The sequence below is a fragment of the Hemibagrus wyckioides genome, linkage group LG01 (genome assembly GCF_019097595.1).
Source record: "Hemibagrus wyckioides isolate EC202008001 linkage group LG01, SWU_Hwy_1.0, whole genome shotgun sequence".
In the NCBI taxonomy this organism is placed as follows: domain Eukaryota; kingdom Metazoa; phylum Chordata; class Actinopteri; order Siluriformes; family Bagridae; genus Hemibagrus; species Hemibagrus wyckioides.
The window spans coordinates 18,546,508-18,690,686 of NC_080710.1; the positions used below are offsets into that span (position 1 = coordinate 18,546,508).

The 144,179-nt window shown below is 36.5% G+C and overlaps 1 protein-coding gene across 1 annotated transcript; it reads left to right on the plus strand.

Annotated features, from left to right (window-relative positions):
• The first annotated feature begins 31,871 nt into the window (after positions 1–31,871).
• grik3 (glutamate ionotropic receptor kainate type subunit 3) lies at positions 31,872–115,563 on the plus strand. The gene is made up of 16 exons (XM_058400134.1): positions 31,872–32,673; positions 70,884–71,057; positions 71,392–71,649; positions 71,834–72,015; positions 73,577–73,630; positions 77,345–77,515; positions 78,559–78,702; positions 79,670–79,777; positions 87,941–88,054; positions 91,976–92,179; positions 97,628–97,851; positions 102,360–102,478; positions 106,412–106,629; positions 109,882–110,107; positions 110,327–110,577; positions 111,420–115,563. Exons 1-16 carry the CDS (start codon positions 32,475–32,477, stop codon positions 111,846–111,848), a joined length of 3,075 nt encoding a protein of 1,024 aa, XP_058256117.1. The 5' UTR covers positions 31,872–32,474; the 3' UTR covers positions 111,849–115,563.
• The last annotated feature ends 28,616 nt before the right edge of the window (positions 115,564–144,179 follow it).

Below are 144,179 nucleotides of genomic sequence, written 5' to 3' on the forward strand. Positions count from 1 at the left end.
AAGAGAGACAAAGAATAGAGGTTCAGCAAGAAGAACCATTAAGTTAAATAAACTAAGAAAGAAGCCTGATTTGGACAACTACAATGCTCCCCTGATGAAGAGACCTAAAATGTAGCATGATTGCAGAGAACTAGCATGAGGCAAAGTGTGATGCCTGCAAGTATGAAAGTCCCTGCACTGGATTAATACATTTATATCACAACTGTCAAACTCCAGAATCTAATGGGTCAGAAGGTATTGATTAATTGTTTAATTTCTATAACAGCATGGCTATGAGAGATGTGTCAGCTGTAAGGCGACTCATAGTTTATCCTCTTCTAACGCACTAATTTTAATAATTTATTGTAATAAATTGTAATAAAAATGAATAAAAATGCATTGTTATTTAACAAAGAAAAAGGTATCATTTTTGATATGGTGAAGACTATGGTAAGGAGCCTCCAGTGTCACTTCAATAACAGCCAGAGATAAAGCTGTTCCTTTAAGTTTTCCACCATAGGAAAATGTTACTTTGAAATACCTCAATGAGAAAGCAACCTACATCATCATGGGTCAACATTCTGTATCTTATGTTATTCTTAATTATTCAATTGACAATTAATAAATGAAGCAATTTTTCATTAGTTGGTGTTTGTAATAATATGGACATTCAATTCTGAAGCAGCAAGTGTAGAGGGTGGAAGTTTCCATACATCATGCTTAAACTTCATTACATTTGAGTAAAATCCCACTGCATAGAGTTCAGTCTAATGTCAGCTCAATCTAAAGAGGTTACAGCGCTACAGTCCACTCATGCTTAATTTACTAAAGCAGTGAAGCAGAACTGAAATAGGTCCCCCTCTTTTCTTTCTCACTGAGTGTGATATACAAAGACTAATGTCCTCAGAAGCAAAAGAAATTATGTTAAATCCCCATTCTTTTGTCAGATTAGAAATTACAAGTGAGAACCATAAAAACAGTTTCAAGAGAAAACTCTTTACAAAAACTGGCATACGCTCTTCGAGTCTAAAAATAACTGTTGTCTTATTTGTGGTTTATAACACATAGTTGTGAATCTTTTTGTAGACAAAAACATTCACAGCTGCACATTCAAAGTGGTTGCTGTCTTTAAAAACCTGGAAGAATCAGTCTTTGCTGCTTGTGAGTGGTGTTTAGCACTTGTAACAGGGTAAAGCTTTGGGAATGGAAATTACCTACCTAACCACCTGTGCCATGATAGCTCAATGAATGTAGTGAATAATGTTGTAGCAAGTGCCACAAGCAGCCTCTGTGTTCAATGGTGTGCAGAGTTCTCTGCCTGATTTCTTGTGATGCAGTTTGAGGATTTAAAGGATAAAGAGGGAGAGGGAGGAAAATCATATCTCTGTCATGTCTTTCAATTAACTGAGGAGAACCAAGCACATTCAACAGAATATGAAATACATTTTTATTTGAAACAATAGCAAACTTTTGAATGTTAATCTGCCATATAGTAATGGCTCAATAGTTTAGGTGCCGGGTTGCTGACATAAAGGTCAGGGGTTCAAGCCTTAGCACCAGTAAGCTGCTACTGATTGGCCCTTGAGCAAGGTCCTTAACCCTCTCTGTGCAAGGTGGCATATCATGGCTGACCCTGTGCTCTGACCTCAACTTCCTAAGAAGCTGGTATATGCAAAGAAATGAATTTCACTTTGCTATAATGTACATGTGACAAATAAAGTCTTCTTTTTCACTTTCTATCATTTGAGGACGCAGTAAAAACATTTAAATGCTATAGCTCTGTGTGATTTTTTCATATTACATAATTCTATCTATCTATCTATCTATCTATCTATCTATCTATCTATCTATCTATCTATCTATCTATCTATCTATCTATCTATCTATCTATCTATCTATCTACCTACCTACCTACCTACCTACCTACCTACCTACCTACCTACCTATCATTGATATTTGTGCTTGTTGTGGCCAATATGGATTATATAAAAATTTATGTTGCAACTTACAGAGTATTTTGTGCTTTTTGTTTATGGTAAACTACTTGAAGTAGTAAAATTGCAAGCACAGTATTCTTTCTTAAATCATAAAATTGCAAAATCCTGGAGTGTCTGCCTCCATCCATCCATATAGACATCCACTTGAATAGAAGCATTATCAAGATCTCTTGTTAGAAATTATCTTGAGTAAAAATTTGAGAAAATTATACCCTGATCATTTCACAACATTTGACAGTGTAAAATAATATTTTGGAAAGGAGTCCAAAGAAATGCCAGTAGCTGTTTACCTCTGAGCAAAACCTCAGGGCAACAAAGGCAGCTTTGGTCTGATTCAACCACAATGCGTTTTAAATACCCGCCAAAGGTCAATATGCTTAGAAGTGAAGAAAAATTCGAACAGCATTTTTTTTCTTATTATTAGGATCCTATTATGCAGCTGAAGAAACCCATTCATAGCTTATAAAATACACAGTTCAACATAAACCAATATATGAAACACATAAAAATGAGAGTAATGAAGAAAAAGTGGGAATTTATGCCCCATTAATGCTTGCTTCACTTTCAACTATTTTACCCATTTATTAAGCTGTCAATAAGACTAACAATTACTCCCACACACAATGGTTACATTTGAAGTGACTGTTTTAATTCTTTTTTACATTCAGATGAACTGGCCTTTAGTTGCTATTATTAATTAAGGCATGAGGAACACTTTCAGACCAGTGACATCTTGATGGAAGAAAAGGAATCATTAGAGATCCTTCGAGCCTTTTTAATGTACTTGAGCACCAGTTGGCTTTTCAGCATCAGCTGGGGGAGGAGGGCTCAACCAGCATATCAACCTGCTGACCTGCAATTTGCACTGGAGGGGTTCAGCTACAATAAAAGCAAGTGATGTCTCCTCCTGTGCTATTCCCTACCACTGTCTTTTTATTAGCCAGCCTTTATTTTCACAGAGACTAGTATTTTTAATGTAGTAATTCACTTTCTTATTGCAAATCATCCTCTTTACCCTCCTGTGGGGATCCATAAAAGAGCAGCTTGTTCTTACTAGAAAGAAAGAAAATAAAAAAGAAAGAAAGAAAGAAAGAAAGAAAGGTTTAAGGATTCTTATATGCTCAGCAAAGTACAGCTGATACTGTAGGTAATGTGACTTACTTAACAAAATCCAGTTACAAACAGGTGAAATGTGTCTTTCAGAACTAGAGTTAGCAGAAAAAGAGATTTTGTGACCTTTTAAAAATGCACTGCCTAGTTCATTTTGTATTTCTATTTGCATTTAAATAATTTGAATTTACATCAAGTCACACAAGTAAACAAAATCACAACATAGTAACTTTTAAATATATGACATGGAATGCAAATAACATTGTCCCAGAATTTGTTGAGCTGAAAATGTGTTAAGTAAAATTCCAGTTACATGCCGAACATGGTTCAATTGTTCATGTTCTAACCATAAGAAGAATATACAAAATATCATTGTGGGGTCTCATGATTCTGCTATGCACCCTTCACAGTGTCAGGAAGTCACATTCCAAATACACAACCACCTCAAAATCAGATATCTTCATAGATGAAAACATGTAAGTGCTATAACAATCCTGAATACAATAAACTCTAAAATATGCCCTGGGGTGGAGGAACATAACACATGCGCTATATCACATCACAAGACTATTATTACAGGAGTATTATGGATTTTATTTTTTGAATGTGTTGTCACTGTGGCCAAAAAGTCATCACTGCCATTGTCTATACTCCATTTACATTTAATTCTGAAAAGTAATTATTTTAGAATCAGTTTTACATAGCATGTGAATTTGATCATGAGTTCATTGGTTGCTCTAACTCTTTCAGCAGTGCTGGACAAATCGTTTTGTTAGTCCATTACTGATTTGTTTCCATTTCTCAGAAGGCATGCCATATGATCAATAGGTCTCATTTGCTAAAAGGATTTGGTTTATTGTACAAATGTGCTGGTGGTCTTTTTCTTTTCTTTAGGATGTACCTGCTTTGACCTGCAACCCTGGGTCACAAATCAAATGACCTGCTTGATTGCATCCTCTAAGAAAATTGATTCCAAAACCACAAGTCATGAGCTTTCCCTGATTAAATCTAAACTTCTTCGCTGTCAAAGGACACAAGGTAGCACAGCGATAAACTACAGGAAACTGAACAGACATTAAGTGCTCGACACTTGATATAGTTCATTTTGATTATTTTGTCAGATAAACTCTCTCTCTCTCTCTCTCTTTCTCCCTCCACGACAGTCAAGTGCATTACATTAAGAACAACAACAACAACTATCATCATCATCATTGTTATAGCCACCAGTAATTATTTTGATGATATACAGCTATATTTCTCTGCTCGGATCATATATGTGAGTACACTCCAGATTTTCAGCTCAAAAAGCTGCTTTACATTTGGTCCACATGGCCCACAAACAATGTGGACTGCTGTGTAACATTTTAATACTATTATCTTTTATAATTCCCTAATATGTTATAAATCTGTGTGAAATTTCAGCTAATTTACATATTACATGTTGCTAATTCAGCTACTGCTAGCTTATTAGACACTACACACATTCAGTTTCAAAACTGACTCTATTTTCTTTCATAAAGAGTTTTAACAATGTCACATAACATTTTTACAGAAGTGCTACATAAAACAACATAACAACATATAGCTACAAAATAAAATAACAACACAGAGCTAAGGACAGAAAGCAGTTTTCCTAGCTACCTAATGTGCAACATGTGCAACCTGGCGCAAACAGTGCAAGACAACATTGACAGGAACCACACTTGAAGAACTTATTCTCTTCTGGGTTATCCTAACAGGGGAAAAACTTTACTTTATATAACTGCAGAAAAATTAAGTTTAAAGATTATAGCAGCAAGTCCAAATGTCTCAAAATAACCATATGAAGGATTTATACCCACACAATTTGGTTATATTAGCCTAAAGAAATGTGGAAAGATTTTAATCAGTCTAAATTAATTCTTTCCTTTTGCAGAATCCCAATAAACTGTTGACATGCACCCCTAAACTTGGCACTAATTAGAAATATCAGTTCACTTGAATGTTATTTGTAATTCCATCCAAATTCATGCCCATGTAAGGAACAGCGCTTAGTATCCATGTTTCCATAACAACGTTCCAATGGTGTGAATTCTGTCAGGGTGTTAAGCATACTAGCAGTGTTTAATTCATTGTGCATTAATTACATTAATTGTATTTTAAACATGTCTTAAATTATTCCTATCACTGTAAAAGTATCTTTAATGAACAGAGAGGGAAGAGAATGCTTGACCTCAGTGCATTTGGCTTGGATTCTTATATACATATTTAGTATACTTTGCTGAATCACAAATATTACACATACAGACTTTTGCATTCAAAACTATATGTTTAAAGCCTAATCCACTGCATATTTTCCCTCAGAATTATTTCTAATTTTTTAAAAATGTGACATGAACTTTATTTATTGGACCATTTACATACGTCAGCAAGCCCCGTGACCCAGACCCACATGCATGTTAACCTGACAGTATAGTGGAAATAATTGTATATACAGGTTTGAACAGTGATGTGTTTTTTTTTTAATATAACAAATTTAGAAATGGAATGGGGAGTGTAACATTTAATTGGATATGATTTAAATTCATATTTACTTCAGTTTACTTGATTTAGCTATCACTCAGACTAGCTATGCTTTTTTCTTGATGGTAGGAGAAAGAGAAGATAACACAAGAAATATTACAATTGGTTCATTGGTTTTCCAGCTCTATATGCATTTTGAACTTTTAACAAGCAACAAAAGTCATCAGAACTTGTTGAAGGACCAAACATGAAAAAACAGAACCTTTTTTAGTGCCTGATACTGATAAATGATGCACAATATGACCAGGGATATAAATTAACAAGATAAAAAGATCCAATCTGATTGTCTCAAATGTAAAAAGATGAGTATCATATATTTAATCCAGTGGAAGAAAAGACTGTTTTTCTCCTGTACTGATCGAGCGGGTTGTGTGCTATCCCCATCATGGAGCAAGTGAATTTTGGGAGCCAGTAGAGTCTGACTAATCAGAGACTGCTTGGGGGAGCATTAAGACAGACATGTGGAGGGGAAATGTGACACCTGGAAATTACACAATGTAATGGAATCAGCCAAGTGGTAAATGTAGCTTTTAAATAGGTTTTGTGTTCTCCATTAACTTCAAAGACACTGATTGTTTCTGACAGTAGGGAAAGTGCCGGTCAGCATGTTCACACCAAACCCCACCTCCTCCACCACCTTACCACAAAGTTCTCAATAGTTAGCAGGATGCTGGTGCCAAATGACACAGCATTGCGTGTAAAGTGAACGTGAGTGATTGGGTAGGGCAGTGAGGGCACAGCAATTGCTGTTTGGGTCTATTCAGGAACTCCACAACATATCCTGCTGGAGCCACTTAGTGCCTGTTTGCAGCACCACAACCAGGTGTAGCAATGTAGCCTGCCACCTCCATTTTACAGAAACCAAACATTTACTATTTTCAGGCAGATCTGTACACATAAAATTGTGATGTAGCCTAAACACTTAGGGACCGGTGACAATGGATACTGAAAGATTTTTTTAGTCATCTCTAAATTGTTTTGTCTAAAATAAGTTTCCAGGAGCAGTCAGTGGTTTAATTTAGTAATGTAACTTCACCTATTATAATATTTTCAATTACAGTATAAATGCCACTATTTGCAGTTTCTGCTTACATCATTTCAATAATTTGCCTTCTCTCAGACAAGAAATGCACAAAAAAGCATCACATTATGGACTGGATGGGTATTGTGCATTGCTTTGGCATATCTGTTATGCAATTACAGAAATGTATTAGGACTCTAGAGCATATTTAAATGCTGTATCTAAATAGCAAATCCTGTTTTTCCTAGATTTTTCTACATTTTAGGTAGAAAAAAAAACAGTTAATACTAGTTGGGATTCTTTTACATTCCTCCCCTCCAGTTCTGCCTGCGAGTTTTCTATTGATTTGAACACATTGCTTGCAAACCTGAATCACATTAACCCAACAATCCAGTGCAGTAAAATAAGCTGATTTAGCCTGAGGGGCCTTAAAATTAAAAATGTTATGAGGGCAATTAATTGCCTTGCCTGATGTATTGCGTGGTTCACGATTAACATAATGAATAGTAAGTTCTATGGTGCTATGAAGCCACACAAATCAACAAACCTCAGAGATCGCTCTGGCCAAGCATTAAATTCAGTATGACAGCCAAGGACCACCTTAGCTGGTTTTAGCATCTGGGTCATCACTTTGGCATTGGCTATCCAGGATGCACACAGTATGTGGTAAGTCATCTGAAGGGCAGAATCAGGTCTGTTCTTGAAATGATTTTTTTTTAAAATTTATTTATTTCTTTAATATTTCAAAATCAAGCAGTGAGAAAGACATGATTTGCATTTACATTTAGGTCAAGTCCCAAATGTCCACTAGATTATAAGAATCAAATAGAAAGTCTTTTCACAATAACCCTGCATTCCTGATTTTTTTATTTTTTTTTTATATTTGATTGATTATAAAATGCGATTATACAGACAGATATAAAGATGTATTTACTGTATATGAGTGTTGTCTGCAGGATTTTAATCAGGTAACAGTAAAGTGTGTAAAATGAGAAAGTGAAATCTGTATGGGTCTGCCAAATTTTATAGGAAACAGACAGCTGGGCTTGCCAGTAATTTGTATCTGGAGGCCACTTACGGAGCAGTACAGGCAGACTCTATCCTAAAAGACTGATTCTGGCCTGCAGCTCCAATGATTTACTAGAAATTGTATTTGAAAAGGAGTTAATGCTTCTCTAAATAATTGCATTTCAATGGGATTAAACATGAAATTATTCTTAAATTATATACACAAAAAAATATTTGGGTTTAATGAGAGCAGCTTAAGGGGGCACAGTGGTTTAGTGGTTAGCACATTTGCTAGCACCTCCAGGGTTGGGGCTTCAAATCCGACCTCTGACTTGTGTGTGCCCTGTTTGTGCATCCTCTCTGTGCTTCAGGGGTTTCCTCTAGGTACTCTGGTTTCATCCCCCAGTCCAAAGACATGCGTTGTAGGCTGATCGACATCTCTAAATTGTCTGTATTGCGTGCGAGATTGTGCCCTGTGATAGATTGGCACCCTGTCCATGGTATTCCCTGCCTTGTGCTCCAAAGCCCCTGGATTAGGCTCCTGGATCCCAACAACCCTGCATAGGATAAGCAATACAAAAATGGATAGAGATTAGATTAGTTAAAACCCTAAAATTGGTTCCTATCTGCAAAGCTAAGTGCTTAACACTCAGGCTTGTGTTTTGTCCAGTATTTTTAACATAAACAATTAGAAATAGTAATGATTGTGTAGATATGTGATTTAAAGCTTGCATTATGCTCTTTCTGTATTATGTATTATGCTATAATTCTGTGTCGTTTATTTACTGGGTAGCAAAGAAAAAATTATTAATCCTTGTGTTTCTTCTGATTTTGAATATATTCCTGTTACAAAATCTGTTTTCAGTGCAGCTAAATTATTCATATTTGAGAAAGAACTATGCTTATAGATACACATATGTATGTCGTAATTCTATATGTTGTGATGGAATACAAATTGGAATGAAAATTATCCAGCTAACAAGGTTTCTTTAATATCATGAGGCCCTGGGGATCACTGTTCTTGGAAAAGAGACACTGGTAAATTAAGACTCTAGACAAACTGCATGAACCACACACAAACACAATTTTCTGTTTAATCTTAAAAATTTTCAAGAACATAGACTTACAAGCATGCATAAGCAATAAAACACAGTGGAATGTTCTGTTACTGGAAAATAATCTAGGGATAGTGTGATACAAAGTTAATTATTTTCCTAGATGAAATGTATTAAAATACAGCTTTTACAGATATTTACATATTAAAGAATGACACATCTTCATTTTTTCCAGTAATAGTTATAATTAACTATAGATAACATAGATTGAGATAATGTATTACAAATGAATATATCTGTAACTTGCCTTACATCCAACAGGATGTTCAGAGACATGCTGCTATATATTTCCATTCAAATTTGTGGCATTTGGTGGATGGTGTTATCCAGAGTGAGTTACGGAAGTGCTTTGAAGTCTTTTTCAATAAATAGATCCTGAGACTGGTTCAGTAGGTCACAGACTAAGAGTAATATCAGTCTGAAAAACCCTATTGGGGAGGTCACATAGAAAAGAAAAACACAGACATCACAAGATTTTCTTTTTTAATACAGGATCCTGGTATAAACACTTGATGAACATTTTCTTGTCTATTCAACAGCACCATAGCATTATTATATACCCTTGTTTATGAAAATAGTGCTGTAGAATTAAATGTGTGATGTACAAATGAGCTTACATTATGATCCACTTTAAAATTGGCCTTTAAACTGCAGTGATAGTCCTTCCTCAGATCCAGTGTTATGCTACATTCACACTTACAGTGACAAAGTGACCGGAGATAATTCATTTTCATTGAGAGCTGGCAACTTGAGTGACAGCAACTGCTGGAAGACAGTGACTAGATGTGGATGTGTCCAGTGATATGACAAAGTTGAGAAATGTTTATGCAAATATTGAGTGACTACCAATGAGAGTGAAGACTGTAGTTTGCACATGATCCGTGGCAAAGAGCACACAGTGATTCTCCTTTATCCTGTATGATTTGATGCATATATACTTTGGTGAATTTTATATGCAAATGCTCTCAACCGATTTGTTGTGAAGTGAAATGCTAGTTATATATATATATATATATATATATATATATATATATAATGTTTTGTTTTTTTCCAAAGCATTCCAAGCATTGTCCTGACTGGCACATGCATGCTGAAAATTGTGAGCGCACAGCAGTACTCTGACCATATCAGTGAAGGCAGATGGGATTGTCGATAGTTGACAGACATGCTGATAGTCGATTTCATTTTTATCTCAAATCGCTTTTTTGCTCTGGGAATCTAGACAGGCTGCATCTTGAAAGGACAAAAAGGGCAATCTCTCATGCAGGCCTCACAGAAGGCCAGCCAGTGCCTCTTAATAACCTTGGTGCTGCTGTGGATTTGGGGATAAGATGCAGGGAAAAAAAAACACACACAAAAAACCTGTCTCAAATGCTGAGAGGTAGATGCTTCTCAGACATGGATTGGTATTGTGTTGTCAGAAGTAAATGTAAAATTATACTATTTAACCTTCATCTATATTATACAGAATTTTGGCAAACTGGGATTTTTTTTATTAAAAAAAGCTCAGGTTAACCTGTAGTAAGAAACTACTTCACTCAAAATGCTATTCCAACATCAAATAAAACATGGGATATTTTAGTCAGGGTAAAAAAAAAATGCCTGGGATTCCTTTCAACTTCAGCTTCAATTATTTGATTTTACTTTGTATACATATTGAAAAACATCAGATCATGGTCTTGTGAATAACATGTGATCTAATGCTTTACTTTCTTCTCTACTCTAGTCTACTAAAAATAACTACAGGCAGCGAAGAAGAGGCACCTAGAGCCTAATCTGTGCACCCCTGACTGCCAGGTTTCACTAAAGCATGATAAAGTATTAATGATATTTTCCTCACAGGCTGCTGCTGGCATGGCCTGCAGTTGACATCTGTCATATAAAACTTCATCTACCATCCTCAAGCACAAGCTGGCCGTTGTCTCAGTAGCCTGGGAATGTCGCTCCCGGGGAGACCTGCTTGGAAGAATGTCTAACGGGTGCATCCGGAAGAGAACAATGAGCCCAGCAGCCCTCCATCCTATCTGTTACCTCACATCTCTTATTTTGTAAAGCCAGGCACAGTCCTTGGGGGTATCCAGTACTCATTAGATTAATTGGCAATAAACGACAATTATTTTCAGCAGCTGTAAATTGCATTGCATAGCTTCAGCAGAAGCAGTTATGGAGCAAGAAATGTAACAAAATGAAGTTCAACCTTTGCTGAGTCTTTTATCCACACTGACTAGAGACATTCTGTAGAGATGCAATCACTCAGGGAGACAGTAGAATTCATCCTTCGAAAGGTCACCAGATCCCTGCAGAGTGTCTGTCTCTCCAGTGGCTTCATTCATCCCTGACCTGCCTTATAACACTGTCCAGAGCAGCTGCAAAACACACCATTTTATGAATTATATTGATGAATAGTGAATCAATCTGCTTTCAGTTATCTCGGGGTATTGGTTACAAAATGTTGTACTTTATGTACTAAAAAAAACAAAACACACTGTTTAATTACAAGGTACATCGGGGAAATTAACACTTTTTAGCAAAATATTTTTTTTATTTACAAAATATCCTCAAAATATCAACTTGTTTATAAACACACAGTCATCTCTCCCAACTTTGTCTCCCAGTTTAGCAACAGTGTCATGTGTGTGATGCGCTTGCCATGCTTCCTGTTAAAGTCCATTGCAAGCTTGTGACAGCTTTGTGAGAATGATTTTAATATGTTCTTGCATATGTGTAATTGTTGTTATTGTGAAGTTTTCCCTGAGGAGACTTTCTTTAAGAGAGAGAGAGAGAAAAAAGAAGAGATTGGCGAGGGAAAAAATATTTATACTGATCACAGGAAGTAATTTATTTTGAAGATGTTTTTGGACAACATGAAACATATCTATAAATGGATAAATACTGACAGTAAATTGTAAAAAAAAAAATTAAAAAAATCATGTTTGTGAATTGCTGTGATTTAAGAGGAATAAAACACTTTGAAGTGGTTACTGCCTACCACTTCACATCAAACTACAACACACTACCCCCATGCTGCTTATTTTCATCTAATTCCTAATAATACATCTTGTGTTTTATTCCTTATTTAATGTAAAAGCAGAAACATAACAACAACAACAACAACAACAACAATAATAATAATAATAATAATAACAAGGTACAATCATTGTAAAATATTGCATTATTTACTTACACTTATATACCCTTATTTTGGTCTGCTTTGTTACAGTAAATAATGAGAACAGACACTAACACACAAGACAAGACTGTTAAAACAGGCTCATCCAGGATAATGATAATGACCTGACATGTCTACAGTGGACAAGGTGAGCTGTGTAAGGGCAGAGAAGAGGGCACTAGAGCACAGGGCAAGTTAAAGAAGACTGATGAAACTCAGAGTCCATCATCTTGAGTTGATAGAAGCCTATAGAGACTGCAGAATGCTGAACTCTCTCACCTCATGTTACACTCTAACACTGCCTCATTTACTTTCCCTTTTACCGTTTGTATGTGTGTGTGTGTGTGTGTGTGTGAGAGAGAGATAGAAAGAGAGAGAGAGAGAGAGAGAGAGAGAGAGAGAGAGAGAGAGAGCACAAGTGCATACATACCACTGCAGATCTGCTGGCAGTGAGACCTTGGACAGACGAGTAATTGATTTAGAGAATCTTAAAATCAATTGACAGGCAGCTGGGGCCAGGGAGATTAGAAGTGAAGCACAGGTGGACTGGAGTGGAGTGAGAAAGGCCCACAGCAAACAGAAATCTCTGAATTATAGAGCTCTGGGAGATGTACCTGTTTTCTATTATTTCTCACATACACTCTCTCACCTGTCATTGGCAGTCTATAGTCAGTCACTCTAACTTTGCTCAGTCTTCTCAACATTGCGCCAATGCCTAGATGGAAGATAAAAAAACAAGCATGGTTTGCATGTGTTCACATTTCTGTAATACAAAACGTAAAGTGTCTTTTTTACATAAAGTATCTTGCCTATTATTATACCACTCTTTATATACAGTATAATGAGTCTGGAGGGTCAACAATAATAACAACATAATTTCTTACTTAATTTTGTCTGAGGCCATCACACGTGATTTATGCTATAAATCACTGTTTAGTGAACTTAATACAGTCATCCAGCATATAGTCATCAGCTTGTTGTGAGTGTTTTTCCATCCCAAATACATCTCATAATGCCCCCCCCCCAAATTTGACCATTCCTAATGTACATACATGCTTTATACAATCCATATTCATGCTTTCCCTTATAACGCAATATTTGTATGACAATCTTAAAATACGAAAAGCTTCTGCACATGGTATAAAACAAGCTCGTGGCATCTATAGAGCATTTTTAAACAAGTCCAATCTGGCCATCCCATTAAAGGCTTTGCCTGCTGCTCCTTCCCTGAGCATGAGCAGCATGATTCCTGCCCCAATGGGGATCATTTAGCATTTGTTGCAGTTCCCATTTTGACCACTAGCTTCAATAATATTGACGATTGTGCAACATCAACATTTCTCTTTTATTAATTGCTGTCCACCAAAAAGAAGTAATTATTTCAGATGAATTTTTAAAATATATGTAGTTGAATGAGGATTTTATGAAGATTAACAATTCATGAGAGGCAGATATAAATACTTTCCTCCACCTGCTCCTATGGATGAGTTGCTATTGATTTGACATGTACTACATTATTATAGGGAGGCCCCATTAAGATAATTTGTGCTTTGTTGTTCAGAGCTCTGCAGCTATGCAAGTTGAAACCATTTGCTACTCTCTAAGTGTACAACAGCTATCCTTTGGCAGATTAATTTAAATGAGTGTTGCACATCTGTCTCTTTACTGGTTGACATAAGTGTAATAGTGAAAAGACTTGCTAGGTAGGAAGACCCTGGAAAAAGTGAAAAATCAACAGAATTCAGAAACAGTGGAAGGTAAAAATACACCATAATCCACCAAATCCATCACAGAGTAATTAGAAATCTAACCTTCAGATCACCTTAACTGCTTTCCATACTGCTTTCCAGAAAGAAAGAAAGAAAGAAAGAAAGAAAGAAAGAAAGAAAGAAAGAAAGAAAGAAAGAAAGAAAGAAAGAAAGAAAGAAAGAAAGAATAAAAGACGTGTATGTTACATAGATTTCTATTTTAGACGTTGCAAATAAAGGGTAATATGGGCTAATATGAAACATTGGTGCATTATGTTGTGGTACTGCTGGAATTCATTACCACCTCAGTGTCACTGCATGGTTGAAAACACTCAAACAACAGCCAACCAAAAATATACAGCGAACAGCATCCCTGTGGTCACAGCCTGGGAGTGATGAGGAGCTAGAGGATGATTAAGATACACAGTGTATGGAAAATCAGCTATAATATTAAACTGCTCACCTATAATGTGGACTAGTAAAGTATGTGTATCTAATAAATAGGTCAATAACAATTGCCAAGATTATGCAATCCTATAAGTACTACAGAACTCTGAGATGTCACTACCAAGTCAGTGTGAATGCTTACCACACAAATAATAGCTGGTCAGTGGGTTTTAGTCCAGGTGCAAATTGTGGCCCTTTTCCACTAATAGATGTGTAACGTGTATACAGCATATATACTATAAATTATTGTAATCCAAATAACAAGCAGTGACTTTAAGGAGGAATATTAAATGATGAAATGCAGACACTGCCCCTTCATCTTGTGTGTACAAATGTGGAAAAAACCATCAGCAATCTGTTGCAACCGGAGGGATAGCTTTTTACTTTGACAACCTACGCGTGCACTAGCAGACAAATAGCCTGGGCCACATAAGCACCCATTATGTCATTATTCAATTATAAAATAGATGATAAACATATTTTGGCTCAAGGCATTCAGTTGAGTTGCCCAGTGCTGTAACAGATTGGAAACCTGTTACTGCCATTGCAATGATTCGCCATGAAAGATGGCACATTACTCACTCAGGCACAAAATGCTGTGTGCTTCAGGTTTTGTTCTTCTGCTTATGTTCACACTTATCTTAGTGTGAAGGTAATTTAGCTAAAAATGTACTAACAGTGCAATTTATTTGTGTCAGGGTTGCAATTTACCTGATTTGCAATCAAGAATAATATGTAGTACATGACAACATAATGACATATTATACAGTCCCCTCTGAAAGTATTGGAACGGCAAGGCCAGTTCTTTTGTTTTTGCTATGAATGATCAAATTGCCAGATTCTTCATTTGTGATGTTTTTTTTTTCTTTTCAGGCTTGTACTGCAGCTTCTTTCAGTTGTTGTATATTTTGGGGGGATTTTCTTGTGTGTCTACTCTTCAGGAAGTGAAATGCATGCTCAATTGGCTTAAGGTTTGGTAATTGTTTTGTCCAGTCTAAAACCTTCCACTTTTCCCCTGAAGTGCTTTGTTGTGTTGACAGTCTGTTTTGGGTCATTATCTTGCTGCATGATGAAGTTGCTCCCAATCAGACTGGATGCATTTTTTTTTGTAAATCTTGACTGACCTGTCCGATGTCTGGTTGTTAGTACACCAGGCTAAGCTCTATGTTTGTACATGGTTCTGAGTTTTCCTTTTTTTTCCTAACCTCAACATGGCTCAGTTTAACCCCCACAGACAGGTCTCTGGTCTTCATTTTGACTTGTATATCAGCCATAACATTATGACTACCTGCCTAATATTGTGTCGGTCCCCATTTTGCTGCCAAAACAGCCCTGACCTGTCAAGGTATGGACTCCACTAGATCCCTAAAGGTTGCTGTGGTATCTGGCAGCAGATCCTTTAACTCCTCGAAGTTGTGCCGTGGGGCATCCATGGATCAGACTTGTTTGTTCAGCACATCCCACAGATGCTCAATTTGATTGAGAAACTTGTCAAACTCACTCAAATCCTTACGCTTGCCAATTTTTTCAGCTTCTAACACATCAACTTTGAGGACAAAATGTTCACTTGCTGCATAAGATTTCCCAACACTAACATGATGAGGAGATAATCAGTGTTATTCACTTCACCTGTCACTGTTACTGTTGTTCAAATTGCTGAAGAAGTTAATGCTGGTTCTGATAGAAAGGTGTCAGTATACACAGTGCATGATGGGTCAGGGCTGTTTTGGCGGCAAATTAATTGTTCAGTAACCAGCTAAGCTCGTTATGAAGAACAACAGGAAACATTAATCAATAACTCTGACTTTTTTAAAATTATACTGTTTCTAATGAAGGAAGTATTTGAATACAGTAGATACAAGTAGACAACTCGATACAAGGTCAATAATATGCTCAGAAAGGAAAGTTGCTAAGAAAGTTAAATAAAGATTGAGAGAAGTTACCAAAGAAAAAGCCTAGTCTGAAGTAAGAAGTAAAGAGAAACAGAATATAATTGATGAACTGCAGATGCAAGGGGGCACAATGGAAAGGAGGTGGTCTGCAAAAGAATAGAGAGGAAAATGACAAGAAAATGATACACCATGAGGGACAAACAGGAGTAATAAGGGTTGGAAGGAATATACAGGGAAGAAAGATGTAAATATAGATGATTGTGAAAAGGTGAAGAAAAAGATGAAAGAAACTATAGTGGATGATTGAAAAGGAAGAAATGAACACTTTGAAGACAGAAAGAGAATAGCAGCAAGACATGCAAATTTGTGAATAAAGCTATCTGAACCTGAACAATAGACACAATATTAACAGTAACTTTTAAAATAAGATAACAAAAACTATTGATTGGGAAAGGTAAAATTCCAAACTGAATTTAGAATTGAATCAAATTTGGCAATTTTTTAAAGTTATCTGTGGCTGGCCAATGGAAAACAGCAAGAGGATGACTGTGAATTTGGAAAAGGTGGCAATATCATGGGCAGGAGACTGATTAAAATAGAAGAACAAGAGATTTAAAATAGTGAAGCTAAACAGGAGAAGCTAAGCAAAATGAATAAATGAAATGGAAGCCAGGTTATAAGACATGATCATGATGAAAAGACAGACATAGATAGTTCAAGAGAGGAAAAATATATTTACAAAAAGTGATGGATAAACTTGGCAAAAGCACATATACAGTTAAAGCATGGAGATGCTGAGGATTGTCCAGTTCTGACAGATTTATCTGTGGAAAATCAAGGTGCAGAGAGGAAAAGGAGAACAGCAAAAGGAGTGTGAGAAAAGCAGACAGTGAAAATAAGCCAAAAGTCTGCAGGCTTACAGTTTGAATGAAGAATAAGCTTGACTTCTAAATCAATAGAAAATAAAGTAAGGTTTGTTAAAGGGAGCAGTGGTAGCTCTGAGCTTGTGACTGGAAAATGACCGGTTTAAATCCCAGGACTGCTAGAGAGCATTTGCTGGACCCTTGACCCTTATCTCTTACAGCTGTATACTCTAGATTCTAATCTCACAAGACATTTAGATTAATTTGAACAAATAAGAATAATATGGTTGAAAGTAGTGAATTAATTCACATGACATTTTCACTTGTAATTCACTTTGGTTAAAAGCATCTGACTATAAATATATACATGTGATTCGGAATGTACATGGAGTTTTCATGGAAAATCTGATGTCTTTATTGTGACACAAGCATCAAAGATGCCAGGAGCAAAGAGAATTGTGTAATAGACACTATGGCACTCTGTTATGCAATCCTTCAGAATGCAAATTTATTCAAACAACCACTAAAATCACAAGCTCTAAATGATCGTGCAGGAGTTCTTCATTGTCTCTTTTGCAAGTGATGCAGCTATACACAGCTATACATAAGAAAACCAAGAGGATCATTTGGTTGAACCTCTTCATACTACTCCAGTGGTGAGACATGTCAACAGCAATGGATATGAGTAATGAAGTGAGGAAGGAAAAAGAGCTCTTCTACACACTTGGAACTATGGGACACAGTGTAATGCATATTATGATTTGCCAACCAGTTGAAGCACTTGCCTGAAACATCCAGTATCTCTAGAAAATTTTTTCCTATATTTACTACTTTTTTTTCTTTTTTTTTACTAATTTTACTGTTTTATATTTTATGTTTTATATTCTCTCTCTCTCTCTCTCTCTCTCTCTCTGAAACACTTGAAATAGTCATGTGTATCATTTAATTTTGAACCCATCTACAGTTTTTCCTGATGTATTTTCAATTAAATTTTAAATTCAACTTATTTGTATAGTGCTGTTAACAATGGGCATTGTCTCAAAGCAGCTTTACAGAAATACAATATAAAAATATTATACAATTTATACACTTTTACAATTAAACATTTATTACTAACATTTATGCCTAATGAGCAAGCCTGAGGCAACAGTGGCAAGGAAAAACTCCCTGAGATGATAAGAGGAAAAATCGAATCCAATTCAATTCGACTTCATTTGTACAGCATGTTTAACAATGGACATTGAATAAATATTACAATCTTTAAAATTTTTATGTATATTTATACCAGCTTCTTCCTGGATTCTTCTGCAGATGATTCTAAAACTGTATTGGTGATATACAGGTATTCAATTAGTTTAAGAACTAGGAGGCAGTTCGACCCAAAGCACACCTGCAAAAAGTTCCTGCAGGCGGAAATGGGTGCAATAGCAGAGATAGATTATTTTGCAGAGACAGACAGACAAATCCAAATCAATAGGCAAAAAACAAGAACAAAACTGGCAAGGTCAAGTAATGTATGAACCACAGAGAGAGGGAGCCTACATGGAGGGGAATTAAACAGAGTAACTATAAACAAGAAAACAGCTTGGTAAGATCAGGTAGAGAAACACTAAGCATTACTTCTCAGCTGACTAAATGTCCATGGTTTGTTTAGTTACGTGGAGTTGTGATTGTGAACAGGTCTGCAAGGTCAATTGTATTTAAATGTGATTGTGAATATGACAGAATCTGTGTGTTTTGGAAAACTGTAGTCCAGTGTGGCCATGTTTGTAGGATGTGGTGTGTTTCTGGGAAACATTTATCTTTGTGGATTCAGGAGTTGACCTGACATTCCCTCCTAGCATAGCAGAATATACTACATATTAAAGTAAATAAGTGAGTTACTAATGGGAACAAACTACATAGTAAGACTTAAATAATTTTTAAGAAATGTCTTAGACTGCCGTTATACACATAGCATAGACACCATTCATACAAAACAGTTGTAAATAAAAAATTGCATAATAAAGCAAAGGTTATTAGCATACATTAGCATACAGTTAAAAAAAAGTAAAGTAAGTAAAAATTGTTGATAATGTAAGAAAGTAGTTTAACTGAGATGCCTAATTATCCATATTATTTACTTATTTACCCATAATTATTTGCCCTGGGAGGACATATTCACTACCGATCTCAGTGAGAGACTCATTGCACACATGACAATGTTATCAGAACTGTTTTTTTTCTTTTACAAAATCACATTCAGCTTTCTTTCTCTGTAATACTGGTCATATCAGTAAAAGACAGACGAGAGCCAACACACCCAATAGTGTGGAGAAAGCAAAGCCTGTGTGTGGTGCTGGAATCAAACTCAGTAAGCTGATTGGACATGACTCTTCTCCGCTTTATCATTACGTCTATGGTGGCAGTTACTTATGAAACGCTCAAGCAAGCTTCACAGTGTTCTGACAGCAAACAGCTTCTAAATTAGTCTTGGTGCAGTTGGCAGATGCCTCACGATTCGGAAGTAATGAGAGCACTACAGTTCATAACCTCTACATAACCCTCCTTATTGGCTAATGTTTGAGATGTGCCTGAAAACTGAACACGTGAAAACAGAAATTGGGGTCAGGTGCAAGAATGCTGTTTGTTCTATCAGAGTAATAATGAATTAAATTTTTGTGACATGAATTCACACAGACAAAGACAATACAGAAGCCATATATTACTGGACAACTATTTAAACTCAATCTCAGACTTGATATTCATTGATAACAAGATTAATAGGAACAGCTGTCATTGGATATTTTTCTAACAATAATAAGCAAAGAGTTTGTCACACCTATCTGTATTGTTTACTCTGAATTATGGAACATAATGCAAAATTTAATATGAGTCTATTGTTTTTAACATTTGTGCTTGGTGATTGTCAGCTACAATGTTATAGTAACATTGTCATGCAAACCTGTTGTTTGAGATACTAAGGATTTATAACTGTCTATTATGTAACAAATGGATTATATTATGTAATTTAGGAATGTTAGTCTCTGAGGTGTGCAAACTTAAGGTGAACAACAATCACACAAACAGACTAAGTGGCAGAAAGTTCAATTTAATGTTACAAACCACTTGTAAAAAAAAAAAAACGGAAAATAAATCTCAGTGATAATCGATTTTACAAAAAACAAATTCCAGATGAAAACCACATAGCAATGAATAGCTTTGGACAGAACACATCTGATGCTTGGCTTTTGCCTCATAGCCAGTTTGCCCATTTTGTTGGTTTATATACTTCAGGCACACACGCATGGTTTTCTCCAGCAGTGAGGGATGAGACTGAGGAGATGTGCTGAAGCTGGGTCTGGATGTGGGCTTTGTGTGTGTGCACTGATCTGGAAGATGTTGGGATCACATCACACAGGGTTGCTTCTCAGCGCTGCTGCTAGCTCCCAACTGCAAGCTAAAGGTCTAGCAGATATGTGTAATTTATTCTTGTCAAAGTGTGTCCCATGCGCATATAAATGTAAAATGGCCCGACATTGAAGCACAATCCTGGTTGCAGGGAAGTAGGAACTTTTGGAGAGAGAATAATATTATAACCTAAGCTTTAGTTTAATAACTCACTCATAAATGAATGGTGAGTGCTATGTTGTCAATGCCAGTTTAATTTTTTCTCTATAAAAGTTTAGGTTTTGAATATTATCAGCATACAATGTTTAAATGTATTTTTCTGCACGAATGAACATGAGCAGCTCTTGTTTGCCATGGCGCTGAATCTTCTCATATTGCTTGCAAAATGCCAGTTAATATTAATGTTTCCTCCTGGCACTTGCCAGCTCATGCATCACAGCCTGCTCTCGATTTGCTTTCGAATCCAAACTCTTTATGATGAAATCATAATGCCACAACAAGATGGCAGCACTTGTGCAATCCGTTATCTCCAGTGTACCATACACAAGTGTTTTTTTCCACCTCAGTGATAAGTCAAATACAGTGTAAATCTGTGAAGCCATTTTCATTGGCTGAAATCTTGCCTTCTTTATCTGGGGTCTACTGTGGAAGGATTGCCTGGGCTCCCCCTAATCCACCGCAGGAGCGTGGGCTGCCGCATTGGGCAGCCATATGAGCAAGGTGGAGGGATGCTCGATCCAGAAGAGAGGCAGATGCTGGCTGCCAGCATAGCTGCTCAAAAGGGAGTCTAGGAGGATTGGCATGGTGCAGAGAGGTGGCAAAGGTTCAGATGCAGAAAGCAAAAACCCATCTTGGGCATAAAGGTGCCTAGCAAGCATCTTATCGTAATCCACAGTTCCGTTCCTTTATAGTATGCAAAGCCAATTTTACCCAACCCTAACTTTGTTTTGTCCTTTTCCAGTGCAGGCATATGTTTACTTAACTTTCTAGGCATGAACTGAATTCTCGGCACTCAGACATTTTCGTTAATGTTTAATGAGACAGGAAACACAGGCAGAACCATACACATTTCCTCAAGTTTCACTGTACAAGCAGCCCAATCAATAATTAATGGGAGTTTCATGACATGAGGGAGGATTGGCAGAGGTGCTAGATTAAAGTGTAAATCTGTTGTGGCTTCATTTTTTTTTACACATTGTATATCTGGCAAGCGTTCACTCTGCTTTTTAAATGAGTATAAGGTAAGTTGGTCAGCTACAGAGCTACCTGATAAGTAAAAGGAAATGTGACCATACTCTATATTGATTTTGACAAACAAGTTTCTCTGGATTATTGAATTGCACTAGATTACTTGAAGATCACTTTCAGTAGTTATTCATCCAATTACCGAGAAACATTTTAGAAACCTACAAACCTAATTACAAGGTTGTTTGCTATTTTACTTATAACTTATGACTTTCACTTATGAATGTTTTCTAACTTTCACTTATGAATGTTTTCTAGAATATTCTGTTATTGCTAGAGGACTTGGCAAGATTTGGATTACAATGTTCCAGGGCAGAGAAATGCAAGCATTGTTTGACATTTATGATGCTTTTCTCTTCACAACCCTGAAAATGTTCTCACTCCCTGGTCATTCATTTATCTTTTTATTGGCAGCTGTGTCTTTTTTATTTACTAATTATCTTACAGTAATTATCTTGGTGATAAATTTTTAAGATAGCTCTCTTCCTCACATTGCAACTATAACTCCAGAAGAATGAGAGCCTTGGAGAGATTAATGCCTGTGAAAACTGGTATAAAAATTTTCACCACTAAACAAAAATCTAACCAGACTACTTAGGAGCAAGTTGTTCTGTCGACAAAAACCCAGAAGGCAGCAGTGCAATAAATATCTGAAAAAGTGCCGAACCTCACATGGCTCATGAATTTATCTTAGCTATCTGCCAAACTCGTAAATAACTGCCTGCACCGTAGTCATGGCAACCCACCATAACTCTGATTATGAAACATGCAACAGAAAAAGCTATCCTATTTGTAAGATAATCTCATCTCGACAGAATGGTATAGAGAAAGTATGCACAGTATTCCTACTTTTCTCCAAATATAGTGATAATAGATACAAAGTGAATCATTCTGATTATCTGTTTCCCATTAAAAAAGTAATAAATATGTTTCACAAAGATGAATGTATGAAGTATATCAGCTCTAATTTTATACACCTGTAAACCCCAATACAGTATATGCAAATGTTTCATGACACAATCACTTGTTTTCAGTCCAGAAATAAACCAAATGTTTTGTTAAAATGGAGCCAGCATAACCCAAGGAGATGAATTTGCTTTTTTGTTTTGTCTATAGAATTGATATCCAATGCTCCTATAATGCCAATGATTTTTTCCAAAATCAATTTTTTTTAGGAAGTGAAGAAACATTTCTAACCATCTGCATAAACATATAATGATGACCCCAGGAATCCAGGTTGAACTATAGTGCTCTGAATGGCACCCTGAGCCACATGTTAATTAGTGCTACAGAGAGTTATGCAGATTTCATGAAGACACTCCTCAGGGGATTTCAACTAACGCTAAACTCCCAAAACTTCAGAGTGAACTTCTGTCTTCTCTGACAGGAAGAGCAATGGCAGCCGTCTTTAGTGGGGGAAACAAAGGCTTAGACTGAGCTCCTGTGGGAAGACTCCAGCTTGATTTGATTCCTCTTTTTCTGAGGGTAGCTGTAGATTCTGTGCCTCCTAAGGAGTTGCAAGAGACAGCTGAATAATTTTGCCCAGAGCTTCAACATCCAGATACAGAGACAGGGAAAACAGAAGAAATGTTGGTATGTTCACTTTTGTTTGGTATGAGCTTAAAATTCTTCAAGGATTCCAGAAAAGCTGTGAAGTTTTAATTTAGAAGATGTGTTGGAGGCAAATGAGTAAACAGGCCCAAGCAACAAGCAGTACAATGCCCTTTTAATCTTGCTATATGATTTCTAAGCTTGAGGGCAATAATTATCTCCATTGGATATGACAGGTATCATTTCTCCTGTGCTTCAGAAAGTCAGATAGAACAGCTTTTTGTTTCAGAGTGTTGCACTGTAGAACCTCTTGTTATTGATTAACAACACATCAATGAGTACATTTATAATGGTTTTATAAATGTATTATGAGTAATTTGTCATTTAGCCACTGAGAGATTAACTCTTTATACAGATCCGTATAAAATGGGAGGGGTGCATCAGGAAGGGCGTCTGGCATAAAACCTATGCCAAATCAAATATATGGACCATATGATCTGCTGTCAAAAAAAACAACAACATTTGGAATAAGTTGTCATTTCATACACATATATTTAATAATATATTCTTAGGGTACTGGTGGCTCAGTGGTAGGTTTCTTGCCTATCATGCGGAAGGCCCGGGTTCGTACCCCAGCCACTAGATGTAGTGCCGGTCCCAAGCCCGGATAAAATGGGAGGGTTGTTTCAGGAAGGGCATCCGGCGTAAAACCTGTGCCAAGTTGATGTGTGGACCAGTTGGTCTGCTGTGGCGACCCCTCACACATGTAGGGAGCAGCCGAAAGAAGGTTTATATTTAATAATATATTCTTAATGTCTAAGACTGATTTTTAGACTGATATTTTAAAAAATATATTTTTCACGCCCTCTAAATGAAAGTTTAAAAAGCCATGTATTAAACAAGATTTTGTTGATATGCAGATTTATTAATCTACACAAACAGCCCAGTACTTAAATGCTAATTTTGTAATGACATTGCATTAACCTGCTCATATACCTGACTAAAATCAACAATTACCAGCAGCTCTTCATGACTAAAACCAGTTGATGTTGATCTTGACTGATGTTGACTGTTATGTTTATTTGATTTGCTTCAACCAATATTCATTTAGTTATTAAAGTTTGAATTATTGCTGTTGGAATAGAAAAAAAAAACAGTACCCATATCATTTTTTTTTACTTTAACCACAGACTTAACTAATTAATTATACATTATAATAATTATTTAACATTTAGGTAGTTAGATAGGTATTTAGACAAACACATTGCTAAGAACTCATAAACTCTTCACAATACTAAACTTTACGTTTATGGGGTTTGTTTTAATGTCTATGGTTCTTGTCCCTGTGCTTTTAAATTCCCTTCACATGTACAACATGTTTTAACATTTGTTGTTGTCGTGTGTGTCTGTTCTGTGTGTTAATTTTTTTAAACCTATTTTTCACAGATCTCTTTCATTTGGGTATTCTGTAGCTAGTATCTGGGGAAAAAAACAGTTCTTAACGTAAGATAAATATGGAAATATATGACATTGAAATAATCACATTGTGGCCTGCCTGCTGTCATTCCCAAATGTCCACTCATTGACTGAGGGTTTCACAGCTGTGGGTGACATAAGTTTTAGTTTCCTATAGCTAAGAATTCTTCACTCTGGCCACCTGTCCCTGACACGAACTCATGCCTGTGGCTGGAATCTGAATAGTCATATATTTGAATATTTTATGAGGTAGTATATTCTTTTGTTTTTCAAAACTGAAAGGTTTTCAAATACACATTTGCTTAAGATCCATTTTCACTGCAAAATTCCCACTGCCATTGTAATTTAGTGCTAGACACGCTTTAACTTTTTGTCTGGGACATGAACTCTCAGTGCTCTAAAGCATTTAAATGCTTTTTTTCTCCCCACCACAAACCTTCCATGGCTTAACAAATCTTAGTTAATCAATAGATTAATTGACCTAGCATAAATCTATTTTCATTGATTGCCATGGTATGTTAAAGTAAAGAAAAATGTGTTCTAAACAAGTTACAAGAAATTGTGATGCACTAAATGTCTTGGGAGTAGATATAACACATTATTAATTTCTGTTGTTTGTACTGGGCAGGGTCGTTCAGGTTAATTGAGTCTTACTTCAGAATGCTGGCAGAGGACCAGACATGCTCCCTTTACAGTATATCCATTTAATTAATAAGGAATGAGCCTGTGCTAAGTTGAGACAGCCTAATGATGGACAAAAACAAAGGTTTGTTCTTTTTTTACTTGAGAAATAGTGCTAACTAAAACAATGAATCAGATTGCCTCCATTATTTTTTATCTATTAGTGCAGCTGTGAAATCCACCTAAATAACAAAATTTCACTGTATTGGACCAGCAGAAAAGTTAGTGTTTTATATATAGTATAGAACTTAAACTTGTCCAACTGATAAAAATATTACTGTCGACAGCATATTCAAAATATATTTTCAAAATATGCATTCAGTATGATTTGCTTGCTAACAGTTTTCTGTGCCATGCGATTGTAAGGTGAAAATGCTGAACAATACACTGTAGGCTACCAATGGCCCTGATATCTTCTATACTGTCACTAAAAATAAGATTTCGGTATGTCAAAACATTTCTGATCTTTGTACAGTCACATGAAGGCACATAGCAACAACTGTAATATTTCATTTCATATTTGATCAAATACATAACTCACTGAATAACTAATAAGTAAGCATGGGCGGCACAGCGACCACCTCACAGCTCCAGATTCACTAGTTTCTCCCTGAGTTCAGGTTACTATTTGTGTGATGTTCTTCTTATGTTTCCATGGGTTTTCATCAGTTTCTTTAGATTTCTCATACCCCTCTTCTCATCCATTGTGATCCCTGACCAGGATAATGCGTTTACTGAAGGTGAATGAATGAATTAATTACTAGACTTTTAGGGCATTTAGGGCAACCAATACAATTACAATTACAATCACAATAATTTGTGATGCATTAGCATTGTGTATTACTCTCTCCAGGATATTATTTATTTATTTATTTGCCAAAAATCCTAGATTTCACATCACAAAAAGGCTTTTGTTTTATTTGTGACAACTATTTTATGGAGTATTTTTTCTTCAAAAAACTACTTGAATTGGTGAAATTGCAAGAACATGATTACATATTACAGTGTTACATATTACATATTACAGTATTGTGTATACACATATTCTGGAAATCACGTTAGACTGCATGGAACTGATATGTTATTTTTTACGGCAACAAAAATGGACAGACATATAGATTTACTTTTACCAGGTTGGAAAGCAAAATCCTTAGAGTATCCCAATAATCTGATTGTGAGGATGTTGAGCTATCTGGAATCTCGCCCATTCTGTCCCATTTTTCGAGCCATCCCATCAAATATCTGAACCTGGTCATATAACTGAACACACTCAATTGGCTGGAAATGGTCAGTGCTAAGGTTAACACTGTGATCAACGCTAAAATTGGGACAATCCCTCATATGCTAGCCTGTAGACAGCCAGTTGCCTTGAGTCCTCAGCCACGAGGCCACAGCCGGCATCTAATCTGTCAGCACTGAGCAAAGTGGCAATATTGCTCTAGTAAAGCAGAGGTGAGTAAATAGACACTTAATCATCTGTCTGTCTGCTAACGCTGCAAGGACATTAGGACAGCATGAGAGAGCTGCCAGAAAACCACAGCAGTGCTCTGTATAGTGCACAGACACACATTTAGTTATAGGTAGAGGATGCCAGAAGAGGTTTTTTTTCTGTAGTAGGGCACATCAATGTGCATATTTAAATCTCTGAGGCTGGGCTGGATTCAGATGATCGACCTCTTGGACAGTCCTGCCAGAAACTCTGTAATGAGTTTTAGACTCATTCGGTCAAATCTTAAAGCTACAGTGCATGGGATTTTTTTGTTAAAATGAAAAAAAAAAAAAATAATAATTGAGCCAGAGGAGAAAAAATATTTTATAATATGAGGTTCCTAAGCTGCTGTGCGACTCTGACAAGCCTGTAATACAGTGCGTCTCAAAAGCCTCTATACACATGGGAAATGAATACTTTTTTAGGAAAATGTCTTCCAAATTTTTTTATACTTAGTTCATATTATATATCTTTTTAGGTAGCCTTTATAAATTTAAGACAAAACAAGGCTGTGGTGTACCAGAAAGATACACCACAAAGGTCACTTAATGGAACATATTTTGAAGCGCAATTACATATATACCACTAGATAAGTAAACACGAGTTCATCATGACTGGAACATACAGAAATTGGCAATCATGTATAGGATGCTTTGTTAAAAGTTACATTTTGCTAAAAACCATTAATTTCCCCTATGTATGGAGACTTTTTTGGACACACTACATTACTTCACAGTCTGCTCGCTGTCAAGGGTTTCAGCTCAGAAACAGTAGGAAATTTGTACATGTGCATCATATGCCATGTAGGATATTTCAAACATCATCAGGCTACATTTACAGCTTTAGGAATGAATGATGATGACTGGAAAAAAAGGAGAGACAGATTGTAAACAAATGGGATTGACAAAGTGAAAGAGTCATTTTATATTACGTTGCAAAAGTAAAAGGTTGCAGGTCTAATGGAGTATTCACTTTTTCTTGCTGAACAGGTAAGGAGTATTTGTTCTAATTTGGCAGGAAGCTACTGAATGATATATCATCATTAGACAATTTGTCCTTGTTGTGTAATTTGTATTTTGGTTAACTGATTTAACTATAGCACGCTTGAAAAACAGGGAGTATTTGGTGAGTTTTTCATATTTTGGCATATCCTGTTTGGTGATGATGAGCAACAGTGAGTGATCTGAGCACTTTGCTTACAAATGGTTCTCAATAGTGGCCAACTTTCTGACAGACTAGAGAACAAAATATGCCTAAGCAGGAACATACATGCAGAACAGAACATAGTAAAAACCCAGGTGTTATAGTTTTGCTCTCTGTGCTATATTTTATCAAGATAGTTACAGTTGATGTATCTGTGTCTACTGGCTCCAGAGATTTGCAAAGCCTTGGCTAACTCATATTATGTGACTAATTTGTTCTGGATATGTATTGTTTATGATTCTGCAGAGTGAGCCCAATTACACCTCAGCATTGGACTTGCATGGACACTGCTGCTTGATCAGGCAGTCAGTAGCTAAATCTCTAGACAAGTTGTGCTTTTTTTTTCTGGTACTCAGTAACTGTGACTGTCACAATGATGTGCACTATAAAATTTATTCTCAGAACACTTTTGTAATAACGGTTCCGTATAAACTTTAGAAACAATAGAAATATTGCTTATAATACACCCAAATGAGCAGAAGGAAGAATGATGACACTTTTCTGGCATTTAGCAGACACCCTTCTCCAGAGCAACTTACACCTATCTCATTTTACACAGCTGAGCAGTTGAGGGTTAAAGGTATTCCTTAGGGTTCCAGCAGTGGCAGCTTAGTGATCTTGGGGTTTGAACTCACAACCATTCAGTCCAACAACCTAGCTCCCAGAGCCTAATGCAGATTTTTATGCCTGATGTCACCAATTCAGTGCAGAGAGCGTCACAGATCTAATTTCTAGCATTTCTGCCACATTTCTAACTAGAAACAAGCATGTCTCTTTGCTGAGTGTCACAATCTTCCAGCAGTATGACTTGAATGCCATTGGAAAGGCTTTTACTAGCTGTGCCACTTGGGAATTTATAATATAAACACATAAAATTTTATAGCATGAGTATGGATTTATGATCTAATAAAATCCTGGGTCTAAATAAAATGTTACCACGACCATAGACTTTTCATTGAACTCCCTATACATTTTAGGCCAGTTTAATTTGCAGGTTAAGTTTTAGCCTAGACTCGAGTTAAATTATCAGTAGGGTTCTTCCTTTTCAGCCCAGGATTAATGCAGAACATTGAACGCAAGACTTTGTTAGTGTGTCTGAGTTTAAATTACTTTTCTCTGCAGTGGACAGAAGTTTTAAGAAAATGGATAAATCACAAATCCCTTTGTACGACGTAATGTAAAAGCCATTATCTCTTTCAAAAGGGAGGCTGAAAATGACACTCTATTCATGTGCACATTAAAATAAAAGGCTGGTTCCTTTTGGCCCGTTACTTGCGCTGAGATGTTCAATCCTGACATTATCTTCAGTTGGCTACATAAGCCTTTTTTATTCTTCTAAAAGAACAAATGAAAATCAATGGGGAAAAATGTTTCACATGATTAATTTTTTTTCCCAGCTCAATACAGACCGCAATTTCTCCAAACAATTATGAACAATCTAACAACTTTAACACTGTAGCTCCTCTTGGCCAATAACTGTGCAGGATTTCATGTGGAAACTTAAAGATACCTAGCAAGCATTGATTGCCTCTTTCTGTTCAGCTTGAGAAAGGAAAATAAATAAATAAAGTGAACTAAGAGTAACACTCATCTGTGTTTCAGGGTTTACAATGGAGGCTTTGTGTGCTTAGAACCATTAGCTTTGACGGACGTGCCAGACAAGACATTGATCGGCAAGCTTGTAAATGCGCCGGTAATCATCGCAAAAGGCAACAAGTAGAGACACATGCAGTAACTCTTGACTTCACAATCTTGCAGCTCAAATCATATGCTGAGCAACAATGGCAAGTTTGAAACTACATCTTTCTTTTGTATCCCCAAAACTCCTCTACACTTCTCTCCACAACAATGTTATAACAAGACAAAGGTTTTATTTCACACAAGAATAATATGGTTTTTAACAACTGGGGGGTTCATGGGGTTTTAACAAAGAGTTTTACCTTTGCTCTCCATCAATAATCCTTCAGGGAACAAGCAAGGGTATTAGAGTGGGCTGACAAAGGAGTGTTTATTAAAATCAACTCCTGATAACATTCTCCACCGTTTTGTCACAACACTAAAGGTGTTATAAATGTCCCTCCTCCCATTACTCATGCTGAAATCACAAAGCAAAGTGACAATGCATATGTTTAGCATTATCTGCTCTGGTAGAGTAACAAAGAAAAGTGTTGTTGCTGGAGGCAAGCTGAGTGATGATCATGGCATGTCTCTCGCACCATCCTTCCCATCTTGTGTCGGCACACACACCTGTCATGGTTGCTGATCAGAGTCATTGATCAGTTCCACTCAGTGCTCCGGCTAATGGAGAGCGCGGCTGAAGGCCTGTCCTCAGAGGACCGTGTGCTGTGCCACGATGTCTTGTTTGCCAAAGCAGTGTACGTTTTGTATTTCTGAAAGCGGCAATCAATGAATCTTGATAATGCGTGAGCTCAGGGCACATAACTCACATTGATAGCACTTATATTGTGCCAAAGGGCTGTAAATCCAGACCTGCAGACATGAATATGCGGTGCTAGTCAACTCCTGGGCTCTGACCACATAGGTCCAATAACACAAAATATTTTGTTAGTCACCAGGTTGAAAAATTCTGTTAAAATGTACAGATTAAATTGTGGCTATTTTCTGTGATGGTGGCACAAATCTATAATCCTTACATAGCAACATAGCATGGACCACACTGTACCCAGTGAATAGCTGAATCTGCAGTGCTAATTCAGCATCAAAGCATGTCTGTACGATTGCTGATTATTGTGTTACAGGAATCTCACTGTTGTTATGATCATCAATCTTGTCTCTCACAAGCAGATGGCCACATGGAGGCTGAGAACTACAAATGGTGGTACGAATACTATTCCAAATGCTTCACGACAGTAATAAAGTGCATGTGTCATGGATAAAAATAAATACACTTATCATTCTGTTTCATTGTATGGATGGCTCTGCTCGCTACACACCACAGAGGCAATGGGAAGCTGAAGAGAGGAGTGCTGGTATCCCCTCTCTCTAGGTGATCATGCTCATATGTCACTCACTGTGGGTTTTTGATGGCTTCACATAAAGGGTGAGGAATGGGTAGATAAACAGGCACTAAGCAGTTCTATGGACCTAATCTAGTCGTTGTGACACAGACTGATTATCTCAGCTAAAGACCGGGAGCTTTATTTGTGTACAGCTCTGTCCTGCACAACAGGGTATGCTCTTTCATGATAATAGCTTGACCTGTTTCTTCATTTCAAACTGTAGTAATCTTCTGTCAAATATGTAATAACAATAATAATAATAATAATAATAATACATGTATTTTCACTAACTGCCTTATCTTGATCAGGGAAGCAGTGAGCCCATCCTGGGAACACTAAGCATGAGACAGCAATACACCATGAATGGGTTGGCATTCCTACTATTACTACTGCTAATAATAATAATAATAATAATAATAATAATAATACCTGTTTCTATCTTTACGTTTATCCAGCTTATTGTCTTATTAAAGATTTTTAGTCTGTTTTAAGTCTCATACTTCAGAACCATTCTAATAAAAATACACTGAAGCACTCTTTTGCTAGATCAGGAACGATATGGTGTTATATAAAGTTTTTCGTGGAAAAATAAAAGATCTTTAAAAGCTAGTGTGTGCATCACAGCCTGCTGCAGTGAGCACAAAAACGAAATCTCTCAGGGCTTGTCTTTCTAAATAGCTGTAAACGGTGCAAGACGTGAGACGAGGATATTGTAATTTTTTGCTTAATTATATCTCTTAGAAATTTCACCAAATGAAGTACTTGTCCATTGAAATACTAAAATAAAGCGTTTTTATCCGACCACTGTGGTACGATGTGGCACTTACTCTCTGTGCGTAATGACGCAGCTACCGGAGCTGGTGCGCGCGTGAGTGAACGAGCGAGCGAGCGAGAGAGAGGGGGAGAGAGAGAGAGAAGGAGAGAGATATGTGCATCTGTCTCTCTAAAAAGTTGTGTTTCATCGTAAGGAACAATAAAATACTTTAGGAATTTACAAATCCAAAATGTAACAGCGTGCAAATAGGATTTTGTTTGTCTTTTAAATTGAAATTTGCTTCTTACACCCCAGAACCTCCGAGTTACTTGAGCGACTCTCAAGTCGTTCCAGTGTAAAGAGCGCTCACCAGATTTCAGCTGTGCACGGAAACGGATCTGATGCGTACACGAGGAGAAAAGGGTTCTGTCAATTTGCTGACACCACCGAGCGAATTTTGCGTGGTGTAGGCGCAGTCCCCTTCCACGTTGGCGCGCTACTCCAGACCAGTTGTTGCGCCGCGGTCGGAGGCGCTCAGCGGGAGGAGGAGGAGGAGGAGGAGGAGGTCCGGAGAGTCGCGCGCTCAGCCTAACTAACTAACGGCTAACGGGCGCTTGGAGAGCGTTGATCTGATCTGATCTGAGTTAATCCGAAACGAGTTGTGTCGGGACTTGCGCGTCAAAGCCGAAGGTGGAAGAAATGTCCCGTCCAGTACAATGAGAGCCAGTTGGTCGCGAGCAAGAGAAGTCCTCTCATGACACCCACCAGTGCAATTTTGATGAGCGATTCCGAGACGTCTGTGGATTCCCTAAAGAGTGGATCGCACGCGCTGAGAAGCATGAGAAACCCGTTGCGGTGGCCCCGGAGCGCCGTGTTGGAATACTGGACAGCGGTCATGGTGTGCCTTGTTTGGATTCAGTGTTCTTGCGGGATGCCGCATGTCATACGGATAGGTAAGATTATAGCAAAACATTACTATGCGGAATGGACACTGACTCGTGCGTACAGTTTATGATCTTTCCGTGGTGAAAAGACACGCATTGTATAAACCCACTGTTTGAATGCTTATTTATTTAATTTTGGCAATTCTTAACACTTAACTACCTCCGCTGGTAAGATGAAGAGAATGTTAAACGTGGTACGTCGATTGACCTGTTAAACAACTGTGGATAAGAATGTACACTGTGGAGATTATATTGCTTGAAATATTATTCTGAAATAATCTAGAGCTTCATAAAGCCATAGATTAGCACTTTGTTAGTGGCTTTAGATAAGGGCTCCGGCATATGCTACAAATATAAATGTAAATAAATGTGAATGCGTGGTCAAATGAAGTCCACGCTTAAATCAGAATATAGCTTAGGTCCGAGAAAAAAATGTAAACAGTGCAATGTTTCCTTATTAACAAGTTCAATTCAACAAAGTTTGGAGCGTCTCATATTTGCTTTACACGCACATCTGAACATACTTATGGGTTTGCTTCAGTTGTTGGGAGAAAAAGTAGCCATGCGTTTCAAAAAAGATGAAACTTGCCGACTCGGAGCTGGACACTCAGGAACGGTGTGTGTGCAGGTTTTGGCTCAGGACAACTCAACAAACACAGGAAGTTAACCTTCAGATACACTTAACACATGAAAACCGCGCGCGCGCGCGCACACACACACACACACACTATCTACTTAATATCTGGAAACTACACTCTCAAGATAGAACTATTAACATCCTCTCTACCAGGTACACTTTTTATTCTTATAACACACACACACACACACACACACTATTTAGGTTATATTTATTGTCTCCCTGCTAAACCCTCACTTGCGATTTAGATTTGTGCCCCAAAATAATAATCAAATCAGCTATTTTACAATATATTTCAGATTTCTTAAATATTATATATGTAGGTTGATCTCACTAAAATCTTGTTAAAGCTTTAATGTGTATCTTCTTTATTTGTAATTTTGGAACAAACAGTAAATTTCCATTTGTACTTAAAACACTTTTGTTACTAACCCGTTACCCATATATTTTTAGCATTTCAGGTTCTCTGATTCATGAGAGGTTTGTGTGGTTGTTTTTTTTTTTGTGGGAAACGCATGATATTAAGATGAAGATTTGGGATTTCTGTCTCAGCTCACATCTGTAGTCTTTTTTGCTTGCAAATGTGAAAACAGAACCAATTCATCAGCAGCTGCTACAGCAGCAGAGTCTGAAGGAGCCTAAAATAGAATCTGACAGCTTTTGTGTTTCAAATGACATCAAGTTGAAGCAAATCTAGCTTGAAATGAAATTTTACTGCTCTAGTCTTTCTCCTGCTCAGTTTTGCAATGCACACAAATATCAACACACACTGCACATATGTCCATACACATACACACAATTGTGATGATGCAGCTGTCAAGCCTTTATGTGTATTCTTTGTATTTGTGTTCATCAGTAATTTTACCATCTGGGCGTGTTTTATATCTGAGGACTGTGCACATCTTTAATTGTGTTAGCACATGTGTATGTGTTTTTCAGGCTACGTGAAATATTTTAGACTATATGTTTATATATCTTAAACATAATCCACAAGAAATGGTTAGAATTTATATATGTATTTTGTAAACAAAAAGTCAAAGCTATTGCTATGCTTTACACTGAGCTTTAAAGCCTTTATGCTCAGGCCACTAGATGGCTCTCTTTGAATTATTGCATAGACGAAATGTTTCTCCTTAGATTTGCTTACAGCATTATAAAAACGCAAGTGAAATTCATTAACGGGGGTGCCATCCAGAGAGGGAGGAGGGATGGGTCTGTGTCTCCCCATGAGGTAGCCTAAGCACATCTTCACCATCTGTGTAATGGTGGGCATCCAAGGTGGAGTCGCTTCCACTGATTTCACTGTTCTTACAACGTACCTCTTGGAGGCCAGATGGCCAGTCAGTCTCACTCTGCGAGACTGTAAATGTCTGGAGAAGGACCGATTCCCCTGCATTTCTCTGGAATCTTTGCGCCATTGCCCTCTTGCTATTTAAGCAGAGCGGACTATGTTTTTTAAAAAGACATTTCAGCCGATGCTGCTGTGCTGATTATAATGAATGCACTAGGGAGAAATTGGCAGAACAGTTGTTCTTTGGTCTGATTTTTCTGACCACTGTAGTGCAGTACTGAATTTTATTGTCACCTCATGTCACACATTGAAAAAAAAAACAAAACAAAAAAACAACAAAAAAAACACAAACCAAATCAAAACACATAACAACTCCCTTACATAAAATTGTAAATAATAAAAAAAGGTTTTTCTTAAATTATATCCAAAATACTTAAAATATATTTAAAAATGTTCTTAATACATTTTAACTTGTCTGAAATTGTAGATTAATTTATTAGGTTTTATTAACATCTCAATATCTCAATAAATCCTGTCGTTTAATTTTATCTCCATGATAGACATAATTTAAAATAATAAAAGCAGATGTCTCCATAATGCATAACTGTTGTTTTTAAGCACTGTAAATCACACATTTGCCATTGTCTCATCTTCGGTATATTCAGACGATGGATGAAACTAATTTATGGCCTCTGGCTCTCATTCTATTTCTGAACAAGGGAATTCAGTGCCAGACAAGGATTTATTGGATAATCAATTGCTTTATCTACCTAATACTTCAAGTGCTTCATCATTGCCAGTTAATCAATCCAGCTCATGATATTATGTCACTTTTGTTTCACTTGCTCCATTGTTCAGAGCAACAGTTAGGTTTCTTATATTAATTTTGCCCTCATTTTACTTTCATTTTCTTTCTTTTTCTCTTGGATTTTTTCGGATTGTACGGTGATTTTTAGAATGATGTCAGTACCCTAAATACATAATTGTTATTGCAGAACAGGCACAACATGAATTAAAATCAGTAATATATGTACAGAACTGTTTAGGGATGTATACAGTTGCATTTATGCAAACACTGGATTTGTTTTAGGCTTTTCTGAAATATTCAGAGCAGTGTTTGATTCTAAACCATCATCAGAATCACTTTAACACTGTGCAAATTGTATTTGGAGATGAACCAGTGTTATCTGTAATACCTGTGAAAACTGACTAGATGAATAAAAAAGTGTATTCAGCAGTTGTAGTTTCTAAGGAGCATTTTTTGATGAATATGCATTGAAAATGCAGTAGAAAAGAGGTGCTGAAAACATGCTTTATTATAAATAAATATCTAAATAAATAATAAAAATTGTCTCTACGATATATTTGGTGTACAAAAAAGGGCCCTTAACATGGTGAAATTGTGACATTTTTACATAAAATGCAAAAGATTAAAGCCTCTTTAATTAGATTAATTGCCTCTTTAATTGCTTATTATATATTTATTAATTTATTTGCTTGTGTATTTGTTTATTTTAAATATCAACCCTATTGATGTTTCCGGCATTTTGAAGTATTACCTTTAGAGATCATTTCCACTAAAAATCCTCAGTTCTCAATAAACAAATGTAGGCCTATATGGGCAAATACATATGAATTAGTAGTTTAAAATCACTTGGCAGAAAAGTGTTTCCTTCTATTTTGATGAGTGGCATGACGGCGCATATGCTTCGCTGACAAGTTGACAGCTGTCAGTGTTAGGTGACTGTTATTCAGACTGAGATTACCAGGAACTGCTGTATTCAACATGAGGTCTTTTCTCCTCAGTGGATGATGTGCCAATATTCTAGCTTGTTGAGCTAACACTGAGTGCAGGAAAAATGTGTTTTAATATTTTTAGTCCTAGCTAAAAATGAGCAATAGCAGTTACTGATTATATTCAAACCTCCCACATCCCTGAGAAACATGTGTCTCAGTAGTAACATAATAAATAGTAGGTTAGACCGCAAGATATAGTGTCTATTTCTCAGTTGTGTAACTACTATTTTTACATTGAACATGTTTATATTCATTCTTACATTCATATTCACATCTATTGCTGCATGACATTGTGACGCTAGAATATTTACATTTCTGTTGAATGTGTGATAATATTTTCTTATTTTCTTAATTTTTCTTTTAAGCACTTTGTTAAATAAATAGGTCAGATGTATCATTTCTGAATCATTGAGTCTTACTTTTAGCCCAGGATTATAAACTGACATCCTGCAGTAAGAAAAAAAAAAAAAAAGCCCAGAAGGAGAAAGACGTTCATTCATAAAGAGGCTGACAACAAGAAGTGCGACATCATAAGTCATATCAAATTAAGAAGGCCATCAATTGTTGAGTGGACAATGAATATTTTATTTTCATCTAAATTTAATTTGTGAGCTGACAGAAGCAGGAGTATGATGAGTCCTCAAGGCAGATGCAGGGTCTGGGTACAGATCGCTGCTGAATGCTGGCCAGCACTCAGGCACTTTGATGCATGCTATTCAGGTTTCCGTTATCTCTATTTGGCGAGGCACCTTACATACAGCTGAGATGGAGAGTAGTGCTCAGACCAGACACACACACACACACACACACACAAACAGAGAGACTCCCTCTCTCTCTCTCTCTCTCTCTCTCTCTCTCTCTCCACAAACTATTGCTATTAATTCAATAGATACATGTTTTAATTGTTCTTTTGAAATTCAAACACACACACACACAAACACAGACACACAGAGTTGATTGTAATACATGTAATAATAATAGTATATACAAAACAGCGCAGTGCTTTCCACTTATACATATGGACAATACAGAAGCTGATTATTTGCTACTACTCCACAAAATGTCTTGTAATTTTCCAAAGTTTATGTCTTAAGAGTAATTAAATACCTATTACACCAAGGAGGAATTTTCCTGTTAACTGATTACAATTTAAGGTTAATAGTGTGGGGAAACAGACATTAGGTAAAAATGATCTATGTACCACATTTGACAGTTAACATTACTGTTGACCACAGCAGTTGTCTCTAAGCTGAATTAACACAGCTAAACTTAAATCACGGCATATCTTGTGAGAATAGGTTTACCTGGAACATAAGGATAATTAAATTTTATAAAGATCAGTGCATGGCCAACAGGGAGAGGCGTTAAAGTTAAAGGCAACTCAAAAACACTGAGATAATCCACTGACACAGTGGGCCTTTCCCCGCACTGCAAGCCGTGAACTGTTCTCAGAGCAGATGGTGTTTTCATATCACGCTACAAAGTGTGTGCTCCGCAGAACAAGGTCGGTGGGGAACATATGCTCTTAGTAATTAAATAAATAATGTGCAAGTGAACCTTGTAGTGACTTAACCATGGATAGCGTCAGAGCGCCGAAGATGAAAACCGAGCATTTGGAGGTATGTGAACCTGTGGAGCTCGATTTGTCTCATGCTGGGAAGTTGGGGTTGTGTGGGGGAATCCAACAAAGTGCCTGTGTGATGGAGTCAGATAATATTGTGCTGTTCCTATTTTACTCTACCTGCTTGTCTCTGGAGATGGCATGCCATTACAGCTCGATGTGTGCCCTTCTAGATTTGACAGCTCAGGGAAAATTCCTGGGTTGTCAATGTACTCTCTCTCTCTCTCTCTCTCTCTCTCTGTCTCTCTCTCTCTCTCTCTCGCGTGTACTCTCCCTGTCTCTTACACACATGCTGTCTTCTTTTGTGGCAGGTGCTGCAATAGCAGACAGAATCAAATTTCATGTTCTTTCCATTTGTCTTTATTACGAGCCCCTGTCTCACCCATCTGACTCTAGAGTGGCCTGGCGACTGCTTGGAAAGTCAAATACAATTAACATGCGCAACAAGCAGCGACATGTGCAAATATTGTTGTCCTGTTTTCTGTAATATACTGAGTAAAACACCATTGGTTTAGCACTAAATAAACACAAGCACTCTTACACCCACACATACAAACATGGAGTAAATATCCACCATGGCTTGGCCTGTGAAAAGTCATGAAAAGGAGAAGACTCCAGCCAGATGAAGCCGCTGAGCCTCTTATTTAGTTTGTTAATTAGCTCAAACCTTTTGATCCCAATTTTGAAAACCTGCCACGTTGCTGTGCTTGCCTCTTTTGTGTGTTGTGCCTAGCAAGATAAAGTGGAACCTTTTTTCCCCCCTTGCCTTTCAAATAGTGGCATTCAAGGCCTCCCCTGTTCATCCTCCCCTCCCCATGCACACACACATGCACTCACATCCACAATGAGAAGTGCCTTATCCATCTCCAGACATGGCCAACATCTGCAGAAACCAGTGTTACAATGCAGCTCGGTTGTTGCTGTGGTAATACAATAGCAGACCTTTTCCTCCTGCTTAATCAGGCTTTGACATAAAGGATTCATTGGTCATGGTTAAGTCCATATTTAACAGAGTGTGTTAAATAGAGTGTGGTTGAGGATGTCGATTGGCTTGCACTGACCTTTTTAGTATCAGACTAGAACTGACAGGTATTGTGTTGAATTATGGACCATGCCGTCTTCAGGTAAAACAAAACCTCATAGTATTATTCATAATTCCATTCCTTTTTTCCCAAAATATATGGAAGTAGACTGATGTATTTGGATTAGTCTCTGGCTAAAACCGAGCCATCTTACTAAGAATGAAATGTACATGGAACATTATATGTAAGGTCTTCTCCTAATTGTTTTCAAAATGATCTTGTGAGTTGTAAGCAGCTATTACGCTCACCAGTTCAATTGCTCTTGACGAGGGCTTTGGAGGTCAGCAACCACATTTGGAATAGCCTTCAGATTCTCTGGAACAGCACTTTTTCTCCACTCTTTATGTCGTTGTCCTTTTTGAGAGCCTGTAAGTGATGTGGAAACTTGCCAGTCTGTGACTCATCGACTCTGTGCAATATAACCTCTGAGCTTATCAGGATACAACACATGAATCCCCTGTTTGAAAAGCTTGGCATCAGCTGTCAAATTTGATCAAATGTGAGTATATATTTTAAGGCAAGAAAACATCAGGGCAGAATCCCATGTGAAATGATCAAGCATCTTTAATAACAATCTGTTGCGTTAATTGTTGACGTCTGGGCATTTGTTTGTTAGGGGAAATCTGTTTTCAGATGTGAAGGCTCAAATTTACAGTGATGAAGCCAGAATGTTATGTCATTAATAAAAAGCTACTGAAGCATTATGAATCTCATAACCAGTATCATGTATTTTGATCACTAGATTGTCCTGATTAAATAGATCTAGATTTCATTGCTGGATCAACATTTTCCCATTGATGTGATGGATACAGGGATGTAGACAAGTGCTTGTTAGTAAGCAGTGGCAAGTCATAGAGGAGGAGCAGGGCCAGTTGTCTGGATACTCTGAGGCACAGTCTGACTGGATACAAAATATTTTGACACAATAGAGTGTTTGGAGGAGTGCCTATAAAATAAACCAAATCTACACAATATACTCATATTCTGCTATAAGGAAGTATATAGATTATAAGAAACAGTAAAATAAACCTTTTTGAATGACACTTTTTGGGCATGTGTTCTGACCTGTCCTCCATCTAAGCTTTTAGTGAGTTTATTTGCATATTGCTCTCTCTTACCAAGAACATAAATAATAAATTGTTGGTTGAAGGTTCACCAATACAGAAATCAGTCAAGTGTGGATATTCATCCATGTGAATAAAAGCTTCAATTCCAAACCTTTTAGTAAATAGTTATACTTTATTCTACCAATGGATAGCTGAAAATAAATCTGTGCACACCAACTAGGGGTGATAGTGAGAAACATTAATTAGCTGAATTAATTACTTTGCTACTAATTGCTTGACATTGAACACATATGTGATATGAAAGTTGCATGAATAATCTGTTGCTAAGCAGTGTGTATTTTGCAGTTAAATATATGTATATACAGTTTTTAGAGAAAAACAAAACACCCTAAAGGGTTGTTGGATGAAACTTTATACCTCTAAACAAAAAGGAAGCAGCTGCCTCTGTGCCTTGCTGCCTATTCTCTCTCATAAGGTAGTGTCCCAGAAAGCAGTGCTGTGGTAGCTATGACGGTACCTGCAAGAAAACGTTTTGGGACACCCCTTGGAGGCAGCATATGTCAGGATGTTGCCAAGACACCAACATATGCTATCGCTCTCTAACCCCAAATGTTGTGGAAAATCATGCATGAAAAATGTATGACTACACCAGCTAGTTTGCATCAAAAATAAAATCTTAAGTCAAAACAATTATAGCTAACTTATTTATACACATATGGGCCACTTGTGCCTAGTAATTACCATGCAATATTTTTTTTACAGGCTGACTAATGCAGTAGGTTTTTTGATATGTAGGACAGCAGAGCATACCTTTGTTTGCTCCCTTTTGAATTAGACAGATGAACATCCTTCAGAAGGCAGGATATAAACATTAAATTTGGACATGAATCAATACCTGTATTCTGTTATACTTCTGCCACACTAAAAGGTGCTTCTTAAATAAATGGGTCAAAGCAGAAACCTTTAATAAAGCTAAACTGATTATCATAGAAACTCTGAGAAACACTATTTTTTTGGATGTGAATTTGCTTGAGTGCTCAAAGCAGCTCTGGGGAAGAATATTTTGTACTGCCAGTTATGGCTAGCTATGCTACCTTCCATCTCATAGATTAATCAGATGGAGGTGAGGGGCACCTGATTCAGGACACATTCAAGGAGTATACAAGCATTTACTAATTGGTGAATGGAATGTCATCTTAGGAAATAATTAGGTGGAAGTATTGTTGGAGCCAATAGAGGATGGGGCTGTTATTTATGTGGCATCATCTAACGTACCAGTAATGAGAAGCTCAAAAAATGGAAGCTTGGAGATATATGGTAATGATGTGGCAGTTGTAGCTTGAAGGTTAGTTCGCTGATTCAGTGGATTACACTGATGGGCACACGTAATGGAGCATGAGCTTTTTCCACTTCTCAGAATGGTGTCTGTCACTAAATTCCTTTTGTCATTGAACTGCTTGACTTAACTTTCAAAGTCAGATCTGTGATAAGGTCTTCCAAGATATACCTGTGGTGTTGTGGGACCGTGAGATCACCAGCTGGGAGAGTGTGTTAAACCCTAGCCACCAATTTTTTGTGACAGGTTATCAGGACATCATGACAATTGAAAGGGACATAGCTTGCGTTTGAATGGCATTTGACAGAAGCAGGGCAATGTTGACGGTCCCAGATGATTTGGCAGGGATTATACTCTCTTATGGCAATGATAAAGCAGCATTCTGGCATTTGTGGTTTTGGTTTTGTTGGGAAACATGCATGAGAGGACATTTGCTTTACAATTTTGGAACCTGGACAAGTTGTCAAATTGAATGTTGTGAACAATGGAGCCAATTGGATTTGTCATGTGCTGAGTTGTTTGCTTGTTTAAAAGTAAATCAAGGTTCCTGTAGTCTGTGTAAACTAAAAAAAGGTGATGTCCAACACCCTCCAGCTAATGCCACTACTCCTCCAGCGCTAGTCTGCCTGCCACTAAAATTGGTTAAAAAATCTCTTAATTGTTTTAATATTGTGGTATTTTCTTTAAAACAACTTCTCTGTTATGTTGTATTAGTAATTGAAATTCATAAATTCTTTGCATGTACTCCATACACTTACCAAGATGACTTGTCTTTTCAACAGGAAAATTATTCAAATCAACTCATAATTCTATTAATGTATTTGTTACTAAACCAAAATACTGGCATTTCCAGTCTTGTTCTACATTTTCTGTTTAAAGCAGTGTATTTATTATAAAGCTGAAACTGTAACAGCATATGGTACTATGTTAAGACTTGCTTGTTGGTGGAGAATTCATTTTCATTTATGGGCTGTGGGCAGTGGCAAGTGGCTTTAACCTCAAACACCAAAAGTAAAAAATAAAAACCCTTTGAGCATTGGCTATGGCAAACAATAGTTCTCACATTCGACTTCATTGGTGCAGAAGCAAAAATGTGTCAGGGATATAAAACAAAGGTTATTTTTTCCCTACTTTGTAAAAAGTACTTTGCTTTTTCTTTTTAATGAAATCCTAATTTTTAACAATACCCATGCACTCCTAGCTCTCACAGCTACCAGCTAGAGAGCAGACAGTTCCTCCAAAACAAGTGAACCCAACCGGCAATTTTTTTGAGCTTCTGCTCATGCTCATGCTGTGTCAAAGGGCAGCTGAACAGAATCAGAGAAAAATGCTATTGCCTTCTTTCGCATACACCAGCTCCCTGATGCCCGCTATTGGCTAATGGTGCTCTGATTGACAGAGGTGAGAGAGTATGCCATTCCTTCCACTCAGAGAGCACAGTCGATTTTGCTCTTTTGCTCTCAGTAGCTCTCTGTAGCACAGATAGGTTGCTACCTCACTCCAAAAACCAAATACTACCATTCCAAATACTAGTCCTCAAACTGAAGTTTTACCTGCTTTATATATAACATTAGCTGTCCATTCATATATCAAGTAAGCAATATTTTATCAATTTCTTTTGAAAAACATTTTGTTGTCATTTCAAACTGGATTTTATAAACAATGAACATGATGCACAGCGTATTTATTCAATGGAGCAAGCAAGTAAAATGTCAGAGGTAGTGCTGTTCGGTGGTGAGTCATTTATGTTAGAGGCAAGTCTTTCTAACTGAAGCCTCTGGTGAATTGATTTCCTTAATATAGTTCTCACTAAAAAACAAAAGATGCTTCATTCAGACTACAAAGTGTTTCAATAACAGCAAACCACACTGCTAGAAAATTATCATCCACAAACAACAGTAAACAGATCTCAAATCATGCAGAATCATGTGGGATGTTGGATATTATTACACTACAGGTACTTGATCTGGAAAAAAATGAATGAAGTCAACTGATTGAACAACTAGAAATGGAGCTGTGATTAAAAAGCATGACACACGTCAAGGCCAGAGGACAATCAGTGGGTCTTTGTGCCGTTTTGCCTGCCGGTAATGACATTTAGGATGCTCTGCGCATAAGAATAAGTGAAAGGGCTGGTGGCTGCTGTTCCATAGAGATAACTGGAGCCATGCAATGAGCGTGTGCTGGATGGTGCCTATTAAAGGCCAAGAGCCAAGAACTCTAGTCACTGTCAGGATTTAAAAAGAACAACTCGTGAAGATATTACCTCCTTATTATGGCCCGTCCTGACCAGGGTGATTGAATGAAACAGGGGCAGCCAGTCTGTTTCCTAAAGTCAGCAAGTCTGACTCTTTCTAATGCCCAGAGATGCTATATACAGCCTTTCTTTTTCTGTCACTTCAACTGCTCTTCTCTTCTTTCTGCTCCAAAACCCCTACTCTCATCATTTTTGTAATGTGCCCCTCCGCACTTTTGTTAAAGAACTTGTCTTTGTAGAGACTTCTTCCAAGAAGCAGACCTCATCCTGTCAGATTGCAAATTTAATCCCATTCAGCCTGTGCACATTATAGTAATCCCCATTGGCACACAATGGCCCATTCCCTACCAATCTAACCCCAACCCATGTCTCATCTCTCAGGATTATACTATTTGTATTTCAATAATAACAAGCAATTTATGTTCCATTTGTTTCCTTTCTGTTTCTTATTCTTATTTTGTGAATACTGTCTATAGAATGTGCAATTTGACAAGAAGCTAAAAATCCAAATAAATGTGAATTAGAAGTTCATTTTCTGAAAATAAACAGTTGCCTCTTCAAAAACAATGACACTGATCATTACAATACCCTGTAATTTTGGAACATAGCATTCTTCTTCCCTTAGACCTTTTGAATGGTTCTATAATTATCTTGCAGGCTTGATTAGTTGGCTGGGAAAATGGCTGGTGATTGCCTTTCGCAAGTCTGGATAAAGCTGAGTATTTTCCTCTCATATGCAGCCTGCTTCTCACAGTTGATTAGCTGTGAGGCTCTGCCAGTACAGACTGACATCTTATCTGAGGAACTAAACTACACCTGACAAAAGGCTCCATGATTAGAAAGCTTGTTCTCCTCAGACAGTCAGATGAGACGTATAGTATATCATTTTGTGGATCCACCTTGTGCCGCTGTACAGCACTCATGCTGCACCTCACAGATTTCTGTCCTTTACAAGATCCTTTAACGTCAAGCTGAAAGTTGATTGTTTCACAATTATCTAGTAATCTTTGTATTTTTCAGTCTGTATTTTTTTTTAATTTCTGAAAATTTCGAAATTGAAACATTTTGTTTTAATAAATGGAACATATCTATTAACCAAATATAGATATTGCTTACCTAAACACCATGGAAATGTGTCAGTAACCGTAGCATTTGCTTGCAGATTAAAACTGTAGCTTAGTTATCTCCATTCAATAGACGGTATTTCAGGTTCAGTGTGAAGGTGCAAACTCACAGCTCCTGGGTCCCAGATTTGTTTCAGAGCTCGCCTTAATGTCTGTCTGGAGTTTTGCATGTTTCCACCATGGCCATGTGCATTTCCTCTGGATCCTCAGACGAATTTCACCTAGGTAAGAATGAGTGTGCAAATTGTGAATTGGTGTCTGTGCATGGTCCCTTGCGTTGGACTGGACTCCTGGAATTCAGGGTTTATTCTTGTCTTATATCCAGTATTCCAGGAACAGGCTGTGGATCCACCATGACCTTGACCAGGATAACCAGGACCTGGTTACTGAAGCTGAACTAATAAATAGTTAGCTAAATAACTCTCTTCCTATCATTCACGTCATGATTTGATTTTTAAATTTATTAGAGTACCATTCTGGTGAATAGCATTAACAATAAATCACAAACTATATGCATACTTTAACCAATTGTGGCTTTAAGAAAAGAAAAGTGTGTGTGTTTATTTGTGTCTGTGTGTTGTGTGTGAGTGTGTGTGTGTGTAGTTTAGTTCAGAGCATGTGAGTAATGTGTTTTTTTCCTTATGTGACAAGAATTTCATCATTCACCTAGAGTCGTGCTATGAAATCTGAGCGACAACAATGTCAGGTTATAATTTTTCTAATGCAAGAATAGATAAATGCTAGATCTCTACCTGGATGTCACACATTTCATGTTGCCAGAGATGTCTGTAGAAAGTGAAGCCACTGTAATGACTTTTTTTTTTAACAAGTCAGTTTGAATAGAACATCTGTTATAGCATTCATAATCATTTTGCCAAAAGCCTTGATTGAAAGTAAGAGAGTGCTGAAATTCAAAGAAAGTCACAGAATTCAGTTTGGTGTTTAGGTGCCTTTATTATTTAGGACATTATCCCTTTTGAGAACCTAGTAAGTGAAGTTTTATTTCATTCATTTCAAGTGGGATATATATTAAAGCTTTAACCTTACTGACACTTGGCCAGATTAGTCACAAGGTCTTCCCTTTCGTGAAAGCTTTTTTTTTCTTTTCAGTTAAACCTGCATTTGTGATCTGCCTTGCAGTATATGTAAACAAATTGGACATTTGACATTTTTTCTACTGCATGTCAGTAAAAAAAAAAAATATGTAGGTCTATATGTAATAGACTGTTTTTCAGGCAAAAAACATAACACTGTCAGAGATTACCTGCTGAAACAGAAACAAATTTCCAGAAGAACTGTGGCAGATTCTCCAAGGTGCTTAAACCTTTTTTTGGTCAATTTAACCTTCATATTTTTAAGAAATTATTTAAGAATTTTATTATATTTAGCAAGAAATAAACAGGAGAAAATGTGTCTTTCCATCAAGATCTCATGTGGTGCATTCCGAAAGGCATTTCTCTATGCCATTTCTAAGACGACCCTTTCGTCCTCTCTTTTCTAAATAATTCTAGGGGAAAAAAAGATTCTGTTTAGCATGCTCCATCACGGTTAAGTCTGAGCAGGGACCGGGATGCAAACATAAGCTACTCCTTTGTTTTTGCGGTATCTCCACTGCAAAAGTGTCCTTGATTTTCTCAAAATGACTCTGTCCCTGGATGTGGGCAATTGCTTTAACCAGCTGCCAGCTTTTATATATTTCTCTCGCCTAAATGAAGTGCTGACTATAGCCACAGGCACAATCCTATTCAGTGGAAAAAGTAGTCGCTACATTTTTATCCAAAAAATGTCATCAGAGCTGCCCTTTGGATAAACACTAACAGAGTGTCTCTGTGGATTCATCCTCTAATGTTTTTTTTTCCAGCTCCATACTCTCACACATTCCCTTTTGAAAATTCTCTCATTTCAGAGGATGAGCTTTCTTTATTCATTTCAATGTTCATTCTTCTCCAACAATCTTCTTGTTCTCTATCTGTAGCACATTTGTATGAGACTCTTTTGTTGCAGATTTTTCTATACAGGCCCAGAGAAAATTTCCACCCTTTTGTAACTTCTGCCTCTGCAGCATTTCTTCAGAGAGAAGGCTACAAAGTGACAATGCTGAATTTGTATAATCAAACTGGCTAGTGGAGTCGGCGCTGTGTCTGGTGATAGACCCATGCAACTGGAAGAGTGGACAGGCAGAGGGAAAATAAATCCCTGATCGCAATCTGCACTGCATTTACATAAGAAGTGGAAGTCTGTTGCAGAAGAGTGACTTGCAGTAACATTACACGTTTGTTCAGTCGAAAGCGGCTGAGGGTTTTTGCTTTGTGGGAGATAGGGGGCCGGTAAGAAAATATTGTCAAAGCCTCATGAAAAGTGTTGTAAACAGAGAAAAGCCAATGGGTAACATTAGTGCTCAGGTGTGTGTGTATGGGGGGAGATTAGAATGCAAGACACTTTGAATTATCTGTGCAGATTGCACATTCTTGTTGTAGAGAACTGGAGAAAGTGAAGAAGTAAGCATTATATGTCCGTATTTGTACGAGTGTGTATGTGGACATTTGCGTGGCATGTTTTTTATACCTTGATGGGGACCAGATGTTTCACAAGGATATGGATGTTTGACAGTTTTGACGTTGTGGACACACACACAAAATAAATGAGCCAAAAGGGTTAATTTTGATTACTGAGGTTAAGGGTTAGATTGACGTAATAGTGTTAATTATCTACATTAATAATTACATTGTCCTCACAAAGCTAGTAAAAATGTGTGTGTGTGTCACACATAAGAAAATATTAAATTATATAAAAGGAACTCTATTTATAAAACTATATATCTGTGAGAAACATGATTTATATGATTTACATGATTTATATATGGTCTGTAAGCCCTCTAACTATATACACAAGGAATGCTTCATGGTTTTGTTGCTCTCTTACAGTTTTTCATCAAGATGCATGCCATCATTCATTTGTTCTGAACGTAATGTTACTCACAGCTAACCAGAACACAAAAGGTAAGATGCTGGTGCTGAAACTATTTACTGGTGGTTCGTAAGGTTTCACACAGGCTTTCTTTATTCATTTCAACATTCATTCTTCTCCAGAAATCTTCTTGTTCTCTGACTGTAGCACATTTATATGAGACTCTTTTACTGCAGATTTTTTTCAATTCAAACTCAGAGAAAGTTTTCACGCTATTGTAACTTCTGCCTCTACAGCATTTCTTTAGAGAGAAGCTTACAAAGTAACAATGCTGAATTTTTTTATTTTTTTTACAATCAAACTAGTGGAGTCGGCGCTGTGTCTGGTGATAGACCCATACAACTGGAAGAGCGGACAATCAAAATAAAATTTCTTTGTTACACATTGCAACTGTGAGCTGCCTTGCAGTATATGTAAACAAATTGGTCATTCCATGATATGTTACAGATAAGGATTGGCCACCATTATTTTTTAATAGAACTAGTTTTACTGGTCAACTGGTTTTTTGTAGCTATTTGTAGCTATATATATATATATATATATATATATATATATATATATATATATATATATATATATATATATATATATATATATATATATTGATATTATATATCTTATTATATTAATTATTATATATATTGATAAATATTGATTTTAGGTGCATTAACATTTTATCTTTATTCATTACTGGGTCAGAAAAAAAAATAGATTTCCAAACATTACTTTTCTAACAAAACAATAAAATAAAACTGTCACTTTTTGCATGTCAGTATAATGTATATGTAATAGACCACTTTTTAAACAAAATACATAACAGTGTTTGTTAGAAATTGCCTGCTAAATCAAATGAAATCTCCAGAAAAACTGTGGAAGACTCTCCAAGATACATAGAAAACCTTAGCAGACAATTTCCTTGTAAGACTGCACAAAGTGCACTTAAGACTGCTTTGCTTTACAGCGTTTCTTTACATGCACCTAACATTTTGCACAGTACTGTACATACAGGGTTAAAAATAGATGTTGCAACCTAGTTGGAACTTGGAATGTCAAGCTCAGCTAAACAGTTTGAGGAAGAATTTGCAACAAAACTGAGACTAGACAGGATACGATATAGAGAGTAATCACAGGATAAGGGGAAGCAGGTGATTAATAGTCTGTAGACAATGAGTGTGGCTGTGCATGATACTGAGACTTAATTTTAGGTTCATTTATCATTTCTGAATGTTATTACAAGTGTTTTAAATTAGTCTGAAATATTAAAGTAGTAGGCAAGTCTTCTTACCTTTTAGCAAAACAAGTTAATCTACTGTCCATTTTTAGTGTATTATAGCACAAAAGATTTCAAAGTAAACACACAAACACATGTACACACACAAAACTACAATCACACACAGCAAAAATATGCAGAATGAGCTAAAATGCTGTATGAAACCTTGTGGAAAGCAGGTGCGTGTGCTTTTGAGCATGGTGGTGGGCAAATTGGAGACAGATAAGGACACAGCCTGAATGTGATCACTCAGCTGGTGGTGGCTGATCCACTCTGTGACTCACTCCATGCTGACGACTAATGAAGGAAAACAAAATAGGAAATGTAATTTGTAGGACACACATTAGCACAGAAGGACAACAGACTAGACATAATATCTTTACACTTTTGGCAAGGTCATGCCATCTTTAGGTTTTTCAATTCATTGTTTCATTTTTGTGTTTTGCCTGGCCACCCTCACAGGAGGACAATGGCTTACATTATCTCAATGTCATCCACTTGTGTAGCTGAACACAGCCTAAAGTGTGTGCTGATTCAGGTTAATGACTGTACTATAGGTCTGCAGTCTAGTTAGTTAGAACATTCGTTAAAATGTCCACCTTGAATTGGTGGCCTAATCAGTTAAAGATATTAGCAGTGAGAATAGGACATTACCCACTTGTGTCCTCTCAGCTTGGCTGCATGTGCACTGTGGCAATGCATCATACCCTATGTCTATTCCGAGTGTCCTTCCCTGTAGGGGACTTACACAGCGAAACCAGTCAAAGTGTGGCATCAAATTGAGATGACACCACATTATAGAATGCATGTGCATGCAGGCCATTTTCCTTATAATTTATCAGCCTGAAACTATGTGCCTTTGAAAACAGTGTAGGGTTCATCAGGGCACAGTGCTCACACATGCATACTGTGATGAACATGCCTACTGGCTACAGCAGTAGTAATTAAGTTTGTGGTCAAGGTCAAGGGGAAATTTGGTCGCTATTTTTATCAGGGCTGCATTGAAAGCCGGGCTTTTGTGCCACACCATGGCATATGACTGCTAATGTGGACCTCATTCATTACATACGTCAGGGTTCTAAATTAGCCTCTTTATCTGCTCGCACCAGTGGTCCTGACTGCTAGGGTTTAGACACACAAGCAAGTTTTAGAGAATTAGAAATAAAGGGTGGGCTGCGAACAATTATAAATATTTTACATCATTTGGTAATGAAAGATTTTCTATCAAATGTCCAGTTCTTTTTTTCAAACACACACAGTGCCTTTTATGGCTACTTTACCAGATAGAGGTACAGCATGCTTTTTATGTAAAAGATTTACTGTGTATTTAGCTTCATTTGAAGAGTTTACTCTGTGGTTTCACAAACTGTTTTATAAGCATGTCTTCAGTGTTGACACACAGAAATCAATTTACAAAGTTACTCAAACAGAGCTGCTCTCCTGCTTCTTTCCTGACAGTGTGATTCTTCAGCCCTTAATTTATAGTTATTACTCTTCTTCTTCTTATTATTATTATTATTTATATTATTATTTCAAAGAAAATAAATCTGTTTTATGAAGATGTAATTTAATCTGTTTAAGACCATCTCAATAAAAATACATTTAATTGTGTTATTACACAGACTTCCCCTCAGACAACCATGTCATCTAGGTGTTATTTTCTGTTATTTTATTATTTCAATTTATTTAATTTCTTTTATCTAGATAAATGCTAGATAAATTATGTACAATTTCCACAAGCAGCAAAAGAATATGAGTGGCTAAATCAGATAACTTGTAGTTGTTGACACCACTTAATTTAGGCAAAGCAATAAGCGGCTTTCTGAGTACTGCTTAATGTCTGCTAAAAGGTTTTGCCAAGGTAAGCATCAAAGATTTGACCAAATGTACTGTTTAAATTTTAATCGCCCTCTCATCTTTTGATAAACATCTCACAGCCACAGGGCAGCTTTAATTTCTGTTTGTTGTCAGCTGGAACCTGAGCTGTGGAAATGTGAGCTTGGGGGAATGTGTACAGTTGTGGCACTAGCTAGCCATACCAAAAAAATACAAATTATTGGATTTAATGGCTTGTAGGGAGAGAAAAGCAATGAATAAATAACGGGTTATACAGTGGCGAAATTCAAATCAGTGGCAGATTGAATTTGAAGACAGAATGGCAATGTCAGAATGGAAAGGCTGAGAGAAGGCTGCAATTTTCTCCACCCTGCTACAGTCTGCAGCGTGCTAATTCATGTTTCATGCTCTGCAAATGCAGGCCAAACGGCCATTTTTATTCCCCAACCCTGGGCTGTCAGGGATTTCTTTTCATTTTTTTCAACATCTCCCCCAAAAGGGATATTTCAAAGCCTGTATCCTCTTTAAAAACATTATCTGCAATTTTGTCAGGGCTTCCAGACTATACACACGAGGCTTGATGGCCCTTTGGTGTGCCATTTCTGAGACCCGTTGTCCTAAGTGGCTGGAAGCCTCTTTTTACAACCAGCACGTCTCGATGGTGTCTTCAAAGCGCTACGGCCACGGTTCACTGTGTGTGTGTGGGTAAAAAAAAATCCCACTGTAAATGCTGTCCTAATGACTCTCAGCAGGGTTACCCTTCATTCTTTCATAAAGGGATGGGGAATAAAATGTCTCTGGCATTATGTGGAGCTCATGTGAACACTGTTGGGATTCAACAAAGAAAACCCTCCTCCTGACAAATGGTGCCTAATGGGATACATTAGTGTATGATGTATCTGCTGGAGATTCTTATATTTCTGAGTACACAGACTCATACATAATAGTCTACACATGTTTGCACACAGAAACTTTATAGTGAAAAGTGTGTTGAATAGTGTAGCTACATTTAGACCCAGTATCATAACAGTGTCCGATATGGGGTGCTGGTGGCTCAGTGGTAGGTTTCTCACCTACCATGTGGAACGCCTGGGTTCGATTCCCAGCCACTGGATGCAGTGGTGGTCCCAAGCCTGGATAAAATGGGAGGGTTGCGTCCGGAAGGGCATCCGGCGTAAAACCTATGCCAAGTTGTTGTGCAGACCAGTTAGTCTGCTGTGGTGACCCCTGACACATGTAGGGAGTGGCTGAAAGAACAACAACAATCATAACAGTGTCCAGTGGTGATAAACCCTGTGGCTGTAGGGAATCAACAATTAAGTAAGGTGCATAAATTAAACAGCACTCAAAACAGAAATGCATGTTGAAGGTCATGTGAAAAATCACATAGAAAATAAGAAACATGGAATTATTATTGATCATGTGTAAAATAAAATTTTATATTATGGATAGAATGTAACTGTATTTGTGAAGTGGGCTCTATAAGTAAAATCTCTGTAACGCCATATGCACACATACAACGATTTTATCTCTGCAAGTCTCCAGTTGCTGTACTATGAAGCTGCGTTTCTCGTAGGCATTCCTACTACTGGTTGCTATAGAGATAATGTGTTTCAGTGGGAGGCACATCTAACATTTCAATCATTTTTCTTGCCTCTGAAATGAAACGTTTAGGAGAGTGTTTATATATAAAATTTACCAGTGTATATATGCATTATATCATTTGATATAAAGGGGAAATTTGTGTTCTCTTTGCCATGGATCACATGTGCTCTATTGTCTTCACTCCCATTGGTAGTCGCTGTACCAAGTCACTCTATATTTGCATAAATTTCAACTTTTCTCATTTTTGTTGCATCGCTGGACACTCCCACATCTAGTCACCAATGGTCAATCTTGCTCATGTCAGTGGAAGTCGCCAGCTCTCATTCAAAATGAATGGTCTCTGGTCACTGTAAGTCGTAGTACATGAGAACGTTGCGTAAAGTGATGTTTGCATCAGGCTACTGAGCAAACCACAGATAAATTAAAGATCTCTTATTTGTATCTGTGTTACTACTATCTGTACTGTATCTGTTTAGAACAAATTATCATTTTTTTCTGAATAATGTATTTGTGTTCAGTTACATCTCTAACATCTATAGACAAAAGTGAATATTTAAGACATGATTATCGTCCATGTATTCTATTTTTCTACGAAGAATAATCTTGTGGATCACCCATGAAAGGAGGTATTTAAAAGGACATTCTTCTTTTGTTTGTCCTTCGTTGGATCATTCCAACAGAGTTAACATCTGTGCTATAAAATGAACTATAAAGTCTCCTCATATTATAAACCAGTGCTATTAAATTGGATGGTCTTTCAAATTCTACAAACAGCATATACTATATGAAATAGGAGGATGTATTGAGACAGGCCTTTATTGAGCTGTTTTCCTTGCCTGTGTGTAGCTCCCAGAGTAGCTCCTAGGCCCACCTGCAGATCGTAAGTTACTGAGGTTTAGAGGTTATTCTTCTGTAGAGTAATAGATGGTTTGTTAGGGCCATTAAGCACCAGTGCTGTCTATGGATTGAGAGAGTAGAGAGAAATTGTTAAAGGGAGGGTCAGTGCTGGTGGGACAGGTAGACAGATGAATAGGCAATGGAATGCAGGGCAAGAGACATAGACAGAGAGTGATGGTGAACCATGAGTAACAGCACACAATGTATGGACCCATAACCATGTAAAGTGCATTTACTGAACTCGAGGATGAATCGTCCGTGAAGATTGAGTAAGAACTGAGTAAGAAAATACTTCCTCTATACAGTGTTTTCAGGTCGAGTTAATGAAAAAATAAACTGATATAGTCAAAGTGTAATTGATGTATGTAGCAAAGGTGAGATATGAACCTGATTTGACCTTTCCACTGTAAGACAATGACACTTCAGTAGCTCTTTTGTGAAAAGGAATTGCTCAATTTACCGCTAGCAAACATGGAATAGTGGCATGCTAATCTGAAAGTCATCTGTCTGTGATAGACGTCAATTAAGGCACTTATGTGCCTAATGATCAGGAATAAAAAACTAATTGGTCTATCTGGAGGTAGGATCTCATCTCTACCAGTCTGTTGTGGCAGAGATGCACTTAGCGGAGATGGTTCAGGCTTAGATACCAAGGTCATGGACACATTCTCCATTGATCCATTGACCTGAACATCTTCTGTCCTATGATTTTCTTCTTTGAACACACAGTGGAAGGCACAACCAATCCTTTACCTAGCACAGACTATTGTATTTTTATTCTCAAGACCGTATTCATTTTTGATGGAGTAAAGTGGCCATATAAGTATGTTTGAGTGACATAATGTTGGCTTTTGAATTGTTTCTGAAACAAAATATTAATTAACATTAATAAATAAAATAAAATGATTTTATATTATATATGTATATATAAAATGAATAAATACAATTTAATACATAAGAATGTGTTCTGACTGATCACCAAATTATGATGAAAAATATCTGAAGCGATGGGAATAATCTCTTCTAGTATGTCAATGCTCCTACCCAAAGGGCTTAAGACATCACCAAACGGTTTAATTATATGATGAAAATCATGTAAATCATATGCCATAGCCTTCACAGTGACTTGATCTTACCCCAGCTGAACACTTATGGGAGACTTTGGATCGACATGTTAGACAGTATTCTCCACCACCAGCATTAAAATACAACACTGAGGGAATATCTTTTAAAAGAATGGTTGCCATCCCTGCAGTACTGTTAGAGAGAAATGTAGAATCTATGCCAAGGAGCAGTAAAGCTGTCTGGCATCTCATGGCTTGGCTGAGTAACTCCATACCAAGACATTTCATATTTCGTTGTTGTTGTTTTCCTTTAATTTGTCACACTTCCGTATCTGCACAAACCACAGCAGATTACTAGGCATTAATTTTCAACATGATCTAGATAAGTGATAATATATAAGTAGCCTTTCATATTGTTCCTAAATAGCTTTTAATAAAATATTTATAATAAATCTATCCAAGGATTCTTTCAAGCTGTTGGATCTCATACACAGCATAGCTATCATTATGTCTATAGAAGAAAAAAAGTGTTTATTACATTTCTAAAGGTAATTCACAGATCAGGTAGCTAAATTGAATTAAATTAATTAAAAGATTAAAACATTTTGTCTGCAAATTAGCTCTAGTTAATAATGTCTTCAATGTCTCTTAATCCCAGATATTTGAAATGCCTACATTACACAAATGACAGTTATTAGAAACATATTCAGTCTGCAAAACTGAGCCATTTTCTCCCTTCAAGGGAGTATAATAAGAAAGTAACTACAAAAAAAAAAAAAAAGATTTATTTGTTTGACAGTCTGCATTTGTGCATGGCCTGTTTGACAGTCATGAGTGTTGCTGTCTCTTTATAAGCTGCCATATAGAGGTAAAATGGAGGGCAGATTGTGGTATAAGGGGCTTCCTCTTTAGCAACCCACTACCGTGTTTCTGGACATGGATCCCAAGGGGGGCGACTTACCCACAGCTTGGGGTTAATTGCACCACTGGAGGGAAATGCCGTCTCTGATTTGGTGAATGGTTGAGAAGGCGGTTTGTGACATACCACGTTGTGCGCTGCAGAGAAAGAAGCGGAGACAGGAGGAGAAGCAGCCTGCTGAGAGCATCGGGCTGCTGTATAAGGAAAGCAGACAGACAATAAAAGATTTGCCTTTTGGGGGATTTTCATAAATATCCACTTTGATTTACAGAGCGGTTGTGAAATGTTAGAAAATAAGGAGAACGGAAGTGGCAATTATTACACAGGGTGTTACAAAACATTTTTCAAAACGTTTTCCTTTCATTTTGCAATGTAGTGATCTCAAGCTGAATAACTAAACCTGCTATTAGTACCAAGTAATAATGCTATGATAAAGTGATGATATCAAGCAAGTGTCTAAAATTCCTGTTGCATATTTAGCTTGTTTAATTAAAGGAGTATAGGCTGCCTTGGGCAAAGGGAGAAACTGAGAGACATAATAACTTGGAATGACAAAGACGTGCTTGGTGGGGCAGCGGCTAGCGTTGCAGCTTCACAGCTCCAGGGATCTGAGTTGATAATGAGCTCAGGTTACTGTCTGTGTGGAGAATCTCTGCATGTTTATGCATTCATGTGGGTTTCATCTGGGTTCTCTGGTGTCCTCCCAGCTTTCAGAAAGTGCTGGTGGATTGTCTGCTATAATTTTGTATACAGGTATGTTTTGCCTTGCATGCAGTATTTGCAAAAGTTCTAAAGTTTCATTAAGCAAAACTACCCTGAACGCTGATGTTTGTAGGTAGTAGTTGCATAGAACATAAACATTTTAGACTGTCACAGTTCAGCTTTTCAGAAATGCCTTTTACTTTTTTTTTAGTTGGTGGTCTTTTTTAAGGACAACTGAGTTTCATCCTTCATGATCTAACTCAGTGACCCCATGAACCTGTACAGGGTGGCTTCACTTACCTCGGCATGCCCACCAGGGTGACAACAGTGCATCTGTCATGGTTAAATTTCCCCCTCAGCAGTCCGGGCAGTAATTAATTTCCATGTTTAACCGGGAGGCAAAATGGTGGTGTCCTGGGACGTGGTGCATGACACCAACCTGCATCCTGGATTCTGCGGATTAGGATAATTAGCCCCCGGAAGAGTGTGTAGACAGATGGAGAGAGGAGATGATCATGTCCATACCCATCTCTCTGTGCTCTCTCTCTCTTAGCAGATTTCTAAATACAAGCTGTTTCCACAGTAACTAGAAGACTCATCATGGTGTTTCAGTAGTCATGTATGTTGGGCTTTGCATGGGGTCTTCAGTTCATGGATGGATTGTTTCTGGCTCAGAACACTGTAAAGGTATCAGAAGAGTATATTTCTATATGATGTACCAAGCCCTTTTGTTTGCAAGTCTCTTCATTTGTGTGTGTATTTTGTCTCTAGCATGATTGTGAGTGTGAATTTTTTGAGATGGTCGGTCAGAGCGAGCTCTGTGACAGCCGCACTGCTCAGACTCCAGACTCTCTCAGGCTCTTAATGAAAAAGAGAGTGGACTTGTTGCGAACCGCTGATGCAGAAAACATTAACTCAGCTCAGGCACAGAGGCACAAGCGAGTGCCTTAAACTGAACTTGGGCCACGGTGCAGACAGCTCGGCTCAGTAACTCTGGCTTTTCTGGTTTTGTCGAACGTGATATTGGTTGTATCAGACAGCACAGACAAGTCATATGCTGAAATTAAATGTGGGCATTTTGCATCACTGGTTTGATTCATTTAGTACCTTTTGTTTGTGTGAGAAATGAGAAGTGAATATTGGTAGTGTATTTTTAAGGAAGCCTACAGACCTGATATAATATTAGGTACAATACAATGTTAGGTTTTTTTTTTTTTTTTTTTCATTTACAGCTTTAACCTGGTTTTCTGGTTGTTGCCTCACACTAGAATACTACTGCTGTTAAAGAATATCAGCTTTAATTTGATGGTATATACATATATATTATTTCAACTACATATTAATGACAACATTTTATATAGTTTTGGGCACTTGTACACTTGGCTGCTCAGTGGTTTCTTGGCCAGGAAAATATTGCTATCACTATTGAAAATCATTATTGAATTAATTATAGAGTACACTGCTTGCATTATGCCACTGTAATTGATATGTTGGTCATTTATTAGTGTTGACATTTGCTAGAAAAGACTCACATTTATGGAAGAATTCTTAAGGCACATAGGTCAAATTATACAATGAGGCATTTTTTATTCTCCTGATACCATGTATATATATATATATATATCAGCTGCTATCTGTCATCCATTCCCATCTCCTGTTTCTTGACATCTGCTTCAAAACCCCCAAGCTACTTTGATGTACTGGTGTGGTGGGGATTAAAACATGACAGACAAACAATAACACCAAGCATGGATATGTATTATCAGTTGTTTTCTGTGTTGAATGATTTCTCTCAAAAGGGCAAATATGGATCTAAAGGTGTCTGTCTTTACATTACAAACCTGAAACTTTTCACCTGCTTCACAAGAGTGCCCATTGTCTCATAAGCCCTTAAAGTCTGTTGCTTAGACAGATGGTGAGTTTCCATTCGTTTAGTTTCTCCCTATCCTCAGCAGAAAAGCCAGGAGAACAGATTGACTGGTGAATGCAGTCCTGAGTGCACATGCTTACCATGCTGTCCACCATAAGATTCCAGCAACGGGGGATGCTTTTTTGTTTATTGAATTTCTTATTATTTTACTTTTCTACTAATCTTGTTTTTCATTAGAGTCTGAGATAATAGGTTCCTTATTCTGGACATATGTGAGCTCTGATGAAGCTGTACCTAAACAATACACATCCACTGAGCTGAATTAGTCAAACTGAAACTTAATTATTTGAAAAGGGTTAGAGACTATTCCCTATTAATGAAACACCTTTCAAACCCAGTCATATTCCAGTATAATTACGACTACATTTATTAAAAGGTGACATGTTGCTGATGCAAACCTTTGCTTGTTTTTCATCTGAAAATGAATCTTGCATAAAAATATTCATGCATAAGGGTAAAATATGTGTTTGATTATTTATGTCAAGTATTTACTATAATTAGGTGTAGGTAAAGGGAAAAGCTGATTTAGCTGAAATTCTATCTGTCTGAAATTCTAAAAATGAGTATACATACAATTATCATCTCAGTGATTTTAGGTGATTATATATATATTTATATATATATATATATATATATATATATATATATATATATATATATATATATATATATATATATATATATATATATATATATACATATATATATATCTATGTGCTAAAAATCACTAAAATGCTTTGAAGGCATTACTGTATATATGAATTCCATCTACTGTAAAATGTTTCATAGATGTGAGAGGTTCTGTATTGCATAGAGACATACTCTAAAAGCTTTTTTCACAGGATCAAAGCAATTTGAGTGTTACGATCAGCAGGAAAATGCTATCATAACAACTTCTCCGGAAAGCAAATAATTACATGTCAAATTGCCTGGTAAGCTATCACCTAATTCTCCTTGTCAAAAAGAATGAGGATTAATTTGTAGGGAAATATTAAGAGATGAATTATTGAACAGCTTGGTGCTCATGCCAAATGGGCTTCAGGATTGATGGAGTGGACTTAAAGTGCACTCTTACTACACAAAGTGATTTTTTTTTAACAGTTGAACATGACACTTATCTGGATCATGTCTCATGTCACCTGCGCGTTGGACCCAGTTATGACTGGATCATCTTTCTGCCTGTTAATTAAAGTAGCTGACACTCAAAGGAACAGTGTAAAGGGGTGCATGTCACAAGTGAATACGATTAATCGTTGTGACTCATTCAGACACACTAGATCAGACTACACACTGTTTCTCAAGTCTTTGGCACATTTAATGGCACCTATTTTGACAACAGAGAGTGAGTTAAAGAGAGGGGTGGTACAGAAGTGGGATGTGAGGTGTTGGTTTATGATGAGGCAGAGGAGGAGAGCAGAAAAAGCGGCTGCTTGGTGCCGGCAGCAGAGAGGAACAAAGAGTGCATAGAAAAGTGTTCTGCATGCTGCTTACAATCCCATTCACCTGGAAAATTGTAAGCGTCTAAATAGCACATAATTTCAATTGTGTGCTTCTCCCTAATCTTCAGTGATTCACACATAGATTTTTCCATGCTTTTGTGTAGTTTATCCCATTTTCCCTGTATATTTCAACTTGCGCAGGCGTGAGCTACATAAAGCTATTAAAGAGCTTTGGTTGCTATAACCCAAAGACAGAGTTTCTACTAGTGAATAATGAACTTTGTTCTACTTCAAAATGTTGCCTCCTTTGCAATGAGTGAAATATCAAAGCTGCCTTACAGACAGGCATTTTCATCTCCCATTTCTCTCATCTTTTGGCCAGCATCTTCACACGTTAGTATAATCCATGGAGCACCCTTGAGTTTGGCCATGTGGATACAGATTGATATACAGGCCTGCCAAACACTATTCATTTAACTGTATCAGAATGGCAGGGAGAACTGTTAGGGTTTCGAGCCCTGCTGATGGAGGCCAGGTCATGCCTGCTTCAAGCACAACAAACTCCTCTACTGAGTGTCTAGAGGAAGTAAAGAAACATGAGTAAATCACTCATGCAGTGAGCAAGAAGAGGATATTTTAAACTATTTGGTGTTAGACCCATTTAATTTGGCATATTACCATCATTTATTCGAGGGAGGAAGTAAAAGAAAAGCTGTTCTTTGTGCACAGTGATTATTTAAAAATGATACCATGATATCAAAATAATCAAATTTGTCAAACCTATTTTTTTTGCTGTTCCTATGTATTGCCATTCAATTAAACAACTCCTAAGAGGCCATGCAGTGATTAAAGTTTAGGCAAGTGTTTTTTACTACCTAGAAAGAAAGAATTTGGCTAAGAAAAGTATTGTAACCAAATGTTAGCACACACTGATATTTGTCAGCCATGCATGGCTGCCAGCAGTGTAATTTCACTGGGGGGGTTTAATAGTATGCCATCAGAAATCCTGCAGCAGGGTAGCTTCCAGTGGTAATGAACTTGTCAGCTCTGTAGCATTCTGGGTCTCATGTTGCTGTTATTATTCAATTCAGGATTGTGCTCACTTTCTATTCCCCACACTGATTCCTCAAATGCCACTAGGCCTCTTGTTTCACACAATGCATATTTTCTGCTTAGTCCCACTAGACCTGAGCTACTGTATTGCCCCTTGTTTTAAACAAATTTTGCTCAGTGTTAGTAGGTCCATTGTGGATTTCTTCAAATGTTAAACTGCTAGATAAATGTGTATGGAATTCAGTATTGCTTAGAAAAAAAGATTTTTCATTTTTCAGTTCAGCAAGCCTCTTGCTGTTTAGCATTTTTGCACAAAACATCTAGAAAAAGCACCTGCATGTAAATAGTGATTAGAATAGATTGAAAAGACTGATTGACAGGCACAGACATGTCGCTCGTAGTGTGTGTCTGTACATATACACCATTCAGCCATAACATTAAAACCACTGCATGTTCACATGAATAACACTGACATCATGAATAACATGAATGATTATAAGATAGCACCTATCAAAATAAGACAGCAAGTAAACAGTCAGACCTTGAAGTTGATGTGTTGGAAGCAGTAAAAAATGGACAACGGTTAGGATCTGAGTGACTTTGACAAGGGCTTAATTGTGATGGCTAGATGACAGGGTCAGAACATTTCCAAAACAGCAGTTCTTATGGGGTGTTACCAGTAAGCAGTGGTTAGTACTGACCAAAAGTTGTCCAAGGAAGGACAACCAGTGAACTGGCGACAGGGTCATGGGAGCCCAAACCTCAGTGATTTGCATTGGGAGTGAGGGTTCGTCGGCTCTCTGGTCCAATCCCACAGAAGGGCTACTGTAGCACAAATTGCTAAAAAAAAAATGCTAGCTATAATAGAAAGATGTCAGAACACACAGTACATCACAGCTTGCTGTGTATGGGGTATATAGATACAGACTGGTCAGAGTGACTGTGCTCACCTGGTCCACTGAGAAAAAGTTCTTACAATAGGCACATGAGCATTGGAACTGGACTATTAAGGTCTAATGAATCACATTCACGTAGACAGTCAGGTGTGTGTGTGTGTCATTTACCTGGAGCCAAGAGATTGGGAAGAAGAAACATGCTTGAAGGTAATATAATGATATAGTCAACAGATTTAAATAAAAGCACATTCAAGCTTACAGATTACAATAAAAATACTGATCCTAATTTGATTTTTTTCTGTTGTAGTTTTAATAAGAGTGGTTAATGCTTCTATTGTCACTAGTCTCACTTGGCTCATTGATGCTGGCAGACATGACAGTCTGACTTGCTATAAATCTTTTAAGTTACTAAGGAGAATGCATTTGAAATCAATATGTTAGTAAAAAATAATGCCTTTATACGTTCTGAGATATACACATGCAAAGCCATAGTTTCCAGCTATATTATGTTAGTGACATTGTATATGATAAAAGTAAAGTGTGTAAAGATGTGTTCTTTAATGGGTAGCTAAATAATAGGCTTGTGTAGGCCCAGTGTTACACTACTAACAAAGCGTTACTGCTTGTTAGGTGTCAGGCAGCACAGCTGTCAGTGAGGAAGCCCACTGCATGTTGGAGATTAGGCAGAACAGAGCGAACATTCTGTACTGTGCATCTAGCGTGACTTCTACTTGGAAAATTGCAGCAGAAATTGATGTGGAGAATGTAGGCTGCTCACATGCCAGACAGCCATCTAACAGGGAAGAAGATAAAGGCTATTAATATGTTAACAAATAATTATAAAAAAGGATTTTATTATCCATCACTCTATTGTTTAACTGATTATTGATATGTTAAGAATAACCTTTATTTAAACCTTTATGTATAAGTAGTATTATAGAGGAGAGATTTAATATCCATTCAAAAGAATCATTATAAATCTGATATTCTTAACTTCATTTTATATTATTTCACTTTATAGTTTTTTTAAAAAAATCCCGTAAAGTTTTTAAAAGAGCCTATTTTCCCAAAGATGTAATGGATACTAAGGCAGTCACAGACTGATAAGAATGATAAATACACATCACTCATGACATTTTACACAAAATACACACTTTCCAGGGATCACTTTCCAAAGGTTATCTGGATTGCATTAGAACCTTAAAATAGCCAAAGGAATTGACAGACCTCAAGATTTTAATGAAACCCTGAAGCAAAATCCAATTTGATAAATTTGGTTTGATAAACCGTCATCATAGCTGATGATCCACGATAATTAACAGTACATGCACTAGCCCTAAATTAGTTTCACCTTTTATAATTTTCAGCGGGAGATTTACTACCTAAATGTTTTGATGTAATGCAGTCAAATAGGACTAGATCTGTAGAAATGCATGTGCTTACATATACTTTATTTGATCAAACAAAAAAGGGTTGAAAAAGGGTGAGAAAAAAACTCTCACTAAAAACTCCCTAAAGGGGATTAGCACTGTTCTTAGCTTTCACTCAAAGCAGTGAATACATCAATGAAAACAGTGAATAATGTATTCAGTACAGTAAATAAGTCAATGATTTAAACATGGAAATGTGGGATGCTTTTTGACCCAGGATATTGATGTCATTAGCAATACTGTGCTAGCACCATAAAATTCTGAGTTGGTCTTTCTCATATCAAAGATTTTTGTCTTATCTCTTGTGCATTGTTTTTATTATGTGAGGAACTATACCTCCTGAAGTCATAATGCAGAAAGTGTATTGTGTGTATTGTGCAGTTGTTTGACTTGAACTGAGCAAGTAATAAAATGTGTCCTTGAACAATTGTCAGTTCTTCCTGCCTGAATTCCTGTGTAGACACTTAAGGCACATTAACTCACGTCATGTCAGTGACAGAATTCCTCTTGTGTTCATTTAAATTTGTAACAACTCGTGCAATCAATGTAGCGCAGCCACTTCTATGGGCCTTAATTGGCTTTGAAAAGATGCATTCAACATTCTCAGGGACAATGGATGAGCCATGATAAAACAAAGACATTTTATTATAAACCCACACCTGTAAAGACGGTGTTTGAAATGGGACTACAATGTTAAGGAAGCTCTCATGGCACTCAACAAATGACTAGCCTGCTGAATGAGATCTTCTGACATAAATATTTAAAGCAGAGGTTTAATTCTTCCTCATTTATAAGCATATGTTCTATCTGTCTTCCTTGTAGTTATTTTTGCTATAAAGCTGCAAAATGCATTTGCATGATATTCACAAGAATGATGTCCAACACACTGCTTTGCATGATTGAAGACTACAACATGTCAGATTATTTTTAACGGCTTGTGATTCAACCATGCTTCTATATAAGGCAGAAATAAGTAGAGAATGATACACAAATGAATTCGACATAGTTCAGATTATGGCATATCCTTTATTTTGAATGGTTCATGCTGATTATTTTGGTTATATTAGTTCCCTTAAAATGTTGGGTTATCCATATATTCCTAAAGAGCAAAATGAACCAGAAATCAGGTATCAGTTCATTTAAAGTTGAGACCTGAATATTATATGACCACCAAAATTCAAGTTATTCAGAGGTGGACCCAATGTCACACACTCATTTATTGGGTTTGTTCCAGGGGATGTTAAAACGACCGGAGAAAAGTCCACTCAATTTCCATTTTAGTCGCTCCTGTCCTAGAAATTAGCCAGGGGTGTCCCAAAAGATATGCCCTGACCCTCCCCCATCATTAGGTTTGCATGGGAACAGCCTCTTTAGTCAAAAGTGGGGCGATTTTATATTTAGTCTTGTCCGCTTGCACCTTGAAAATGGGGTAATCTAATCTCTAGTCGGGTGGACAGAAGTTCAGCACTTCAATATGGGCTTCTGAACTCCTGTCCTGGGCACTCAGTGCTCACTGATCAACGCATGGTAGGGTATGACCGCTAGATGATGAGCTTAATAAGGTGAGTTGAGAGTAGGGATTCCTTGACTTGTATAAGCCAGCTCTCCTCTGTCTATTCTAGAATATCTTTTCTAATATATTTTGAAAAAGGAAGAAAGCAGTTTATAGTTTTTCAAACCTAAATGTTCTAGCAAATGACAGCAATAAAATTCTAAATTCTTACTCAGTAAAAACAGGTCTCAAGGAACCAACTGAGTAAAATGTTCTCTTTGGTTGTAGAATGAAGACATCTTTAAAGAGCCAGCTAATCATGTGTAGTCCATAAACAATGTCAACACTTTCTCTAACAAAATTGGATATACTATTCACTTGCTAAACTCAGTTTAGAAATTAATTGCTTCCTAAAGTGTAAAATCAATGTCAATTACACCACCCTTAGTACTGCCAGTGTGTAGTGGTTATCTTACGCTGTGATCTGGGTTTTGGAGATCCATTTTCTTCATGGGAGTATTTGACCCTCAGGATACATCCGGTCTGCTGTTTTTGGCTCAAGAATTAAAAGGTCTGTTAGTGTCGCCTTAATGAAAATGATGCCCCCAAGCCGTAGATAGAGGCGCACACGCACACACACACACACACACACACACACACAGACACACACACACACACACAGATGTCTGTTGTTAGAACTCCCTACTGTTTCACTCTTACAGACTAAAATAGGATTGTGTGTCTCAGATGCTTTTGTCGATACCCAGATGGATCAGATGATGAATTGTTTGAATAGAGGAAAGGCTGAGGCGACAAATTCCTAAAATTAACAGCACACACTGAGTGCATTTTCCCTGTCACATTTAGCCACTTTATTCCTTGTTCATTCATAGCCCTAATTTTGTGAACAGTTTGTGTGTTTTTGCGTTTTTAGAGAGAAATGTCATGGTGCGTGTGTGCGCGTGTGCATGTGTATGTGTGCAAGTGTGTTTGCGGAGAGAAAGAATAATGGGGTAAAGTGTGCCAGCTGGGCTGTTAATGGAGCTCAGTCTTCATACTGGAGCAAACTGGTGAGTCTTGAAATTCAGAGTGTGTGTGGGGCAAAACATGGTGCCCGAGGGAATGCAGCTTTCACTGAGCATAACATGGAAAATAACCTTTACATCATCAGTGAAGCTCTGTTCAAATGAACCTAATTTCAAGTTACTGTTTATTGTTTGTCAGTGATTTCAAGAGCTGTTGGGGTGCAGTTTAGAGTTTAGCATTTTCATTATAGGCATAGACACCATGCTGAGGTTTTGTGGTAAGTCTAGTTTAATGAAATGCAGCCCCAAAATTAAAGCAATGAGAATACATATATGGTTATGGATATATGCTAGTAGGTTTTTCTTTATTTACATGGTTCTAAAGTATTGCTGCTGCCATTACAGATGAAAAGCAAAATCATTGTATTATAACTAAATCCAGCTTTAGGTTAATTTAATAAAAAAATAAAAAATAAAAACTTTGCACACATATCACCTGAAATTTGCTGTTAGTGGTACTGGAGATAACAGAATCATGTCTATGAAATGCCATGCAGTGGGTGACATTAGGTCCATGGCCACCAGCGACAGCACTCACAGCTGCTGCTAATGAAAAAGCCTGGCTCCTCTCCTGCTGAGCTCTTGCTTCTTTGTCTCATCCATGTATGATGATGCCAAGCATTTGATTCTGTTCCCATGTGCTGTGTCTGTGTGTCTGTCTGTGTGTCTATCTATGTACATGTGTGTGCATCCTTGGCAAAATTCATCACACAGCAGTATTCACCAGAGATTCTGGCACTAAAGCTCTTCACCTTCATGATAACAGTTAATACACTAGCCAGTGTTGAATAGATTGTTTATTGTGTTCTCTGAAAGACATAAACCTCACATATTTCAGTGTGTGATAGACATGTTTTGAGTCCACCCCGCTGGTTCTCTGCCAGTGTTTTACTCAGCTCTCGCATGGATGTGGTTCTGAATGTCACTCATATTGATGACTTTGTGTTTTTGTCTCTAGTGTGAATCTTTTAGTGAACTGTGTTTCTGTGCTTGTGTTAACAAATGCATGTAAATGAGCTACACATGTCCAGGTCTGGTGTGGGAGAGAGAATTAGGACTGGGCTAGAACAGCAAAAGAACTCAGTGTGATACAGGGCTCAAATAGCAGCTCTGCTCTGTCACATTATCCACTGTGAATGTTTCTGAATAATAATGTGATCATAAACCTTGCTAAGCTGGAGAGAGGGAAAGAGTGAGTGAACGAGGAAGGGAGAGTGAAAGCTGCGATAAATTGCGTGAGTAGAGTCATTTGAGCATAAAATTAGATTTTACAAATATGTTGTTACCTGGCAGTTATTTGACAGCAGGGATATTAGTGCATTCTGGCCTCTATGAGTATTACTAATCATATCAAATAAAAAGGAATGTGAGCATATTGCAGGTTTGATATTGTCAGATGTACATCTGATATAGGAAATGGGAACATGGGGCATAATTTAATTATAGTGTGTTTTCTCATTACACATTCCCAACATATTGACTGATGACATATACTGTATATGGTAATATGTAATGCTGTTTAACATGAAATTAGTTACCTGTACAGAGTATCAAAACTGACTAAGCAAAGGATTAAAATTAAAATGTGATTTAAAAAAATCCACAAAGGGTTCATAGGAGAAAAGATAAAGCACTCTGCAAATTTGACTCAAATCTTACCTTAAAAGTGAGGATGTCAGTCTCTGTGTTTGTATTTAATGTGCATTTAAAAATATGAACAAATCCTGACATTCATTAAATCACACCTTTTATGTGTCACATCACCAATGTCTCACTTGTACTCAGTTATTACTCTCTGCACAAATCTTCTTCAGTGATTTGATATACATGCTAAATGTAAATAACAACATTACATGGTGACAGGCTTTAAATAAATGTGCTTATTAATGTGTGTATAAAAGGAACGACAAAAGTGATTGAATTGCATTCTTTGGCAGTTAAGTACAGAGGAATACTACACTGCATCTTCAAGTTTTCCATCGAGGATATGTAAATGGAATAAATCCTGTGTTCAGTGTGATTGGTCAGTGTTGTGCACAATGCTGGTAGTTTGCTGTAATTGTTTAGTACTAGCCATTGTTGGCTCAATTCTCCTTAGCTATTGTGCAGCAAAGTTCCATTGTGCTTCCGGGGAGCAGTGGAGCTATTCACAGGCAGCCTGGGAACCCTACCAGAGAAGGACATGAATACAAAAGAACTCGATGAAATTGCTCAGTTTGCTAGCATACATTCATCCAGAAACATAATGATATTGTCTTGTTGTGCAGACCCCGGCACAGCTCATAACCGCCTGGATGGGGGGAATGAACAAGCTTGAACGAGGAACATATGGAGACAAAATTGAGTGGGCTAGAGAAAACAAAAGCGCAGAAAACTGTATGGCCATTTGAGTACTTTAGCAAGTCTAAATGTAGTTTGTGTGTTTAAATTGAATGATCTTTATGATAAGTTACAAATAAAACATGAACCATTTTGATGTTGGTAGTGATTGAAATCTGACAGTAGTCTATTTATATTTCATGATAGTTGAAGTGCGTTACATTTCTCTAGACCTATGCAGCCTGTACAACCTATAGAGATGTATAGATCACTAGATCTATACATTTTCACGCATTATGGTTGAGGACACTGATATCTTCAGTTGCACAGTTGATGAAGCTTATATTGTTATATTGTTTACTATGTTTGCTTTGTTTGATAGTAGAACATGAGCTCTATATTTTTCTTTTATAAAATATATACTGGTCAAACAATATCCAACTGATTCAAGACAAGTTGAAATAAGGACAGAAGCTGTAAACATCAGTCTAGACTCTCAGGCCTTTTACTACAAAACGTAATATTGTAAAAGCTTGCTTTTTGGACCAGCACACATGCCCATTACCCCTGGTTCATCCCATAACAAACAAATTGTCCTTGCATAAATCCAATTTATGTTATTACAACTGCAGCCTTGTCAGTTTTAGGATGAGATACAAAACCAGCCTGAAAATATATTTTTATATAATAGAAATAGAAATAAATAGAAATAAATAAATCTTTACTTTAACCATTGACTACATGTCCTCAAGAACATTCTGTCACTATGTAAAAATATTGGTTCACAAAGGAAACCACTGTTTACTTTGATTATCTGTAATGTATTATTTAGCTCAACCTTGCAGAATGGCATCTTGTGACTACCATTTTGGATTTGTTTAATTTCAGTGGAATATTTGAAACTCCTTCATTCACATTCTAAATAAGCTCACTAAGGGCCATATTATGAAAAGCAGCAGCTGTAATGAGCGCATGTTTTCTGCTCAGGCTATGGCCCAAGAGATTAATTAAGCCCTTTTGTAGTTCTGCCTAGGAATAGGAAACAAGTTAATCACAAACAAAATTGACTAATGTTAAGGAGGAGAGAAATCTCACATCAAACATTTACAGCTCAATTTACTTTTGGCCTTTTAGAGTTACCATTAAGTAACTGAAGCAGTGACACTAAAATTTCTACTAACATTAGCCTATTCAGCCTTGTTATATTTTTCTTCATTTTTCTTTCTGTTTTTCAGTCCAGTTTACCTACTCCATATTTGACCGAAAAATCCTTGCACATTAAGCTTTTGCATTATGCTTATGACAAGGTTTTCTGAAAATGGCAATGCAAATTATTCCATGATTTCTTTTTCCTCCCAAGGAGCTGGTACCCCACATGTTTATTAAATTTGTTAAAGTGCTTCCGAGCAATGCACATTTTATCCTCTTAACAGTCAAATTAGTATATACTCCAGCAATTACTTAATGTACTCTAATGAGATTTCCCTGCAAAACGGCTGGATTCATTTATTTTAATGCGCCAAGCTCCTACCACAGAGTTTATGCATCGCCTCCCTCCAGAGCGCAAGTGGGGCTGGAGTCATAAATAGTGGAGAGTGCATTGCTCTGTAGCTGCTGCTCTGAGCTCTGAAGTGGAGGACTGGGATCCTGTAGCAACTGATGCTCAGGGAAGATCACAGCACTTCAGGGAGCTGATGACCCCTGCTGTGGTACAAGAAGCTGCAACTCAAATTAAATGTTTTTGGGGTGATGGCTTTGCTTGTGTGTGCAGTTTAACATGGTTTATGTCATTGCTGATCTGTGTGCTTTCTAAAGCATATAGATTAAAATATTTGTAGTAAGAATGAAAAAAAAACATTCGGTTATCAAATACCAAACAGTGGAGAGTTTTCTATAATCTTTACCTATCAGAGAGGCCCATGGATATCAGAATTGATGGTTATTATGAATTTACTTGGAGATGCTAAAGTTTATCTAACAGTATTAAACCTGAAGGACCTGAAGGATAATGACATGGCTCAGTGTAAAGCTAAAACATTATTACATGTGTAATATTTTTGTACAAAAGAATGGGGTGCTATTCTGCTTAGACAACACTGATTTGACAACAATCACAAATTTTATTTATATTTTATAAAAAAAATTTTTAAAAAAAATTAAGTATAGAACACAATGCACTCTTTAATAGTCTTTCATTTATTTTAGTTGTGGATTGTCTCTGAGACTAATTAGTTTCTGTTGTTACTCATGCTAGAGTAGCTATAATCGTCATTTGCTCACCAACCATCTTTTCTTTCTCTCTTGAAGTTAATAAGACCAAAAGAAATAGATAGTCCTCCCTCGTGAAGATTCTCCTGTGTCTGGAAACTTATAGACCATTACAAAGCACTGATAGCTGAACTTCCTTGTAAAAAATGACACATATAACAGAAAACTCCTAATAGAAAACCTCTTCAGATCAAGGATTTTACAGTTTTCTTTATTAAACAACATCTAATTTAATCCTTTTATTATAAGGCTTATTTTAGGTTATGTTAGGTTTGGTGTCCACCATACAAGTGAATAAGTGGTCACTATAGTGATGATAATGCATTAATTTAAACATATATGTGATGCTGCAATATGAATGGATACCTTCTGATTTGAGAATTCAACCCTGTTGTGCAATAATTACTTACAACATGTAATAAATTTCTAGTATCCCAGTAGATTGTGAAGTAAAGTGGCTGAAAAAATGTTTGCACAGGTCCCTAAAGATCTAACATTCCACATAATAGTCCATTTTATTATAGACCTACTGGCCTGAAAATGGCTTGGAACCTTTGATGGGCCTATTTGCTTTTTTTCTTCTGTCTTGTCTGCCCTCATCTCCATTATGGCCCTGAACTTTAAAAGCCTGAGCTGAAACTCACAACCAGGACTCTGAATGCATTCAGACTCCATCTATTTGCTGAGTAAATCTAATGTGGTGCCTTATGGCACACAAAACAGTTTACTCGCTACATTACAGCCAGGTTCGAATCCAGAAGTTTTGATGTAGAACTGAAACACAATTTCGACTGGTTTGCTCTGTGTTAACATAGTCTTGTCTTTTGGTTTACAGGAGGGATTTTTGAACAAACAGATGGACCAGTCTCACTTGTTAGTGCAGAGGAACTGGCCTTTAAATTCGCCGTCAATAACATCAACAGAAACAGGACATTATTGCCAAACACAACATTAACATATGACATCCAGCGGATTAATATCTATGATAGCTTTGAGGCGTCAAGGAAAGGTGAGTCAACTCAATCAAATGAAGGTAATAAGACCATACCATTGAAATAATTGCAAAAGTAGATAATGATAATTGGTGATCATTAATTTGTGTGTAGATGTCCAGGAGCTAATTCCTTTTCAGTGATTCTTAATATTTTCTTTCCAAACCTGTCTTCACTGATTAAAGTATGTCTACTTTTGTATAGTCAAACCATGTCTTTTCAGGAACTGAAAAATCTGACATTTTGAGTTTTAAAAAGTAGCTTTAAAAAGCATTACAGTAGAAATGCTATTGATACACTTAGCTATTTTATTCTGTCTAGAAGTGTTAACATGAGCTCTACTCTTGTCAGCTTGTGACCAGCTGTCTTTAGGTGTTGTGGCCATATTTGGGCCATCTCATAGCTCCTCGTCAAATGCAGTACAATCCATCTGCAATGCACTGGAGGTTCCGCACATCCAAGTGAGGTGGAAACATCACCCTATGGACAACAGAGACACATTTTATGCCAACTTGTACCCAGACTACTCCTCCCTCAGCTACGCCATCTTGGATCTGGTACAATTCCTCAAGTGGAAAACAGCAACTGTGGTGTATGATGACAGCACTGGTGAGATATAATATCTCCTTGGTTGCACACACACACACACACACACACACACACTACATTTGAGGTTTATTGTGTAAAATGTATTATACATTATAAAAAACACAATTCTCTTCTGCTTCTGATAGACCTAGGATCAGTGGGTTGTTAATTAATAAAAAAGTTTGGTTTTGTATATTTTGTACAGGTTTGATTCGGCTACAGGAGCTAATCATGGCCCCATCCAGGTACAATATAAGGCTGAAGATCCGACAACTCCCTCTGGACACGACTGACACCCGTCCCCTGCTGAAGGAGATGAAGAGGAGTCGAGAGTTCCGCATCATCTTTGACTGCAGCCATATCATGGCTGCACAGATTCTTAAACAAGTCAGTTTGCATGCTTGTTTTTGAGTATGGAAAATGACCTAAACTAATTTAATTACTATGCACACTATACATTGATGTCATAAAACAGGAATGTGAGATTTATTTAAAGACATGTTGGCATGTTTAGCTGGTCTCTAAAGGTGAACTCTTTTTGAGCTGACACTCATTGGGTAAATACCATCTTGGATGTTGACCTATGGTTTCCTGGAGCCAAAGAGGATATTGGATAAATCATTTTTCATATCATAGTTATATAAGACAGGTAAGAAGCTTAAAGTGCAACAGTTTTATAAGCTTCTTATTTCCCCAAAGTTTTAGACTGTTTAAACTCAAATCATTCTACCCCTACTTTGATGAGTTTAAACCACCTACAGTTGTTTTCTAGGTCAAAAGAAAGACCTCATTATTTCATACTAGAACTCATGAGCAAGTGGTTTCTATAACCCTGATTCTTCTGGTCACCTGTCTGCAGCCTGCCTTTCTGTGTAAGCTTCACCTGAACTTCTGTCGCTACATGCATTTCCCTTCGGGCCATAAGGAAATGGGAAATGTGACAGGACAGGAAGTGTGTCGAAGCTGTCTGCAGGCCAAATCCCATATGGCTTTAAAAACCAGAGCGATATGTGTATGTGGAGGGAGGGGAGACATGATGGCTGAAGGAATTAGAACAGACACATATGAGTAAATATTACAGAAGCAGGTAAAATCAGACAGACCAAAGGCTCATGACTTCAATACTCTTAATGCCATTATTTTATGGGTGCATGGTAGACAAAATGGGCAGTGTTCACTCTGTGAAGTCTATATTTTGGTTTATCCTCCTAAGAACTGAGCTTGCATTTTAGATTTCTTCTACCTATTGGGGTTAGGAGGAACCAGTAAATATAATAACCAGATATTTTCTTTGAACATGAAGCCACTTCTTTTGTGTACAACAGGTTTCAGTTACAAAGAATAAAGTATTATGGTGCACACAACCAAAAATGTGATGTCCACATATGTACGCCAGGTTGTAGGAGGTTAAAGAGGAGAAAAAGACATACCTGAAAAATGTTCTTTTAGTGGTTGGCTAAACCTTGGGTTTGCATGTCAACAGACTGTTTAATTAAAGAGGAAATACTACCACCCTGGGGAATCCAGGACTTTCAATGGATAATGAAGGAGTGAAGCAGTAGGAAGTGCATGTGGGAGATGAATAAAATGATCATTCTCCTTGAGTGAGATCCAAAATTGCAGGTGAAAGAGTGCTTGTATGCTTTCTTGATCCATTGAACAGACAAATGGAGACAAGACTTAAGTCAAGTTGGAATTAGTCATCTGTCTGTACCTCTGACCTTTGGAGTGTGTGTGGTATCAGACATGAGTCAATATGGATATAGAGCCCACTGGTTTTCATCTGTCCTGTAGTTGTAAATACATTTGGTTTTCACTTGATGTTTTGAGTTGATTGTAAATTGAGGTTTTTCATTGTCTAGAATTTCTCAATCTCTCTCTCTCTCTCTCTCTCTCTCTCACTCATTTCCTCCTCCCCGTGTACCTTTTTCCTGATGCACTACTCCAGGCCCAGATGATGGGAATGATGACAGAGTACTACCACTACATCTTCACTACTCTGGTAATGTTCCACACTCATTCAAGCAGTTTAAATCTAATTTATTTTCATCCTGATTTTTTTTTTTTGATGAATAGCTTTTAATTGCCAATAGGCACTGGAGCTGCTCCATAATAGCAAATTTGCTTGACAAATCCGCAGTGTAATGGTGTCTCCAGTATCCGTGTGTAAATAACCACCCAGCTTAAGTCAACAAAACTCTTTGAAAAGCTTCTATGAAGGCGACAGATAGTCAATTGATTGTGTAAGCTAAGAGTTTAATGGAGGTAGAAATACTTAAGCTATTAACCCAGCATTGGAGTGCCCTTTGAATTAAAACCGTCCCAAATGTTTACAGTGATACTCTGACTCAACTCTTTAAATGCCAGCTCTTCCTCTCCTGTGCAATTTTGAGTGCCCTTTTAATGCTTCTGATGTATCAAACTGCAAAGCAGGGACACTGGGACCAAAAGCTTATTGTACCCTGTTTAAGGATTATTGTGCAACACAGTCTGAATGCAAATCATCTCAATATTTGTACACTAATATTTAAGCTACTTTATTGTTTACAGAAAAAGAAACAGACAAACTTTTCTTTTCAGACAAACTGCCACAGCTGTGTAAATTATACAACTACAAAAATTTGCTTTAATATTCTGCTGGAAAAAAGCACATGCATTAGGTGATATCAAACACATATTGAGCTACACATTAGAGGTGGGGGTGACTATGTTTAACTGCCCAGCGAAAAGATACACCTTTATATTCATTTATATTCATAAATGTCAACTTTAAGGTGTTTGCATGACTAGCTAGCTAACTAGCCCGCTTGACTTGCTAGTCACGGATTCCTGAGAATAGCTTATACTTTACTTACACATGCTACACAGACAGATTGATATGAAAGACATTGTCAAAGAAAAAAATAGGTCTCAGTTAAACAGAGGAAAGAAAAATCAATCACAGTAATATTTTCATGATCTGGTTTGCTTTGGGTTCCCACAGTCATTAGCAAAACCATCAGTCATTAAGGTGAGCTTAGTCAGAGACAATATGAACATTAGTCCATGAGTCTACGGGAGAGGGCATGAACTATACCCAAATGTCACTGTGCTTTGCACCTGCTAAGTGTAAGAGTATAAAAGTCAAGTGATCATGGTAAAATGGTATGTGACAATACAAAGCGTGTCAATTTGGTCACTGTCTCATTTTCAGAATAGTTTTGGTTCAGTGAAGCTGAGCAGAGGTGAATAATGTTCTCTAAATATGAAAGATGAACTATAAAACTGGAAGAATATGATGGATGAGCATTACAAGAAATATTGATATGAATACCAATAATGTTAATAGGCACTGCAGCATACACGGAGTGCTTACAGCAGATTTCAGTTTAATAATTTCACAGTATATAATTTAGAAAACTATAAAGTCTTAAAAAGCTTTAGAATGAATTTCAGCACATAAAAAAACAGCATTAACTTGTGCTACAAAAGACAAAAAAAAAAAAAAAAATGAAAGCATTTTTTCTTCATGTGCAGTATATGCATATATTAGCATAGCATTATAGTCTATTAAAGATCCAACACAGGAAACTGACATGAAGAAGAGTAATCAAACATTCTCCTTATTGTGTTTGCGTTTTTAGACACCAACTTCATTCCTCAATTTGAGCAGCATGAAAATAGCATTGTTCTGCTGTGTATAAGTCTGTGTTTACTGCAGTAAATCATTCATACACCACAGCACAGGAATTCTGCTGTAATACTTTGTCAAGTGCCTTGTGTTAGAGCATGAGATGTTTTTTTTTTCTATCTATATATCCATCCATCCTTCTATCTGTCTGTGTGTCAGTCCGTCCCTCTATAAATCCATCTACATTTCTACACATCTCTTTCAAGGCATTTCCATGTAAGGGTTTGTAACTCTGAGATATGACTGAATTTTAAGCACAGACACCAATATAAATGAATATAGTGTAAAAATAGAATATTCCAATACAAAGTATTATAAACTAACTCGAAATCCACTTATAATTTCAGTCACAGCCTAGAATTTATTTCCTAAATAGATGTTGTGTGAGGTGATAAAAGAACATATCATTTCTACAGCAACACAGCTACACTCCACTGGAATTTGGTTTTAATGTTTCTATTTTATCATCTGAGAGGAGGAAGCTTCTGATGTATCAGACCGTGAAAAGTCAACAGAGCTGCATTCAGGACTAATAGCTTCTTTCCCTTCTTTCAAATACTTTGACTTTTTTTTTTACCCTTGTTCCAATAGATATTTTATTGGTAAGTGTTAAGGCTTCATCCTGCTCTGAGTGTTCAGTCATATTGAAGAGATCATATTATGTATAGTTCATATAAAAATATAAAGTTTCTCAATAAAACATGATTTCATTGCTGATACTAAACTTAATTTAAACATGTTACCAATAAATTAAATAAGGTTGTTGGCACTGATGGAAATAATCACTAAAGAATTCAATTAAGGTACATATAACATATATAAGAATACATTTCATATACTTTTATATATATATATATATATATATATATATATATATATATAAATTATTTTTTCACATACCCCAGCTTGTTAGAAAGCTTGGGTCAGAGCACAGGGTCAGCCCTGATACATACCCTGGAGCAGGGAGGTTTCAGGGTCTTGCTCAATGGAACAACAGTAGCAGCTTGGTGGTGCTGGCACTTGAACCTCCGACCTTCTGATCAGTAACCCAGAGCCTTAAACATAAAGCCACCAGTGCTATTCTGCTAATGATGGAATAGCTTTCACTCCTATATCTTTAGTAACCATTTTATGCTGGTTAGGGTCACAATGTTTTAGTGGATCTGGAGCCTATCCCATGAATATTTGGCACAAGGCCAGAATTTACCCTGGATGAGATTCATGGCACCTTGTACACACACATTCAGACACTCATTCACACCTAGGGGCAATTAATCTCAGATAAACCACCTACTGGCATGTTTTTGGGTGATAGAAGGAAACCAGAGAACCTGGAGAAATCTCATGCAGATACATGTGGTCTCCAGTTGTACATTATCTTTGTCCTTTAATTATTTTGGTATGCAGATCATCTCATTTGATTCTTGAAATCCAGTTGTTTACATACCGTTCTATAACATTATCAACATCGTCTATATCATTATCAAAGTTATAAAATAAATAAACTGGATATCCCCCTTTTTTCACACCAGTGGTTTCATTTTTAAAGGTTTAGTTGCACATCATTGCTTCGGGATGTGAAATTCCAATCCTTTATTCATGCTGTGAAAAAGGCTTTGAATCCAAAGACACTGTGATCCATTTCAGTGCCAGGGCCATATTCACTATCAGGTGGCATACTTATGGCTGGTTGCACAGAACCAGAACAATGAGCACAGGATTATTGAGGAAATAACTGTTTCAATCAGCTATTGAGAGGCTGACTGTTGTCTCTGATATCATATACTGAGGTTTGTGCAACCTACACTCCCTCATCCTCTATATCCTAGCATCCCAGAAATACAGCATTATCCTCACTGTCCTTCATTTTCCCTCTGCCTGTCTTTTCACCCTTCCTATATCGCTTTCTTTTATTATGAGACAAAGAGTCAAGCAGCCTTTTCCCCACCAACAACAAGGTTCAATTCAACCCTGTATAAAGGTTATCTTTTCTCTTCTCCCCTCTTTCCTTTCTTTCTCGTTCTCTCCCCTTTTTATGCCTTTTAGGATCTTATGGCCATCAATCTAGAGCCTTACCGTTTCTGCGGTGTCAATATGACCGGTTTCCGCATCCTGAATGTGGATAATCCTCAAGTGGCTTCCATTGTGGAGAAATGGTCCACAGAGAAGCAGATCCCTCCAAAACCTGACTCTGGTCTGCTGGAAGGAATTATGACGGTATGCTTCATTTTGTCTCTTCTTGTTTGCTACACTCTAACCCTCTCTGTTTCTGCTGAAAAAATAACAACAAGCTGAATGTTGAATGAACAACATATGCATAAGAATGAAAGAAATATAAAAAAAACAATAATTTTGACAAGCTGTGCATAGGTTCTGCGAAGACAAGAAACAGATTTCTCTGTTTTAATTAATTCTGATCCTTAGATTTATGATACAGTTATTATATTAGTTATGAGAGGAAATATGGACTGTGAGAGACAGGTTATTTTCTCTCTAATAATAATAATCAGGTAAATGGAAGATAAAGCAGTACTTTAAAGCTGCCAGGTCACATAATCTGTAGATTTCTGATTTCATTGTCTACATTTATTAAGGAAAGCTTATTAATTAACATTGACAGGACTCATTAGTTATGTTATATATGTAAGTTTTATTTATAGTTAAAAACACTGCTAAAAGAATAAAGGCTTCTACATGCAAGCTAAATTCATTGGGAATATTTATGATGTCGTATGTCTCCTTGTTGTATTTATCTGTTACCATATTTCACAAGTTTAAATACTCCCACAGTGTTTTCCCATAGGTCTGACTGACACAAAATGCTTATTTTCTGCTGTGCATTTTCTATGAATAGCACAAGCACTTAATTACTCTGGAAATGCTATAAGCATGAAATCCCTTACCATCTTAACATAAATGTTAAGGCAGTGTGCCTTTAATATATCCTGAACTGGCCAGTTCCAGTTACTCAAACAGCTTTCTGCACAGGAGGGTGTGGCATAAATAATTTAAAACTTCTTGAACTATGTTGTTTACCAGAGATTTTTTTTTTAAAAAAGAAGAAAAACACCACCTGATGTGTATTGAGCTGCTGTGCTGAGATATCAGTGTGTGCCAGAATCTCTGCTTTCCCCCTCCTCCTGACTTACATGCTTTTGATGCACCTCTGCTAATGGTGCAGAAACATGGGTATGTTGGTCGGCTGCACGCTCTGCTGCGTCTGCTCATGTCAGCTGAAATAGTGTCCTGCTTTATTTCAGACAGATGCTGCTCTGACATATGACGCGGTCCACATTGTATCCGTCTCCTACCAGCATGCACCGCAGATGACAGTCAACTCGCTGCAGTGTCACCGCCACAAGCCCTGGAGGTTCGGCGGGCGCTTTATGAGCTTTATTAAGGAGGTAATGACTGCAGCCAAAGGCTGGGGCACTGTATCCCTCATTCCAGTCCACTGGGATTCACGTTCACATCTGCCTAACATATGTAAATGATATTTAGAAGCGGGATTGTATATTTTAATGTTTTTTCATATCAAATTTGTTGGCATAAGTTTACTTTAATTAAATGTTATACTTCTGTATGAGAAACATACAGACTGCTGTCTATTAAGAGTTGTCTGTAGATGCCTTTTTTTCTACTTTTGTATATACGGAAGCATCTCTTGCTATGTATTCAGTGTCTTTTTGTCTGCACCTGAAAAACATGCCAGAATAGAACAAGTGCTCTTGATTTTAAAAAAAAAAACCTTTTTCCCCTTCACCTTAAATGCATGTAATAAACTCAGTGTGTGTCATTGTTTGTGTCCTACTTTCCAGATGAACCCATCACTGTGCATTCTGCTCACAAGTGGGAATGGCATAATCAGCTCTTATTTTGACTCACAAGAGACTCTGTGATTGTGACTCATAATAAGCAGATTAGAATTGTATAGCACTGTTCGGTGTGTAGAAGAAACTAAAATGAGGGCTACAGAGTCAGTGTGGAGAGCGTTGTATCTGTTTGACTGAGTCAGAATAAATGTCCCTATGAAGTCTCATCATCCTCTAAACAAGTCCCTTTTGGGCCTGGTCTCAGTGTGAATGAGGGTGTGTTTGTGTTAGCAGTGGCAGAGGGATTTAAGGGTTACCATGTACATTTTTTCCTACTTTCTCTCTTGAGTGGTGTGACTGAGATGGCCAATAATTAAGACTGAAATCTTTGGGGAGTTTGTGGCTGAGGCACTGGGATGTAAAATGTAATTAAAAAGGAAATAGATGCTCATTCTGGTGTGTTGGCATGTAGTATACCTTACCTGAGTGTGTGTGTGTGTATGTGTGTGTTTGTGTGTGTATTTTGAAACATTTTCCCTCTGTCTCTTTTTCTGTGCAGTCTCAGTGGGATGGCCTAACTGGACGTTTGTGTTTCAACAAAACAACTGGCCTGAGGACAGATTTTGACTTAGACATTGTCAACCTGAAGGAGGACGGCCTAGAAAAGGTGACGACTCTAATTTACTCTAATCAGCTCTAATTCGCACAGGGCCAAAGGAAGGCTTAATACTGAAACTTCGCCCATTGTTATTCAGACCTCAGACATAACTGCCTTAGGCATGATTCAGAGAGGTGTGTGAGAGCTGTGCTGGAATAAAGTTGTGTCTCAGTTACATGTGATTATGACCTTGGACTTAAGTGACAGTTGATGGAAGAGCAATATGTGCATCTGAAATGTATGTTTTGGGCTGTAAATATACTATGAAAAAGATATATGGAACGTCATTTGGGGCAAATATAAATACAATAAGCATGCTTACATACACCGGAGATAAAGATATTTAAACATATTTAAGTTTTTCACAGCTCCATACATGTAATGCTACAGTAAATTTCTTTTGTCAAGTAAATTAAGGAATCTGCACTGTTCATGTGAGAGGCCATTTTAAAACAATGAATTAGAGACTGGTTTATTTCAGCATTAATTCATTAAAACAGAAATATATCAAAAATGCACCAAGACTGCCTAAACAATCTGGACCATTCCAGAAATTGATGCAATATCATTTAGATATTCCTGATTGCTCAGTTGTAATAATTAGGAGTTAATTGTGAGTGCACCTGTGACTGCAGAAAGCTACCATAATACCATGGGAGAATCCAAGCAATGTAGCCAAGGCCTGCACAAATCTGGTTCCTCTTCAGGAGTAATTTACAAACAAATGTAGCATCTGTACAAAAATGTATGCAAATATAAAATCCTGACACATAGACACTACCATTAGCTGGTATCTACTATCATTCAGAAAAGAGGCACAAAATGAACTTGTGAAGAAGTTGGACACATCAGGTGGAAAAATATTTTCATCCCCCATTAAGCGAGGTCTGCATCACTATATTCTGAAAAGCTGTCATGCAAGAAAGACCCCACTTCTCCAAGATTTGCAAGCTGGAGTTTGCAGATTTTCACCAGCCTTTTGGAGGCTTGTTCTCTGGTCGGATTTTGCCATTCAGCAGTATTTTTAGTGGAATAAGGACGATGCTTTTAATCTGAAGAACAGAATCTTAGCTGTGAAGCATGGGGGTGGCACAATTATGTTGCATTGCTGTTTTGCTGGAAGAGAAAATAGATGGCATCTTACAGAAGAGTACCATTTAGAAATACCAAGACATTAGCCAGAAAGTTACTAAATGATCACAGATGATTCTTCCTGCAAAGCAATGATCCTAACATGCATCCAAGTTTGTATCAAAATGTCTTACACACAACACAATGAAAGTTATCTGGCCATCCCAAAGCCCTGACCTGAATACCATCAAAAGTTTGTAGAGTGAACTGAAAAAGCATGTCTGGACAAGGACATAAACCTGACTGAATTACACCCATTTGAAATACATTTTTTACTTAAAAAAATTCCGGCAAAGTACTTAGAGAAGCCACACCATGTATTTCATTCAGTTTCAAGCAATTAAAAAGAAATGTCAGCAAACAGTAGCAAAGAAACTTTCACCCATTAAAAATCTTGTTGTAAATAAAAGCTGAAATAAATCAGTCTTTTGGCTATTATTTTGAAATTACCTCCTAAAAATTAAAGTAGACACCCTAAGTAACTTAACACAAGAAATGTGAAATGAAATGTCTGGAATTGTAAAAAATTAATATGTGAATGGCTTTAGCCTAGGTGTGTGTAAACCTTTAGCTTCAACTGCAAATAAATAGAATTAAACTCCAATTAATTAATATTAGCATTTTTGTTTGTTTTTGTTTGTTTGTTTTGGTATGTAGGAACTGTAGGTATAGGAGATGAATGGTCTGTCTGCTTATTTTTATATGCGTGGGCATGCATAATTTGCAGGACATTAGCAATTAACAAAACATTTATTATTTCAACTCAATAAACAACAGCAAGTGAAACACATTTTGATTTCATAACCTTGTTTTTGTATTTCTACCTTAATTTGTGCTGACAAAAAATGTTGACACACAAAAAAAGGGAAAATTATAGCATGTGCTGGATGAAGTGCTATTATATAAACTTCTGAATTATTAGGGCATAAGCCATATTGTTGAAATAAACCAAATGGACCACTATACTACCAATATAACAGTTGTGTTAAATGTTTATTTCAACTGCCCAGATCCTGATTCACCTCCAGCTTGATCAGTATAAAGCGGTTTCCCTAAAGATGAATAAGTGAACGCATATCTGTGTTACTAATTGTGATGTTAAATGCTGAACATGGTTTGTTTTCATGTGTTGTATAATTCAAATGTGTACTTCACTACTTCAATACATCATAGTCTTGAATCCATAGAAATAACGTCCACTGTTGTTTAGCAACTTGTGTTCTATGGTGTTTTATGCGAACACCCAGTTTTATGTTGGGTATTTTTTTTCTTGTTAAATAACAATCTGCATTACAATATAATGGCACACTAAACTTCATTACTACCTAGTCTAATTTGCTATACATGTCAGAAAGCATAAAGAGCAAGCTATGTCTTAACCTAATACTTTACCCTTTAGCAATGAAGCAAATTGGCTGTTGAAACAACTGCACAAGTGAGTGGATCATAAAATAAATTGGATTATGGTATCCAGCACAGTTAATTACTGTCTTTGTTAAGGACAAGCAGAGCTCAGGTCTGAAATGTTATTGTTGGCAATGAGGTGTGTAAATATGGCTTAGGCATTAGTCCATCAAATAGCATAAATACATTTACTTAGACACTTGGACTTAGTCGTTATTCATGTTCCATCAGGATGTGAACAGTTCCTGAACATTGATCCTGTGAGCAGTGTGTTAAAGGTCATGTAGACAGAGTATTTAGAAGAACAGTTTGTTTACAGGCAGCATTACAGTGTACACAACTATGAGATCAAACAGCTAAAAACAACTCTATAATTTAACAGCTTGTGATTTTTTCATTAGGTTTGTACAATTAGTGATAGCAAATTTATAGGCCTGGATGCACTAAGCAAAGGTAAAAAAAAATAAAATAAGAAAATAAAAAAGCAGCAGTGAGACAAGACAGTGAGTTGAAAATGAAGTATATATGAGTTGAAAATGAAGTATGTATATATATATATATATATATATATATATATATATATATATATATATAAAACCTCTTATGTTTATAATTTAAAGCCTCTTTGCAGCAGTTAATCTCAAGTCTCTTCAGAATTTATAAGCCATACCAGCTATTCTGTCTCATTTTACCTCATGAGACTTTCCCTCATGCTTTGTCCCATATCTTTCTTTTCACCACAGTCTTGAATTTCTGTGGAATTGCAGCGCTTGGTTCAACCTCAGCAATTTATTCGGTTGTTTCTATTAAAGATATCAGAGTAACTAGACGATTATAGGCTTAGCTTGTACTCCAACAAGCCAACAAGCTGGTTCTTAATTTCCTGTTTCCTCCTTTCAGAGAAGTTTTCTGATTGGTTAATATAGCTGAACTGTTGGCTACCGAGTGGCACAACAGAAAAGCTTCCGCCCTATTCAAATTCAAATCCCAGTGATGATACAGCTATCTTGCCAGGAGACCAAGAAAGCATAATTAGCCATGCTATCTGGGTGGGAGGAATGTTATTGCTCTCTACCCTGTCAATCTAAGTGGCACTAACCAATCTTAGGCATTTGTGAGCCATATATGCGGGCTTTCCTCCAAGTTTCTGTAGCTGCCATGATGTAGCTTGAATAGCAGTTTGAAAAGATACAGTGGCTAGCAGCATCATGTGTCTTGGAGAGAGCTTGGGCTAGCCTTTATGCCTCCCCTTTCGGTGGCTGCCTTGTGCTAGCTAATGGTTCGGAATTGTCAAAGAACCAATTTTTTTCTAAGAGAGTGTATTTTTATAATAGCTATTGGGCTATTATAACTATATAATAGCTATTTCAAAGACAGTTCCTTTGAAATGTTCTTTTATAAAATTGCTTTAAAATTATCGATGTCTGTAGATGTTATATGGTATTTTTGTCAGATAACTAAATTGAATCATAGCACCAGAGCAAAATAATTCTAAGCCTTAACTATTTCTCCTGCTGCAGGAAGGGACTTGGGAAGTAATCCCTTTTAATTGAATATTAGCCCACATTTTATCTCGTACTGAAATTAGAAGTTTCCTAGGTGTAGTGTGTGCTTTATATTGGCATTAGTGGGGAAGAGCTGAGGACCCTCCTGCATTTTGTAAGTAAGTTTTACTCCAGTGGATAATCTCATATAATGAGTTGACGTTTAATTGCATCCACTTTGCACTCATGAAATGTTTGAGTGTATGAGCGCAGTGCTCGTGCAATTCAATCGACTCTACACGTGCTGTAACATGCGTGTCAAATCAAAATATATCAGATAGACAGCACTATTTGGCCTTTATGGCATCATTTATGGTGTGCTTGTGTGAATCTGAATGAATGCAGCTCAACTCTTGGCTTCCTGAATATAAGCAGTGTCAGGGATGGCATGTGCTTTGTTGATCCAGGAAGGTGAAGAGCAGTGCTGCAGCTACAAATGTGTAGGCAGGGATAAATGTTGACAGCCACAGGCCCATCCACACTAATGATTTGTTCAAGAGTGGCTTCACAATATGTACAGCTTCTGTTTCTTGCTGAAGGGGAGTGCTTCTCGAAACATACTTTATTTGTTCAGATATTTATGCTGAAAGCATTAGGATTGCTCATGGCAGAAATTTGTATGCAGAGTAAACCATTTTTGTTAGTCCTGTTACTGGATGTGTCTATGTCTTTTAATTAGCTGTAAACATTCCCAAGTACAACTTCAGACAGACATTGCTTTGCTCTGAAACACATCCAGTGATTTGGAATAAACCGGATTTCTTGAATTTCTGCTCTGTGGGAAGTGAAATGCTTTGAATTAGGTAAGAGGGAGATATAGCCACATAAAAATATTGTCTGTTTTCTACTTCAAAGAGGTGAATATGTTTGTGTCTTTTTCTGTGTACTAGTATTTCTACCTCTATTTCAATCAAATCTCTAGCTGAACTAAACTGCACTAAAATGGTTCTGAAATAATTGCAAATGGCAGTTAGTTGAAAGAAAAAAATTATGGTAGTGTGTAGATAGATGTGCAGAATAAACAAATGAATCTACACACTACCAAACTTCTAAGAGCCACATCTAAATTTAAAATGAGTAAACTGGTGCTCCCTAAGGCAAAAGATTGAGCTACTCAGTGGGAGAATTGTTTCCTTAAACAGAAAGCACCAGTTAAGAGGGAAATAAAATTGCATTGCTATTTGATCAAAAATATATAAATCCCATATTTAAAGTAAACAAAAATCAGTAATAACGAGGAAATAGTGGTTAAGTGTTTAAGGCTTTGAATGTTGTGAATCCACAACTAACCATATTGTAAAAGACTAACCATATTGTAAAAATAAACCTTTTTTGTAACTATTAGCAGTTGTAGCACTGTCACTTCAATGAAAACAAAAACTCTCCCTGTTTATATAATTTTTTTTTTAAATCACAGAATTTATCTATTTTACATAACACATATTAAAACAATTGACAATTGACTCATTTCAGCCAAGACATTACACACCTCACCAACATCCTCATCACATAACCTCCAACTCATATTCATACTTATTTGTAAGCTTAGTCACCTGAGTGTTAATAATTATTACCTGTATATAATCATACAACTCACTTGAAATAATTTACTGAACATACACAAAGAGTCCAAGCTGCTCTTATCTGCTCATCTTGAGTGGTGTTTTTGAGCATTGCCCGCTTCATGTTATAGTTTCACATTTATTTTTACTGCGTTTGTCAGATGCTCTCATCCACAGCGAATTGCACTGTAATCCTCATGCTACTACAAGTAGGTCAGGGTCTAAGAATATTATCAAGTAAAAATCCTGTTAAAGAATTAATACAACAAGCTGGTACAGCAACAACAAAAAAACTTTTTAAGGTTAATTTAATGCCATTTCCCCGACCATGAACCTGATTCTTGTTACTGAGTATTGCCTCACCCTTGGATTCAATAAAACCAGAAGACACTTGTGCCTGTCTGTCCGCTTCATCACAATGGGGCTACATCCAAAACCACATACCATTGTTCTAAATAGTAGACTACTTCATATTTTATAAAGCAACAGCTGCTGGTGTAATTTTGTCACATACTATTTAACACACTAGTATGCAAATTCTAATATGTGCTAGTGATAACAGCATGAGAAAATGAGCCATTCCTGCTATAAAGTGGCAAATACTTCCCATCAATTGTACTTCAAATACAAATCTCTCCATAGTCTCTGAGGCAAGTTTGCTTTTTTTGGCCCTCCAACTGCTCTTCCATCTCCTCACATGCTCAACCCATCTCATTCCTCTCAGGACAGTTTACATATCAGTACAAATGCAAGCAGCTGAATAGCTTCTGTTTTATGACAAACATTCAGCAAATTTGTGTTTGAAACAGCAGGTTAAAAAAGAACGAGTTCATAGATGCCCTCTTTGATTGGTGTGTAAAAACAGCGTCCATTGTTGAGAAGGCTGTTAGAAAGCTGAACATTTCAGACTTGCTTTATGCAGGGTGATGAAAAAAGTACAGTGACATTACATTTAAGTGAAAGTATAGTTTATGTGTCAAAATCCTACTTAATTAAATTGTGAGATACCCAGCCAAAAATGTACTCAAGTGAAAGTAAAACAATTTGCTACGATTTGTACCCAAGCATTAAATAGTAAGTCAGTGTTTTTTGCAGCAAAAATAAGTAATGCCATGTTTTCACTAAATAAATAAATAAATAAATGCATAAATAAGTAATCTCTTTATATAATACTACATAGTTTGCTATTTAATTAATCAAAAGTAAAATATAATGTAAATAACCAATATTTTGCATTAGCTAGAATTTGTCTCTCTGCTTTGACAATTACATTAACTACTGAAATTGATGCTAGACTAACCTAACATTAACAAAGAAATAAGCTAACTTAAGTTAAATATTGCTAGTTACAATTTGCAAATTTGTGAACCCTGGATGGTGTTCCTGCTCTCTAACTATGCAAAGTAGATTTTTCTGAGGTTGAGCCAGACTCCAGTCCAGTGGATTGTCCATCTTCAAGCCCACATGGATAGCTATAGCGCTAACTAAACTGAGCCAAATGAACAGGTTACTGTAGATGACAAATTGCTTTGACTGAATGCTGTAAATTAAAAAATGTAAATAAAACATTTATTTGATTGATGTATAGTGCACAGTCTTTGGTTGGATGAGAAAAGAAGAAACCTCTGAAATTATTTTGAAGGGCTAAATAAAAGTTAAGTAGTAAAAACCTTTTTGTCATCATCTTAGAAATGAAATTAAAAGTGCAAGTATTTTGTTCTAAGTAACACTTAAGTAAGGTATAAATATTGGCAACAGAATATTTAATACGTCTATTTGTTTAAGTATTTTCTAGTTCTGGCTATAAATATTTATTGACTAGTAGAAAATATCAGTCAAACAATTCATCAATCAAACAAGTCAACAATTTCTAGGAAGAACTTAATTGACTTTCATTTGAGACTTTCAAAGACACCAAAGGATTTTAAAATATATGTGAAAATACTTAGATATAGCATTAAGCAGTAAAGGCATTTCACTTCCTGAACTAATGACTCATTAGAGTTTGTGAGATCACTTGTCAAGTGTTGCTTGACAAAATAACCGAGTCAGTTCACAGATTTGAGAAAGCATTTTCATTTAGTTGAATATTTAAAATACACCTGTCCTCCTTGTAAGCTGACCCAAGACAGAAAGGAACAAAACATTTGCATTCATCAAAAGAAGTAGTATAGACAAATTGCAGCGCAATCTTTCTTAAAGACAATAAAACAGTGTTATCAATGAGTAATGGATGCATTGGTAATTTCTAGCTTTGCCTTTTGTTCACAATTTTCTCTTCTGAAATTGAATTGGAAAGCAATTTCCTTTGCTTAGATTGCTCTTTCTCTGGTCATAATGAGTTTGCAGGGCCTGGCTCCTCATAGTGCCTTCCCCTGACCTCATAGCATATAGGTGACATAGGCAATCAGCTAATGCCATTGGATGAGCTCAGCAGGCCTCACTAATGCAGCACTGTAGGCTATTGGGAACATAAGAATTGCACAGGCAAGTGCAGTGCACTCAGGCTACACAATTTTCATCTTCTGCAGGTGGGAAAGTGGAGTGCTTCAGGAGGCCTGAACATCACAGAGCTCCCTAAGAGGAATGGCATGAACATCACTGACTCACTCTCCAACCGCTCTCTGGTCATCACTACAATACTGGTAAGGTCACACAAGCACTGAAAGCAAATTCCCTACTAGTTCTATTCTTTCTTCTCGGTCTTTCTGCTGACAACTGAAATAATCTTTCCATCCAAAACGTTGACAACAAATGCAGGTAGTAGTCTATTGTATTACACATAACAATGACCTATTCAGCTAAACCAGCTAGATCTTTAATTACACAATGTCCTTTTCAGGCCAAAATGCATGTTACAGTTAGCTTTAAATTGGTATTGTTGCATTAGTATTTCCTATCTTAGATACAAATTCCTTTTGACTAGTCAGGGTACCAGGAAAAAAAAAAACAAGAGTGACATGATTTAAAATAAAAAGAAGTTGCATTCCATTACATGGATGCTTTAGACCCTATGTTTATGCTTCTCATTGAAAGAAGAGCAGGTTTTGACAAGCTGTCACTGGGATGCTGAACTAAAGCAGTATTTGTGGGCTTGATTAGAGCAGGCAAATGATTTAACAACACAGATAAACACTGACATTAGTCTTGGATTAGATAGTAACACTTTAATCTGTGCTTTTCTGGTGCTGGCTACAGCAGTTCCCTGATCTGCACAAATAAATGAACTTTTCCACATTTCAGTTGATTTTTTTTTAGTTATTTACTTTAATTCAATTCATTTTTTTATATCTAGTATATTTAACAGTAATTGTTATGATAAAGCAGCTTTACAGAGATCCAGATATAGATTTAAATCCCTAGTAAGCAAGCCAGTAGTAACAGTACTAAGGAAAAATACCCAGAGGCAACATAAAGAAGATACCTTACAAGGAACCAGAATGAAAAGGGAAGCCATCCTTGTCTAGGAGATGCAGATAGTGAGATTATAAATCAGTGCACTTCAACATTTGTATTCTGTAAAGTAATACAGTACTGTGATAAAAGGTTGAGCACTGTGTGATTACAACGACTATGTACACTATCCTGGTGTGATTATCTACTGAAGAAAATGAGCATAAATTATTTTAAGGAAGTGAAGAAGCTCCAAGAAAGAGTAAAGCATCAGGATGAATTAGGGAGTAGAACTGTGTCAGGATCCAGCAATAGTATCACAAATATATGACAGTGAAGGAGACAGAGAACATTTTATATCTAAAGTTATTTAGTAACTATAATGAAATTGATAGTAATGTTGCACAACTATTAAAGTAAGATGCATGAGTGTGGATATACTGATGGGTCCTGATTGTTTAACTGATTAATCACGTGTGAGTTATAAAGTGAAAACATCTTGTGTATGTTAGAACAAATTCTGAAACACATGATGTTGAATCATGGCTAATTCAAATGGCCATATACGGTATGTAGTCTCTCATAGGCTTTTGTTGTGAATGTTTGTTGTGAGTTCAAACTTTCACTTTTTTTTGCATAATTCTATCTGAAGTGCTTTTATTGTGTGTGTGAATAGCTACAGTAGTTCACAGTGTTTGTTGTGTCAGCTTCAGGTACCTCTTCAGCTGCAAATGAAAAAAGGCAATGTTTAAATGTCAGTACATAATATCTAAATGATATATTTGACATACTTTTTATCTACATTTTTTTATCACAGGTTATCATTTACACTGTTTTTCACAAATAAAGCCGAAGCTTGAACACGAGTGTTTACCCACCAAGCAGGTTTATTATGTATTCAGCCAGGTTTTGTCAATTATAGCTCATGATGGCCAGGTTGAGATGAAAGCCAGCACAGAAATCCACATCCTGGCAGAAACCTAGCCAGCATAAGACATGTGGAGGCAAAACATGACTGATCACGTGGCAGGTCATAAAGCTTTCATATTCTAGCAGCTCACCAACACACAAATATGGCACCTGGCATTTTTCGTGTCAGACCTGGCACTCTGAAAGGAGATTAAGATATTTGATGTCGTTTCCCTGCACACATTGTTTTCACTCCATTGGCTATAACTGTTTCTCTTCTCCCCGCCCCTTATTCTTGAGTAAACCCAAGTAGAGCGAGAAAGAGAGAGAGAGAGAGAGAGAGAGAGATAGGCAGAGCAAGAGAAGCAGCTTTTACAGCTTTGATATGAGTCCAAACCTTGGGGAATTTCACATATTAGGATGCAGAGAACAGATGGTAATGACTTTTTTTCTGCAACACACAAACTTTTTGATCAAGATAATTGGACAACTTATACAAAGTTTTCCTTGGAGTTGGCTGACTTCAGTTTTAATATAAATCCCATTATAGTCAAGAACTCATTGGCTATTATTTATTTAACAGTGTGTTAGTTTCAATCATCCATAGTCTTAAATTAGAAATTGGTCACAGGCAAACAACAGCCTTCCAAAGCAAACAGACATTTTATATAATATCCACCATTAGAATTAACGAAATATGATTTCCTCCTTAATAAGCCATGAATTTGAACATACTATTATAATATATATTATTTGGTACTTAATTACTAACTTACACTATTAACTATTAAAATAAAATGAAATGTAGTGTAAACATGTAAAAATCCTGTGAGAGCTACATTATGGTCAGAGTAGACTAAAACAAAAGAAAAACTAAATGCAACATCTAGCTACATTCACTATTCATTCTGAATAGCTGGACCATGCAATCATAAAGGGTAACAAAAATCAAAATAGTCAAATGGTGAAGAGATTTCACCCATAAAGTGCTGACAAAAATGATCTCCTCATGCTTGAAAAAGCTCGTATTGTCATTTCTCCAGACAAAGTCATTTCACTGAAACCGTCCTACTAAGATCATCAGTAACATTGTTGATGACATTATGAGCATGTTCATTTTCATTGCAGCATTCTGTTCCTAATCAAGGATTTATACGACCCAAATAATGAGCTTCTGGTGAAGTATTACACGGCTATAAAGATTCAGGGCCCAGCCCATAAACTACATGAGTCTCTGAAACAATTTGTGGAAACATATGAGGGGAGGTAGAACTTGGGGGTTGTAACTGTTTACAGTGGATTTTGTTTCACTTTTGAAACATGAATTAAAAACAACAACAAAAAAACAATAAAAAGCAGCACTAGGCTCTCATAAATATGAGGTTAGAGGCCATTACATGATGGTGTCTATGCAAATAGGTTAATTGAGCTCCCAAAGTGTGATTTACCTTACATTTGTGCAAGCCCATTTCTGTCATTTAAAGGCAGAATACAAAATAATAACACTATTAACACTATTCTTTTATTTTTGCACATTTGTATCCCAGGATCTCTTATAAAAATAAAAGCATTTATCCACCAAAAAAGTTTACATTAACTGAAGTACTGCACTTATTAACATTTACAAACCATAAGCCTTAAAGCATTAATAAACTATAAGTAATGTTAATGTTTATGGATGCAAGTTAGCACATTTGGCATTTGTTGATATAATAACAATATACCTGTACTGACTAGGGTTCATGCCTAAACATGGTTTACATAAATTAACAAGAAATAAATTATAACATGTTCATAAGTGGTGATAACTTTCTGAACTCTCATCTGCAGGGGAAATATTAGAAGTTGCTTTTCAGCCTTACTTCAGAATGTTCACCGCAAACATGTTCATTAAAATATTAATAATATAATATTAATTATTGTGGATATTATTTGATTCACTGATAGCATGGGCATTAATGCAAGTGTTGATTATTTTGGGTTATTTGTTGAAATGCAGGTATTAGTTACTTTATTGTGGATTTTAATAAATTAGGTCTGTGATGTGTTAAAAACAAAGCTAAACTGAAGTTATTAATATCAAAATGACAGAGCTGTTAAACATGGAACTGAATCATGCAAACATATATTAGCTTTGACTTCTCTGTAGCTCTCTGTTAGACCATTCAGGTGTGATCACTTTCTCTCAATTATGTGTGTATTTGCCAGTAGAGAAAAAGCTGACCTCACCACTGCTTTTCATTTGATGTTTTGTATCTGCACAGGAGGAGCCATATGTCATGCTTAAGAAGTCTGACAAGGCACTTGTTGGAAATGACCGCTTCGAGGGCTTCTGCATTGACCTGCTGAAGGAACTGGCTGGTATTCTGGGGTTTTCTTATGAGATCCGTTTAGTGCCTGATGGGAAATATGGCTTCCAGGATGACAAGGGCCAGTGGAATGGCATCATAAGAGAGCTTATGGAGCATGTAAGTATTAGTTGACTTCAACTCCATCCACACTAGTAACACAATAACCATTTAATATATTTAATAAAAGTGGAGCAATATTACAGTATACATATTACACAAATCTGACAATAAACTGCACTGTGTGATTCTATTAAATATGAATATTAATTACGTACTTGGATTATGTCCAAGCCATGCCTCAGAAAAGCAAAATGAAATAAATGTTGACTATAATCAAATAAATATGAAACAAAAATGTTTTTTCAATATTTGCAATATTTGCCTAATGTCTGTTAATGAGTAACGAAATGCTGGTTAGGCAATCTTTTAAATAATGAGTAACATTATTTTCTACCTTGTCATTACACCTAGGCATGAATTACTTTCATATAACACCACAGTCTGGAGTTATTCTGCCTACACCACAGCTATTTACCTTTCTTTTATTTATTAGCACTTGTCTATGGTTATATAAACAAGTTTTTTGGTTTGTTTGTTTTGACAAGTTGAGGCAAGAGATAAGTTTTGTTATAACAGTAATTTCCTTACTAGCCCCCTTTTTTCTTACTCTTGAAGTGACAACATGAGACAAAATGGCATTGCTAAAATGTCAGCTTGTCATGTGACTGAGAAACTGAAAAGCGCAAACAGTCATGAAATCTTTCCGGGGTCAGTAACCTTACTGACTGCACCCAAAACTCCTTCTCTAAATGTTAAATAAGTGTCCTGGTGTCGCTATGAATAAGTTGCTATTTTAGGAACGATAGGATATCAGAACTAGAACAATCTTATGCTGCCTTCATTTACTGTCAGAATTATCCCTCATCATGTTCACATGCTTGACTCCAGGTTCATTCATACATATTTCTTATTTCATTTTTTCTTTCTTTTATTTTTATTTTGACACCTTAACACATTAAACACTTAGCTACCTTGCTGATGATAATGGATTTTTGGTCTCTGATGCACATGACTAAAATAGCAATTGCTAAAAATTAGCTGCATTTGTAAAAACAACATCTGAACAAAATCTGTCGTTCAAAACAGAAACTATAATCCTCCCATCTCAAAAACTAATAATCAAAATTATCTCTGCGTTTCCCACTCATAAATATGACTTGAGGGATCATTCATGTGTAATGTCCTAGTGGGAAACCTGAAATGTCTACTGAAAGCCAAGATCAACTGATTAAACAGATGGAATCAGGTGTGGAATAAAAATCTGCACCCACACTGGCCATTTGCAGATAAGATTGGACACCCCTGAACTAGATCATTAATATAAACCTGCTGTTTATGTTACAGCCTGAATTACTGTCAGACCTGTGTGGAAATGATTTGAGAATTCAACCATGCTTTGGCATTCTGTGATTTAACAAATTTAGGAATTTATTCCCAAAAGCTTATATTTCAGTAATGTAAGAAACCTCTATGTCCTATGGGGCATAGATAATCCTGGGTAATATAATAAAATAAGCGAGAACTTTATTAATCTAGAAAGAAATTATTTTGCCAGAGACCATATTGCACACGGTATTATTAATAATAATAATATTAATAAACAAGCAAGTAACATAGCAGCAGGTGCAGCCTGACCAGACACTGCTCTATCAGCTACAATTTTAAGATACTTAAGATTGCTGCTGTTAACCAAGACCACGCCCTGCCTCTCTTATTTATTTATTTTATTTATTTAGCAGACAGGACTGGCACTACTGATTTGGCATTTGCGAAGTCGCTCTCCTTCTCCTCACCTTCGCAGATTTACACAGGAGAGTTATAATAGCTTAAGTGGCATTTAGTGGACAAAGTCATAAGGTGGGAGTCAACGGCAGGGTGTTGGAAGGGCTGAGAGAGGTGAGCTACTGCTGCAGCACTTAATCATCCCATGCGCTTTGGCCAGATCCGGTCTGATAACAGTCACCTTGAGGGAACAAAGACATTATTGCTGGTGCAGACAAAGGTAGAGGTGTGTGTGTCTGTGTCCACTACAGGCCACTATTTAGACTTCGGCATAAATATAAAGGCAGTAAAGTGCCATCTGATCAGAAATTAAGATACAGAATGGACAGCTGGTGCTGATATTAACGTCACCATAAGTTAAATGGGGATCTTGACAGCATGCTTATGGTTTTAATGAGATATATTTATCACCAGAATGAGTTTAAATTTCATACATACCTTAAAACTGATGACAGCAGTTGCTTATTTTTGCATGTGCCTTGTAACATCTGTTGAATTATGAAATACACAGATTTCAATGTTTCATAAGTAAAGTAAATGTGCTAGATGACTCTTCTTTTTCACTTATTTTCTGAACATATCCGTCCATCAGTTTAGTCCCATTTCCAAAATTGTTTCATCATCATAATTCTAGCGGTGTATCCGGCTCTGGTATTCTTAGCCTTTATCATCAGAAGGCTTGTGAGGTATCGAAGGTGCCATGTGTATTTTTACGTGCTCTATTTCATGGCTGAGTGCCTTTCTCACTGCTGTCTACATAGATAAGCTGATCAGAATCATTTCCAAACTAAGGAAATTGACCTGAAGTTGCCTCAGGAGGTAGATAGACAGTTCTCATGTCAGGTAAATCAAAGTAACAAAGAAGAAGAAGAAGAAGCAGCTATGGGATGCATTTTATTTTTTGCTGGTTTCACCTGAATTTTGGAGACCAATAATGTTGGAGTAGCTTTTCAGGATTTTCATGAGATGCTTGCTTGGTAATGGATTGAGAAGGGTCCTCCACAGAGTTATAAGCATCATTAAACTAACCATCAATAAACCACTTGCTATTTGGCCGTACAAATGCACATGCTTATCATTTTAGAAGCAGCACTGTGTGGTCTGAGGGTCCTTGCTCATGACACGCATTAAAAAGAAGAGAAGCATTATTAATGGAGGCTGTCATATGTATTCATCTGCACGATTTATATTCATCAAGTACATTCAGGTGACACTTTTTTTTTTCTGCACTCAGTAAGTGCATGGTATGCTTACTAGGGACCTGCATGCAGGGACTCGTAGCTTTAATGAAGACAACAAGCAAACTGTTTAGTCTGTTGTTTCTACTTGATAATAAAGTGGCACTAAGGCATGGAGCCATACATTCAAACTGGCATGCTACAAGCTCACATAAATCATAGTTTCATTAGTGAATTACAAAGCACCCTTAGCCCAGCACATTTATTTAACCATATCACACTCTTGTTGGTTCATTAAAGTAAGTCAGACCTCTGTCCTCATCATTATACTTTACCACATCCTGTCACACAGAGAACCAAACTGAAGGTTACCAAAAAAATGCACATAGAAAAAAGAAAAGCACAGTCAATTTGACTACACACCATCCTCTCAGTTTAATAGAAGATCTATCCTTTTTCCTTGAAACATGAACGGTGTTTAAGGATGTGTGAAGAAAAAAAAATACAGAGCTTAATGTTGTGTAAAAAGACTTTTGGACCATGTAAGACCTTTCTTGTTCTCCAGCACATGATCACAAAGCCCACTACACGCCAAAGGGCATGGTGTGCAAGGTTCTAAGTAACAAACTAGGCCTTGTTAAAGTATGATACAATAGATGATCACAGTAATGATGCCACCATAGCGGTATTAATAGCTGGCTTAGCACATCATCTTTATTAGTCTTGGTAATTAACCTTTGCTCTGGGAGGTCACAAATGAGCAGGATGTCTGAGGTTTTTAGATTGGTTGGATTCTCCTTTGGAATATCATTGAATAAAAAGATTCAGTATTCAAGAGTTTATTTTCATATGTACAGGAAACATAATTGTGTCAGTTACATAAAGCAATGAGAATTCTTGCTGTACGACTCCTCATACCTCTTACGTAATTTAAACAGGTCATATAGGAGACACCAAAAACATAAATTCCAAATATTGTAAAAAGTGGGGAGGAGGAAAAAACATACATTTGAAAGAAAAAAGTCTACATATACAATGTAAATAAGACAAATTGTATATGTACAATGTAAACACTTTGTAAAAAGTCATTTTATTAAGATATTGGCTATATCCTCCTGAATAATAGTCCATGAAAAGTACATTTATTTAGTCTCCATCCTTGCACCTTTTTTCTAGTCAAATTGGTACCATAAAGACAACAGAGAATGGTATTTCTACGGATTATTAGTGATAATATTGACATTACCCTCCACTGGATGCAAGGATCAGTCTGCAGCAGTGCACTATAGCAAATAATGGTGTGCTTTCAATGCAAATTACACTCAGTGATGTGATTCTCAGTGGGACACTGCTGGGGTAGATGATGCTGGTATGACCATACCTTGTCCTGCAGCAGTCCGAGAAGTGTCACTAGTGACAACCGAGCAGACCTGCAGGCTGGTCAGCTGCATAAACAGCAGGTTTGGTTGCATAGCTGTGGTGAGCCAAAATAAAGATGGAAATTAGCGTGTACTTTATGTAAATATTGGATGAGTTCTCACTAGGCTCACCATTTGACTGACATTTCCACCCCTCCAAACCCCCACCCCCCACCCCCTATTTTCTCTCACACTCCTCCTGTGTCTCCTCTCACTCTGTGACTATTCCGGATGGTTGGCAGGTATTTAGCTACCATTGTGGTAAAAACAGGTTTTACTAATCCAGACTACTGCATGCTGCTTTATGCCATTTTCTCTGCCAGCCAGCATTCATACTTCAAATGGGCAAAACTAAATCCTAGAGGAATAAGGGAAGTAAAATAACACAATGACAGCAAATGCATTCCAGGCTCCAAAAGAGGCCATTGCAGTGAATTGAAATGTCAAATAGAGGCAAGATAGAGAAACAGTGGTATTGTTGTACTTCAGTAATGGGAAAAAGTGTCCCCTGTAATGAAAATGGTTCATTTTCAAATGTTTCTAATGCAATATTTTGTACAAGCAAGTCTCGCACTACTTCCTTCGTGCTGTAGTAGAAGGAGGTCTGAACTCTTTTGTGATTCCATCATGTTAGGGGGAAAGAAGCAGCCAAGCGTGAACCAAGCAGCTGGTTTCATTAACCTCCTGTCCAACCCAGGAGAGAGGGAAGCAGGGCGAGGCGATGTAAATGGTGACCTTCTAAATATGCAGCTAGACACGTGCCACTGAACGGTTCCCTGCGCCTGCAATTTATAGACAGGGCAAGAAAAAGCAATAGTTGGGGAAACTAGGCCATTCAAGTCAACAGTTGAATCATCTTGGCAAACCTGACTGTGATAGCCTTCGGGGACAGATTTGCTGATGCTTTGTTCAAGAGTGGTGCAACATACAGAGACCTTTGTTGATTCGACTCAGCTATTGCATACAATAGGTAGAACACATATTAGATCACATCACACCATTTCGATTTAATAAACTTAATGTATAACAAACTTCCTGTATTGTCTTTTTTTTTAACAGTTCATTACAATGTAAAGAATATTGACTTTGAAAATGACTTTTTTTGTTTTTTTCCCATTTGTGCTTAGAGAGCAGATTTGGCTGTAGCTCCCCTTACCATTACCTTCATGAGAGAGAAGGTGATTGACTTCTCCAAGCCATTCCTGAACACAGGGATCAGCATCCTGTACCGCCATCCAAACAGTACCAACACCGGCTTCTTCTCCTTCCTCAAACCCATGACCCCTGATATCTGGGTCTACATCCTGCTGGCCTATCTGGGTGTTAGCTGCGTGCTGTTTGTCATTGCCAGGTGAGTGAAATCTAAAAGTAGTATAGGACTTTTTTCATCACCCCACCATTTTAAATACCTTTTGATTTGAATTCACAAGAAGCAACCTAATGTGTAAATCCCCGCTGTTCTTCTGTGCTGAAGAGCTCAGGAAATGGATGTGCCGTAACACCCACACACCGGAGTGACCATTGTTGCTGACTCATTGAGCAGTGCTTGAGTTAATTTTGGAGGAAATGACTACTTGGCTGGACTGCAAGTTTCAAGACGAGGCAGCTGCTCTCATCAGCTCCTTTTCTGTCTTCCGATATGTTTCCTTTCAGTAGTCTTCTGAAAAGCTGTAAATACAGTTTAAGCAGGAGTGCCTCTCTTTCATCTGCTTGGCTATTAGATAGCCAGTAGTCTCAATCTTCAGGCAGTAATACTGCCCTTGAACACTGCAGCACTGAGACCTAGCACAAAGAAGAAGTCACTTATTTTCAAGTAAATTTAAAATTGTTAATTTAAATTCTTATTAAATTATTTTTAAGATTAATGATAATTAATCACACCCACACACACACACACACATATATTTCTGTCTCCTTAACAAATCCCAAGGTCAAAGGAATGCTTTAATTAAATGTGTGTGTGTGTGTGTGTGTGTGTACACACATACACAAACTTGCAAATCCTTAGATTTTGTGTACATTTTACAGAAATATAATGTAATAGTAATGCTAACATATTGATGCAATTTGTATTTGGTAATGGTCAGTCCCAGCAAACTCTGGGTGTAAGGTGGGTGAATTTATGCCAGATGGGATGCTAAACCATTGCAGAGTACCAGGCACACACACATTCACACTGACTCATAGGGACCAGGCACACACACTTCGCACATTATTCACTCATTCACACCCATGGACAATTTAGCATAGCAAGTGCCCCTTCTGTTTTAGGTGCTGGGGAAACCCTGAGAAATCAGTGGAATTCCATGCCTTAGTGGCCTAAGTAAATGTATAAACTAATTTCAATAATCTGAGCTTTGAAGTTCATTTTAAGAATGCAGCATAGCAGTGGTGGAATCCATCGCTGCAACACTTCAGTAAATATACATTTAAAATTTAAAGGAAAAAAAAGATTAAAAATGCCCATGGAATACAGATTAAAATTTAAGACTTCAATATCTCACTAGTGTGGATAAGCACTCACGCTCCATCAATAGTGGAATAATGGACATGTCCTCTCTCTGCCTTTTCCTGCCCTTATCTGCACAAATACCTGCACATTGCCCCAAGTTTCAATTTTCTGAGATCTACTGCTTCAGGTGACTCTATACTGTCTGTGCATAGAGCCAGAGGAGGAGGAGAACAAATGACAATTCCTTTTTTAATCAAAACTGGGCTATTACATACAGAGCCCTGGAGAGACCATGAAAAAAATATATTTAAAAAATATATTTTTTATTTCACTTTAATCATGCTCTTAATGTTTGTATTTCAAGTTCTCAGAATAATATAATTTTGCCCACATTTTACTTCATTTGTGCCCTGTGCCCATGAAACAATTTGTATACATTCATTTATAGCTGTGTAATCTCCAACTGTCTGCAATGGATTCACTATAAATTCAGTGGCTTGGTCCAAATCAGCATTTTGGCGATGTAAAAGCCCACGCACACTCAATACCCTCATTAGAGACCTTTTACGCAGAATAATGCCATGGAAGGCAAGTACTCTCAGTATGTCTCCATAACGAACCCCAGTGACAAAGGTATACTTTAATTATTAAAGAAGATTTAAAGAATATCTAGCCATAATGGAGACTTATGAACGACACCTGAGCTGCACAGCTGAGGCAAGCATGAATTCAAAATAGCAAACTGCGAGGATGAATGAAGTAAATTGCATGCAGGCATTACAAATTTTTTTCATTGGCATCTTCTACTAAACTGTGTGAACAATTTTTTTTAATCATGCTGGGACCTCTACAAAAGCCTGTAATTATATAAATGCATTTTTTTCTTTTTTAAAAGCTTTGATACAGCTGAAACATGAAACAGTACACAAAAGAAATATTAAATACTAGGATTAAATATATGTTACATTACATACTGCATGTATTTGTCAACTAAGCTCTGTAGCTCTGTAGACTTTGGAAAAAAAATCTCTGCTTTAGAGTGTCAGTGCTAAAAAGGTGACATCTTGTTTGCATGTCCATGACCTGTGCATGTTTCTTTCAATAAATACACATATAGTACAGTGAAAGTAAAGAAGACAGATATGAAGAGAAAGTAGGAGATTGATACATTGTGGAATTAATAATAATAATGAAAGAATAAAATAATGATTGTAAATAATGAATATATGTAACATTAGTTCAACTAAGCATAGTGCTTGAGGATAAAGTTAATAATTTTGCTTTTATTTATTTTCCAGTTGTCCAGATTGTCTGGTTAGTTCAGCATGATAGTAAAAGTATGATGATTATATGCAATGTATTATTAGTTTAGTTTAATAGAGTTCATGTGCACAACCATAAACAGTATAACATATATGACATATATGTTAGACTTGACTAATACTAGTGACCAAACAAAATACGATCATTCTTTCTAGAGCAGGAATTTTGTCTCAAATGTTTATAGCATGATGTTCAGACAACAATAAAAATGTTTTTTGTCTCCTACTGAGAGCATATTACAATATAAGGTCCTTTGACCTAAAATAGACAGAGATGGGATTTTGGGTGAGTGTGAGATTGATGGAAGAATAAGTCATTTATGCCAAGATTTTCAAAGATTATGCTAAATCATTTGCTATATTTTGTACATGGCTTTGTTTGACAAATGCCCCTGTGGTTTCTGATGTTGAGTTAAGAGGCAGCACTTACATGAGTGATAGTCAACAGCATACTCTTGAGGACTCTTTTCCATCAATCCTTTCTATTGTTCTCTCTCAAGAATTCCCGTTAAAATGTTGTTTGTCAATTTAGAGTAAATAATGAATTTGCTGTTAAGAAAGAAATAAGACTCCCCCATGAAACAGTGGAACGCAACATATTTTCTGAGAATTATGGACAGATTCAGGTTAAGCACTCTAAAACAAGGACACTACTTGAGGGCTGTGTAGATTCAAGAGCCCCAGCTCATTATTACACACTCTGGAATGCTGAAAGTGCCACAAATGCATTATAACCACGAAATTATTATTATTAGATCAAACACACCTGCTAAACCTGCTAATTAATTAGTGAGTTGAATCAGTTTTTGAGCAGCAAATTAAACTCTGCTTGACTCCAGCTCTGCTGGTGTGTACCCTGTCCTAAGACATTTTAACCCATAATCTCAGTTTATTATTTGCTTAATATATGCAACCTTAATATTAATACATACAACATGGAAGAGTTCCACATGTGTGCATGGTTCCACAAGTTTATATAGCCCATACAGGAAATACTATTCTATTGATGAGTGTAAAAATAGTATAAATGAGTCACAGTAGTGTGTTGCCATTTACTAGATTATACCAAATTCCATTTCTGTTGTGCTTAAGCTAAATTATGGAGGCAATTTACTTATGTTCTTTCTGTCTATATGCTAAATTGCCCATAGGTGTGAGTGTATGTGTATGCACGCTGCCATACTGTGACCTGGTATCCCATCAAGGGTGAATTCTTCTTGGGACAATCTACAGATCCACTGAGACTCTCACTAGGATAAATCAGTTACTGAAAATGAATAAATGAATGAATGAATGCACACAAATAAACTTCCCCAAACTGTTGCCACAAAACTTTAAACACACAGTAATGCAGAATTTTGTATGCTATAAAATTAAGATTTCCCTTTACTGGACTGAAAATGGGCCAAGCTTGACAATTCTCCTGTGCAGAAAGTGAGTTCCATATAGACATGGCTTGCCAAGTTTGGTGTATAAGAGCTCAAGTGGCCCAGGCCCTGATTGAGCACCTTTGGGATGAACTTGAATTCTGACTGTGCACTAGATGTGATGTCTCTTCTGCTCTGGTGGCCGAATAAGCACAGATCCCAACGGCCATGCTCCAAAATTTAATGGAAGCCTTCCCAGAACAGTGGAGGTTATTATAACAAGATGGGGGTGTTGGGGTTAGGGTTTATAGACAGTTATGAGTGTGATGTTCAGATGTCCATATACTTTTGGGCATATATGTAATGTATACCATGATATATATCACTGGATAATACTTTGACATGATATACAGTTTTGTTGTATCAGATACTTCAAGTGCACGCTAATTAACTCTGAAGTAGCTAATTGGGCTTTATGTAAGCTGTTGTAAGCATCAGTGCCAAACAAGATTTTATAGTATAATTTATTCCCGCTAAATCTCATTGTATCCTAATCCAATTGGGACAATCTTTACCTGTCAATGTGAAGATGTGTCACAATAAAGCAAAAACTGTAATCTAGGCAAAACTGATTGGATTTATTAGGCTTAACATGGAATTAGTAGAAAAGGCAGACAATATTCCATACAGATAATTACTTATTTTATCTCTTCTGCAGATTTAGCCCTTATGAGTGGTATGATGCCCATCCATGCAACCCAAGCTCTGATGTGGTGGAAAACAACTTCACACTCCTGAACAGCTTCTGGTTTGGCGTGGGATCCCTCATGCAGCAAGGTAATGTAGCCTGTGTTTAAAGTGTGCTTAACAAGCCTTCAAAATGAACTTCAGCTGACAGCAGCATGAGGTGGCTGCTCACGAAGAAGCCCTTCCTATCAAGAGTATGTGGAGTTCAGGCTTCAAGTGCAGACAGAGGAAGGATGCTGCCATGCTTCATGCCAGTGTGAGGAGAAAATGTGTCACGTAGCCGTCACATGCTCTGGCAGTTTAGAAAGATTTCAGTAGAGTTTGTTTCTGTGAAATGCGGCTTCCGTCAGGAATTCTTCTCATGTTGTTGGCATGGCGTTGGGGTTAGGATCAAACCTCACAAATGACTGTGATTCGGTCTTGGCATTACATTTTCACAGACACTGCAGAGACTTACCATCTGCTCTTGCCTAGATGTCCACCAACAAACCACCCCCTGTGATTCTGTTTCCTAGCACTTTCAGAACAGTCATTCTCTCTTGCTGATGTTTTGTTGTGATCATATCTGATTAGTGTTTTTTTGTGTGATGTCTTAAACCTCACCAACGTGTCAAACATTATCTCACCACCATCCAACACACTGCCTCAGCAAACATTCTTGCCTGAATTCCATTTAATTTCCTTCCTTCTGCTTTTAGCTGGAGTCTTACAAAATTAGCACAAAAGAAAAGCTATTAGAGACACGCAAGCCTGATGTTTTTGTTCACGATACCCCTCATGGGCACACATTAGCAACTGATGCCCCCAAAAATGAAGCAACCATAATAAAGTAGGCAGGGGAGAAAGAACAAGTAATGAAATGTTTAAGCTCATGTAAAGTGACAAACGGAGAGTTCTCCATGGTGAATCTCTGCCTGTAAGGATCGCAAATGTCAGACACAATTCATTAAGCTGCTGCTCCGCCCTCAAACTGCCTGGAATCCCTATCAATTTGCCACTGTTCACAGATACAGATAAGTAGTTCATGAGTAGTGCAGTCTAATGGAAAGCGGGGAGGCAAAGTCAATATGCAACACCCACATGACATTTCAAAACCCCCTGTGTTTCAAATACCTCTGTCTGTTTTGGCAGTGGTACTTGTTTGGCATCTTTCAAGCCTCAGATCTTTTTCCACAAGATTTATTTTAATGGTGGTTGCTGATGTTATTCCTTACATTTCTGGCCAGAAATTAAACACACATTATTATCAGAGTCTAAAAAATGTGTCGTATAGATATGCTTCCTCTGCAGGTCACCCTGAAAAACCTAAAATATCAATTAATTGTGCAATTTGTTTGGCTATTTGGCTATTGTCAATAACAGTATCATCTAAGCCAACACTTTCTCCCCAACTCCCCAGTGTACCTCAAAACCTGTCTATGACAGAGGTAGAGATAATCCATCCATCCATCCAGCCAGCCAGCCATCCATCCATCCAGCCATCCGTCCATTTTCTGTAGTGTTTATCCTACACAGGGTCACAGGGACCCTTGGAGTCTGTCCTAAGGGACTCGGGGCACAAGTAAGGGGTGGCACCATGGATGGCAGGGCACAAACACACATACACACACTCACACACACCCATTCACACACAGGGGACAGTTTAGAGATTTTAAATTATACCTACTTAAAATGGATGGGGAGGAAACCAGAGTACCTGGATGAACCCCCAAAGCCTATGGAGTACATGGATCACACTCCACACTCACAGGGATTAGGGAGAATCTAATCCTGCAAAGCTAAACCCTGCATAAAATATAATTAAATTAAAAATTAAATGTTATATTATTTGAGGGGAATTTGAAGTGTCTTTCTAGTGTAGTTGAATATCTACTTGATAAATGAGAGCTATTTGCTAATTAGCTAGCTGTTGGAATTATAGCTGGCCTTCTTGGCCTTTTTGTGAACTTTGGAGCTTTATTACCCAGTTGTCTTATCTTGCTACAGTAGCTTTTCTGAGGCAGCTTGTCCATTACGACCATTTGTTTAGCGAGGTTGCCAGTATTTGCACATATTTTTTCTACTTTCTTTCTACTTTTTGGTTTATTTTATGCAGCACAGTGGCTTTTTTTGGTGGCTGCTGTTATACTTTATATCTTTATCTTAAGCTTATCACAGATTTTGAACTTCAGATATTTTGGTACCTGTAGTCTGTTCTCAAAGAGAAATATTTTTATCTACTTTCACTGATAATAATGATCGACCTCAAGCCAACAGGAAAGCTACAATATGCAGGTTTAAAAATAATGCTTGTTATTGTCAAGGCTGTTCTAGCACAGGTCGATGTGACATACTATTTATGTTCCCACATCTTTGAAAAAAAAAATCAAATTGCTTAAAATATCACAAATCCTTAAATCCCTAAAGTTACATAGTGTAGTTTCGGCATGGCACTGGGTTGATATCTTATTTTCTGCAAGAAATACAAGTGACATCAATTAAGAGTATCTTTGCTCAAATGTATTGTTTTAACTTGTCTGACATCTTCAGATGTCAAACTCTTTCAATTTTTTTCTTCTTGTATGCTTGTTCCACTGTATTTAAACTAAAGGCATGCCAACTCACAGCAGTGTCATTTTGTAAAAAAAATGCAAATAATGGTGTTTGGGAGTAGTGTGACAGAAGAAGGTTCTGCCTAATGCTTCATCTTGACAGAAGCGAGAGATGTCTAGATCATGTAAGGATTAGTAGGAAAGAAATGCATAGAAGCACATCTTGCACATGCAACAGTGGTTTAATACAGACAATTAACAAAAGAGACAAGTTAACAAACAAACAAGCAAGCAAACAAACAAACAAACAAAAGCATTATTTTCATTAATGTATTTCATGGAAAGGTTCATCGATTCTTATCATCAGGCATTATGTTCCATTTATATAAGTATGTTTATACATGTATACTGATATTTTGTTTACATATATTTTCATGTATATATAACATACACACACACACACACACACACATATATATATATATATATACTAGTGAGATCTGATGATACTTTTGCAGTCTTAAAGATGATATACTGAAGCTTTTTGGCATGTGAGAGAAGATAACGAAAGTTAAAAGCAGGGCATTACATTAATACAACTCCCACGAGAGCAGTTCCTAGTGCTGATTAGCAGCTTACCTCCCCTACACTTTTATGGAAATGAGCAGATGTTTAGTTTCAGTATTACAGCAGTATCTCTGACAGGCTCTCATGACATCAGCACTTTTTTCTTGCAGCCTGGTTACACACAGAAACAAGTTTAGGAAAAGCACAAAAACCTAGCAGCTACATATATGCACCATCCTCGCCGGCATGCAGCGTGTCAAAAATGCTGCGCTAGCCTCTGGGTGCAGTGGATGGTGTACATCATGTTTTCAGCTAATGCATTTAATGGAAATGGCATGATTCATCAGTAGCTTTAGAAGTACATGAATAGAAAATGTAAACACATTATTTCTTACTGCATGTTGTTGATGTAAATATAATACTTTTCTATAAAAGCCCCAACATGAATATTTTGTGGTGGTAGAATTTGCTGTTCTAAAAAAAGAAATATACTGTGCCAAAAATAGAGATACAAATGATGCCTCTAATATTTATTAATGAAAATGTAGAAATACTCTTAACATTTTCCCTCCATAATAACTTCCCTTTATTCTGTACTGCATGAAGAAATTCCATTACTCATATTAAAGACATTTTATTAATTTTATTTGCAGTTCAAGCAATTCTGTCTGCCTATATCTTATTGATTTTTTTCTCTCCCTTGCATTCTCTTTGGCATGGCCAAGTTAAAACAAATATGCAACATTCATCATATTTACAGACCTTTCCTGGTAGTTAATTTACAGTCTTTTTCCAGCTGTGTTTAAATTCTTTATGTCACTTTTCAATCAGGGTTGAGATTTAATTTTCTGCTGTTATTGTATTGTTATTGCTGTACTTAAAAGTTGGCTTGAGGGATTAAAATTAACTGTTGATTCCACTGTAGGTTCTGAGCTGATGCCCAAAGCTCTCTCCACACGGATTATTGGGGGCATCTGGTGGTTCTTCACCCTTATCATTATCTCCTCCTACACAGCCAACTTGGCAGCTTTCCTCACTGTGGAGAGAATGGATTCTCCTATTGACTCGGCCGATGACCTGGCCAAACAGACCAAAATTGAATATGGTGTAGTAAAAGATGGAGCTACTATGTCATTTTTTAAGGTAAAAATTTCTTTCTGATGATACATTCTGTGCCTTACAAATGTATGTGTGTGTGTGTGTGTGTGTGTGATATGAATGCTCATTTTCACTTTATATTTTTATTACTGTGTTAGTGGAACTTTAGTGATGGCCTGCAGTCCAGTATCATTGAGGTTAAAGAACAGCAAGATTTTATCAAAGGAATTTTTTGAATTGCAACTTGAACCAAGTTTTGAAATAACCTAAAGTTCTTGTGGTTCTGCAAGAGGGAAAAAAATCAATACAATTCCTCAAAAGAGAGCTGTTAAACATTTTTTTTATTTCTAGCTTGAAAAATTAACGCTTGAACACTACTTTTATACATAGTGTGAAGTATTTTTTAACATTTGAGCCTTCCTTCTGACGCTGTATTAAATGCTATATTGAGCAAATATAAATATTGCCAAAACAATTGCAGCATAGCTTACCTTTCAAAAAGAGGTTATACCACTTGAAGATTTAAAAATACATTTTTTGTACATTTTCATGTAGTTCTGTTGGTATAGGAAAACCTATTGGATGTTGCGGTGACTGAATTCTCAAAAACATTTGGCTGTATCCAAAACTAAACTAGAAATAATATAATTCCATGTATGCTTTCAGAAATCATAAATATACATGGAAATATTTTTTTTTTTACTTAGGCTTATTTCTGTCCTTGACTTGGCAGCTGCCTGCAAACACAGTGTTGGATCAGGAGCCAGCGCAGCAGTAAATGCATCCAGTCTACCTAAAGATGTCTAAAACCTTGCCAGCTACATGAGTTTTTCTCTCAAGCTGATCAAGTTTTGTGGATAGTTCCATGCCATAGTTAAAAAAAACAAAAACATAAGCCTAATTAATTTGGTTAGTAATCAGATACAGGCTGTGAAATGTCTGAAAATCTCAGATGTGCTTGCACACTCTGTACAGATGACAGTGGACAAAGTTTTAAAATGTTTTAGTGATCTAATCAACAAAGACATTAATAACATAAAATTTAACCAGCAGCACTAACTGAATTAATCAGGGAGTATTTCCACATCAGTGTTAGCATGAACATACTGTAGTTCAGTTGAGTGAAGAAGCTTGTGATGAGGCTCATGTACGTGTGCTTAGTAACATTGTTTTTACATAAGAAGATTAATTTATCAATGTGGAGGAAGACACTGGAACAGCAATGAAAAAATTTAAATGCTAGAATTTTACTTTTGGTTGCGATCTGTGCAAAACAGAAATATATTTCTATTGAATGTCACAAAAAAAAATTGATTGCCTGATTATTATTGAGAGATCTCTTTCCCCTGTCAATTCCAGTGGCTTTAGCAAATCACACATGTCTGTGAACTGATGTATGCAGAATAGGGCAGACAGTACTTTGAGTGTACTGAGTACTGAGTGACTTAGCCTGATAAAATGCAGCAATGAAAAGTGTTGAAATGTGCTTAGTAAATTCAATCTTGGTGGAAGTTGAGATTTTAGTGAAACAAGTGATCTTAAATATCTTAATATTTCAGTGTAATGTGAATTGGGCTGTGGGCAGGTGGGTTTTTTGACCAAAATAATGTTTATTGGACACCACACTCTTCATGCGAACGTACAGCTTCTATTTATGAAAATTGACTTAAAATCATGACTAAATCCCAATCACTAAAACAGGAATGAACATGACTGACATCTCAAACTTAAAGATAGCTGCCTTTCAGAGTCACAAGAGCCTGCAGAGCCATAGAGGTGTAGGAATTTGTAAATATTGTGAATAAGCTATAAGTATAAGTTTTCTGTTTGATTATTTGCATTAACTTCTCAAATTTGTTGTTTATACATCTAGATAGGTAGCTGCCACTTCTTTCTTAGCTAGCATTCTGGCATGAAATGGATGACACTGGAAATGTTGACCTGATTTATGATTTAAGAAAAGTCTTTTGACACTCTTACTCATGACGAGAGACATTAAATTAAACAAAATGGGATACCAATGCCCAAGAACTTTATATACACACATACCACATGAAGGGATTTGTCAACCTGCTGCGTAAATTGTCCTCAGATCATTGTTTTTACGATTTTTTGAGTAGAGAACATGATCGTTGTATGTGGAATTTGAAGATTAAAGAGACAGGTGTTTGCTCTCAAATCATAACTGCGCTTAGTTTTTCCTCATTAGCAAATAGAGAGCTTGACTGGTTCATGTTAACAAAATGTAGTTAAAAAATTTCAGCCGTGAAAAGTCGCTAAGAGCTATACTGAAGATCATCTCTCCGAACCTGAAACATGAAATGTTAATTTAGCATTTTATCAACTCTAATCAAAGAGTACTCACACTCTCTCTTGTCTAAATCTCTTGTGTCACTTCAGATACTTGATGGAATTGAGCCAATAATTAACTGTGATTAGCTATGGCAGCTAACGTGACCTCCTTGTAGAATAGCATGAAATGCCATTTAAACTCACTCACATAGGACTCCATTAATCCAACACAAGATCCCTTTTTCTAAGATTTGAGCAGACTTTTTCTCATGTCTTAATATTGTCATGTTATTGTATGACTTAAATCAAGTAAAGCAGTTGTGTTGAATAGGTTATGAATGCAGTAATCCAGCAGAGAAAGAAGCCGCTTCAATCAGTGTCACTTGTGTCATTCTCTTGCTTATTCATTCCTAAGGAGTCCAAGGCTCAAGCCAATTCCCAGCCACTTTCAATTACGCTGTGAGACACCAGGGAAAATAGCGTTTGAGGGAGGGAAAGAATAACAGGTGCTCAAGGTTAACAAAACAATGTCAACAGCAGCACTGCGTAGTTCTGAGTTCGAAAATCTCACAGTAATGGAGCCAAAGCCCAGGAGATAAAAGTGTTCATTTGATTCTTCGGTGTGTCTGTGTGCCTGTGGTTGTGTGTGTGTGGGTGTGGGTGTGTGTGTATCGTTCTCTAGTTAACTACATTTTGTCTCCACTTATTTATTACTGTTGTTAACATGGATATTTCCTGGGCTACATTTTTATGAATGCATTTCATTTAATTTCATGGCCAGTTCTGGCCTAAATTCCAGTCTAGTCTCAGATTAAACTCAGAGAAACCCTGAGTGTTGCTGATTCCTCCATTCGATATTTTGCTTTCTGATACTTTTTTTTTTTAGTTATTCTATGTTCAATACAGTGTTTAATCACTTTAGTATACTTACATACAATAATATGCCCATATCCTCTATTGAGACCTGAATGATTTCAAACTATTTCTGACTCTATTTTCTTTCAGAAATCAAGAGTCTCAACATTTGAAAAAATGTGGGCCTTCATGAGCAGCAAACAGAGCACATCGCTTGTCAAGTCTATTGAAGATGGCATCCAAAGGGTTCTAAAATCTGACTATGCCCTGCTTATGGAGTCTACAACCATTGAATATGTGACTCGTAAGAACTGTAACCTAACCCAGTTTGGAGGCATTATTGACAGCAAGGGTTATGGCATTGGCACCCCTAAAGGTAACACTGATATAATGAAGGCCTATAAGTCTTGCTGTTGTAACCTAGTCATTCAAATTAGAATTTTTTTTATTGATCTGGCCCATATCCCTGGCCCATATATTTAAATGACAATTTTAGCTCTAACAGAGCATTAAAATTCAACATGTCTGCTTGTTTCAGTAGCTGAATAATTAAATATGCCCCAGTTTATATAGAAGTGTCACTCTTGTCCTCCAGGCTCACCGTACAGGGACAAAGTGACTATAGCCATCTTGAGCTTGCTGGAGGATGGACGCCTACACATGCTGAAGGAGAAATGGTGGAGCGGAGGCAGTTGTCAGGAAGATGAACGCTATGAAACAGGCCCGATGGGCATCCAGAACCTAGGTGGCATCTTCATTGTGCTGGCCTCAGGCCTGGTGCTTTCTATTTTTGTAGCTATAGGGGAATTTATCTACAAACTTCGGAAAACAGCAGAACGTGAACAGGTGATTATTTTGTTTGTTTATTTGGCTTTTTATTGTTTTAATGCTCTTAGTGCTGATATACCACTACAAATGACATCGTTTTTAAGCATTTTAAGCATGGCTGATCAAAACTGCAATTCCATTTCATGGTAGTTGTGTTGTGGTGTGTTGTGGCAGTACTGGATTTTCATTCAGGATATGCAGTGATATGGAGATTCTGAGACAAAAGCAATATCTATTATTTCTATATTTACTTGTATCCATTCTAGTATTAGATATTTAAATGTAAGCATTAAATTATATGATTACAAATGAACTGAAAATCCTTCATTGAACACAATTATTGCAGTGTTTCAGGACTTATTAATTTATTATTATTAAGAGGAAATCTGCTTTTGAACATAATTTCAGATTTATACAACCTTCTGCTTCATTCAGTATGATGCTCATTCAGTATATGATTTCATATTCAAATTCATGCTATGTGCCACAATACAGCTGCTTATTTTAAATCAGAAGTTTTTTTGGGGGGAGGGGGGAGATTTTACACAAACATACAATTCAAGCAAGCATTAAAGCCTTATCTTTCGAATAATGTACTGTTTATGTGCATAGCCAATTATTTGACCAAAGGTTGCACTAGACAGGGTTTTAAAGGGAACAGGACAGAGCATAAAAATGGCTGAAAAAATCATTTATACCGGTGTCATGCCCAGTTTAGTTTAGCACTTTAGTTCATGATATTCACTTAATACTATACGTAGATGGTTTGGTCTTCACACCAATTTAACATGGGTGTACTTACTTCCTCTTTCTGCTGTATTCCCCACTCCCCCACAATGCCTCTTTTTTTCTCTCAAGAGGTCTTTCTGCAGTGCGGTGGTGGAAGAGATCAAACTGTCGTTCACGTGCGAGAGAAGAGTGAAACACAAGCGACACCATGCACCACCCATGGTGAAGACGGACGCCGTGATCAACATGCACACCTTCAACGAGCGCCGTCTACCGGGAAAGGACAGCATGAGCTGCAGCAGCGCTGCAATGACGCCCGTGTTTCCATGACATGCCTGGGTGACGGTCACCTGAGGCACATGCCTAGCGCTGTGCCCGAGAGCATGGACTACGGCTCTGAAATGATAACAGCATTCACCCTCAACCGCAGAGACACCCGCAACCACACAGCCAAGCAGAACGGTGGCGCGAGCAGCAACCCAGGTAATGACCATGTCCTCAAGCCCATGTATCCCACCATGCCATTGAGGGAGGGAGGACGCTCTGTGTCCTTTCTATGAGACAGGAAGAGAACAATGAGGCCAGAGCTAGCTAAGACCGAGTCTGATGTTTATGTATGAGAAAACAAACACATGTTCACCATCCGTTCACTGGAAATCAAGGAGTGCCCAGTAAACCCATTCCCATTCCTGCACCCCCACCCCAATCCCACGCATACAAAGAAGAAAAGAGACAAGCAATCCATTGGAAGAAATGATTTAAGAGAGATAAGAGGCTTCTTTGAAGTACGGCAATAAAAGAACTTCAAACTGACACAAGGGGCGTAGATTTTTGTCCTGGAGAACCATTTATAGCACATCAAATTAATTTTGAAAATTTGTGCTCTCACTGTTTTTATTTGGGTTTCTAAAGTGCTGAGGGTCTTTGGCGCTACTCAAGAGAATATTTCTTTTGGGCTACATTATTCAAATCTGTTGAATCTTTTATTTAATTTGAAATTGTAGATTTTCTTATTGGTAAAATATCTGCAGTTAGTCACAGCGTGCAAAGCTCTAGAACTGCATTCGCAAAAAGGCTGCAGAGAAGGTGGCCTCCTTCCTGGTTCACAGATTGAACGCACAAAACAAACAGGGTTGACATAATTCAAACTAGCAAAGCATATTGTCATTTGAATTAACAGACTTGTTCCCCACCCCCATGGAATTACAGTAATAAAGGTTCTGAACGTTGTGCTCTGTCTTATCATAGTGCCATGACTAAATTCAATTTGTTTGTGCTCTACATCGCTTGTGCCACCAGATGTTTTGTACACATTCGATGATAATGAGATGACTGATTAACATAATAATTGCCAAAGATCCGTCCATAAAAAAATGTTCGATATTTAAATGCACCAACCGTTCTAAAAGTGCAGAGAATAAGTTGCTTTGTAAACTGTTCATTGTGCAGATTTGCTTACATATTTTTCATATGTTTTAATGTCTCATCTTAAGGCATAATTGCTAACCACATAATAATAAGATATGATGCAGCCTACTACATTTGCTATAATTCAGTAAGCAAAAACAAATATAATTGCAAACAAATTTTTCATTAACTTCTGTGTGCTAGTGATTTGCATTCTGCATAACACATTCACTTTTTTTCATTTCAGTACAAATAGAAACATATTTATAGAGATGCATAAATACATCTAATTAAAATTCTGCCTAATGTGTGGATATTAGATTTTCTATTCAGAATGGCCTTTGTTAACAGCATTTGCAGTATGACATTAGCACACTATGTATCCGGGCTTTTCATTTATTTCTGTACTTGTTTGGGTCATTGAGTGAAGTGACTTGTAAAGAGGATGATAAAAGAAAATAAAAGGTCATTATGTTGTAATTTACATAATGTACTATATTAGAACAGGAAAGCACATATCTACATTCACATTAAAAAAAAAAAAAATTGTCACTGTCCAAAAACCTACAGCCTGCACTGTTGGTGTGACATTCCCACAATGTACACTTAAGGCAGTGACCCTCCTTTCATTGTACATGTGTGTTTGTGTGTGTGTGTGTGTTGTATGTGTGCAAATGTATGTGTAAGCATGTAAGTATGTGTGCATTTCATCTGGCAAAATTTCTAAATGCTTAATGGCATTGGCTCTTGCATAGCCTTTAGCCGTTATTCATTTCGCAGGCATGAGCTAAAAGCTCTGCAGCAGCAGTTAGGCTTTTAGCATGCTGTATGTGAGGACGTGCTGCAGTCTACCGTGATGCTGAAAGTAGCATCCTGATTTTTTATTTGCCAGTTTCGAGGGTTCATTGCAGCCTCGAGCTTTGCCAAATGTGATTCCTCAGAACTAAGGCAAAACCATAATGATTCGATTTCTTATACAGACCGAAAAAAGGACCCCTTTTTATACTAGTCTTATTTCTCCTAGACAGTGACCAACATTAAGTGGCTGTTTTTATAGACTGCATTAGCTTAGGTCCAGTGTCTAAGGTTTCCTTAGTTTGTGTAGATGTGACAAACAATACAGATGACCAGTGTTAGCATTATGAGACGTAGGTGCTAAGAGTCTTGCTGCCTTTTCAGGTAGATCAAGAGACTGCATACCTCTGTGAGGTAAATATAAAGGACAGTGTCAGAAAAAACAAACAAAAAAACAAAACAAAACAAAAAAAAACATCTTGTGTTCAGTATTTTTATTGCCAATAATGTAACAATCAAAATAACTCCAATTCATGTGACTTGGTGTTGATGCGGTGAAAGCTCATTGTGTATGTGTCATTTAAATTTAATGTAATTTTCACACCCTCTTGCAAAGTAGACTATATATTAGATGAAACGGAGAATTATTGTATTTTGCTAAATACTGATTTTTACCTGTAAATTGTCTTCTTTATTTCCCAGCGCCATTTGTTTTTAATATGTCACATGCTGTATCAGAAATTGTACATGCATTTTGTAGTATAGGATCTGACATATGGCTATACTTAAGAGAGAATTTAGAGGACAGTGATTTTATTACCCAAGGTACATGTTCATTACCATTGACTGATAGCAGTATCAAGTAAGCAAAGGAAATATTGTAATGTATGTATTCCCCCTTTAACATATACATATTGGGTGTACATAAATAAAGAACTGAAGTTTATTCTCAGTGCAGTATAGCTGTGATTGATTTGAAGGAAAAGTATGACTTTTCATGATTTCTTTCACGTCTGCGGCACTGTTTATGACTCTTTGGAATATCAACTTTTTATCACTTTAAAATGCATAATAGATTTTATTTTGCACAGATTTTGAAATGTCTGGCTCTGAATGGGAGACCAGAACGTGGTATGATGCCTTTATCCTAAATGAATATAAAATATTAAAATATGATAAAGAAATAAAGTATCTACAAATAACAGATCATTCGAACTGGTGATCTCATTAAATTAGGTGAAGATGCTGTTAAACCATCATTCACATTTAAGGTTACCAGATGTTGTGGTATCATGAGTATTTTGTAGATTTATTTTATTTTTATTTTTATTTTTTGTGTATCCAGTTGTGGAATAAAAGTTTGTAAATTTGTTGCTATCTGAATTTCTTAATGAATGGCTTCTATAGTCTGCTTTAAGTCATGATTATAAACTTGACATTATGCAACAAACACCACTCAATATTTTAGAGGTGTTTAGGAATCATTACATAAATGGGTTAAATAGTCAATGTCATTAAAAAAATTGGAATATTTTTTATTGGCAATAATCTGAACCAAATGCTTTATGTAGCTGCTGATCAGCCCACTACTCCATATAAAGCTTTTTCATTTAATCCATATCATTAGGAAGTCTTCATTAGTGTTTGTGTTTTTTATAAATATAGTTTTTTTTATAATTTAAGCGACATACTTCATGTAACAGCCATTCATACAGAAATCCAGAACAATTCCAATGCGTTCACAAACTTTTCACACAGCTGTAAGCCTAATTATCCTTACACTGTGAGAAATTCATTTCGTTACTTAATTGTATTATTTACTGTGGCACAGTGTAAAGACCACATTAATCAAATATTTCTGTAACCTTTATGAACCGACTATTACGAAGTGACATTTTTTTCTGTATTGATTGCTTAAAACTTAAAATAGAACATTTAGTTTGAGTATTTGAATCAGTCCTATTTATGGAACATAAACCTCTATTTTATAAAAGAATTATTAAACAATGTGAATGCTGTTGTTTTGTAAGATTACATGAAACAAAAGAAAAATAAAATCAACTTTTACAAGTCTCTTGATCTATTCAAATGTTCTTTACCATTGTTCAGTTATTATTATTATTATTATTATTATTATTATTATTATTATTATTATTATTATTATTATTTGGGGAGTTATTGTTGCGTTTGATTGTTAAATGGGGAATGTGTGTAGTTACAACAACTGATATCAAAGTTCTGCCCGGGGTTTATTTATGGACATTTAGAATTTCTATGAATATAGATTTTGTAATGTTTTTGTAATTTTTCTCTTCGTAATTGTTTGTTATGAGAGGATGCATGACAGTAAAGGGAGGATTAAGCAGACAGGAGAATGATTGATTTTTATTTTTTTTTCAAACCCACTGTGAATAATTTAATTGTACAGATTGATGTATGGGTTATATGATTTTAAAGTTTTGAATAAAAAATATCTGAAATATGTGTTAGTGACTTTATCCTAGATTTTATAGAATTAAGCAGTGACTGAGGAAGCATAGAGCATATATATACATTATTATTATTATTATTATTATTATTATTATTATTGTTGTTGTTGTTGTTGTTGTTGTTGTTATTATTATTATTATTATTCAGGTTCATGTGACAGTTTGTAAAATTGTCAATACATCCAAATGAGAAACAAAAACACAAGACTTGCACTGGGGAAAGTTTTTTAAATACATAGTTTTATGTTTAGGTTTTGAAAAGTCCAGTTCATGAATCTTTTACACTAGGGATATACCCCAAAAGCAAATGCATTATTAATGATAATGTGTACTAAACAGATATAAATTCAATTGTGATTTTTTTTTTTTTGTCAGAAAGATTTGGGTTTGAGATCCTGCTTGATGCAATAAAAAGACTGAATAACCAGGAGGTTTTTACTATGTGCCCACTTTATGTAATAATCAGTGTGGAGCACTAAAAATATAAAGATACTGATACACCTGTAATCTAGACAATAATATCTTAAAGGGCAGCATTGCGCACTTGGTCACAAAAAATGCATTTAAACCTTCCCAGAAGAGTGGAGGTTATTATATCAGCAAAGGAGGACACTCCCTATATTAATGTCCATGCTTTAAAATGGGGTATTCAGGGTTCCACATATTTTTTATATAGTGTTTTCCTTTGCCTTACAGTAAAGTCAGAGAACCTTCCTGTTCTAATTGGAGTCTATAATAGACTAGCAGACAGACGACATAGTCGAGAAATTAACCTTGACAGTAAGGAGGTGGCACATTCTGCTGCTTTAAATTTCTGGGTGCCTTGGGACATGCGGTGCTAAAGCCAGGGGTGAATAATGAGTGAATGGAGGGGCTTCCTCATAATAGGAAGATTTATTATCTCTCACTATCAATTAAACCCTACAGGCAGCTAAAGGCCAGGAGCCAGAAGAGTGTGTGTGTGTGTGTGTGTGTGGTGCCATGTTTTAATATTATGGTGGGGACCAAATGTCTCCACACAGATAGTCACAGATTTAATATTTTAAGCTTTTAACCTGAAAAACTTTATTATTATTATTAATAATAATAATAATAATAATAATAATAATAATAATAATAATACATTTAAAAATCTGTAATAATAGTAATAAGTGTGTGTGTGTGTGTAAGAATGTAACATGACAAAAGGTGCAAATATACAGTATATGTTAACAAAATAATGTTTAGTGTTATATATATATATATATATATATATTTTTTTTTTACCTACAGAGCAATATTTGTGTCAGAGCAATATTTTTTTCTTGACTAAATAATGTATTATTGTCTAAAATGGTGTTATTTTACTGTTCTTTATATTAGTAGGCTGCAATTTTTAAATATCATCGACACAAGACCCCATTTAGTCTCTAAAAAAAATTAATAATAATAATCTGCCCAGTAAACTTTAGGCATAGTTGGTTCAGAAGGGGGAATTTTTAGAAATTTATCATCTTAAGCTCCCTACACTAAGCAAAGGTCATTGCAATGTCCCCTTGACCTTAACTGAGCCTGTGGTTTCCTCCAGCTCCCCTGGGTGATGGCCACAACTGAGCAGCCATGTATCATCGACCTGTTTACACGTGAGCTGAGCAGCTTGAGACTTGGCACTTGTGTTTCTGTGGTGAGTTGGGTGAAAGGCCTGCTTCCAATGGGATAGAGCTGGATTTCAGTTCTGATAGAGGCCACTGTGTGTTGACCTTGATGCATGAAGTGTGCGAGCTGAAACTGAAGCTCCCGGCAGAGCTGCAGGTGCTCACCTCATGTTGCACTGCTCCTAAATAATCCTCAGCTTGAATATTCTAAGAGCAAGAGACAGTTCTTTTCTTTCTGTAAACACTGATATCTGCCACTATGTGTTTACACTTTACCAGGTTGGAGTGGAAGCCCATTTTCTTTCTGACACACACCTGAAATTGTGTACTTACACAGTACTATGCATCATAACAGCTTCTCCTATTCATAACATTACAATTTTGTGTAGAGTATGAAACCCATAATGTATTTTAAAAATTCCACCACCTGCTTTCAGCAACCCCTTAATAACAGCTGTTGCAGAATTGACAGTAAGTGATGACAGTTGTAGTGAGTCAGGAGGAACTGAAACAATGTTAACCACCTCGATATGGCTAATCTGAACTTTGCAGAAACTTGCTTACTTAAAGTTTTCAGAATGTTTTTTCCCTTACAGAAAAGTGCCTGTCCTTATCTCTCAAGTTAAAGCACCACTGGCTCTGTAGATATTGTAATTCTCGTTATTAGTGTCGCTTCACATGCTAGCTTTATCATAAATTAATAGTTTGATGCTTCGACTGCTATTAATTACATCTGACAAATAAGTTTTGTGCATAAAATTTGGAGCATTAACTTAGATATAAAAAAAATAAGTCCAGCTGAATTCCTACTACCAGACATATAATACAGTATGTGTTTTAGATAATTATCTTACATTAATTAATAAATCGCCTATCTAATTAATTAACAAATTAATGAATAAAAATTTGTGTTAACCTTTTGTTTTTCATTTTTACTGGTATAATATATAGAATACGTAAGGAAAAACACACAATGGACCACGCAGTATAAAAACAATACATGTGGGAATTGTGTGATCGTAAATGTGAATGTAAATTTTTATGAAATATTGCACTTTTTAACCGTTTATATTTGCATTTAATGTTGTGGAACATTAGACACTAGACAAGTTAGTTCCTGTAATTACTTGTTATAGCAACAGTAAACAATGCAGCTTTTTTAAATTTATTTATTTTTTTGTAATGTTGTGTAATGAAAACTCTGTCCTGGAGACTTTCCCATGCCGGGAAAATTTACAAAGCCCTGTGACTGTTGTGCTGACATCTGACACAACCTAATTAATGCCTCCTAATGGAAAATTATACCACATTTGCAATTACATGTTTTCCTTGTTAAACAACAATTTTTTTTTTCAATTCATTTACAAATTACACAAGTCCCTGTGTATGAGCTGTTACTACAAAAACTAAAATATTAAAAAAAGCAGATTAACATAAACCTTTCATTCATTCATCACAGAACTGCTGTTATATTAAATTAATCTACACCCTCTACCCCGGCTGATTAAAGAATTCAAACACTCTGAGGAATGAGGTAGTCGTCTCTCGGCTTCACTAGAATTGTCCAGTGTCTTTGTGTTTCCATTCATAAACTAAAGGTCACTAAATTACCCAGCATGCATTACACAAAAAACATTATACAACCTTTAGGGAATCCTCACCATGAATGACCAATGACTGGTGGTATTTATATGTGAAGAAGGCTGTGTTCATGACAGTTGAGAATTTTTATATATTTTTTTTCATTATTTCACACAATTGTCACCATCCCAAATGTTTATGATTAGAAAAGAGAACATTCACAGCATGTTAACCATTGCACAGCTTAGGGTTCTTAGGGTTTGATATGAAATGTATAGGCTATGCTAATTACCATTAAAAACAAATCCATGTAGTTTGATCTGTTTTATTACAATCCTTTTGCAGCATCACATACATAATAACAATCAACTCAAAGGTCTGTTTTAAACACAGAATATGCTACTATTTCTTGCACTTTGAGTGTCAACATGACTTTAAAAAATGATAATACATTCCAAGGTCAGAAATTCCCAATTTCCACTTGGTCATGAAAGCAGACTACGAGCTACTAGACAATCACATCTGACAAGGAGGGATTTGGCAAAATGTGTGTGAGAATACAAGGCTGTGTAAAATGCAAAAATACAAGCACAAATACTACTACTACTACTACTACTACTACTACTACTACTACTAATAATAATAATAATAATAATAATAATAATACAGTAAAATTGTGTAAAATAGTGTTTAAATTTCTCCACAAAGAAAGATGTGATACTTTGTAAATAGTGGCCAGTGGTTGTAAGAAAGAAGAAAAATGTTTATATTAAAGCATCCAGACAGCAAATGGAAGGAAGAGAGTTATTAAAATCAAATGTAATAGATTTTGATGTTTCATTTGTTGGCTATATAACTTTACCAACTGAACTATAAAAATACTACAAAATGAACTACAAAATATTTTTTTAAAACCCTATAAATATTATATGTGTAGTTGGCAAAGTTTCATTTGACATTGTTCCTCACTTTTAATTTTATAGATAAGTTTATACTGTATATATTATAGATTCAAGTTTATCGCTTATTGTCTTCTTTTTTTGTACTCTGGCTGGATCAGTATGCAATAGTAAAATGCACTTATCTAATGAGTCACTCCTGTTACTGCAATAATCTGTTACACTGTAATGCATTTCTGAAGACATTTGGCAAAATTGTAGCTGACATTTTCAATACGATACCCAGCTTCTTAGCAGTGGCTTTCTGTACCATTAATCTCTGTCTTCTTCTGTATTAGTTAGTGAGGCAGAATTAAATAATGGGAGAAGAGTTTGAACAGGTAAGAGGAGAGAGCAAGCATGTTTACAACTGTTGGTTCAATCTCTAATTTTGTTCCTAGTGAGAAGAAATGCATTTTTAAGGGAACATAAAGCGAGTACACACTTTCAAATAATGAATAGCTGTTCTCTAGTTATGTCAGTGGATACTGTATAGCAGCGTTCCTGTCACTTCTGCTGATTTTTTCATCTATATATTGGCAGAATTAAATATTTGTATGTTAAATTTGTTGCTTTCTAGTATATTTATTTATTTAAAAGCAATCCATTCATTTTTACAAACTAATATTTTCCCATATTAAGGTTAAGGAACCTTTAGGACCCTCAGGTCTTTTCCATCATTGCATGCTGATGTTATTGATTTCGTAATTCCTCATTGCACTTAATTTATTTGTGTGTGTGTGTGTGTGTGTGTATGTGTGTGTGTGTGTGTGTGTGTGTGTGTGTGTCTGTGTCTGTGTCTGTGTGTGGGTGGGTGGGTTTGTAGGGGGAGTGTGTATTTGTAGAGCACAGTAAGCAGCCTGGTTGGTGACTGTGGATTTAAATAAAGGTTAGCAGTTGTCATTTTAACTAACATATTAAAGCTACTACATTCTTCTTCTTCTTCTTCTTCTTCTTCTTCTTCTTCTTCTTATTATTATTATTATTATTACTATTAGCAGTAAACCACTTCTTATATCTTATAATATAATAATTCATGTAATATGAAAATTCTAGTAACTTAAGAAAACATTTATTTATTTATTTATTTATTTACTTACTTACTTACTTACTTACTTACTTACTTACTTACTTACTGGTAATGTCAGCAGGATATGTGAGATAAATTTCAGAGTGAGAACTTCATGTGAACAAAAACTAGTTTTTTTATTTTTTATCTTGTTTTATTTTCTATTTTTTTTGGAAATACTATGAATTAAAAATTGTATATTGTGCTCAGGTTAACTTAGCATTATGTCATGTGAGCACTCTCTCTCTCTTCCTTTCTCTCTTCATCACGTAGGCATGCTCCATACAGTAACTTTTGCTCTTTCTCTTCATTTCTATCTGAGAAAAAAAAACTCCCTGTATTTCTTTCCCAAGGTTGCTGCCTGCCTACAGCTACTGTCTTTGAAGTATACCCAAGCACACACTCAATTTCCAGTGGGGATGAAAAGTTCACAAAGATGTAATTTATAATTCTGTAGCATGCCCTCACCTAGTGCCTACTTTTCAGATCTGGTTAATGACTGATGCTTTACGGAGCATTCATTTGTGTAATCCATCGTACTGGAATGATGTTGCAAATACCCAGTTAATAGGCTAACAGACAGTAGGGGGGTGGTAGGTGAACTGTGAAAATGCTTGTCAATAGAAAGCATATTCTTGCTATGACATTGCTTATTTATGAATTTACATCAGCAGTGACTGGTCCATGTTCTTTGTGTACCTTCACCTGTGAACAGTCATGTGCTCATATTCATGTATTGAAATCAACTACTGGATAGATATGTTGGGATCTTATTTGCCATGATTTGAATATGCTGAAGAGGTTCGTAACTCATAATCCTTGTAAAAATTACAAATTGTTTTTATTACTAAGAATTCTACTAATAATACAATGAACACCTGAGCAGAGGCTAAAGTAATCTCAGGAAAAGCTTAAAAACTTCAGGAAACGTAAATGAAAATGTTTAGTGAAGGGTTTAGTGAAATGTTTAGTTTAGTCTAGTTTGGTAAATTCACTGGTAATGTTTTTGTCACAAAAGGGACAAGGATGCTTGAGTAAAACTTTTATATTTACTCCTTTGCAGGAAGACACAGTGGTGCAGTGGCTACCTCACAACTCTCAGGTTCTTGGTTTGATGCTGAGCTCAGATGCCCATGTGGAGTTTCTGTAGATGTTCTTCCCATATCTGTGTGGGTTTCTTCCCAATACTGGGCATAAGTCATAAACACACTTTGAATGGGATGCCAGTCCATCACAGACCACCATGCACAAATCTGCAGGAAACTGGAGAATCCAATAGAAACCCATGTAGACATGGGGAAAACCTGCATGGAAACTCCATAACCTGAGCTTAGAAGCAAACCTCAGGAACACTGCCTGATGCTCCACCATGTTCTAGTATAGAAATGTTCAAAATGATTTGAAGGAGGCAAACACACGGCATAAACATGCTTCTTCTAAAACAGATGAGTCAAAAAAGGCTATTAATATTGAGTATGATGTATGGAGGCTAAGGTGGTGAAACAGGGGTTGTCGTTGTTGTGACCATGCTCTTGATAAAGGATATGCAATCTAATAAAGTCAGGTACTCACAACCAAGTCAGTGATCCTATGAAGCAACTATTTTAATTTCACTCTTGCTGTCACATTGTTAAGACAATCACTGGGCTCCAGCTGTACAGGATTTAGCACAGCTCCACTTTGTGCATCCTGTGGATATGTCTGGCTTTGGTACCTTGTCCTGGAACATTTTGAATGAGGATTTCTCTTTAAATGAAGTCCATGTTCATGTAATTGTAACTGCAAAAACATGAAGTGGAACATAATGTAACAAATTAATATGTATGTTATGATTTGCAAATGCCAGATAAAAAACATCCATTAACTTATAGGACAATAATTATGAATTTTAATTCATTAATATACATTGTATGATTATTATTATAATCATAGTTATGATTTTTACACCAAATAATACCATAGAGATTACTCAGAGAGGTGGTTAGGATGAAAATGTAATGCACAGCCCACAAACAGGCTCAACATGTAGTGTTAAGTCATGGGGAGTGTCAGTTTCCCCACGTCTTCTTGCTCAGAGGATAGAAATTGTCACCATACTTCTAGCAAAAACACTCATACCGGTTGTAAGAGTAGAAGTGTTTTGTTTTGTGAAATCCTCATCAGTATGCAGTGAGAAAGTCATAATTGGAGGGTTCTGGCAGCAATAACGGTCATCCTAGGGTGGTTGAAGTATTTGGAAACTGCTGTTATGGAGACTTGGATTTGGAAGATTTGAAGATTTTTTTACTGATCATTAAATATATTCAACTTCTACAGGAAATCAAAATAAAGTTACAAGTGTTTGTTCGCTTGTTTGTTTGTTTTTCAAGTTTTTTGTTTCTTTTTTCCCCACAAATATAATTGTTCTAATTGCTAACAGGGACTCAGGGACTATGTTATGAAGATGGCAATTAAAGCATGTTTTTATGAACTTAGGCATATTATGCTTATTACTTGACATAGTTGCTGCAGAGTTCCTAGAAAACACTGAGATAACATCACTTAGTAGGCTACCTTACAATGTCTTTTGTGCCCTATTTTGTTTTACCACCATGTTTTCAGTAAAGCAGTAAATTAATTCTGTTCTTAATCCCAGATATCTCTGTGCATCTGCTTTACCATTGGTATGCCAGATGGCTACTCACTGAGTAAGCTAGCCCTTTGATGATGCTGTATCTAAGACTGGAAATGCCTATCCTTTATAATATTCTTATTCCTTTATGACTTAGTTTCTTATCTGAAGTAAAAAGTTTAAACATTAAGTAAAAGTATTCATTACATATCAAACTCATTCCAAGGGTGTTGTAGAGATATGAGTGTGGTTAAATTACAGAAAGCAGTCTAATAAATATTTTACTACAAATCACGTATTTGTAACAGAATGTTAGTACTTATAGGGGTCTGCAAATATGTTGTATGGGAACTTTTTGTTCAGTGATTCTGGGTTGTCTAAAACTCCTTTACTCAAACAAATAATATTAAAAGTCGCTTATAAGTTAAATAAGCGATATATATATATATTCAGTATATTCAGTATGATTACACACATTACATGATTACCTCTGTCTGCTAAGTCTTTTGTTTTGCAGTATTGAAAAAATATATAATCTTTCAAACTTCAATGTGTTTGGCATACAATTAGCAGAAACCCTTATAGGATGTATGAGTTGAATGATAGGAGTGTTTTGTGATGTGAAATACTCATCAGTATGCAGTGAGGAAGTCACAATTGGAAGGGTTTGGCAGCAATAACTGTCATCCTAGGGTGGTTTGGAAGTGTTTGGAGACTGCTGTTATGGAGATTTGGATTTGAAGTTACATGAGCATTAAAATACATTAAACAAGTTAAAATCAGTATAAAGCATTATTTTTTAAGAACTTTTTCTTTCTTTCAATAATAAGGTATTCTTATTGAACCAATCCATGTATTGCACTAGTAGCATAAGGGTACATGTACATCATCATCACAATTCCAAAAAAATGGTAATTTGAATAATTAAAAAAATAAAAAAAATAGAAAGACATAATAAATATGCATTTAATTGGAAAATACAAAATAAAAAAAAGACCAAACCTTTCACATACATGCTTTATTTTTACACCTGCTCTGGATTTTGAAAAAGATTTTGAAAATAAAAGACCTTATGAAATGTGTCAAGTATATGCATTTACCTCCTGCCTATCACTCCCACATTTCACAAAGATTTTGTCAGTCAGCAGTGATTTAACATGGTGTGTCATGGGAAAAGCACCATGGGGCAGCATATGTTTTTGGAGTTAAGGCAATGAACTGCGTGTCCCCTGTTGCTCCAAAACGTAAGCACAGCTTCTTAGTCCTACAAAGATATCTTATAATATTAAGAAGCGCATAACCGTCCAATGTAGATGCAATGCCAAGGTGTAAGATTTTGCTGCAATATCCAATCAAATCATCTTATCTTATTCATTTTTAAGAACCAGATATGCAGTGCAGCACAGAGATGTTTTGTTAATGACAAAAGAATTAATTTTGTTTACAGATTCTATATGCTATTCAGATGTGGAATAGTTTATGGTTTAAATATTTTCTGTTTTATATGTGTCTAGATTTATGTTGATATTTTAGTGGTAATGTAATAAACACAGGCACTTGTATACATTTTATTAGTATATTTTTATTTATCCATAATCATTAAGGGGTAAAATATCACACAAACCCAGAAACATAACAAAAGATATAACAGAGGAAAATGTGCAGAAAGTGCATGAGGAATATAAAGAGAGTGAAACAGAGCCTATGTGCAAAGAGCACATTTTTACCCTTGGCAGGTTTTCTTGTTACAATACTCTAAATTTCAAGATTGATATTATATTCTGAAATCTACATTTGATTATTTATATATTAAATTATAGAAAATAAGTCAAAAATAAGTTAAAAATAATCTTAATGCAAAATTCAAACTTGGTGTTTTTTAATCGATGGAACCGAAAGTTCATGGATCACTGCATTGCCTACGCATCATGTCTGTTCTCATTACAAGTAGACACATGTAGCTTAGTGGGTTGAAAATTAGTTTCTTTGCAAAACGCAGCCCCTTCCACCTACCTTGTCTGCTTTAACAAACCATGGGTGCATTAAAGCCCCATGTCCAAGAGCTTTATTCAGATAATCTGTGTCATGCTATCTTTAAGAATAAAAAACAATTTCACACTTTTACAGTTTTATATGTAGAAGGATGTAAGTTATTGGATTTTTCAATGATCTTAAGATCATTTTTGGAGAGCCTAAATAAGTATACAAAGAAGCGCATGCAAAAAGTGAAAGTAAGGCAAAATTTGTCCCTTTTTTTATATGATGTGATTCAGAAGCACCTTTTACAAAGCTATAGAGTGGCACCTCCCTCTTGAGTTGTGTCTTGCACAATCTTTGGAAAGTGTAAAATCAGCTATGCTGTTGCTTCATATAATAGCTACTCTCCATGACTTGTGCCATTGGTGACTGCCTTGTCCAGGCACGCATGTTCCCATCCCATAATTGCTGATGCTCCAGCTTGCTTCACTGATTTAGCCTGCTTTGCTAACATATTGAGAAGTGACATGCTGATGCTGATCCTCTTGCATGCTTCAATGAGCTTTTATCAGCCACTTATTGCCCTGCAGCTCTACGAAGTACCAGATATTAGTCACAGAGGCATGTATTCTTGTTTGTTTAAATGCATGCCTTTGTTTTACTTCAGACCCTGCTGTATGTTTCCCAGGACCCACCTTAGTTCTGGATCCTTCAGCAAATGTCTCCTCATGCAGATTATGCCTCAAGTTTAACTATGCATCACTGCTCCACTGTTTATTGTTTAATATATATATATATATATATATGTTATTATATATTAGGACTCTGTTGTAGAACACAAGTGTTTAAAATTACATTTATTTGCCTAGCATCATCTCTGGATCAGTGTTTACAAGGCTATGGGACATTTACATTACAGGTTCTTCATGACAACAGACATAAGCTTTCATAAATCTTTAGAAAAACAACAGCTTTCATATGAAATAAGGAAAAGTTGATAGAGCACCTGAGACAAGTGAAATAAATTCTCTGTTCACACTTTCCAGACTGACTAACACTGCAACATAACTGCCTTTGAAGCACAGTGCACATTTGGGATATCAGAATCACATAATGTTGATTATGTGATATAGCTTGCCCAGTGAGGTTAACTGGAAAACTGAACAAACCTAAGCAACTCTGAAAGATGCTATGCATTAAATACTTTTGTACATGAGCATGTGAGGTCTGGTTATAGTTACTGAAAGTATATTTTGAGCCAAAAGTGTCCTAATATTAAGCAGTTTTTAATGGCTTTTGCAATGTCAATGTAGAAAAATTGCCAAAATGCAAGCAATGCTTGTGTGGCATTTCAAATTTGGAATGATAGTGATCAAGCTGAACACTCTGCTCTGGGATGTGGCCTAATCATAGCTGTGGTTTGGCAGTAAGATTTGGATCATCACCATCATTTCATAGTGGAACTTTGCCAGAAGAAGAGCCATCATTATGCCAATACTCAAGTGCTATCATGTAGATCACACCTTGATATGTATATTTTTCTTTTGCTTGTGAAAGAGAGAGACAGAGAGAAGAGAGAGAGAGAGAGAGAGAGAGAGAGAGAGAGACCTTTCTGTATTTGATCAATTTTCCAATAAACCTCACATGACAAGCTTTGTCACATGAACCATTATGTCGCAACATACAAAATCAATCTTCACTGAACTCACACTCAGTTGGCTTGACATTCTAACATGCATCAGACAGGAAAGTATAATAATTACCAGCCTTATATCAATACAAATTTATAGCATTGGCTTGGATGTAAGGCAGTGAAAGTGGAAGCATGAAATTAAAATTGACAAAAGCAGTCTTTATGACAACTGAAACTGTTTATATATATATATGTTATATGTTATATATGTATATATATATATATATTGTCTCAACAACACCCACATTAAAGCTGATTGTCTTTCTGTTGGTCGAAAAATACCACGTGCTAAATGTAGAAAACATGGGTTATGCTGCACCTCATGCAGATTAATTAGAAAGCTGCAAAAGGCAAGTAATTCACATTAAATAATAATTTGGGCATGTATCCCAACCCACATTCAATTGGATCTACTCACTAAACATGATACATCATATTTATTGAGTAGATCTTGTTTAATGACCTACTGTTTAGTTCATTAGCATGTGGTTTGCAACAGAGCCTAAACTCATTTAGGTTTTTAAATTTAGTATTAAGAGAATAGAAAACTTAGTTGTAGGTGTCACACATGAATGAGCAGAAACTCTGTCCTTTAAGAGATGTCTTTTTGCTAGTATGCTAACATTAGTTATTGTGATCATGTTCTTTGTGAATTCCCAACCCGATCATTAATGCAGTAGATTAACTGTGTTTGTTCTTCAAGGTCAGAACACAGCAGAGGTGATAGTGAGCTAGACAGCATGAACCAAACAGCTAGCTAAACCACAAGGCTTTGGAGGAGGGGAGGATCTTTCTCTGTTGTCACATCTGTGTAAAACTGTACCAGAAATCTCGGGGTAGCTTACTGGAATTACTTCTTTCATGTGAAGGATCCATTATGTGTGAGCTGGCATACGACATGGGCATTTGAATATTCCTGTCAAATTTAGCCTTAGTAAATGATAAATTTAATCTGACAAAATTTTAAAAGTTACTTGTATGTGTCTATGATTTTAATTATATATCGACAATGGTAATCAAACAAAGGCTAGGTTCAAGTATTAGTGTGATTACTTTAATACTTATTTAGTTTATATCTGGTAAAACTAGATGTCAGCCACCCAGCCTGTATCCCATGCCTGTAGGTCTCACTGCTAAACAAAGGGAATGATAAATAGTCTACAAATGTCAAATTCCTCTAACAAAATGAAAAATATCAGCTGTGATCAAGTTGCCTAAGTCAAATTGCTTGCTGTTATAGGATTTAGAAACTATCAGACGTTATTAAAAGTGTTCAGATACAAAACCTCATTGTGAAATGTCAGGCAACTGACTTTGCGAGATAATAAAAGCTTGGCGAAGCTTTTGTGTGGGGTCTCTGGAAGGAATGACCCCTAGTAACCTTTATCTCTCTCACTGTTCAACTGAGAAAGTGACTCTGGTTCTGACTGCTGAAATACCAGCGATCTGCATGTTAGAGGAGCTGGTGACTGGGCCAGAAGACGGTTAGTGCATATGGGAAGACTTTCACTGTTGCACAGCATGCTGCAGGCAGCATTCTAATGAGGTCATCAATAACCCTAAACAGCTGCTCAGAAAGAGAGACTCATCTGTTGAGAAAATGCAATGAGGGAGGATTTCCTGAGGAAAAAAAAGGGGGCAACTAAATTGTTGAATCTATTCATTGCCAGTGTTGTCGGTTAAATTCAGTTAGAGGGGTTCAGTCATGTATGAGGCTATTTGATACATCCCAGAAAGGCCTTTATGGGCATTCAGCTTATTTCCCCAATTGACTTTTCATTCCTTCACTTCCTTTACCATCTATTATAGAAGTGGCTCAGCAAAGAATAGTAAGAAAGTAACAAAAGCTCTTGTGTTCGTCAAACAGTGTCTATAGGCCTACCTAGAATGGCTCTTTTACTGAATGACTGTTTAAGCATTCAACTGATTACTGAGTAAATTAAATTAATTAGCAACAAGTACAAACATCTAAATATACTTTATATTTAGTATGAACTGATGGCTATACAAGCAACATCCATACATGAGTAATATCAGTTGCCAAAGTTGCTAAGCTTCAGGTTGCCTTTTTATATGTTCGATGTAATTGCATAAAATTGTTTACTTACTGCATAAGAAAATTACAGGAGTCTGTCTCCATGCAAACAGAGAAGAAAAAAAATAAAGAAAATAGATCCTTGATGGACCAGATCTGCTAAAGACTATTTTGTTTATAAAAAATCAGTCGTACTTGAGTTATCAAATGCAGTGAGCATAAGGGAAGTGTTAAAAGAAAGCACACAGACAATAATGATCTTGAAGTATTGTCTTATTGTAAAAGCAACAGCAATTAATTTTGGAAAAAAATATGTGGTTGAGTTTTGACAGTCAGACTATTTTTGAGCTGACTTTATTTTATTTGGGTTTTCTTATGCAAAATAAAAATAAGAAAACTTGTCTTTGTGCTTTTCTTGCTACATTACCACCCCATAGAGTTTTAGAATGATGGTTTTCTTCATCCATGACCCACTGAACCAGTATTGATGTATTCACTGATGGAGAACTCAAAAGCACTTCTGTAAGTCACTCTGGATAAAGGCGTTAGCCAAATGCCATAGATGTAAATGTAAATCCAAACACAAATGCACACACACACACAAAATACTGAAATTCTTATGATTTGTCTGAATTACTTCATTATAATTACTTAATATTTACTTAATTACTTAATTTAACATGCATATATAATTAATTACCCATGTATACAAGAGGATAGAATCATACCAAAACTAACTGATAAAATGTGATTCATTTTATAATTAAATAATTGATAATTAAGTATAGTTGTTTAATACTTAAACAGGAATTTGCGATGGAAACTGAATGCTTATTATCAGCACGTTTTATTTAATTTGTCAGCACATTTTTAAAAACTAACAAACAGGATTCCATAATTGAAGACACTTACTTATTAAAACATGCAAAAGGCTGAATTAATTGCAGCAACATGAGTAAATAAACATTCAATGATTTTGACTGATTACTCATCTACATGTATATGAGGCATATTGTACTTGTGCATCATGTGTGTATTGTGTACATAGAAGAAAGGAGGTTATCAATTTCTTAAGTTGTATGTATGTATGTATGTATGTATGTATGTATGTATATACAGTATATTCTCACATTAGAATATGTGTATGACATAAAAACATGACTTTTCATCATGTCTGCTTTTCACTTATTAGCTCTGAACGTACAGAAAGACACAGACTCCATGGAAACACATGGAACATGAGTGTTTTATCTAATGCATGCTTGCAAGCAGGTTTTCATCTTGTACAAACAAGTCCAAAGAACAGTTATTCAAGTAGTGCATGCCACAGATGGTTCTGAAGCAGTGGGTCATTCTGAACATGGGCAGAAACAGCACTCTCTTTCCTCAAGCCTGCTGCATGTGGAGCCACTTGGCATAAGAACAGAGCAAATGGCACAATGGGCTAATGACCAAATCTCATAATTAGTCACACAATTTCTTCCTCATTATTCCTGTATATACACCAACTGACACAGTAAGACCAACATACAGACAGGAGCTTGTTACAACTCTAGAAAAATTCCATCCAAAGGCAAATGGAATTAGTTATTAAATGAAGGGCTTTTCATGGGGAGCTGTCATTACCTGTCCCCAATTACATATCTTAGAACAAAAACAGAAAGAAAGAAAGAAAGAAAGAAAGGAAGGAAGGAGGGAAGAAAGAAAGAAAGAAAGAAAGAAAGAAAGAAAGAAAGAAAGAAAGAAAGAAAGAAAGAAAGAAAGAAAGAAAGAAAGAAAGAATCCTAGGTAACCAAATAAGTCAAGATAGAGAGTGTTCTCTAGGTAATGACACCATGTGGGAAAATGTCACCAAAATAGATGAGCACCCTCCATCTTGACCAAACACACACACACACACACACACACTTAAACTGGAAGACAAAGCTTGAATTTCAAGAACCACGAAAGACTGTATGCAAATTCAGCAAAGCAAGCATGAGAACATATGGTGCAACTGATCAAAAAGGAAGCCAGCAGTGTTACGCTTGACAAAGTCAGCAGTGTTATGCTTGACAATGTTGAAGCAAACTGCAAAAAATATCATTTGAAACCAAACATCAAAAGTATGATTTCAACTGGTATGCTGAATACACAGTATTTATATTTAGATTTGACAATAGCTATAAAATATGTATTGTCTACACCAACACTAATATGTGTGAAATGTGTATTGTCTATCACATGCAGGTGTTCACACAAAGTTGGAAGCCTAGAGTTGTATAGAATGTAATTGTATACTGAAGCATTAACTTTCCCTTCACTGATCTAAACATGTTAAACATGTTCCAGCATGACAATGCATCTGTGCACAAAGCAAGGTTTATGAAAATGTGGCTTGCCAAGGGTGGAGTGAAAAAACTCTAGTGGCCTGCACAGAGGCCTGACCTCAACCTCACTGAACACCTTGGGGATGAATTGGAATGCTGACTGCGCCTCAAGCCTCCTTACCTGACATCAGTGCCTGACCTCACTAATGCTCTTGTGGCTGAATGGGCAAATCTCCACAGCCTTGCTCCAAAAGTTTGTGGAAAACCTTGCCTGAATTGTGAAGGTTATTATAACAGCAAAGGGAGACTAAATCCAGAATGGGATGTTCACAATGCAGCGTGATGTTCAGGTGTCCACAAACTTTTGTCCATATGGTGTAAGTTATGTAGAACATAATTTTCTATGCTTATAGTCATGTAGAGCAAAAATAGTATTGCTATAGTGATATAAATAAATAACTATGACAAGGATATATTACACCTAGAAATGGACTGTTATGCTCTACCAAAGCATAAATTCAGTAGTATATACTATTCTGCCACTGGAAACAGCTGTATCTCAGCAGTTATGGATGGTTACTGGTTTAGCCTTAGTTGATTATATTGTGGTCTTGCTATTGTACCATTGAGCAAAGCTACTGGCCCTGAGTCTCTTACTGCAGGTTCTACTAAGGCAAGAGTCATAAATTTAAAAATGATATGATTTTGATGGCACAAACTGAGGTGTGTATAAATGTACTGCGTTTACTGGCAATATCAGCATTGTCTGATTACTGTTTTCCACTATTTATGGAAGCGCTGCCTGAGAAAATGTCAAGCACTGAGCAGAAATACTTCACTTGTCATGGATCTCATTGACAGGAGGCCCAACATGTGTTTGAAAGCTTTGACAGATAAGCCAGTGAAGTGATGCGTGGAATAGGAGGGGATATTTCAGCATAGGAACCTAAACCAAGGTAAACGGAGGATGGTTTCTGGTTTTGTGAAGGTCTGTGGTGGGAGTAGGGTGGGGGGAAGAATGTAAGAAGGGGAGCACAAAATTCTAATGGCTGATAAGAGATCAGCTTTCCTGAGTTTGGGAGGGGGTGAGAGTGACAGAAAGTAATGGATTTTTGTGCCTGTTGTGATTAAGAGCCTGTACTAAAGCTGCGATAATGTGCTGATATCTGCAGGGAGCTGCCTGATGCACGCTGATGATAAAACCCAGGCACCGGGAGAAGCAACTCTTTTGCTCACTCTGCCGCAGCCTTGCCTCACATGCCCATTCTGTAGAAAATCTCCTCATTTGTTTTCTGCATGTGCTTCCATAGATAATTTGGTTCCTAAAGTGTGATTCTTTCAAACAGTTCTTATCATAACAAACCTCTATAATCATGTTGCAAACACAGATTTGCATTCTGAAACACAATATTTTTTTCCCAGCTGAATCCCCTACAGTGCAAAATGATCCCGAGTCTTTGTTTATTTTATTTATTTATTTTACATATTTGTAGACAACAAAGGTTACATTTTTTTCTTTTCACAATCTTTTTTTTTCCCTCCCAAAATCTGCAAATAGCCAGAGCTTGCCCTGCAACGGTGCCAGGAGTATAACATGCTTATCCCTTCTTGATTCATATTCTCTGGTTTGTGTCTCATTACATTTTGCACCCCATTGTGTTAGTGGTGTTTTAAAGTTATTGTTATTTGAGTTCATATTTGGTACCTATTTGTTGTAGGTATCCTTGAGCAACTCAGACCAGCCTTATATTCTCTAGCTGTGTGTTTCTTTAGATTTGTGGCTGTGTGTTCCTAAGCACTAAATACTTTATGTACTGTGAAAACAGCACAGAAATACTGGGCAGGAAGCCTTCCTATGCAGCTGCTCAGTTGCTGAAGCATTTTCAGATTTTCCTTTAAAATAAGTATATATATTGAACTCAGTTGGTCAGTCACAAAACAAGTCCTGTTCCTAGAAATGGGTAGTTTTACAACAAATTAATATCAAGTTAATGATTTAGTTTTGAAATATTTGCATTATTTGCAGTGAGGCATTTATTATGAGAGATCTGGTGATACACTGGATTCTAAGGTAAAGCAGAGGAACACATAGCATTTAATAATTACACAACAACTTGAATAAAACAACTTTTCATTTACAGCAAATAGTCCATAATTAGATGTGATCGCATGGTGTTGTATGTGTAGAAGTACTTAAGAAAAATATTTAGACACATTTTTACCTGTTAATACTTTTTTTCCAGTGTTATAGCTATACAATGTTAGTGTTAAAATGATTTTAAAAGTATATAAATTAATTATGATAAATCATTTTGCTATATGTGAATTAGCATTTTTTTAATTTAAGACAAATTAAGTCCCCTGTTTTATAAGGATTTAAGCCCTCAATTGTTTAAGGATGGACAATGCTGGACAAGATGTAGATATTGTTTATCTGTCAGCTTTGATATGCTGTCAGATAGTGTTAGTAGTTTGTCTGATGGCTGGCAGGCGTATATTTAGCCAGTTAATTTTATAATTTAATGTTAGTCTAAAAATTTTGTTAGCTATCACTTATTTTACTTTAACACTGATGTTCACACACTACACCATACATCTGATGAACAGATTTGCATCAATAATTAACTTTTTCTTTCTTTTGCTTACAGTTGTATAAAGTCAATTCATAATAGCTCAGTTTATGTTTGGTAAAATGGCCATTGTTATTGGGTAAAATATAACTTTTGTTGGGTACAGAACTCTGAATAATATAAATGATTCTAAAATGGCCACAGCTGCACTGCATGTGACATCCAAACTTGTGCCTGTATTTTCCAACAATGACAAGTCAGACAGTCAGTGAGTCAGTGAAGGACAGTCACTATTCTTGTATTCATTTGACATCGATATAGAGGGAAAATAAAAAACACCAATTCTGGGATGCATAAAAATGTCCATATAATGTCAGAATGTTATACATGCTTGATATACGATGCAGCATGACATGTTTAGTCATATACCAAACATATGGAGCAATCTGACGAAGTTTCATGGCTAACACAGAACACAGGTTCTGTAAAAAGAAAAAAATATATATACCAACACATTTTTACTACCTCTAGGCCTGTGACATTGCCAATTTACTTGATACTACCATTACTTCTTAACTGGTCCCATGGGCTTACTTACTGAGGAAAAACAAGTCAGTCCATTTCCAAACCATATGTCCCTCTGTCCCTTGGGAGCATGCCTCCAGCTGCCGCGATGCTTTTTACTTCCTAACAGACACACAGACTTAGATTTGACAGCTACTATATAAGCTGCTCCAGCAGGCTACTGAGGTAGAGCAGAAGGGGCTTATAAATATAAATTTGCATCATTAGCAGTGGGAAAGAGCATTTATTGTCACACAAGATACTAGGAGAGGAAGACACATTTATATGAAGATGGTCATAACAGTAAGATCTTCTGCATGAATTGCATGAACATGTAATGGTTAAAACATCCAGAGCACTGATATATGTAAGACATATGGAGATAGATAGATAGATAGATAGATAGATAGATAGATAGATAGATAGATAGATAGATAGATAGATAGATAGATAGATAGATAGATAGATATCAGTGTGAAACATACAAGAATGCTTTATACATTAGGAATAATTGGCTAGTTATACGCATGTTCATTATTAATGAACTAGTAATAATAAATAATAAACTTTGTTCTCCTGAAACTCCTGGGAATACTGGGCTGGAACTTGAGGATGGAGTATACCTTGGATTGGATTCCAGTCCATCACAGGTCAATTACACACTCTTTTAAGACTAGAGGCAATTTAGAGAATCCAGTTAACCTATTGTCTTGTGTCTGGTAGAAGTCACATAGTTCAGGATTAAACCCCAAACTGCAAAGCTGTAAGACACTAACATTACCTGCTGCAATACTGTTCCTCCACATACATGAAGTTTGAAATAATAACCATTGTTGTTTGGAATTTCATGAGTTGATATTATGGATGTATCAACTGTTACTGACCTAGAGGTCCAGATGCACAATGCACACTTCATGTATAAGGAATTGCTCAACCTGATACACTATGTTCTCTATGAGCTACAACAAGTCGATGTGTCAGGTATTCCATCTTGCTTTATCTGGACCACAATGTTTCACATTCAGGTCATTATTTGTATGGTCATGAAATATGATCAGTAAATATGTATGTTTGAAAGCTACAGTATTAATAGAGAAGAGCTTTCTAATGCTGTGAATTTTTCATAACTGCTTGTGTTGATGTGTTGCAGCTGAACGGAATTCAGACTCTGGTGTTTTCATTATCAGCAGAGTTAGGAGGTGGGGAGCAGCTGTTAATTGCAATGGGGTCACCATGTTAAATTTTCTAAAGGAAAAAAAAACATTATTTATAATAACTGTTTTCTCAGGCTGTGCTGTTATTTGCAATATGAAGCAAAACACACCCTGAGATTGAGCTTGCAGGTAAGACTTTCAACCTTTAGCATAATCAGTGCCTGTAAACATTCCTGACACAGAACAACGCCTGACAAATGTCGCTCTGGTCTAAGTGAAAAGAAGGCTTATTTTTTATTTGATTCTGCCTTTTGGAGGGGAAAAAGAATTAACTTGACATGGCTTTTACTCTGCAGCACGCATGTGACACTGCAACACTTTTAAAGGCATATATTAAGGCCTCGTTTTAGCTGAATCTTTTTTTTTCCTGATGACCCTGAGAGGCAGGGCTCTTGAATGTTTTCAGACTTTGTTCCATTTTCTTTTAGATTTGAACATACATTTGAAGAATATATAAAATATATATTCTGTAAAATATAGCAGGTATAAATTACAGATTAGTATGCTTTCAAAGTTGTTATTATAGGATTAAATTTTTCAAGTTATGGATTTTTTAAATGTGACCAATCAAATGTGATTCTAATGTAAGTTGTTAAATTAGTGTGATAGTTCTTTGGTCATTTAAAATAGTAGCTTCAATGCATTTTTCTAGAGGATGGTCAGAAGGCATTCTATTTCCTCGTCATCAGCATTTTACTAAACCAAAAACTGTTTAACAGCAATTCCATTTGAATATATTGCCATACATTTTAATCTTATCTGAGTTACTGCACTAAATAACAAACAAACCAAATAATGGTTTGCATAATGTAAATCAGGTAGTCAGTCTCAAATCACAGTCATAACTCTGTCCCTATCTGTCTTTTCCCATTCATTTTTGCAGATATTTACCTAACCTTATTATTCCTTTGTCCTGCTTGAGCCTCATTTCAGTTGTCATGCAACCATGATGAACAATGATCAGCATGTAATAAATGTATAAATAAATAAGTAAGGAAAGAAAGAAAGAAAGAAAGAAAGAAAGAAAGAAAGAAAGAAAGAAAGAAAGAAAGAAAGAAAGAAAGAAAATAAATAAACACTCCATCTCAACAGTAGTTTTCCAAAAAATAAAAACCCATACTTACATATAAACATTTATTCTGATTCAGAATTCCGAATGGATTTATCCACAATGATCATAATTATGTCATCAGTTCCAACTTGGTCATGTTGCATTTGGCTTCCTATACGCCAAACAACTGTTTTTGTAACCTTTAGGCTTTTCTTGTGTTTCTATCTTATTTAATTACTCACAGCCTCTGTTATTAGCTCTGTCTGTTCTTTGTTCCCAGCGTCCTTATGTAAGCTAATTGCCCCCACCACACTCCATAACCTGGCTCTATAGTCCAGCTATTGTTCTTGTTTTTTTCCATAGATTATCATTTGTATACACTCTTATCTTTTTTTGTAGTTTGTAGTATGGCTTTGCCTTTGATAACCATGTCTATCTGTGACTTGACCCTTGGCTGTGAACCTTTAAAGCCTTAGTAGAGCCTCAGTAAAGTAAATTGGATCCATGCCTCACTTTTGTGTCTTACAGTCTTCTTTCATGCCATGTAGGCATTTTTTATCCCCATAATTACCTTGGCAGTAAGATCCTGATGAGGTTGGTCAGGAATGAAGACTTCTATTAAGTTGGTTGTTGTACATGAGGGAAAATTACAGCCTCATAAAGCAGAGCTCGTAGCAGTCGCCAATGTTCGCTGTAGCATGAAGAGCAAGCTCACCCTCTGCCACCTTGTATGTTTCACTTGTTTCACAAGTTTTACTGCTCAGGGGGACATACTAAACACTATATGTTTAAAAGGGGGTGAGGTGCATGCTAGAAATAGAACACACACACACAATAACAACCTCAACCTCTCAAATTCACATTTCCTTGAAGATTTAAGTGATATACTGTTTGTTCCTGCTCCTTGCAATTTATATGTGATTATCTGTGGAATGTTCAAGTAAATTGTAATCTAATGTATGTGTGTTGTGATCCCCCCCACCAGCACCCCACCCCATGTGTGCAATGCCACACAATATGGGTCTTTTCTCTTTAAGCCCTCATTTACAGACACTGCATCTGCCTGATGAAGGACCACAGTAACACTCTTCCTGCTGTATAATGAGCACAGAATTTATTTCATAAAAGGCAAAGCTGTCCAATTAATCCAAGTAATGGCTCTAATTAAGTTAGCTAAGTGGCAGGATGACGTACTGACACTCATGCAGTTGAAGGTCATTTGGGAATGCATATTTAAAAACAAGCTTTACAAATTAAACCACAGATTGAGTAGCAACTGTAACAATGAGTAAAATATGTATGAATATGAATTATGAATATATTACTTAAAATATATGAATAATTATATTAGAACTGAAATATTACAATTTATTTGAAGTTTATTTTGAATCTAATGGATAGAATGCAGTTTTTTAACTGGTAGATTTTCCTTCAGGTATAAATCATTATAGATTCCATGAAAAGTTATAGCTAAACTTTATTTCTTTATTTTGCTTTATTGTGAAAATTCCCCTCATTTACTGTCTTCCTTTATACATAAAAATATGTGTATTGTGATTAATGAATAGCATCCCTTTTCAAGTACAGCCGTGTTTTCTGTGTGCATGTATGTGAGTGAGTAACATTATTATCAAGGGTCATAGATGTGTCAGAAAGTCTGTGGAAAAATGTTTTATTCATTTCAACTTAAATGAATTTCAGAATAGTTACTTATGACAAATTAAAAAAAAATGTACTAGTTAGAATTTCAAACTTCGCAGTGAAAAGCATTAAAAAAACAGCTTAATGCACATGTAATTCAACCATCAATAGGTTGATGTAGACTAAACTACATATCACAGCTTTTGCCACAACCTCACTTTATTACACTTTAAAATCCATATTTCATTAATAATTAATTAATTGATTATTTCATTAATTTAAACAAAGAATTTGTATTGATTGAACAAAAGCAGCTGTAATAGCATGAAAGACCACTTTCCCAGATGTTGGTAAAGCAAATGTTATTTAACAAAACAGACAATAAAAATGAATTTTTTAAAATGAATATTAATGTTTTTCTGTGAAGTTATTTGAAGGATGTAAAAAAAACCACAAGGTATTTCCAAATCTATTACAAACACAACCAAAACAAATATTATGCATTATATATGTACTCATTGTCCTTTTAGCTTATAATATTATTTTCCTATTCTTTAATCAGTGCTCAGAATTATTGTCTTCATTGGAATCCCTGTGTCAGTTTCACACCTACAGATCGTACATGTGATGCTTGTCGACTCCCATTAAGTTCTCCTTTATCACTGTCAGAAGCAGATGCTGGGATCTCACATTCTCCTCCCACATGGATTTCTAACAAAGTCTTGCTGATGCTGTCAAGGAATACTCAACACAGGGCCAACAGCCTTCACCTAACTTCATAGATCAGTTGAAACTTCAGTGTTTTTATGTGCTGCTGGGTCAGTGAATTGAGGAAAGAACCATATGAACAAACCACACACTCGCCTCCTCCACATAGTTATAATATCTTGAGTGTAAACAAGTGGGTCCTTAGGTCTGGAAATTCACAACCCACTGTTCATTGAACTTGCAGGCTGATGTGTCAAGGCACACCATGGGATCAAGAAAGTGCATGCCTGAGGACTAGGCAACTTGCACACTGAGGGGTCTTCTCTGTCTGAGAATGGAGCCCACTGAGCGGGTAAGTGAGATGCTCCCCACAGACTGGCAATGATGAATCCAGGGAGATGTCATGACTTGTGAATGTGGGTGGCACCACATCATTTAGGCAGACTGTAGTAGCCATGCCTCTAGTTGCCACCATAGGTGAAAGAACAGCAGCATGCATTGGCTACCTTACTCTAAATATTAGAAGCCACCACAGACAGGGGTAAACACATCTGATCTCTTACTGCATCCAGTCATGCCCCCAATGAGAGCGTAGGACAAACTAAAGAGGCTTTAAGGAAGGCTCTCAAACACTTTCTCAGTATCTAAGCCAGGGTGTCTTTTGTTCTACCTGCACTTAGCTCACTCATTTGTTTCCATCATGACATCAACCTCATTTTTCCTCATGTTGTGGCCTTACTACATACTGAAAGAACCACTGTCAATGAAACAAGACACCACTGGAACTCTAATCACAGATATCATGATTCAGGTGTGCTCAAGGCACACAGCACAGAAAGATTCTATCAACTAATGAAAGCATGAACAGACAGAGAGAGAGAGAGAGAGAGAGAGAGCTGCACCAACTTTAAGTAGTAAAGGATGAGATTGTCTTTCCAACTACATATTGTACGGTACACATATGCAATGGTGTAAAAGAAAATTTCTGGAAAAGGTGGTTGGGGTAGCAGCTTTGTAGGCTCAGTTGAGATATTCTGTGCAAGCTTCCTTACTCTAGTTAGGTAAAAGTCCTGTAAAGATGGTAGGCAATAGCCATTGGTCATCTCAGCTATTCTGAAGCTTAGCCTTGGCAGAGGCTCAGCAGAGGCTATGATGAGCTAGACTTTTAAAGATGATATTAAGTCCCTATCATCCATAGCAGTAGCAGAAGGTGCCATTGCAAAAGCAGAGAAACCAATGATGTAGCACATACAGATTTAATTTTGTTGGGTTGTCTTTATAATAAATGAACTCTTACTAGTAAACTGTTCCAATCCAGATAAACATGTTTACCCTTTTTAAATGAACTCTGTAACTGATCTTTTCTTGCTCCCTGGTCAATGTTCTGCTTACTACTTTTTCATCAGCCATCACAGGAGAAGCTGGCAACCTCTAGACATTGGAATCACTTAAGGTTTTACTGCAGTAACTTGGCGCTGCTGGTACTGCTATAATCTTGAGGATTTGTCTGAGGGTGTTGTGTGTAAACTGATAGAGTACCTTGACTTCAGTGAACCGTGAGGGGGCCACTATTGAAACAGTTGGACCTCCAGCAGATAAAGTGCTATATAAATATAGATTGCCTCACCATTCAATAGAAACTTAATCCACAGCCATGACCTGCAGAACAACTATTGTCCACCAACAGGACCAGCTAAGACCACCTTTGTTTGCCCAAAGAACAGTGCCATTCCAGGGAAATGTGTTGTTGTCCTCTTCCTACACATTTTCATCTAGAATTTGACCTTCAAAAAAGAGGGCCAATGTGCTTGTGGCAAAGGTATATAGCTCTCCAGTGATAGTGATGAGGGAATATATATTTTGTTAATAATATTGTAAAATAAAATGTAAAAAATTAAAACATTCCATATTCTGAAAGCAGAACCAGATACACTTTAAATCATGTATCTACATTAAAATATGTAAAGAATATTAGAACAGGGGTATCCAATCTTGTCCAGAATTGGCCAGTGTGAATGCAGCTTCACATTTCAATCAGGCAAGAATTACATCTAATTCTACCTGTTTAATCAGTTCACCTTGGCTTTCAGTAGACTCAGGAAGCAGACTTGGCTTCTGCTTAGTTAGAATGAAAACCTGAACATTTCTACACCTTTTTATATTGTGGGTTTTTCAGTTTCTTTTGTCCAGGACTGATGGAGAAAACTGAACAAATCATTTTTTTTATTCTACATTTATAATGACAGTAAAGGAAATAGATTCCACTTTGATGATTATCACCGCACAGTTATAGCTCAAAACAAATTTATAATGGAACATAGCACTGTCAATCTAGCATTTTTCATCTAGGACTCATCATTTGTCGTGGTGAAATTGCACTGAGAGATTTTGTAGCGATACGTTCCCAGCTTGGCTTGCATGTGTTCTGTAGAAGTGTTACTAAGAGAGGAGAGTGGTGTGTGAAGTGAGAGGATTATTAATGTGAAAACCTGTTTAGAGGATTCAGCCCCCTCACTTGAATGCAAAAACCTGGGCTTGCTTATTATTAAAAAGTGCCTAAGGTGACAAGTGTACCCTTTCTATTTCCACTCTTCAATTCATGTAATATCTGTTGATTGTGTGAAACCACCTCTAACAAATTTTGAATTAAAATGGTTAAAAATGATGTTAAAAATACATGACATTTTGTTAAGTTAATGCCTGATTTAAGAACAATAGAAAACTGACTATATTCTTTAATTTGACAAGTTTTTTTAATATTCAATTTTTATTTTGTTTATATTTAACATTTACCATATTACTTCTTAAAAGATCCTCTTTTAGTGCTTTTTAAACTTGTTTGTGCAATGTAGTATATAGTTAGTTTAAAATGCCAAATTCTTCCATGCTTGTCCTTTTTAAAAAAGAAAATGACTGACTTAAGCACCAGCAGTGGGACCTATACCTCCACCTTTCATGTCCGGATACAGTATTTAAAAGATAGGAAAAGCATTAGACCTGTTTAGGAAGTTATTTGAAATTTAGAAGGATTAAAAGCAAGTGTACCTTACAGAAGGGCTATAATCAAGAGCACCATTGTAATATGAAAGACGAGTCTAAGATCAGAAGTAGCTCACATTGAATGAAGAGAGTTTTAAGGGGGTTGAAGCCAGCTTTAAGTCCAATTGACTGAGTCAATATCAAGACTGAAAAACATCAAATCCTTTTTGGCTTAATTGGCTTAATTCATGCATTGCCCTAATGTTTTTAATGTTTTTTAGAAGAATGTTTACTTATTGTCACACTTTGTGTTTGCACAAATAAAAGACATATATACTAACACATTCATTTAACAATGTCTGATTAGACTAAGGCCATATTTATCAAGACCAATAGCAAGACCAAGACATGATACAAATAATTCTGAAACAAGTAATGAAATATTTTGAGACTTACCTCTTACAGACATACATTAAAATATTCTCACTTATTTAGACAGGCATTTTGTGCTAAAGAGTACTCAAACATGAAGAACTCTCATTCTGCCTATCTCTGGCAGATTTATATTCTGTTCGAAAACATCTTTTTTTGACTGAAGTCATTAGGAGACAGTAGTAGTAAACCCTAGGACTGATGATGTAAGTCCCCATCTATGTCAAGGTATGCTAGTGGAGCTGTTGGGGGCACATTGGTGGCTAGTGGTCCAGAGATAAAAAGCTTTAAATAAGACAAATGAAACAAATATATGCAGTAACACACTAAGGCATGTTCATAGATGACATCACTGAATCTTCAAACAATTTAAAATAGTCGGATGCACTGGGGATTTAACTTTTTGCAGCCAAGGGGTATTCTGATGTCTGGTAACTCTGAGTCTTCCCACTGTGCCACCTGTTTCAGATGTGGGTTAGTGTTCCATGGTAAGATGTATGGTTTGTAGTTGGTACTTTTAGCCTATTCATTTAGAATTCTGGCATATTTTCTGGATTCTTGGGACAGTGAATGTCATTACTACAGGCCTTGCCAAACTTGCACAGCATGTCTCACAGGACAACCAAGCCCTGGTGTTCCACTTAAGAACACAGGAAAGCCTATATGGCATTATACAGTGCTCAAAGTAGCCAGCAGCAGGTCTAAAGGCCATTTACTCCTTGTCGCCCTCACAGATGGGGACGAGATGGTAGGCACAGCATAGGCTGAGTTTGACATTCTGCTGGCTTTGGCTTTGCTGAATACTTCTTTGTACTCTGTACTCTGGTGTGATGAAAACCTGTGAAATGGATTGCAGGCTTTCCACTGGGGTAGAAGCAACCAGGACATGTGGAACACAAAGGCAGTGGAACAATGTAAGGACTAACAGGTCCTTTCCTAACCATGATATCTGGGGGTTATGAAGATGAATCTATGGGAATGCAAGAATGATGGGATGTTTGGTGGTTACTGTTATGAGGTGAGTGATGTGTTCCTGTTGAAGGGCACTGATCTTATATCATGAGATTATTTGTGCAGCGAGGAATGGTCCCACCCTCTATGGAGATTCTAAAAAAAAAAAACCTTGGTTGATAAAGTTCCTTGCTGGCCCAGACTCAAACATCATTGAAAGGCCAGAGAGATCTACTGAGTGTT

What these genes read in the sequence shown, in the direction of transcription:
- grik3 (XM_058400134.1), top strand. Translation starts at nt 32,475, where the DNA reads ATGACACCCACCAGTGCAATTTTGATGAGCGATTCCGAGACGTCTGTG. An exon ending in CTACTATGTCATTTTTTAAG is followed by an intron (nt 106,630 to 109,881) that starts GTAAAAATTTCT and finishes ATTTTCTTTCAG; the next exon opens with AAATCAAGAGTCTCAACATT. An exon ending in TGGCATTGGCACCCCTAAAG is followed by an intron (nt 110,108 to 110,326) that starts GTAACACTGATA and finishes CTTGTCCTCCAG; the next exon opens with GCTCACCGTACAGGGACAAA.